General features: G+C 44.2%; 2 protein-coding genes across 3 annotated transcripts in view; one reads left to right on the top strand and one right to left on the bottom strand.

Moving 5' to 3' along the window:
* arhgap23 (Rho GTPase activating protein 23) overlaps positions 1-3993 on the top strand; it is a 72865-nt gene extending 68872 nt beyond the window's left edge. For both annotated transcript variants that reach the window (XM_002940156.5, XM_004918665.4), the window contains exon 24: positions 1-3993. This exon is cut by the window's left edge and continues 1508 nt beyond it. The gene's annotated coding sequence lies outside the window, so the exon portion shown is untranslated.
* A 6853-nt stretch (positions 3994-10846) lies between these two features.
* On the bottom strand, positions 10847-121000 carry srcin1 (SRC kinase signaling inhibitor 1; the record flags this gene model as incomplete). Its single annotated transcript, NM_001128039.1, is given in 21 exon segments — positions 10847-11992; positions 14274-14417; positions 21139-21270; positions 22290-22442; positions 23426-23580; positions 24044-24284; positions 28562-28850; positions 29884-30031; positions 31007-31137; positions 36843-37018; positions 39720-39895; positions 40166-40209; positions 40308-40397; positions 47996-48828; positions 51961-52054; positions 52522-52720; positions 54301-54496; positions 81907-82023; positions 105664-105950; positions 114752-114755; positions 120990-121000. Coding segments are annotated over 19 exon segments (3585 nt in total). The 3' UTR covers positions 10847-11986.
* Positions 121001-144179: the final 23179 nt, after the last annotated feature.

The raw sequence follows: 144179 nt of genomic DNA on the forward strand, positions 1-144179 counted from the left end.
ACCCCGCGGGTAATGATGGGTTTACATTGCCGACCCCTGTGGTCACCTAAGGGTTATCATAATGGGAGCCGAGTATTCCAGGCTGTAATGATAATGCCTCACCCATTCCCTTCCTTCTCACTGGGATAAGGGCTTTAAGGCTCAGTCGGCATTGAGATGTTGCACTGCCAGTAGAGGGGGGGGCTCGAGTGGCCCCTGCGCTGTCAGATGGTGCCGCCGCCATGTTGTTTCATGTTTACAGCAAGAACCCAAAGTATTTGCATCAGACACGAGCTGATATGCTAAACACACAGACATTTCTGCCAACGGCCACTAACCTGCAATTAAGATTAATTAGAAAACTGCTATTTCTGCCCATAATGAGTTTACTAATAATGATGTTTGCCTTTGGCAGCTGGCACCGTAAAGCTGGGTACCCACTGCCAATCGTGCGCCCGGGGGTAGAAGGTTGTATTCACAATGGGCATTTAGGTTCCCAAAGGGTTGTAAAAATAACCAACGTATAAAGGATATTATTAAGTCTTTTCTTCCATAGATACAATTGTTACTGGTGACGAGGGCAGCTGCAACGCCAGTAGCTAAAGGGGCAGATGGTGCCGCCAAAAAGCCTCCCCATATGTGTTTTGGCAGAGGAAGTTATTCCATATATGGGTAAATAAAAACGGTATTAGTAGCAGAAGCCACAGAGACACGGGCTGGAGATCATTTCTCTGTAGTGATTCGCTTACCAAAGGATGGCTGTTACATTGCAGGCAGAATCAGCCTTTGCCAACTGCGCCACCTAATGGTCACATTACAGTACTGCTAGTGAGGGTTAGACTGTGCGTATCCTGAGCGGCTTCACATAGAGACAAAGGGCTTCAGATAGTTAATTGGATCCCTTAGGTCAGCAAGGTCACAGATATATATATGTATATGTGTGTGTATGTATATGTATATATATATATATATATCTTATAGTTCTAGGGATATCAAAGTTATGTGCATTCACTTTTCAATTTCACCCTGTACCAGAATGTGGGCATGATTGGGGCAGACCAATAGCATGTGGCTCAGGGGCAGGTTCTAAATTCTCCCATGTTTTAATAGTAAAATGCTGGTAGGGATGTTTATAGTACTCTTTCTGGCTCTGAATTGATTTAAAGGGCAAGGAAACCCTTTCCCACAACGTTTTACTATGCTATAGAGTCCCCATTCCTATACTTAATTGTTTTTTTCTGGCAGAATATCATTTACTTTCTGCGCGTTACCTTCTGTAAATCCCCCATCACAGTCACAGGCCCCATTTTGCCTTCTTAAACATTGGCAAGATGGCTGCTTCTCTTAAACGGAGAGGGAAAGGCCCCTAATGACCCCCATTCTATTTTCTGCCCCAGCCTCTTTTACATCTGAGTATAACCATCCCCAGTTATTAGGGAGGCACCAAACACATGATCTGGATTTGGCCAAATCCCAGAACTTTCAGTCGCTTCAGCAGAAGACTTGAAAGTCATATGTTTTTGAAATGCTGGACAATTTCTTGATCACGGATGATGAATATAAGGGAAAGGTGCGGCTTACTGAGAGCACAGACTGTTATAAACACTTCCATATTGCTGCCCTGAGCGTGCAGTCTGTATCTGTACTACAGGGGGTGCTGTTTTACTGTGAGTTATGGCTCAGGGAACCAGTAAGTGAAACCGCAGTACCGGGAATCACCATGTGAGGCAGCGCACGTTCCAGGGATTGGCCAGCAAAGAAAAGGCTGCACTCCCCCCTGCATAAAAGCTTTGGCCTCCCCAGAGCCGTTAGATCCAGCAGCCACCATAGATAGAAAGGGTTAAATTGACATGTAAGTGCCATTAATGCAACTTACCTCACTCTGATGGTACCTGGTGGGGGTTCTGTTACTTCCATGGGGCTCTGTCCTACCATTGGTTGTCAGTGGTGAGTTCTCTCCCCCTATTATACAGCACAGGTCAGTGGGTGCAGGGCTGTCTATAAAGGGGGGGGGGGGGGGGTAACTGATGTGGGTATATTACATTAGAGGGGACCAGCTGGTAGGTAGGACATGTGTGGGTCACGTTGCAGAGATAGTGGCAATATCCATGGCTTTGTGTTTACCAACCTTTGGCCTTTCAGTTGCCATTGAAGCACCTCCTGACGGAATTCTCTTTACCCCCAGGGGCAATACATAGGCTGGGCCGTTCCGCTGATACCACTAATGGTCCACACTAAGAGTGGTCCTGCATTGATTTTATGTTCCACAGTTGTTCCCAATTCATATTCTCTTTGAATGGCAAAGTGTTGACTGGTAGGTCATTAAGCCAGAGAAGTCACCTACAGCTTGGGCCTCAGCTTGATGGTGTTCTTCTACATTGGTTCTTTTCCCCCCAGCTGATCCATAGTCGCTTCTTGCCTCATCCCCTAAGTGGCTTCTCCCCCCCCCCCCCCCCCAGCTGATCCCTAGTGGTTTCTCCCCATCACATGATATTAGCATTAAGGTTGGTTTGTATGTGTTCCATGGCCAGGCCTCGTTATTGTTCAGCCACTGTGAATCATGGTCGTTAGGTGCTCACCTCGTTAAGACACGTCCGTATCTAGGTTTGTGGAGTAAATATATGGTAGTGTTTGGATTGTTGTGTAAATGTGTTGAGATGACAATGGAATGGGAAATGAAAGAGGGTCATTGGGAAGGTTCCCCGTGGGTTGGAATTACTTGGTGCCTCCTATGATGCGCCATTTGTTGGGTAGGGGGGAGAGGGCAATAGCTCTGGTCCCCCAGCAGCAAAGGGGCCCCGATGAGGAGAGAAATGACAAACAATACTGAGAAACAGCCGCCCCGGGGCCCCAGCCCTCTCCTCCCTAAGCCCAGCCTTCCTCCTGTGGTGGTTTTTGTATGGAGAAAGGCAAGAGAAAGCAGAGGCAGAAACGTTGCAATGAGGGAGGATCTAGCCAGTGGGACGGTCAGTGGGCGGTGTTTGGGAGAAGGGGGCGGGGCTTGCAATAATGAATAAATTGGCAGTTGGCGCTCCTTCTGGCCAGGGTGGCATTACATTGACTGTTAGTTTAGAACATTCAGTAGGCAAAAATGGTGCTGTAAAGGGTGGGGGGGTATAAAGTGGGCACAGTGACAAACATTCCTTCATGCTACATAGTAGGAGCTCGTGTCCTTATGTACCAGCCATACAAATCTCACAAGAGTTGGCAGCTCAGATTGGCACTTGGGATCATTTCCACACACTCGCCACCCTCTCTGCTCCCCTCGGTGCCAGCTCAGTGTTTGCTTTACCTGCTCAGTACAGGGCAGCCAATCACAGCAGCAGGATGAAGGGGCCAATAACCGACTGTTACCCCCTATTTATGCTCCTGTATAGATCACAGGGTCCCTTGCCCTGATATTGCGCTTCTCACCCTACGCCCATCGTTGCTTCTGGTTTTGCCCCTTTCCCCAATTTGCTTTCCTTTATTTATACTGATGCCCCATTCACTTTTATTGCTGCCCCCCCAGAATCCCCCCCCCCCCCCAGTGGCGCCCCCGGCTCTTCCATGGCAATGTAAATACAGACACGGTGCTGCTAACCAACTGGTTTATAACACATATATGTCTAATGTATCACATACCCGGGGTCGCTCCTGCCCCTGCCGGCGTATTTAACCCTTTCTCTGCACACGGAGCCTACAACTCAATATGGTGCAACATTATTAAGAAGAAAAAAAAAACAAACAGATTTGATTCCAAACCGTTTGTGGCAGCCAAGGGGTTAACGTAAGCTGAACTCTGTACTGAGCGTGTTTTGTACCCAAACTGACGCCATTCCAGACTAGTATTGTGACTAATGTATAATCCAGTTCTGCATATACTGTACAAATATTATTCCTTCTGTTCTGTAAATATGATCTATAAATGTGTAACATAATATAAAAATGTATAAGGATTTTTAAAGTTTGTTCCCCCCCCCTTCGCTCCTCTAAAACATGAAGTTACTGCTGAATAAAGCTTTCTGCATGTCCCCCCCCGGCTCTGATTTCTGCTTCATTCACACACGGAAGGAGGAGAAGGTACTGGAACTGAAGGACCACGACCCAACAAGAAATGCCCCCCCCCCCCCCCCGACTGCCATTGACCTCTTTGGATGACATTATCATTTTATAATACCCAAAAGCCATGGATATCCAGTATATTATACACTTGTGCCGTTAGCTTATCATGTCATCATAATAATATCAATATAATCACTGATGTAACGTGTCACATGACTAGAGGTGTGACCTGTCTGGTTTTGACCCGTGCAGCCGATTGTCAGAAGGGCTGCCTGGGTCAAAACTGCCTGCCTGGTTTTCTTAATTTGTAATTAACTCCTAGATTGATGCCAATTGCAGGGTCTTAGCCCCACCCCAATGATATCACTGTCCCGCCCTGTCACTGTCTCCACCCCCTGGCATCACTGCCCAATCCCTGTCTTGCTTTTGGCAGGGAAAAGGGGCAACCCTACACGTGAATCACTGAAACTTGTGTATTATAGGAAAGAATGTACCTCCCTGAGGATATTAGAAGTCACCTTGGAATTCCATAAACCTGTATAAATGCAATAATTGCCCTTCAGCCTCATGCCTCTATTTGTCTGGCCCTAGAGAGACCTTCACCCTCGCTCTTAATCTGCCCTGCAGCATCTTAGTGACGTCAACTGCTAAAATAAATATACTGTATATAGCTACACAGACGTGCCTGATTGGGGGAAACCATGAGAGTTTGACCCGTAGGAACCATCGCCCCCACCGCCTTAGGTTGGTCTGTACATGGTCGGAGGTGCACAGATTCTCTGTAAAACAAAAGGACTTCAAGTACCAGAATCCATCACTTTACGTTGGACATGGTGAGGGAGGGAATAACGACTGTAAGCCTATGGGGGGAGAAATGGTTCCCATGAGTAAAGGCAGAATATCAGGATTTCTCTCAATTGGGAATTTCTGTGTAAAAATATATATATACATAAAACATATAAACACAAAGTGTTTTTGTACATAAACCCAACTGTTCTTGTCATAAGGGGCGGGGGGGGGGTATGTTTTCCCTTTAAAGGTTCATCTGTGTTTGACGTTCCAGTTCTCTCATTTGAATTGGTCCCCAACATTGAGCACAGGGCAGAATGACCTTTTCTAGGGAACGCTGCTGGTTATAGCAATTCTATATGGGAACAATATCAGGGGTATTAGGGTGAAGACACACAGAGCTACTAGTAGCAGCTACTTTTTCATGGGTACTTAACTCCAGAAAATACCCGGCCATAGACAATACTGAGAATTGAGACATAGAGACAGTTATCAGTAAATGATCAGCATTGTCTGTTTTAGTAGCCACGACAAGTAGCTGCTACTAGTAGCTCTGTGTGTTTTCACCCGTAGGAGTGAGGGGGGATAAGGAGAAAACCTCAATGTACCTGGGGGGCAGCGAGCAGGAAAAATTAGGGGAGAGAAGGGCAGAGAGTGATGTGAAATGGAAAAGAAATTCAGAAAAGCCCGATAAACCACTTGATAAGGAGGGGAAGGTGCAGAACAGTCTGATGGATCCCTAATGGGGGGGGGGAGATGCATAACAGTCTGATGGATCCCTAATGGGGGGGGAGATGCATAACAGTCTGATGGATCCCTAATGGGGGGGGGGGGGGGGGAGATGCATAACAGTCTGATGGATCCCTAATGGGGGGGGGGGGGGGGAGATGCAGAACAGTCTGATGGATCCCTAATGGGGGGGGGGGGGAGATGCAGAACAGTCTGATGGATCCCTAATGGGGGGGGGGGGAGATGCAGAACAGTCTGATGGATCCCTAATGGGGGGGGGGAGATGCATAACAGTCTGATGGATCCCTAATGGGGGGGGGGGGGGAGATGCAGAACAGCCTGATGGATCCCTAATGGGGGGGGGGGGGAGATGCAGAACAGTCTGATGGATCCCTAATGGGGGGGGGGGGGAGATGCAGAACAGTCTGATGGATCCCTAATGGGGGGGGGGAGATGCAGAACAGTCTGATGGATCCCTAATGGGGGGGGGGGGGAGATGCAGAACAGTCTGATGGATCCCTTTTGGGGGGGGGGGAGATGCATATCAGTCTGATGGATCCCTAATGGGGGGGGGGGGGGAGATGCATAACAGTCTGATGGATCCCTAATGGGGGGGGGAGATGCAGAACAGCCTGATGGATCCCTAATGGGGGGGGGTGAGATGCAGAACAGTCTGATGGATCCCTAATGGGGGGGGGGAGATGCAGAACAGTCTGATGGATCCCTAATGGGGGGGGGAGATGCATAACAGTCTGATGGATCCCTAATGGGGGGGGGGGAGATGCAGAACAGCCTGATGGATCCCTAATGGGGGGGGGGAGAGATGCAGAACAGCCTGATGGATCCCTAATGGGGGGGGGGAGATGCAGAACAGCCTGAAGGACCCATTGATAAGGGCAAAAGATGCCCAACAGCCTGATGGATCCCTAATGGGGGGGGGGGGGGGGGATGCAGAACAGCCTAATGGACCCATTGATAAGGGCAAAAGATGCCCAACAGCCTGATGGATCCCTAATGGGGGGGGGGGATGCAGAACAGCCTGATGGACCCATTAGATAAGGGCAAAAGATGCCCAACAGCCTGATGGATCCCTAATGGGGGGGGGGGATGCAGAACAGCCTGATGGACCCATTAGATAAGGGCAAAAGATGCCCAACAGCCTGATGGATCCCTAATGGGGGGGGGGGGATGCAGAACAGCCTGATGGACCCATTAGATAAGGGGGAGAGGTGCAGAGGCTGGTGCATTTGGTAGACAACAGGGTAGATTAAGGCTGATGTAGTTAAAGGGGGTAAATACTTGGTGCTGTTAAGCAGGGGAACAGAGAAGGCAGGGGGCACCATGTTGAGGGGAAGAGGCCACGGTATGAGACAGACATTGGGAATGTATTTTTCAACATAAATAATCAAGTTAATAAAAAAACAAAGGATTTCTTACCCCTCTCTGGCGAGTCAGCTTGTTTGGGTCCCAATCAAAAGTTTCAGTCCTGCCCGAATGGCGACATCCAAGGCTTTAACCAATATCCGTTGCCTCAACTCCCACCGTACATGCACTGTTCCATGATATAGATGTGTGTATGGCCAATTCTGACTCATGAAATAATGTAGCAGGTCAGCCCTTCTCCTGCCATGATGCCATTTCCCACAATCCCTTGCAGGTTAACTGTTGATTTCCGCCACCTTGTTCCAGAGCAGCGGTGCAGCAAACCCACCGGATATTTAGCGTTCCCATAACCAATGTAAGCCCCTCCCCACAAGAAGCCACCACTCACGCTCTGGCAGTTTCCAGAGAGAAAAAAAAAAGCATTTTATTGAAACTGCAGGATATAATAAAAGGACAATGATAAAATAAAAGGGAACTCTATGACATCTCTAAGCTCGGCGCCTTCGGATCACATGGAAAGAGAAACACGTACGTTTTTGTTTGTTTTCACGGAATATTATGGCATCCATATATTTATACACAGAGCTAGAATCTACATGTGGTAGCGTCGAAGGTACAAAATGACTTCATTACCCAAAAACCACTGCGAAGAAGAGCTAGAGAGCCGCTTGGAGAGGCCTTGAACATTTCACAATACTATCCATGCTCAAAGACACACACATTGTTTAAAAAAAACCTCCGTTTTCTAAAGATTATGGGTTTTTTTCCCCCTCGAACGTCAACGTCTTTATTTTCCAATTTTTCATTATTTTTTTTTAACAACATAGAGACAATATTGCTAATTTTGTTCATGCAAAGACCATGTGCCCACATGCGCAGTCATCGCACACACACAACAACATTATCGGGGGGCGGCAGGGGGGGTGGTACAGCCGAATACAGTTTGTTTCCCTTTTCGGTGGAGTCGGTACTGTGATTGGTGGTGTCTGGATCCTTCCTGCTCATTGGTTAAGGTTCCTACTTCCTCAAAAAGTTGGAAGGATAAGAGCAAAGATTCCATTGGAACACAGCCAGCTGGCCAATCAGAATGAAGGGATTTGGTGGACACGTGTATGGAGTAAGCCAGAAGGGTGGCAGTATTAGAAGGAATTGGTTGAGCTTGTCTCTGTGTGTGTGGGGATTGCAGGTATGGGTACATAGATCTAATTGCTCTGTGCATTAGGTTATTGGCCAACATGGGGGTCTCTTCCCACCAATGATAAAAGGGTGAGAATGCTTTATTTATTTCAGGCCTATTGAGATCCGCTGAATACGTGCCAATGTGTTCCTCACTCAACCAATGGGATTTTCAAGCCTACACAATAGATATCTGGCTAATATTGTTCCAGATATTGGAGGAGGGCCAAGTTGGCAGCCTTTCTAAGCCAATGTATGGCCGCCCTTAGCGCCACAATTTTCTAGTTATCAATATACAAGGGATTGGTTATAGCCACAAGCGCAGTTGTGTCTGCACTAATCTCTTTGCACTCAGTTGCATGTAAAATCCAATTTGCTAAAGGAACTTGTGTCCGAAGACACTCTTTGCACTTGGTATTTCCCAGTCCCCCCGCTTCCCAATCATTCAGCAGCATCTATTGACACAAGGAAACCCTGGAGCTACTGCCACCTTTAGACCAGTGTCAATAGATGCCGTGCAACTCCCCCTGGCGCTGGAATTCTGGGAAACAACCTTGCTCTATGGGGAAAAAACATAGGGATTGCACTTTGCTCACTGCACTTGTGGTTGTAAATGACACCCCTATGAGATAATACTGGCCCTACAGTCAGCTGAAAATGAGGTTCATCGGAAAAGTAAAGTCTTGTGAGGTTGCTGTGGGCAGAGCTGACCAGAGAAACATCAGCTGACTCTTCTCTGCTCACTAACTTTATTTTCAGCTGACAGTCGCCAGTTTAAAACTGCTATGGAACCCATACACCTGAAAACATGGCTGGTGATACCCATGGACAACATTCCAATGTGTGCTGAACGTTTATTGTGCTTCTCATTAGCTACAAATATAAAGGTAATTATCATCTATATTGAAGAGGGATTTATCTTTTGCACAGAGGAAATAGAAATTATGTACATTGCACAGTAGCAGTTACCTCTTTGGCTGAGCTCTTAATACTTGGCCTCTCTGAAGGATCATGGACAATGTCTCTCTAGAGCAGGATCCCCTACCTGTGTTACTTAGGAGCCACACTCAGGTGTAAAAAGTGTTGGCAAGCAACACAAGCATTCTTTGGGGGTGCCAAATAAGAGCTGTGATTGGCTATTTGGTATCCCCATGTGACTGCTGGCCTTCAGGAGGCTCTGCTTGGAGTAAAACTGTGTCATTGTCCATTGCATTTGTATTACCTAGAACTAGTCCTAGAAGTACAGAGAACCTTCATGGGGTCCAGGATTGGACAGGGTCCGATGGGACACCTAGCAAAAACATGGTGGGCCCCAACCCTCATGGACTCCTGCTCCCTGGCAGGACTAGCAGACAAAAGTTTTTAGGAGGAGGGGGAAGTAGAAGGTCAGTGGTGCAGTGGGTGGGTGGGCTTTGTTGCTGGTGTGGTGGGTGGGGTTAGTGGTGCATTGGGAGGGTGGGCTTTGTTTCTGGTGTGGTGGGTGGGGTTAGTGGTGCAGTGGGTGGGTGGGCTTTGTTGCTGGTGTGGTGGGTGGGGTTAGTGGTGCATTGGGAGGGTGGGTGGATGAACATTGGGGGTTGAGTTAACAATAGAGGTAGGGGAAGTGGGCATTTAAGGTTGTGGTCTGGTTGTCCCTGGACACCCCGGTCTAACTATGCGTGGGTCCCATCACTAGAAGAAACTGTAGAAGATCTTACTAACATAGAAACTAAAGGCCCCCATACATGGGCCGATTGTAGCTGCCGATATCAGTCCCTAGGACAGATTTGGCAGCTTATCAGCCCGTGTAGGGGCAGAAACGAGGGGCCTGCCCGACCGATATCTGGCCTGAAATTGGTCAGATATCAATCGGCTAGGTTAGATAATTCAGTTGGATTGCCCCATTGCCGCCAATATAATTCGATCGTTTGGTCCCAGGGCCAAACGATCAAATTAGCCTACACGCTCCCCGATATCACCCAACCCGTAGGGTGGGGATACCGGGTGAAGATCCGCAAATCTTAACGTGTATAGGGACCTTAAGAAATGGGTTCAAGGGCATACATATGAAGCTCCTAATGCCTATGCAGCTTTGAAAAGTACATTCAATAGCCCATTGGGTGTCCGTTAGTAGCCGAACGACAGTGAAAATTGTCTGACAATAGTGGGCACCCCTGCTTGCAAGCCATTGCCATACATGCGCGATATGAATTATTTGGTCCCACCCCCGCGGAGGCATTGCCCCAATGCTACTGAATCTCCTTATATTTATATGTTGCTTCATGAAAATGTATAGGGCTCTTTAACTCTCTCTTGTGGGACCTACAGGACTAGATATAGCAATGCACATTGGGGTGGGCAAGGCAAACATATACACGAGCTACTGGCTGCTTGTAGGGTTGCCACTATTGTAAAAAAATCTTTTACTGGGCGGTGGTGTGGGGAACAAAAGGGGCAGGGCAGCAATGTAAAAGGGGTGGGGATATGGGATAAGGGGGCAGGGAAGTGATGTAAAAGGGGTGGGCTATGGCATAAGGGGGCAGGGCAGTGATGTAAAAGGGGTGGGGCTACTCACTGAACTGGATCTGGAGCAACAGAACCACACAAGCTGGGCCGGCCCTACCTATATTCATGCCGCCATATGCAATGTAACCAACATCACAGCCACCACGTACCGACGACTCAAATAAAAAAACAGAAAATTCTCCATTCAAACATTCCCTTTCTCACCAGGCAAGGAAAGAATTCTTTAAGTATATATTATATATATATTTATATTAGGCATTTATTTTATATATATAATATGTATATATCTATTTTCATAAATCAATAGAAAATGTAAGACACTTGACTGAATGTAAAGAGCCTCTTTGCCATTCAGAATAATGACAGTGCGGGTTGTTTTATTTCCTTTATATAAACTCAGCCTCTGCCTGTACAAAAATGGTTCGTTTACAAAAAAAAAAAAAAGGAGTGACTATTGGCGGAAAGTGATCAGAGGACGGACGGAACCAAAGTGATTACGTGTAGTGATATTTTGCTCTGCAGAAGTCTCCCCTGTCCATGGAACATCCACTCCATGACACACAGTTTGCCAGGACACACACACACGCCACGGATATAGTGATACTAGTATCTGTGCTTATATTATACAATATTACAAGGGGGGGGGGTCCCCATTCTCCCTCCTGTACAAACAGGAGTACCTACAAGGAAAAACACCCTGCAAAGCTGTTTGTTTTTTCCCGGCCTCTGTCCCGATTGGTAAAGTGTCCAGAAAACCCAGTGCCATGATGTCCATATCCTGTTCCTGTCGGGGTTGGGCAGAGGGCACCTATTGCTTGACTGGGGTAACAGTGTTGTTAATGTCCGGGACAGATCCTCACGTCACTGGTCTTGGCATTTCTCACTCTAGGAGTGATCATATAATACCATAAGTCTAATAACACAGAAGTCACCTCTTCCTTCCTTCCCCTCGGAGCTTTGTGGGATCTCCCCCAGGCAGCGAGGGAAATTGCACTCAGTCTGTGCTAAGCACTTGTGCTACCACCAAAGACAAATGAACGGGTGGTTGTGTAGTGGAGAAGCTCCATCTACTCTCAGGGAGGGGAGTTTTTTTGCTTATTGCTAACAACGTGACACACAGAGAAGATCATTCTGACACCTCCAGACTTTCACAGGAACCCACAGGACTGAGAATTAAATAGCGGAACTAAAAACAAAGTGACATCAGGTAAAACCATAGCTTGCGGAGATTCCTATTTACACGTGGAACATGGAGGAGCTGCAGGTTGTGGTAACAGTCAGGCCTGGGGAGATATAAGGGCACAGTGGAACAAGTTGGTGGTCCCCTATAAAGTCTTTCTTTCTCCATTCCATGTATCCAGCCCTTTGGTTATCAGATTTTTCACTGCTGATAAATGCAGAAAAAAAAGAGATGAGGTGGGGCCTTGGATCAGAAGTCTCTGGCTGCCTAGGACACATGTCCACAAGGAGTAGGAAGGAGGAGCTGGAGGAGAGTGAGTGTAAAGTGGTTTCTGCTTAGAAGGATATAGAGGAGTTCCTTGTACCAAAGGAGGTCAGTACAGGGATAGAGGTTCGAGAAGGTGCAGTTTTATCGGAACCCTGGTTGGGCTCATTCACACCAGCAGCGTCTTTAGATTGTCTAGCAGCCTGGAAAATAGAGCAAGAGGAAGGTTGAGCATGGAAAGGAAAGAAAGGTGAGACGTCATTCTTCTGTCATCCACAAACAAGGAGATAAATGTGTTGAGTTTGTGGTGGGGAAGGGACAGAGTGAGTGATGGACGAAGAGTGTGATGTTTATAACTAGAAGAAGACAGATGAAGTTGGAGAAAAGAGGAGAACAGAAGCCACGAGATGGATAAATGTGAGGAGGTGCATGTCCAAGGGAGAAGACAAAATTGTTGAGGGGATAAGAAATGACATTTAGAAAACCAGAACTGATGGGCCATATAAAGGGGAATTTGAGCGAGAAATGAACTGAGGGGAGAGACCAGAGATTGGGAGGGACTCAGCACAAAGGGCCCTGGGGGCATTAGTATGGCGGCACTGGCAGCCAAATATAGCAGAGGTTGGGGATAAATGGCAGAAGCAAAGAGACCCCAGAAATGGGAAGAAGAAGCAACTATGTAACATTCTCTTGCCCAGTTGTGCATAATATAATATATGTGACTAGAGGCATCCTCCCAGGGCCACTGGGCCCCATAGCCATGGACTCTAAAGTTATGTTCCAATAAGAGCTTGGCAGTTGCTCAGCATGAAACTAATGATAGGAAACCACAAGCCTTGCTCTGGGGATTAACATATCCATGGCAGTTATCAGTTTAACTCATTATCTGTGCTCAGATGGACTTCCCTGGAACGAGGGAGCTGTGAGCAGATCATTGTGCCCCCAGGTCTTGTTTAATATGAGATAAAGGAACAGTAACACCAACAAATGAAAAAGTGGTTCAAAGTAATTATAATATAATGTACTGTTGCCCTGCACTGGTACAGCTGGGGTGTTTGCTACAGAAACCCTACTATAGTTTATATAAATACCCCGCTGTGTAGCCCCGGGGGCAGCCATTCCTGCACTGGTACAGCTGGGGTGTTTGCTACAGAAACCCTACTATAGTTTATATAAATACCCCGCTGTGTAGCCCCGGGGCAGCCATTCCTGCACTGGTACAGCTGGGGTGTTTGCTACAGAAACCCTACTATAGTTTATATAAATACCCCGCTGTGTAGCCCCGGGGCAGCCATTCATAGCAAACACCCCAGCTGTACCAGTGCAGGAATGGCTGCCCCCGGGGCTACACAGCGGGGTATTTATATAAACTATAGTAGGGTTTCTGTAGCAAACACCCCAGCTGTACCAGTGCAGGAATGGCTGCCCCGGGGCTACACAGCAGGGTATTTATATAAACTATAGTAGGGTTTCTGTAGCAAAGACCCCAGCTGTTCCAGTGCAGGAATGGCTGCCCCATATACTGGCCAACCCATGGTCTTAAGTACCTAAGTGATCTCCTAGTGGACCCCACATTCCTCACCTATGAACAGATATCACTAAGGTGTCTACCTAACAAACATATATACTATTCTTTGTACCAAATATCCTTAACCTATAATTAATATTTGTTAAATGTTGTTTTCTGATCATATGCAGGGTTCCAATTATGACCCAGACAGCAGCGATTGGGAGGTTAAGGTTTTTTCAGCTGCTGAGGGTCTATTCATTTGTGTGGACCTGAAACTAGTACTAGGCACAGTTAAGTATGACCTAAAGGGGCTACAAACACTAAATATGCATGAATCCCCTGAAAAAGTGGTGAATACCCTTTGCAGAGCCGAGGAATGTCTTGGGTCCTTCAAGTAGGAGGTATGTGCCCTGGACATGCCCTGGGCCAGTGTGATGAGAAATACGCAGAGAAGAAGGATGAAACAGTAAGAAGGAAATAGAGAAACAGTAATGACTCCACAAGTTGACAGGGTTAAAATAAAGTCACCACCAGCGATATCCCCCGCACACAATGAAGAAGGGAATATGGCTGGCAGTGACCTGTGCTCTAGGTGGGGACATTGGTGACAATGTTACAGAAACACACAGAGATGAAGCAGCAGAATGACGATAGTGGGAAATGGTCTCGGCTGGTGCTAACCTTGTGCTCACATCTTCTCTAGAGATAAACTACCTGCTGGTGGCCCTGGATCCTCATGTACTCCATCCTCTGCTTGGAGTGCTTGTTACTCTTGTCTCCGCCGCTCTGCTGGGTGCCTTTCAGCCGGGAACCCACCGGGTTTACCATCTTCATGGGAGGGATAGAGACACCTCCACTCTGCAGGGAAGAGATTGCAAGGCAGAAGGTGTGAGATGTACATTCCTGGAGCAACTGATAAAGCAAAACCAACACCATGATCATGTCAGATCGGCCTACGGATACTGAGATCTTGGTACTGTGGTGGTCTTGCTGGGCTAGAAAGTAACATGTATAACATGTTCATCTATGGAGGACAGAGAGTGTCTGACTGGGATGCCAGAACCCACCAGAAAACTTCACACCATAGGCCCACTCTTCACACAATTTTATCTCCTCGCTCAACCCCCCTTAAGGTGGCCATACACAGGCCGATTGTAGCTGCCGATATCGGTCCCTTGGATGATTCTGCAGCTTATTGGCCCGTGTAGGGCAAGGAACGATGGGCCTGCCCGTCCGATATCAGGCCTGAAATTGGCCAGATATCGATCAGGCAGGTTAAAAGATTTAGTCGGATCGGGGACCCCATTGCCGCCAAACGATCGAATTAGCCTACATCGCCCACCTGTAGGTGGGGATATCGGGTGAAGATCCGCTCGCTTGGTGACCACGCCAAGCGAGCGAATCTTCACGTGTTTGGGCACCTTTATTCTCCTAGTCTCTTTCCATTAAAATGGTTAGGATCAGAAGGGCCCACTAAAACCTGAGCCCACCAGGAGTCTTCCTGGTATCTTGGTGGATCTGACCTTCACTGAGGACAAACAAAAACCACTAACCAAGTCAGCCAAACCCCTTATAGAAATCCAACAGTTTCTTGGATATCTTCCTACAACATACACAGTCTTTAGATTTCAATACAAGGCTCCATCATATATAGAGTGGCTTAAACGGATTACTTTTGACTAGTATCACTTAGCCCTCCCAGGTCACACAGCACAGGTCCACTGGGCCACAAGGGAGTAAAAACAGAACAGTAACTGGAAAGGTATAGGAGCTCATATTTAAAGGAAAACTATACCCCATGGGTGAATACTTAACCAACAGATAGTTTATATCATATTAAGTGGCCTATTAAAGAAACTTATCAATCTGGAATATATATCAGTAAATATTGCCCTTTTTCATATTTCCCCTTGAGCTGCCATTTTGTGCTGGGCTGTGTGCTCCCTCAGAGATCAGCTGACAGGAAATAATGCAGCTCTAACTGTAACAGGAAGTAGTGTGGGAGCAAAAGGCAGAACTCTGCCCATTCATTGGCTGACGGGGCCTAACATGTATGTGTGCCTTGGTTTGTTTGTGTCCATGTGAATCCTATGATCCCAGGGGGCGGCCCTTATTACATTAAATGGCAATTTTCTATTTAGGATTACCCAATGGCACATACAGGCATAAGACCTGTTATCCAGAATGCTTGGGACCTGGCAGTGACGTACATATATGTTACTGTTTCCCAGAGAAAATTCAATTTAGGGCCCCAAAATATTGATAATTTGACCGATTCTACCAAGATTTTGAAATTGCTCAGTAATTAGGACTGATCCCTCTACACTCCTGGGCCCCCCTGCGACTGCAGGGTCTGCTTCCTCTGCAGTTACGCCCCTGGGGGTTTTCCGGATAAGGGATCTTTCTGTAATTTGGATCTCCTTGCCTTAAGTCTAAGAACGAGGGTTGGCTCCTCTCCTGGTTAGGAGAAAAATTAGAACCCAAACGTCTTTCCCAACCAGAAGAACATCGGCCTTGTTTCTTTCTCCTGACAACTTCCTCAACAGCGTCCTTGACAATGTCCTCCACTACTTAATGTCCGGAAAGTGACCAGCAGGTGGTGCTGTTGTAACAAAATGCATTCATACTAACATTACTTTTAACCCTTAATATTTTGGAATGAAAAAAGTAAAAAAAAAGTGCTTAGAATAGTCCTCTTATCAATTTTACATCAACTTCTATTAAAGGTTTACTTATCCTTTAATAACTTCCTGCCTTATCGGATTGCGCATGTAAAGAAAGCACAGTGAGTGTCTATAAAAGAAATATCCATGCATGCTAGACCATCTAAGAAAATCAGGCTGAGGGTCACTTAAGGAAAGTGGGCACTGGTGGCGCAGAGTCATATGAGGGCACGGGCGAGTCCCACAGGGGGCACAGGTGAGAGCCCATGGCTAGCAGGCACGCACAGAAACACTTGCAAAGGAAGTTACAGAATAACAGGAAAGAAAGCTTGAAATTCCTGGCGTTCCCAGTCAAGATATTGTGTGGGAGAAGAGGAGTGAGGTCTGGGAGGAAGGACAAGAGAACCAATAAGAAAAGAGAGAGAGAGAGAGAGAGAAGGATCAAAAGATTGAGAGAGGGGAATTGTGGGAGGAAAAGAGAGAGAATGATAGAAATATTCTATTCATAGTGTTCCCTTCAATCACACATCATACTTTTTAAATTGGGATGCACAATGAATCCCTATAGTGATGAGCCAATCTGTGTGTTTTATTTGTATATATTTCAGTTTGTACTTTATCTGTATGCTATGCATTATACTACTATAAATGTGCTACAATGGTTTGGATCAATGTTCCCATCTAGCATGTGAATTATCTATCTATCTATCATCTATCTATCTATCCAGGGTTGGACTGGGGTGTGCGGGGCCCACCGGAGCAGCCACCCCAGGGGCCCCCGACCACTGGCATCCCCCCCTCCAGCGTACATAGCTCATACTTACCTAGGCACAATCAGGGGATGGAGGTCAGCGGGGGGAGAGCTGATGCTTTCTGGCAGGGATCAGGTCTGGGTTGGCAGGACTCACTAGGACCAGGGCCCACTGGGTGTTTTCCCAGTGTCCAGCCCAGCCTGACCTTGTGTATATATATAAATATAGGCATGTTGGCACTGTGCGATTTATTGCCAACAAGAATTCTATCTCAGGACAAAATCCTTGAAAGTGTCAGGTCTGCAGTAACACAAAGTAAGTGGAATCGGTGCCAAGTCCGGGCCATTTCCTACCTTTCATTCTATTGAATTGCAGTGCTAGTCTAGACACATAAATGTTTTTTTATCACGTTGCTGGGAAGTATATATTGTGGCTGTATTTTACACATGTAAGAAGCTCCTATATTATTTTTCACATCGGGCAGATAAGAAAAAGAAGAGAAGGAGGTGGATAGAATACAGAATCAGACCAACAAACACAAGATAGCAGAGCTGTGATATTGTTTATATTTAGAGGTACAGAGTTTTATAAAAAGCAAGATTTCCTATTCAGCCAAGAGAAACATCCTTGGAATAAGGATTTGGTTTGCATCTTGTCTCCTGCTGCCCTCCTTTCATCAGATTGCCTGTTCTAAAAGACTTAAGGTGGCCACACATGGGTAGGTTTCAGCTGCTGATTCGGCCCCTTCAGACCAATGTGGCAGCTAATTTGCCCATGTATGGGCAAATCTTGATCGGACAGGTCTGATTTTCCCGTCGGACAGGGGACCCCATTGGCTCGTTGATGTTGCCCTCTGTCCAACAGCCCATATCCTGATCGTTTAGCCCTAGCCAATTGTACCATGTATGGCCACTTTAACCTCATTATAAAATAGAAGGGGAAAAGGGGGAGGAACCACCTTTTACGTTTACTCAATGACCAATCAAACCCTTAATTTTCTCACAACTTTACAGGAAAACCTGAAGAGGTAAAAAGAGATGAGAGAATAATTTACACCTTGGGGATCTGAGGCTTGGGCAGCAATGGAGGTTTAGTTCTGGTTGGAGAGTTGACTTGGCTTCCATCGTCTGTGTGCTGTAAAGTTTCATCCCCACTTAGCAGGCTTGATTGACCTTGCTCTGTCTCTTTCTGAGGCTCGCAAGACTGATGACACTCAGCAGTGGCATTTTGTGTAATGGCTACAGGTTGTTGAACGCCAATTTCATTTATGGTGAGCTCAAGTTCTCTGATGCTTTCCTCCAGACTGTCCAACCTCTTGTAAGTGCTCCTGCAAATGTCCATGCTTCTCCATTCCACACAACTTGCATCTATCGCCAACCTGTTCTGCTCTTCTGTTGGAATAACATGGGAGCAGCCTGTCCTTTCTGATGCAGAATGTATCATTTTCTGAACATCAATTACTCTCAACTTTGAAGCTGCTCCTGCGTGAAAGTCTTCTAGTAATGCTTTGCTGTGTACCTTTGATCGCTCTACACTATTGTGCTTAGAGTCTTTTCCTTGAAGGTGTCTCGGTCTTGGCACTGGGACAAATGGCTTTGTCATTCTTTGGAGCTCCTGGTTATTTATCTCTAGGAGCTCTTGAAATGATTGCATTGGGGCCGTGCTCTCATCAATTTCATCTTTTGTCAGTTCTGAAGTCACCAGCGCGTGCCGAACCTCTGCGGATCCTTCAGAAAGTTGCCAGCACCTGGTAATATTCCATAATCCTTTGTAAGCATCTTCAAGCACTACTGGTTTTTCAAAGAGTACAAGGACAGGCTTGCCATCTGCCTTGTCATCCAGTTCCTCCGCTAAAATGTTTCCAGTGACTTCCGAAATACGTTTTACACTCATTGCATTCACCTCACCACTTTTATCCAGTTTATCCTTATCTTCAGTGGTTAAAGACACAATGCTGTCCTTTGTTATGATAAAACCAATCATTTCTTCTTGCTCCTCGGTCTTGCTGTTCCTGTCGGACACACCATGACTAATCAGAGACTGGGTTTCTGGTCCTCTGAGATTTAACCCGGAATCAGAGCCAGACATGTGAGTAGCTGGAGATATATTGCTGAAATGAACCCCAGCAGATAAATCCTTGGACCCTGTGTGACTTGGACTCATTTGATTAAGTCCTGTTTCTGCTAATGAGTCACAATGTCCTGTGTTTCCTGTTGTCCACAAATCAGCTTTATTAGAAAGCACAACACTCTCATTTGTAGGCGAAGGTGGGTTGGAACTCCACTCTGTGAGGATGATCTGAGGAAGAGAGAACTTTCGGTGGACTGAAGTAGGGACAGACAATTCCTAGGAAGGCAGAAAGACTAGTTATGAAAATGTAGAGTAAATGTTCCTTATGAGATAAATCTAAGAAAGTGATCCTCAACCAGTGGCTCAGGGACAACATGTTGCTCACCAACCCCTTGGATGTTGCTCCCAGTGGCCCCAAACCAGGTAGTTATTTTTAAATTCCTGAATTGGTGGCAAGTTTTGGTTGTATTAAAACAAGATTTACTACCAAACAAAGCCTCCTGTAAGATGATATTATGCATAGAGGCCCCTAATAGACAATCACAGCCCTTATGTGGCATTCCCGTGATCTTTTACGATGCTTCTGTTGCTCCCCAAGTCTTTTTACTTTGACTGTGGCTCACGAGTAAGAAAGGTTGGCCCCCTGCGTTATATCAGAGCCAACTTCCAACTAGGACTTCCATTTGTGTAACCTACCTGGGGAAGATGAGCCGAGGACCGTCGTGGTGATACTGCAGCTGTGCTCTTTGGTCCTTGATCTATCTGATCGGATTCTGCGGCCTGGCAGGACAGGATTTAACCTCTCACCACTTGATTCCACAACACATACAATTGTTACGAAAAAACATAAAAAAACTTTTTTGGCATATTTTGCCAGTTCCAGTTGAGAAATAAAGACGACAGCAAGGTGGTGAAAGATAGAGACAGAGAAGGCTATTTGTTGCATCTGGAGAGATGAGGAGTTAGGGCTGGAAGTCAGTCTGTTACGTGTTTTCTGGGGCATTTGAGAAAAAGAGGATTTAACGTGAGACAGTTTGGTTCTCGCTAAATTCGAAGAGAGTGAATAATTAGAGACAAACATAAGTCAGATCATCAAAAAGACATGTCCCGAAAATGAAGGAGAGATAGTGAAGAAACCAGAAAGCCCAGGTTCAGAGCAGTGTTATCCTCATGTAGTTATTCAGAATGTAGAAGCTGATGGGGTGTCCAGTTTGGTCCTTGGTGAACCTGCCCTGTATCTGGGGAGCAGGTAAGTACCTTGAATAGCTGTAGAGACCTCTGATCTGAAAAGGACATTGTCTCTGTCTAGCAAGACACGATACCCTATGTTTAAGCTATACTAAGCACAGAAAGCAACTACTCAAAGCCAAGGCAAGATGGAAGCCGGAAAAAATGGCACTAATCCTGTGCTTATGACGCAGAACTGTAGGCTGCCTCTGGCAGAGCCTCCCATTGTACTGCTGGGTTTTAAGAGCCACAGCAGATGATGTTCCATATGTGATCCTAGATTGTTGGCTCTGTGACTGGCCAAATACCAATGTACTACAGTAGTTGAGTATGGGAATGCAGTTTCAATAAGGCAGGCGCTCCTTTTTAATTCTGCACTCTAAAATCTTTTAGAATTACTATATTTGCACAGTATATAGTATCTACATCATACATTTCTAAATGAAGGGATGCATAGTGTTCACAATGTACAGATGTAAGATGATGGCTAGTACAGCCAATGTTCCTTACACGTTAACAGTACTTGCCATTCCCATAGGTGTTTTTTTACAGTATGATGTTAGTTAGTGCCATTGTTAGGTTTAGTTGAGAGTTCAGTTCAGAAGCATGCAGTTAACATGTGACCTTCCCATTAGGTTTGGAGTTGTGCAGCTATGTGAGAAGAGTGGGTGGCACGGCACACACTCCATGCTCTGTGGCATTAGTAGAACTGTCAGAGTCCATCACCAGGAGTTACGTGAAGAAGGAAGGAAGTGACAGGCGTTAGTCAGTTATTTGGGAGATTAGAGAAGGGGGAGTGTGAAGGAGAAAGTGATGAGGAGTGCACAGCAGATCAGGGCAAGAACCGCCCAGAACCCAAGCTGTTACCTGCCATCCTCTGGAAGTTACCGTGGCCCCATTAGACCACAGATGTGCTGGACGTGGCAACACTTGGGATGCCGTAGTGTGGTCACCATGGAACTGGGGGGTAAACGGGGAGCCAGGGCTTCTCTGAAACACCTGAAGAGTCAAAATACAGTAGGATGGGACAAAGGCAACCACAGAGTTTTCAGCCAGCCAGTGGTACCAGCCATCACAGACCTTACAGTGGTAATCACAAACCATCCAAAGGCATCCTGCCCTCTCCCCATATGCACTCATTCCAGTTTAATCCACAACATATTCCAAATATTCCAGCAAGATTAAGATCTCAGGCTCTCAGTTAATAGCTATAGAAGGTTAAAGTTCCTAATGGTGGATAAATAAAAACCCTTTTAAACTATAAACAGTCTTTTTGGATTATAATGGCAGCCAGGATCTGATGTCTGGCGGTCTTACCTTTTCTTTGCCATCTACAAAAACTCCCCTGGCCCCAGGATGATGGAAACTGCAGATAGACATCTCGAGGGCCAAAACATGCAAGTCATTGACTAAATAAGTAGTTCTGGTCCAACAGAAACACCATCTATGGACCAACAGTTACCTCTGGGCTGGGGTGACCTGTCATTGACTTCTTTTAACGAGTTTAATAAAATGAAGTTCTCATAGGAGCAAAGCTTTAATCACAACTTTTATATAAATGAGTGCATTAATAATGAGCTATAATGATGCCAGTGACACTTAAATAACTATATTTCCTAATAATCCCCTCTCTCTAAGGAGAAAACCTGGCCCCTATAGGTGCTGTTTGGAGGCTGTCTATATAGGAACCCTCTACTCGTGCCAGGAACATCTCTGGTGCTAAACAGCCAAAGAAGCAATGGTCTCTACACTCTGGTCTTTATATTGAGGGTAAATCTAAATCAGTTGCCGTAAAAATAATAAAGACTCCTGCAGCAAATCATTCACCAATATCATGGTCACTGGATGATACAAAAACATATAAATACAGGGGCCAATGGAGTATTCTAGGTTTGGCCTCCCTATTACTGAGTTCAGAAGCAACACTGTAGATCTCCTAGTATTCCCAGGCATTTGTTAATTTTCTTACAAACAGGGCAGTGACCTAAATATCTGCAGGGTTCATCAGCAATTTTTACCTCCAGTTCTGCAATGATCCTATCTTCATCATCATCATCCTTGATACCAGAGGCAATGATAGGTGGGGTAGAGGCAGGGCGCACAACTTCCGACACAGTCCGACGCAGCTTCACCTGAGGCTTTTGGGTCTCCATTTCTTCAGACTCTGACTTCTAGGAGAGGGAAAACAACATACAGCAGTCCATCTCCAGAATACAGGAAAGTATCATTCAACCAATTACCTAAAGGGATACTGTCATGATTGTTATGGGGCACTTTTTATTTCTAAATGACACTGTTTACATAGCAAATAATTCCCTCTGCCACTTAAAATTTTATTCTTGAACCAACAAATGTATTTTTAGCTGTAATACTGGTGTGTAGGTGCCATCTGTGTCTGAATCTGAGCTTTCAGAAGGAGCCAGCACTACACATTAGAACTACTTTCAGGTAACCTATTGTTTCTCCTACTCCCACGTAATTGGAGGAGTCTCAAGCCGGACTTGGATTTCTTACTATTGAGTGCTATTCTGATACCTACTGGGAGCTGCTATCTTGCTCCCTTCCCCTTGTTCTGCTGATCGGCTGCTGGGGGTGGGGGGGGGGGGATATCACTCCAACTTGCATCTCAGCAGTAAAGTGTGATTGATGTTTATCAGCAGGGTCAGACTGGGCCGCCGGGACACCGGGAAAAATCCCGGTGGGCCCCGGCCCTAGTGGGCCCCAGCGGCCCAGTCTGACCTTTGCCGGCGCTCCCCGCTACTGACTGTTCCTCCCCGACGCGTTCAATATATACGCGCTCGGGGAGGACGTCAGGCGGGGGCCCTTCGGGGGGGTTAGGGGGGCCCCTGGGGGGGGGTTAGGGGACGCGGCTGGGGCACCTGCAGGGCCCATGAGGCGGGAGCCCCGGTGGGCCCTGCACCCCCCAGTCCGACCCTGTTTATCAGAGCACAGGTCACGTGGCTGTGGCACCCTGGGAAATGAAGAATATGGCTAGCCCCATGTGAAAAAATGGATTTCAATGCAGGATTCTGCTGGAGAAGCTCTAATAACGGATGGGTTTTGAAAAAAACATGTTTTCCCATGACAGTATTGCTTTACTACATATATACAATGAGAAGCAGGCACCCTATTCATACTGCACCTCGTTCCTCACCTTGATAAGTCCAGCCTCCTTTTTGCTGGTGACAATCACTTCTCCTGTTCTAGTGGTGGTGAGTCCATGGGAAGAAGGGAAGCTGCGACGTGGAGGAGGGGGAGGAGGAGACTTTGATGGCTTCTCAGTGCGGTACCTGGGCACTGTCAGCTCGTCTGCAAGTAAAGCAAAACGTGTGACACCCCAGGAGCACAATAACAAGTGATGATGCTAGTCCACATATTATAGAAATGACCCATGATCCTTCATTTAAAATGTTTACAAGCAGCAATGAAAAAGTAGTAGTAGAGCTGGACTTGCCCAGTTATGAATTTATTCTACCTGTGCACAATTAATACCTGTATGACCACCCCTGCTAAACTTCTGCTTGAAAATGATGGCAGCATTGGATTCCTGATATCTCCAGTGGTGGGTCAAATACAAGGGGGGCTCAGGCTTACTGCTATGAACTGCCCTTGGATTGACCGAGAGGAATCAATGCTCTATTGAGAAATCAATGCCCAAAAATAACCTCTGGACACTCTGCTGCTTCTCTTCTTTTAGCAGCCTCCAATGCTGTCCCCATTATACCCTATCCATTTAGTGATCTCGTGCATAACCCACAATCCAACTCCTCACCAGAGCCCCTCCTCCCGTTGGGGTCTATCTTGGTGCTGAGCTTCTGTGCCGGTTGCGGTTTGCTCATTCGGTGTTCTGGGGTGGATGGTGCACTTCCGGCAGTTTTGTGTTTGGCTGCAAAGTCCAGGTCAGGGATAGCTTTCATTAACTCTGCCTGGGTTTCTTCCAGTAGACGATTGATATCCTTGGCACTGTACTGGGTCAGTGCTGCTCGTTTCTCCTCCCAGTCTCGTTCGGCTGCCTGAACCAAAATTGAGAAGCAAATCAGTATAAGGAACTAAAATGTACCATGGCACAAACAATTTAATTCCTCTCAAAGAGGCCAAGTGCTATCCCACACCATAGTTAACATTAAAGGAAAACTATACTCCCAAACAATGCAGGTCTCAATAAATATTTATTGCATAAACAAGCTCATGTAAAACCCTGCTTCATCTCAATAAACCATTTTCATATAAATATACTATTTTAGTAGTATGTGCCATTGGGTAATCCTCAATAAAAAATTGCCAGTTTTAAGAATTAAGGGCCGCCTCCTGGGATCATAGGATTCACAGTGCACACAAACAAGCCAGGGCACACATACATGCTAGGCCCCATCAGCCAATGAATGGACAGGGTTCTGTCTTTTGCCTGTCAGGTGATCTCTGGAGGAGCACACAGACCATCACTAAATGGCGGCTCAGGGGAAAGGATATAAAACGACAATATTTACCGATATATATTCCAGTTTGGCGAGATTCTTTAACAGGTCACTTAATATAAATTATCTGTTGGTTAAGTATTCATTTTGGGGGAATAGTTTTCCTTTAAAGGTCATATAAAGACTGTTCATGATCCACTGCCACTTCTGGTTGACTCCCACTTAAACCACCCACGCACCTTCTTATACATCTCACATTCTGCTTTATGTTGACCTTTTTGTCTCAGCTGGTACCCCTTACTTCCCTTCAACCCTCCTTTCATTCAGAAGGTTGTAATAATCAACTCCAAAGCTTTAGGATGCAGCTTCCACAGTGTCCACTTACCTCTAGGCCAACATGCCTAATAATGCTCAAAACAGCCTTAACCATATTATGGGCCAGCCAAAACAGAACTTCAAGCCAGAATTCCTTATCCAGTTATTGAAATAAAGAGCTCAGTGGAGGCTACAATATTGCTGTGCATGGGCCCAGGCATAACACATTCTTATTTAATCATTACTGGGCATGCTGCCCAGATCTGCCAAGTGGTAAACTGGCGAGGATGTAAATAAGAGCATAGTACAGGCTGGAAATGTTATTTTCTTAAGGCTATCTTAAAGGGGTTGCTCGCCTTCTGTATGGTGTAAAGAGTGGAATTCTGAGACAATTTGAAACTGATCTTCATTTTGTATTTGTTTGTGGTTTTTGAATTATTTAGCTTTTTGTCCAGCAGCTCTCAAGTTTGGAATTTCAACAGCTATCCTGTTTCTAGGGTTTAGTTTACCCTAGCAACGTGGCAGTGGTTTGGATGAGAGACTGGAATATACAGTAAATAGCAGATAAATAGACAATAACATTATAGCTTTACTGCAATTGTTTTTTTGGTTGCTGGGGTCAGTGACCCCCATTTGAAACTAGAAAGAGGCAGAAGAGGAATACATAATCATTAAAAAACTATAATTGGCCATTCTATAACACGTGAAAAGTTCCACATGTAATGGACCTGGTATCCAATGTAATATTACATAGTAGAAGAATGCAGCCGCAGCTACTTTACTGTATTCATTATTTAGCCCATATTGGTGGGCAGTTAAGGTGGCCATACACTGTAAGATAGATTCACTTGGCAAGGTCGCCAAGCGAGCAGATCTTCCTTCAAAATGCCCACCTACGGGTGGGTGATATTAGGCCAATTTGATTGTTTGGCCCTAGGGGCAGGACCGCATCAATGAGCAGATGCGGTTCCAGGTCTGACAGAAGAATCAAACCTACCCGATCGAGATCTGCCCAATTTCAGCAATTTCTACATGGGGAGATAAGCTGCTGAATTGGTCTAAATGACCGATACTGGCTGCTGAAATCGGCCTGTGTATGGCCACCTTTACATATGACCCATATCTAATGAACATATGGTAGCACATGTATGTGTATGTACGCATGTTATTACAGGACAGCCAGCCCCGCACACTATGGGGGTTCTGCAGTAAAAGGCACTAAGTTTGCCCTGGAGCAGTAACCCAAAGAAGCCTATCAGCAGGCAGCAATTACTGGTCACCTGTTTAAAAAGCAAACATCTTACTGGTTGCTACAAGTTACTGCTCATGGGCAAACTTAGTGCCTTTTTGTACATTTGGGTGAATGAGTTTTCAGTACTTTCTCTGGGTCCCACAGCAAAATTGTTTTTTGGGAACACTCAACTTCGGGAATAAGATGTTTTTCTTGCTTTCAGCCAGTGCCCTTACAGGCCCCCACACCTCCTGGCACTGCTTTCTATATAGTTACCCCCTCTGGTGTTATGTGCAGGATTTATTATGAATGCAAACTTTCTGGAGCTGCATTAAATACAAGCAAAGCAGGAACCACATCTCCCTGCTGTTCTCCGGCCCAAGGTAACAGCTTCACAAAGGAGCTCATTATAAGGAGTCAGCCCTGGTAAGGTGATATTGCCAGCACGCCGGCAGGGTCTGTTATACGAATAACCTTGTTTTTGTCATCTGCCTATTAATATGTCCCTAATGGAAAAAGAAATAATCAGGGGAGAAGTATCAGACTGCTAATATGAATGCCCAGAGACAATGGGGCTATGCAGACTGCAGGTAGCCATGCATTTTAATGAGATGGGTCGTTTACCTTCGCTGCTAGGGTTACAGGTCACTGAATCAATGGGCAAGCTAGCAGTCTCGCTAGGAGGTACAGGAGGTAAGGACCACGTGCCATCTGGTTATTCCCATATCCCCAATGCTAATCATTGCTCCTGCAGTATGGCAGTGGCACACCTACATCCCATAATATACTCACTCATACTGCCGACCAGTTCTTCTATGAAACCATGTTGTAGGGGCTGCCCAACGTAAAGTTTTTATATCCAGACGGCACCATTTTTGGATATTTAGGAGGCACCTGTGTGAACATCTGTGTGTCTATGGGAAACTGGGAAACATACCTACCTACATACCTGCAAAGTTAACGCTTTTTATCCAGTGGGTCATCTTAAAATTAACCTTTAGTATATTGCAGACTGTCCTATTCCAAGCAACTTTGCAATTGGTCTTCATTATTTAGTTTTTATAGTTTGCAAGTTATTTGCCTTTTTCTTCTACATCTTTCCAGCTTTCAAATGGGGGTCGCTGACCCCGACAGCCGTTCTGTGAAGTTACCATTGTATTATTATTGTTACTTTTTATTCCTTATCTTTCTATTCAGACCCTCACCTATTCCCATGCCAGTCTCTCATTCAAACCACTGCCTGGTTGCTTAGGTATACAAGGCCCTAGCAACCAGATTATAATGAAATACCAAACTGAAGAGCTGTGGAAGAAATAGCTAAATAGCCCCATGTCTCTTATTACTTGGAACGTGTATGTATTTCATTTTATTTATTATGCATGTATTACATAAATATGCATACCACACTGAAACTGAGATGAGCTGGGATATTTTAGCACATCAAATGCCTGATGACGCTCTCAAGCAGAACTGTAAATAATTACAGACTGATATAAATGTATAATGACATGACACATATCTTGGACTATAATTAAAAGCTACCGGGTACCCAGGGCTCTCAGTGGGTGAGATGCAGTAAAACTGTTCTTTCCATACACATATGGGCTTATTTATCAAGTTTTGAGTTTCTACTTCAAATAAACCCACAATTTAAAAAAAAACAAAAAAAAAAACTTGAAGGTTTGCTCAGTGGCATCAAGCATGCCCGCCCCCCCCCCCACCCGGCGTATCTTTGGAGGGGCCCAATGTGTACCTAACTCTCAAACGCCCCCCCCCATCCTGCGGAGTATCTTTGGAGGGGCCCAGTGTGTACCTAACCCTCAAACGACGCCCCCCCGCATGTGGACGCGTGTCTGCTCGCTGCACATCTATAGCGAGTAGGCACAGTTTTAGTAGCTATAGAGCAGGAATCCCCAACCATTTATACCAGTGAGCCACATTCAAATGGAAAAAGTGTTGGGGAGCAACACAAGCATGAAAAATGTTCCTGGGGTGCCAATAAGAGCTATAATTGGCTACTTAATAGCCCCTATGTTGACTGGCAGCCTACAGAAGGCTCTGTTTGGCATTATACTTGGTTTTTATGGAACCAAAACTTGCCTTCTTACCAGAAATTCAAAAATGAGCACCTGCTTTGGGGACACTGGGAGCAATATCCAATAGGTTGGAGAGCAACGTGTTGCTCACAAGCTACTGGTTGGGGATCACTGCTATAGAGGAAACAGACACACAATCCGGGCCCCCCCCACAACTGCGGGGTCTGCTTCCTCCATAGATAAATGATTAATGAGCCCTATAATTTAACTGCACAGCTTTTTGGGGGCCTTACCTCCACCGACACGGATTTCTCTGCTCCAGCCCTCTTGCTCTGGGTCTCGGGAACAGTCTGGGTCTTCACAGTCACCATCTCCCCCTTGGTGGGGTTTGTGTTATGGCTGCCGCCTTCACTGCGACACACTGACTCCCAGCTTTGGCTCTGAGCTTCATGGAAGTTGGTTGGAGGGCTGGACGGCAGCTCAAACACTGTGCTCTTTGGGAAATTGCTATCGGATGTAATTTGCTTAGAGGACTGATTGTGCAGGTTCTCTGGGGTATTCCAAACCCCTTCGTCTACTTGCCTGGGGAAAAAGGGAGAAGGTCAGTATAGTTACAGGAAAGGATTGCGGGGATAATTATGGCGGTGATGGATGATAAAGTGCAGGAAGGGCGGTGTCATAGAAAATGGAAGGGTTATAGGTAGGATTATGGTGATTGTATGGTAGGGGAGCAAAGAGTGAGGGGCAATGAGCGTGATACAGAGAAATAACAGGATTATAGGTATTTTAGGGAAGGAATAGGAATATAATGCTTGGGAGGAGCAATAAAGAATTCATACAGGGCACAGCTGGGGTTAATAGGCCGCAGAGCCGGGGTTAAGACATGTATGTATAAGAATGATTTCTGGAACAGGCAGGGGTGGCCAGCCTTTATGAATCAAAAAGTAAATGTCCATTTGCCCATAAAGGGAAACAAATAAAAGCATTTTATATATTTTGTTCCTCTACATGAACTTATAGGGATGGTTTACCTTTAAATTAACTTTTAGTATTTTATAGAATGGCCTATTCCTAGCAGCCTTGCAATTGGTTTACATTATTTCTTTTTAATAATTTTTAATCCTTATAATTATCCTTCCTCTTCTGACTTTTAAAATGGGGTCACTGACCCTGGCAGCCAAAACCAATGTCTTTGTGAGGCTACAATTTTATTGTTATTGTTCATTTTATTACATTTCTGTACATTCAGTTTCTGTCCTATTTATATTCGTCTCTTTTTCAAACCACTTAGCTATTTAGCTTTTGTTCAGCAGCTCTCCAAATTTCAGATGCAGCTTTCTGGTTGCTAGGGACTTATCTACCCTAGCAACCAGATAGCTGCATCGGAAATTTGGAGAGCCGCTGAACAAAAAGCTAAATAGCTGAAAAACCAAAAAAATACAAATTGCAGATCAATTGCAAATTGTCTCAGAAAATTAATGTCTACATCAGACTAAAAAATAAATAAATAATGGGAAAATTAAGGTGTGCTGCCCAAAACTGTGGAACTTGCCACAGTACCCAAACCTAGTGCCCATACAGTATGAGAGAGCACCGTGCTGACTGAGAGACCCACTTGCGTATCTGAGCGAGAGTGTCTGTGACGTTCTTGCATCTCTTCAACAGTCCATCGAGACGCTGGGGCTCCTCCTTTAGGAATTTCACAGCTTCCACCTCCACACGCAGAACCACGCGCATTTTGCTCTGCAAGCTTGGGAATTGAGCTACAATGTGAGAGGAGAGACAAGGGATGGTCAGTTTAGTTTTCAGCATGAATATAAAACGTATAATGTGATTAAGTAGGCCTATCTAGCCATGTCCTTGGAAGTGCAGACTGACGATGGTATGTCAGATATTTGTATTCCCACATACAGTATTATCCCATTCCCCAGAATGAATGGGTCCCTTGTGGACACTCTCAATGTATGATTGCCCTTTGCCTACAGCAATGGCAGGCCCTGTCACTTTTACTCCGTTCTGCCTGCCCCAGCATCTTTTCTTTATAAGGACCTTTTAATCACCCAACATGTCAGATCCCCCCATAACCATGATTTCCTGTGAAGACCTACAAATCCAGCAGCATACACTGATGTTTATAAGGGAAAATAGGCAGTGAAACATAGAAATATCCACCTTAAGAAGTTAAACTGTGGCCTATAAGCATCTCCTACCTGGGGTTACAGTAGCCCGGATTGGAAATAGTTGTTAAATTGCACTAGTAACTGTATGTATATTGTTCCTAAAGTTGCTTGCAGAAGGACTATTAAACCATAGGGAACCAGAGGACTGCCAGCTATTCTGGCAATAGGTGCAGGGAGAGTAAGCCTTGGCTCCTAAAGCATAACTGGATGGATATTTAAAATAGGCCCAGCATTTCTAGCACACAAATGCCCAAGCAGGCCCCATATAAAGTGCTGGTCTCTAGCACCTTAAAGCAGTGTCTTGGGCATTTGCCACAATATCCTAGTCCTGTTCTGAACCCTATATTGTTGAAATCTAGTTGGCTCTACCCTTCCCAAGCAGCGGGTAACTACTCTGGGCTGGTTTCCCCTGCAAAAAAAAATCTTCAGAGGGGCCCAGCACAGAGTAGCAAACCAAACCAGCCCCTGGCCCCCTCCATCTGCTCTCCCATCCCTCGGCCTACTTGTGTATAGCTAATAACTCTAATCTTGAGTCTATCTATCAGCATTCCCTCCTACCTTTCAGTTCAGTCAGTGTCTCCCCAAGCTGCCGCAGAACCACAGCTTTCTCTTCCAGCTCCCGCACTGAGATCAGGTGGCGGTTGTGTGTCAGATCCTTCTTTATTTTCTCCACCGACTTCTCCAGGTCACTAAGTCAGGACACAGGACAAAGTGTTAACCCACAGTGTAACATTGTATCTATAACTATTACTTCCCAGCATATTTACTATTCAGAATGGAAGCAGCAGAAACAGAATGTGCTGGCAGGGGCACAAACCCATAATCAAAGTCCCACATTCACAATGGACAAGCTTGACTAGTCTGCATTACCCCTGGACTACCACAAGGTGGCACACAAACATGTTACACACACAGCAGTCAATGTAAATGCTGGAAGAAATTTTACAAAAGAATTTAATCTGCCTTAATAACGTGACATTTAACCAACCAAACAATACATTCTGTAGGAGAGTTTGGGTAATTAGAGGCAGTCTGTCATTCCTCTCATAGATCATAGCTTATAAACACTGATGATTTAGCATCGAGGACAAAGAAAATGGCAAACCTGCTACAAGAGACAACCAACATACAAATATATAGCAAATTGAAGGGCTTGGGTGTCATTTTAGTGGACACAGCACACAAAGCCAATGTGGCTCTTTCCCCTAATCTGTGATAAAGTTAGTAAAACCATAGCCTGCCATACAGGTGCATATAACATGGCTTCCTGCAGCCAGCTCACCATCAGTGACTTATTCACAACAAGGGCAGCTGTGTCTCAGGCTAAATAGCACCCCCACCTGCCAAGAAACCACACAGCATGCCAAGGGACAATGTTACAGCAAATAGAACATTCCATACATTACAAGCTCCTTCATGTTAAAGGAACAGTAATACCAAAAATATGAAAGTGTATAAAAGTAATTACAATATAATGTACTGTTGCCCTGCACTGGTATAAATGTTGTGTTTGCCTCAGAAACACTACTATAGTCTATATAAACAAAGCTGCTGTGTAGCCATGGGGGCAGCCCTTCAAAAGAGAAAAGGCACAGGTTACTTAGCAGATAACAGATAAAACACCACTATATTCTACAGAACTTATCTGTTATCTGCTATGTAACTTGTGCCTTTTCTCCTTTTTTCCAGCTTAAATGGCTGCCCCCGGGGCTACACAGCAGGATATTTATATAAACTATTGAAGGGTTTCTGTAGCAAACACCCCAGCTGTACCAGTGCAGGAATGGCTGCCCCCGGGGCTACACAGCGGGGTATTTATATAAACTATAGTAGGGTTTCTGTAGCAAACACCCCAGCTGTACCAGTGCAGGAATGGCTGCCCCCGGAGCTACACAGCGGGGAATTTATATAAACTATAGTAGGGTTTCTGTAGCAAACACCCCAGCTGTACCAGTGCAGGAATGGCTGCCCCCGGGGCTACACAGCGGGGTATTTATATAAACTATAGTAGGGTTTCTGTAGCAAACACCCCAGCTGTACCAGTGCAGGAATGGCTGCCCCCGTGGCTACACAGCGGGGAATTTATATAAACTATAGTAGGGTTTCTGTAGCAAACACCCCAGCTGTACCAGTGCAGGAATGGCTGCCCCCGGGGCTACCCAGGGGGTATTTATATAAACTATAGTAGGGTTTCTGTAGCAAACACCCCAGCTGTACCAGTGCAGGAATGGCTGCCCCCGGGGCTACAAAGCAGGATATTTATATAAACTATAGTAGGGTTTCTGTAGCAAACACCCCAAGCTGTACCAGTGCAGGAATGGCTGCCCCCGGGGCTACACAGCAGGGCATTTATATAAACTATAGTAGGGTTTCTGTAGCAAACACCCCAGCTGTACCGGTGCAGGAATGGCTGCCCCCGGGGCTACACAGCGGGGTATTTATATAAACTATAGTAGGGTTTCTGTAGCAAACACCCCAGTTGTACCAGTGCAGGAATGGCTGCCCCCCGGGGCTACACATCGGGGTATTTATATAAACTATAGTAGGGTTTCTGTAGCAAACACCCCAGCTGTACCAGTGCAGGAATGGCTGCCCCCGGGGCTACACAGCGGGTATTTATATAAACTATAGTAGGGTTTCTGTAGCAAACACCCCAGCTGTACCAGTGCAGGAATGGCTGCCCCGGGGCTACACAGCGGGGTATTTATATAAACTATAGTAGGGTTTCTGTAGCAAACACCCCAGCTGTACCAGTGCAGGAATGGCTGCCCCGGGGCTACACAGCGGGGTATTTATATAAACTATAGTAGGGTTTCTGTAGCAAACACCCCAGCTGTACCAGTGCAGGAATAGCTGCCCCGGGGCATTTATATAAACTATAGTAGGGTTTCTGTAGCAAACACCCCAGCTGTACCAATGCAGGAATGGCTGCCCCCGGGGCTACACAGCGGGGTATTTATATAAACTATAGTAGGGTTTCTGTAGCAAACACCCCAGCTGTACCAGTGCAGGAATGGCTGCCCCCGGGGCTACACAGCGGGGTATTTATATAAACTATAGTAGGGTTTCTGTAGCAAACACCCCAGCTGTACCAGTGCAGGAATGGCTGCCCCCGGGGCATTTATATAAACTATAGTAGGGTTTCTGTAGCAAACACCCCAGCTGTACCAGTGCAGGAATAGCTGCCCCCGGGGCATTTATATAAACTATAGTAGGGTTTCTGTAGCAAACACCCCAGCTGTACCAGTGCAGGAATGGCTGCCCCCGGGGCTACACAGCGGGGTATTTATATAAACTATAGTAGGGTTTCTGTAGCAAACACCCCAGCTGTACCAGTGCAGGAATGGCTGCCCCCGGAGCTACACAGCGGGGTATTTATATAAACTATAGTAGGGTTTCTGTAGCAAACACCCCAGCTGTACCAGTGCAGGAATGGCTGCCCCCGTGGCTACACAGCGGGGTATTTATATAAACTATAGTAGGGTTTCTGTAGCAAACACCCCAGCTGTACCAGTGCAGGAATGGCTGCCCCCGGGGCTACCCAGGGGGTATTTATATAAACTATAGTAGGGTTTCTGTAGCAAACACCCCAGCTGTACCAGTGCAGGAATGGCTGCCCCCGGGGCTACAAAGCAGGATATTTATATAAACTATAGTAGGGTTTCTGTAGCAAACACCCCAGCTGTACCAGTGCAGGAATGGCTGCCCCGGGGCTACACAGCGGGGTATTTATATAAACTATAGTAGGGTTTCTGTAGCAAACACCCCAGCTGTACCAGTGCAGGAATAGCTGCCCCCGGGGCATTTATATAAACTATAGTAGGGTTTCTGTAGCAAACACCCCAGCTGTACCAATGCAGGAATGGCTGCCCCCGGGGCTACACAGCGGGGTATTTATATAAACTATAGTAGGGTTTCTGTAGCAAACACCCCAGCTGTACCAGTGCAGGAATGGCTGCCCCCGGGGCTACACAGCGGGGTATTTATATAAACTATAGTAGGGTTTCTGTAGCAAACACCCCAGCTGTACCAGTGCAGGAATGGCTGCCCCCGGGGCATTTATATAAACTATAGTAGGGTTTCTGTAGCAAACACCCCAGCTGTACCAGTGCAGGAATAGCTGCCCCCGGGGCATTTATATAAACTATAGTAGGGTTTCTGTAGCAAACACCCCAGCTGTACCAGTGCAGGAATGGCTGCCCCCGGGGCTACACAGCGGGGTATTTATATAAACTATAGTAGGGTTTCTGTAGCAAACACCCCAGCTGTACCAGTGCAGGAATGGCTGCCCCCGGGGCTACACAGCGGGGCATTTATATAAACTATAGTAGGGTTTCTGTAGCAAACACCCCAGCTGTACCAGTGCAGGAATAGCTGCCCCCGGGGCATTTATATAAACTATAGTAGGGTTTCTGTAGCAAACACCCCAGCTGTACCAGTGCAGGAATGGCTGCCCCCGGGGCTACACAGCGGGGTATTTATATAAACTATAGTAGGGTTTCTGTAGCAAACACCCCAGCTGTACCAGTGCAGGAATGGCTGCCCCCGGAGCTACACAGCGGGGTATTTATATAAACTATAGTAGGGTTTCTGTAGCAAACACCCCAGCTGTACCAGTGCAGGAATGGCTGCCCCCGTGGCTACACAGCGGGGTATTTATATAAACTATAGTAGGGTTTCTGTAGCAAACACCCCAGCTGTACCAGTGCAGGAATGGCTGCCCCCGGGGCTACCCAGGGGGTATTTATATAAACTATAGTAGGGTTTCTGTAGCAAACACCCCAGCTGTACCAGTGCAGGAATGGCTGCCCCCGGGGCTACAAAGCAGGATATTTATATAAACTATAGTAGGGTTTCTGTAGCAAACACCCCAAGCTGTACCAGTGCAGGAATGGCTGCCCCCGGGGCTACACAGCAGGGCATTTATATAAACTATAGTAGGGTTTCTGTAGCAAACACCCCAGCTGTACCGGTGCAGGAATGGCTGCCCCCGGGGCTACACAGCGGGGTATTTATATAAACTATAGTAGGGTTTCTGTAGCAAACACCCCAGTTGTACCAGTGCAGGAATGGCTGCCCCCCGGGGCTACACATCGGGGTATTTATATAAACTATAGTAAAGTTTCTGTAGCAAACACCCCAGCTGTACCAGTGCAGGAATGGCTGCCCCCGGGGCTACACAGCGGGGTATTTATATAAACTATAGTAGGGTTTCTGTAGCAAACACCCCAGCTGTACCAGTGCAGGAATGGCTGCCCCCGGGGCTACACAGCGGGGTATTTATATAAACTATAGTAGGGTTTCTGTAGCAAACACCCCAGCTGTACCAGTGCAGGAATGGCTGCCCCCGGGGCTACACAGCGGGTATTTATATAAACTATAGTAGGGTTTCTGTAGCAAACACCCCAGCTGTACCAGTGCAGGAATGGCTGCCCCCGGGGCTACACAGCGGGGTATTTATATAAACTATAGTAGGGTTTCTGTAGCAAACACCCCAGCTGTACCAGTGCAGGAATGGCTGCCCCCGGGGCTACACAGTGGGGTATTTATATAAACTATAGTAGGGTTTCTGTAGCAAACACCCCAGCTGTACCAGTGCAGGAATGGCTGCCCCCGGGGCATTTATATAAACTATAGTAGGGTTTCTGTAGCAAACACCCCAGCTGTACCAGTGCAGGAATGGCTGCCCCCGGGGCTACACAGCGGGGTATTTATATAAACTATAGTAGGGTTTCTGTAGCAAACACCCCAGCTGTACCAGTGCAGGAATGGCTGCCCCGGGGCTACACAGCGGGGTATTTATATAAACTATAGTAGGGTTTCTGTAGCAAACACCCCAGCTGTACCAGTGCAGGAATAGCTGCCCCCGGGGCATTTATATAAACTATAGTAGGGTTTCTGTAGCAAACACCCCAGCTGTACCAATGCAGGAATGGCTGCCCCCGGGGCTACACAGCGGGGTATTTATATAAACTATAGTAGGGTTTCTGTAGCAAACACCCCAGCTGTACCAGTGCAGGAATGGCTGCCCCCGGGGCTACACAGCGGGGTATTTATATAAACTATAGTAGGGTTTCTGTAGCAAACACCCCAGCTGTACCAGTGCAGGAATGGCTGCCCCCGGGGCATTTATATAAACTATAGTAGGGTTTCTGTAGCAAACACCCCAGCTGTACCAGTGCCGGGCAACAGTATGTTATATTTTAATTACTTTGAAACACTTTCATTTTTTTTGGTGTTACTTTTCCTTTAATATACATGACCAAAACCAAAACTACAAATCAAACTGTACCTGAAGAATAATCCCACTGAAGTGAAGTTTAGACTAGTACTATATCACTGAGAGTTCTGGAGACGTGTTTGGTGTCTCCCTGACCCTTTATGTGGTTCTTACTTTAACTGGTGGGTGATAAATTCCTCTTCATTCAGATATTTTAGCCTCTCCTCCTCCACCATTGCACGCTGTCTCTGTAAGGGGTCTTCTTGCTTGCGCATGGTGTCTGTCACTCTCACGCTGATTTCGGTCTCGGTGCGCTTCAGCATGGACCGTACCAGATCCTGGTTCTGGAGCTGGTGAAAGAGGCAGAAAGCAAGGTGCCCTTTAACAACAACCTAGTATAAAACCTGATAATAAAGGTGGCCACACACGTGGTGATTTGCAATCTTTCGTGCGGCCATCGGTGCCGATTCAGCCCTGACGGCAGATTTTGCTCATGTACCTTCTATGGCGCCCGATCAAAATCTTTTAACCTGGGCGATTGGCCTAGTGCGATGGGCGACTTGCCATACACGCACCGAATATCGTACGAAACGAGGTTTCGGACGATATTATCGGTGTGTGTATGGCCAGCTTAAGAGTCAGGGTTGCCATCTTGCTCTACTGTGCCCTCATTGCTCTGTTTTACGTGTTAGCACCCACTTTTTCTTCAACAAATGTTCCTTATGTGGGGCCCTCTGAGCTCTGCTGTTCTTACTTGCCAGGAAGAGCTAAAAACTAGGGAATGCTAGTCTCTTCCCAAAAGCCACATGGGGATGTTTCAGCATTGCTTTATGCATTCATTTAACAGCAGAATAAGAGCACACGTTCACCCTTTCTCAGCATGAGCCCTGATAGACGAGTCATTTAATCTTCCTAATAATCAAAGTCGTTACATTTGCAGCTAAGAGACCAATGCATGCGCGGTGCCCCTGTTCCCCGATTCTGAGTTTAATGACTCTGACATAAGTGTTGCAAGAGCCTGCCAACCGCTTTAATTAAAGGCAAATCAAGTGACTTGACTCCACCTGTTATTGATGCACTGACTATAACCAGCTCCACTCTTACCTGTATGGGACAGGGCTTGGCTTGGTGGGGGCACTGTAACCATTGTTTGTGTTCTCTTCATCTCAGCTTGATTCTGTATATCCCTACAGACCAGTGGGCAAGTCATGGACCTACTGTGCTGTATCTTACCTGTATCCCAACTGGGCATCATGATGGGAAGTCTCTTTGGGAGCAATATAAGCTACATAATATGCATTGCCAATGGGTAGAACAGAATAATAGTTGGGGGAATGTTTTTAAATACAGAGAGGGTGAGTGAATTTTATTATGATGATTTTTTTCAGAACCACTGAACTACTGGAGGGTGGGCAGCGATTGGGTTTGATATAAAGAATGTTTCAAGGCAAAGTTTCTCCTGCTGATTGTGTTTACTTATTTGCTGCCATGTAAATGTTTATTTATAATTAAGTGTACTTTAATAAACTTATTGGCATATTTATTAAATATGGATGAGTCCATGATACATGGAAGTAGGAGGTACTTTATTACATATGGATGACTTTATAACACAAGGGGGTACTTGAGGAGATACTTTATTACATATGGATGACTCCATGTTACATGGAGGTACTTTATACATATGGATGACTCCATGTTACATGGAGGTACTTTATACATATGGATGACTCCATGTTACATGGAGGTACTTTATAAATATGGATGACTCCATGATACATGGAGGTACTTTATACATATGGATGACTCCATGATACATGGAGGTACTTTATACAAATGGATGACTCCATGATACATGGAGGTACTTTATACATATGGATGACTCCATGATACATGGAGGTACTTTATACATATGGATGACTCCATGATACATGGAGGTACTTGAGGAGATACTTTATTACATATGGATGACTCCATGTTACATGGAGGTACTTTATAAATATGGATGACTCCATGATACATGGAGGTACTTTATACATAAGGATGACTCCATGATACATGGAGGTACTTGAGGAGATACTTTATTACATATGGATGATTCCATGTTACATGGAGGTACTTTATAAATATTGATGACTCCATGACACATGGAGGTACTTGAGGAGGTACTTTATACATATGGATGACTCCATGACACATGGAGCTACTTTATACATATGGATGACTCCATGACACATGGAGCTACTTTATACATATGGATGACTCCATGACACATGGAGCTACTTTATACATATGGATGACTCCATGATACATGGAGATACTTTATACATATGGATGACTCCATAATACATGGAGATACTTTATACATATGGATGACTCCATGATACATGGAGGTACTTTATACATATGGATGACTCCATGATACATGGAGGTACTTGAGGAGATACTTTATACATATGGATGACTCCTTGACACATGGAGGTACTTGAGGAGGTACTTTATATATATGGATGACTCCATAATACATGGAGATACTTTATACATATGGATGACTCCATGATACATGGAGGTACTTTATATATATGGATGACTCCATGATACATGGAGGTACTTGAGGAGATACTTTATACCTATTGATGACTCCATGACACATGGAGGTACTTGAGGAGGTACTTTATATATATGGATGACTCCATGATACATTGGGGTACTTGAAGATATACTTTATTACATATAGATGACTCCAGCCATGTTGTATGAATCAGTTCTAATCTGACAGCAATCTCCTTTCAGCAGAACTACTGACTTACAGTAAAGGAGAACTATATAAGTTACAGACCACCAGTTCCTTGCACAGGCACCAACCTACAAAAACCTGGTTGCTGAGAATGGGCCTTCTGCCCTATACCTGCCCTCCTAAGGCAGCAAGTGTGGACAAGTATGGGGAAGCAGGGCTACTCTAGAAAGCCAGAAGGAATCAGTGGAAGAGGAATGGGAATAACTGAACATAAAAGGCATGTAAAATGAGGGTAGGCCAATATGATCAGATACCTGCAGTTTCTTCAGTTGCTGCAGTTGGTTTCTCAGCTCGCTGGCATTGTGCTGCAGATCCTGGAGGTGTAGCTGCATGTGTAGGCGGTTGATGGCCTTGCTCTGGTCGGCTGGGGTTCTGCTGGACCCTGCAGTGGGGGTGGACAAGGGGGTCCCTGCACTTTGATAACCAGCTGCTGTAACAATGAAAAAAGATATTCCATAAAAATAAATCTCTAAGGGACTCATTGTCATTTTACATTATCTGTCCTATGACAGTGGAATCAGAAAGTGTGCCGCATCCTGGTCCCTAGAGGGGTGTGAAAGTCAAACATGCCCTTGGGGAACAGCACTGCAGAGAAAATGAACCTATAAATGGAATCTGGCAGCCCAGTCCCACATCTTTAATGGTTATTGGAAGGAAGCACCAATTTTACGCGGTTTGAGTTACAAGTCTATTAACTCACCTGATATACTTGACGCTCCGCCATTAACTGTTTCAGGCTTCTCACTGGAAAACAGAAACACAGCAATTACATGGAATAAAAATATGCACTCAGCGGAGCAAGGGTAAAAAGTGAGATTTCTCTTATCAGAGGCCTCATGTACCTTGGGTTGTCATCAGATCCCCGCATAAGGGCGCTCTGTACAAGCCCGGTTAGACTGGCAATCTGCTTTTCCATTGCTTCCATTCGTTCCCTAGGAGAAAACATGGAGACGTTAAGCCTAGACACTATTATACAAAGGGCAGGAAAGCAAGACAGGATTAACATGGAAATGGCAAGTCTGTTGGCCCCAGGTTCCTGTGCAATGGGGGACATAGAGCATAATGGCAGAGTATTTAGATGAGAGTCAGATCACTCAAGATATCGACAATGATCAGACCTGTGCACACTCAGGGCCACCATCAGGGGGGCACAGGGGGGCCAGTTGTCCTGGGCCCGGCGAATTTCCACATTAAGAGGGGCCCGGCCGTGCTAAACTTTTCTGGTTAGCTGGGGTCCCCTTTAATCAAATACAGGCCCAGTCCATCTTAACATTGGGCATCTTAAATTTCTTTAGTAGTCAGTGGCTAATCTGACTGGTTGCACCCCATGCGTACACGTGATGTCAGTACACACAGGGCACAATCTTATAAAAGGGCCTGTCTCGTGGAGGAGTCCAAAGTCGCCAAAGCCGCCACCAAAGATGAAGAAAAAGAAGACCGTCTTCGGGGGGGGCACTGTGTATGGGGGAAATTGGGGGCACTCTGTATGGGAGCAATTGGGGGCACTGTCTTCGGGAGGGCAATTGGGGGCACTCTGTATGGGGGCCCTGATACTTTTTATGTCTGTGTGTCCTTGTACTGATGGGAGGGGCCACTGGGGGAGGGGCCCTGAAAATTTTGTTGTGTAATGTGTATAGACCTTCATTTCCACAAATTTGAGGCTGACCATCTTGGCAGGCTCATAGTAAAATAATGGAGAGGTGGCAGCCTAAAAAAGACAGATAAGTTAGAATACATTATAGGATAAGTGCAAATTGGTTGTTGCTAGAAATAAAAGGGCCTTTATAGGGTGGTCTAATTAAATGTAGGTCCCGTAAATGGGGGCGGAACCCCCTAAAAGTCTGAAAGCTTCTGGTATGGGCATGGTCATTAGGTAGATGCATTTAGGATCATAATATAAATGGAGAGCAAAAGGATGAGTTTTGGGAACAAATGGGGTATGGACATTTTCTCAATATGATGCTTGCTTAACTGTCCTGATTACTCCACCTATGATAAGTGTTTGGGTTTAATTGGAACATGGTTTGCTGTCTGGACAACAAGTTAGTAATCTGTTAAATGACTGGGATGTATTTCCTGGTCCAGCAGTAATGTTAGAAAGTCCTCCTGTCCAAATAATGGATTCTTTCTTAATGTTTAGCAACGGGTCATCAGATGGCTTCCAAATGCTTCCAGAAAGCTCCAATTTAGCCTCAAACCGCCATTGTTATAAGAACCAGGGGCTTTGTACTTCCCTGTGGCCCACAGGGGTAGCGTTGGAAGAAATGGCATCTGGCCGGCTTCCGTATTATTCTGTTTATTTGCGTATGTTTTCTGTCAAAATGTCAGCTTTGCTTAAGTGTGATTGAGATCTTCGCCGTCGGTCGCCGCTGCCCTCGCCTTCTTTGGGAGCATATTTTTCCATTCATTTGATTTAATGTGGCACTTGCATTGTATCTAATCTACAGCTGACAAATGGCTTGCACCACCTTTCATTTGCACAATATTTTTTTTACTTATGGGGAGCAGGCAACTTCCATTGCCGTTTGTGTAATAGTTTCCGTCCTGGCACCTAAACATGAACAATTGGCTTTGCCATTTCATTGCCCCAGTTTGTCTTTTTATTTTATAATAAAAACTCATAATTCAACCTTTCATGGGCCGTAATATACTTGGAAGAAAATGGAACTTGTGTACAATGAATGATCTGCACATCTGGTTTCATGCTGGCTTACAGTAAGAATTCTGGCTGTGTATCCATTGAGAAGCTGCAATGGTATATCTCCCAGTCTGCAATGCAATGTGCCATATTAAATTTCAGAATTAGAGAAAAGTAAGGGGTGAGTGGCTGTCTGTTGTTATCCAATCATATTCATTTTAAAGGCCTTTGCCTGATTCCTAAAGGTTGACCAACCATGTTGGTTAAGTCATTGCCTTTTAGCTATGTGAGAATATACAAGGATTTCATAGTAGCAAACACACAAAGCATATGTTAGCCAAATACTGCAATGCTGTTGAATCTATAATTCTCTTTCTTTCCTCTGTATTTTTCTGTGGCAACGCACGAGAACCTTCAGCATCTGCTTCTCCCACAGAGGCACAGATCACATCAATGAAGAATTCTCAGAACAGACCCATTAATCAGGCTAATTAATAAATAATATGTCTATGAATAAGTCATCAGTGAAATACTCCAGTGATATATCCTTAATTAATGGACAGATTTTTTGGCGTGGGACTTGTTGATTTATTAATACCAAACGATGTGTTAATTACCAAACACTCACTTTTTTCCCACTTCATTTTATTTATCCTTTCTTTCCCAGTTTGCCTCTTTCATTCGCTATGATTTATAGTTTGGATCGGAACTTTTATGAAGAGCCACTCATAACATTAAACGTGAGATCCATTTGCACCAATAATATTGCAGCTGTCGGGTCTGTATTGCCCTCGAGGAGGATGCTTCAGCTCCCAGCATTCCCTGAGGTGTGACTATTATAAGCAGTGCAGATGCACAGAACAGAAAGATGGCTGTTCATGGCTTTTTAAGAAAACATGCCTGGTTTGCATTCTAAAAGCTATTAAAGATACAGTCAATACAGGAGTGGAGTGGATCTTAAGTGCCTAACTACACCATACATGCAACTGCAACTAAATCTTCAAAAGGTTCTAACATCTAAAACCCAATACCAGAAACCCCTAAATGATGGCATGGGTAAGCCACCCTAGACTACTAACCCCCCATGTAAATAAAGATGGAGTCATTCTCCCATGAGTAGAAGGGACCTATTCTGTGCAGTGATTCCGTCCTCTGCTGGACAGCCTTTTTCAATGGTCTTATCTGGAGATTGCTCTCCATTTTGGAGCTGTGGGAATAGTTTCAAATAGGGGACACCATTAATTTCTCTTAGCGTGAATGCGCCCTGCCCTAGGCTGTTCCTTCTTCAAGACTGGTAAACAAGAACAATCTACATCAGTGATCCCCAACTAGTGGCCCAGGAGCAACATGTTGCTCTCCACCCACTTTGATGTTGCTACCAGTGGCCTTAAAGTAGGTGCCCATTTTTACATTTATGACTTGGAGGCAAGTTTTGGAAGCACAGAGACACAGTTTTACTCCAAGCGAGTAAAAATCTCACGAGTAAAAAGCTCACGAGTAAAAAGGTTGGGGATCCCTAATCTACATTTTGGGTTTCTGATTCTTCACAAGGCTACTTAAGGTGGCCATACACGTTAAGATCTGCTCGCTTGGCCCACATATGGTTGGGCGTTATCGGGAAAATGTAGGCTAATTCGATCGTTTGGCCCTGGGGCCAAATGATCAATTATATGGGGAAGCATTGGGTGCAGTCCGTTCGGGAACCGCATCAACGAGCCAATGCGGTTCCTGATACTACTAAATGTTTTAACCTGCCCAATCGATATCTGGCCAATTTCAGCCCAGATATCGGTCGGGCATGCCCCTCGTTCCTGCCCCTACATGGGCCGATAAGGTGCCAAATTGGTCTAAGGGACTGATATCGGAAGCTACAACCAGCCTGTGTATGGCCACCTTTAGAGACTGAAGTACCATCCACTAACCGACTGTAAAGGTGACAATAAAACTGGCATCTCATTGCTGGTCTGCTCCACAGATGAACCAAATGGGTCAAGCACCTTCCCCCACTCAACAGACATTTATTTTCTTTTCAATACTAAGATCTGCTTCGCAATGAATGTTACTGATCGATGGAAGGCCACATTTACTTGTATGCATGTGAGCATACAGATAAGAACACTGTTTTATTGTCATGACCAAAAAGAAAAGTTCAGGTGTGGTGTGTTGAAGCATCTCAGGGCAAGTTGAAGGCAACAGAATTAGAGGTGGTAGGCCCCAGACTTACTGCTTTCTCATGGCACCATATTCTCCAAAACCAGCCCTGGATTCTGAAATAGTCTTTCTCATTACATCATGTCTATCTGGATGCCTTTCAGTAACATTTCATGTCTTTCTTTCTGTTTTTTTTCTCTCCCCTACCTCTGGGTCAATATTATCTTCCGTCTTCCAACAACCTTATTCCATTCCCATATAAGTCTAGAGATAGTATTGAAAGTAACAGAGAGCTTAGTGTCTGGCTGTGCCGCTCCCAAACAGGAAGAAACGCAGCTGGGACACCATGGGAATAACCTTATATATAAGGAATAATTTACAAGGGAGGGTTAAAATAAAGTGACAAGGCCACAAAGGTTCCACAATTGCAAATGTTATTTCCAAGATGTTAACCCCATGGTCGTCTTTATAGGGGTCTGTACTGATGATCTGTAAGCTTACTTGTTCTATGGAATAATTATATTGACTTCTAAGGATTATCTAAAAACAATTAACCAGATACGCACTGGGGTAAGAGTATCTATAGTTATGCAATAGAGGAAGGTACTTTTTAAGAGAGAATTTAAGCATCTGATGAAAAGCTTTGAGTCAAACCAAATCCTAGGTTCCATGCATTCCTGTGATTTAATGGATCTTACAGTGCAGGTATAGGACCTGTTATCCAGAATGCTCAGGACCTGGGACTTTCCCAATAAGGGGTCCCTCTGTAATTGAGATCACCATATCTACAGGAGATGACCAAATGATTCAGTTCTGCAAAAGCATTAAGCTTGCTTTAGTTTTTAATCCTCTCCAGCTACATGTCCATTTCAGGAAGATAAGAAAAAATTCACAAGGACAGCATTACAGGGTCTTTTTTTTAGATGCTCCCCTGCCACTTTATCACCAAAAGCTGAAAATTTCCTAGCAGGGCGGCTGTACTTTCTCTGACTCAATAGAATCTAATGGCACCTCTTCAGGTGACGGACCATTGGCTACACGAGCCATTAGCTCAAGTGGCTTACACTTCAAAACATGCAAAGTAAACTACGCACAAATTGCACACTAGTTCAAAAAGCCAAAGTGGCACTCCTTATGCATTTTCCGGACACCATTACCAGAGATAACAAAAAACTCCTATTTCATATCTTAAATGCTACCACCACAATGATAGCAAGACATTGGAACCCAGGAGGACCTTACAATCTAAAAGAAACCTTGCAAGCCCTAGACAACAGAGCCACAATGGAACAAATGGCAGCCAAAAACGCAAACAAAATGGCAAGATATGAACAGATTTGTACCCCCTGGACAACCTTTAGAGAAAAGACTGCTTCCCTCTCTGAGCATCCCATACCAAACAAACCGCAACAGCCACCAACGATGGGAGACGATAATAATGCCCCACCCCGGTGACTCTCATACCCTGTTTCCCCGAAAATAGGACATCCTCCGAAAGTAAGGCACCCCCCCGATTTTTCACCCCCCTCGGAAAATAAGGCACCCCCCAAAAATAAGACACCCACCTATGGTGGGCGATAAATCTCACCCAAACGATGGAATAAATGTGTACTGTATTCTTCTTCATGGAAAAATAAGACATCCCCTGAAAATAAGACCTAGTGCATATTTTGGAGCTTAAAAAATATAAGACAGTGTCTTATTTTCGGGGAAACACGGTATACACTCATATAACGGACTAAGTGAAAAATAAATAACACCTAGCTATATCTTTACCTCCTCAGGAATGTTTTTATCCTTACCTATCTTTTCCCCTTTTCTTTTTTCCCTTTTCTATGATTGAGAATCTATACCTTCTTATATGCCTTCAGCTGCCACTACACTTAAAGGAGACATATTGGATAAATGGGAAAAACCCTCATTTTGTAGGCAGTTATGAATAATATGTGGTGCTGGTTTCACTTTGGGCTAAATATTAATCCTATCTGTAAAAATGGCCCCTTTACTGGGGCTCCTTATAGATCCTCTCACTTCTCTGTCCGAGTTTGAAATGGAGAGTGGGCGTGTCCTAACGGTCCCTGCCAGAAGCACAGTAGGAGTGGGAGAGCCAATCACAGCCCTGCACTCACACAAGCAAAGACAGGCTTCAGTTCCCTATCAGGTCAGCTTAGCTGCTGATTGGTTCCTATCCTACTCATCCAGAGAATTCAGCCAGCAGGAAGTGGAACAGATGGGCGGGACTAGTGGGGTTTTTGTGGAATTTCTCAATAAATCAGCAGGAAACACAACTTTTTAAGCACAATCCTTCTATATCTAGAGGAGTATAATTCTCTGATACATTCTTAATTTTTATAGGATATGTCTCCTTTAAGCCTATAGAACCCTACGATTGCAGAGATAACAATGAAACATTATCACGCAGTGATTGAATATAGGGTATCTACCTTATGTATGGAAAAATGAATATGTAGACAACTGAATGCATTCTATTTTCTGTATGTATGAACATTTCAATAAACAAACAATTGTTAAAAAAAAAAAATTTGCACACTAGTGGACATTAGTGATCTCATGCATACATGCATATAGTATTGTTCTCTTAAGAACATGCATGCAACATTGCGATTGGCCACTAAGATACTATGCTGTGATACTTTCAGCAACATATGACATATAACTGCCTATAAATTTGTTTTAACTGGTGAATATATTCATACAGAATGATGTCTCTATTGGAAATCAGCGATTTCAGCCTTGCGTGCTGCCTCTATAGAGGCAAAGGTTTGTTGGCAGACATTGGTGGGTTACATTTGTCTCCACTGGTATTTTATCGACCAAAATCCTCACTGCTATGTTATACAGGCTGCCCTCCAAAGCAGAAAAAGCAATATTTGTAGATTGTTCATCAATGGTTCATGCTACACCATTATCCATTATCATTCATAACAGTCAACTGCTGTGACTCTATTAAAAGGTAAAGTCCTCTTACCACCCATACTGTTACCATCGTAAACAAAATGCATCATTTAATGAGTAAAGGTAATAATTAAATAAATACATTTCCATTTCCAAAGGGGAACTCCGCCTTCTGAACCAAAATTTGTTGAAGAGCCCCCCACAGCACAGAAACCCGTAATATCCCTATTACTAAAATCTGTTACTTCAAAAAGTAGGAATAAATCCCATTTTTATATGCTGAAATCCAGCTGCAAAACAGCTCTTCTCTTTCTGCATCATTTGTAATCCTGGCAGGGGAGGAGGGACTAAAACACTGATGTTACAAATTGTAACAATTTATCCACAGCTTACAGACAGCATGCAGGAACTACATAACCCACAATGCATTGCACTGGGATGTTCTTTCCTTATTGACATCACGTGTGCAGCAAGGAATTGTGGGATTGGGAGGAGGCAGGCTGAAGGCAGGCTGAGGGACAGGCGACTACTGTTACATTTTACTTGAGTCTCAAAGTAGTCAGCCAGATCAGCAGGGGAACAGGGAACTGTTCCAAACCAGATTATTACATGAAAAATCATGAAAAGGCTGCATATTTTGAACTAATGTATATTGCAAAGTTGTTTTAAATTGTGTTTACTTTTCAAAAAAGCATATGTTGTTTTTGGGTGGAGTTCCCCTTTAACCAAATGAAAAATATAAGGCAATTAGTCAAATAGGAAAACCATTTATAGATATGTTTGCAAGACTAGATTTATGGGTTCCTTGTTCATCCCAGGGCTCACCTTGTTTCTGAATCCTTGGCAGGAACTGGGGAGCCAAACCCAGAAAGAGGCCTTTCACCAGGTCCTGGAAATATTTCATTATTACCGGAGGAAGAGCTGTGGTTTCGTTGCTTACTAACAGGACTGTCCATAAATACTGATGAGGAAGAGTCTTTGCGGAAGTTCTGACGTACAGGAGAAGATCGGCTGGAGGTTCCCGAGTAGGGGCTGTGTGGACCCTGACTCTGTTGGACATCTACCAACCTTCCATCAGTCACCTTTTGGGGGGAAGATGGTGGCATTCTGAAACCCAGTCCAGGAGCATATGTTTCACCATAGATATGAGAGTTAGGTTTGTACATTCCATCTTCTAGGTCTGTTTGAAGAGCAGCAGCTGAGTATGTGCTCAGTGACCGTACTGACCCTCGCTTGTACAGACCTCCGGGGTATGCGAAGGGGTCTCCTAAACCAGCAAGGGACTGGGTAGAAGTAATGCTAAGTCTGCCTTCATGGACCATTCCATAGGGGTCTGCATAAAGCCCCTCATTTTTCACTAGTACCACATTCTTGTTACTAAGATCCTCATCTGGCTTGACGTCCCTCCGTTCTAAAATGGCACTGGGGCTGGGGGAGACCCCTTGAGCAGGGGGCAGACCAGACATTCTCTCTCCATGGTGCACTGGGCTGCCTGCATAAGAGGGGGGTCTTCCGCCACTGTAGGACATACGAGAACGAGCTGGAGAGGAGGACTGGAGTACAGGAGGTGGTGACCCTGAAGTCAAATGGGAAGCCGGCGACATGGTGTTCAAGCGACGTGTTGGAGAGGAATCTCTGGAACTGTACATCATCTCTCTCTGCAATGAGTCATACATGGAATATTAATAAGATTTGTAAGGACAGGCCCTCAAATGCAGTGTATTGGTAATACTAGGATGAAAAATATCATGTGAGAAATATAACAATATACTAAAAAATAAGAAAAGTATAGACATAGAGAGATATGTACAAACGAGACTGCTATGATATCTCTGACAAGACAAACATTCAAGAGAAACAAAACTAAAAAAATTCATGAAATAATATATGAAGCGGCGCCAAAATGGAAGCAAATGTAAGAAGTGGTTTATATTGAACTCATGTGGGGCTTCAAAAGGCGCGATCTTCTCCAGTGACTTTTCAAACCAGCCTAGAACCTTGGATAATCACCAGTATTAGCATGCACTACTACCCTGGCAGTCATCAGCAAGGTACCGTATGGGTCGCCATCACCCAGGGCACTGTGGGCTCTGTTCCACCAACCACACAACTGGCGCTGTGAATTTCCCCGCACAGTGGGGCAAACATTGGGGCAAAATTGGGGCATAGTGAGGCAAACATACAGTTGGTACAGCATAGTACATTCTAGGCAGCTGAGCAAAGTAGAGAAGTACATGTAGAGAAGAACATTTGTATGTTGCCCCATAAATTTACCATGTATGGTATGAGCAGGGTCTGATTTGTATTTCTGGCACCCCTAGGCCAGCCCCTGTCTGCCCGCTCCCCGAACAAAGTGTGTATGCACACAACTATCCCTAACTCCAACTCAGCACTGGGGACTTTGCGCACAGGAGACTAAAGCAACTGTAAAGCCCTGTCCTCATTGTGTGTAAAAATTAGCCAGTAGGTGCAGCTGGGCGGCATGCCATCCATGAAATTGTGCCAACTTTGAGGCTTTCCCACACATCCGGGCCTGAGCACAATGAGACTGGGCAGAGGTGGGGGCACAATCACATTGTTTAGAGGCACCAAGCCTATAGGTGTAATTAGGGTAGGTTAGTTCTACTTTAAGCTGTACCTTAAGTTACCTGTGCCTCCCAGATGTAACTGAGGCAATCCGTGCCGAGCTACAATTTGCGGCAAACACCAATCAAAACTGTTGAAAGTTATGACCTGCAAAGTGAAGCCATGCAGGATAATGTTGATATGGAACTCTCCCTGTAATGTATTACTTGGTCTCTATACGAGCCAAAGGGCTACATGGCCAAGACCTACGGTATGGGGTGGGAATAGGGCAAGACCTATTTACTGTATGCAGTAGACAGCTGGCATTTGGGATGCTGGTATAAACCTTTGAATTACAGGCAATGCATTGACTAACAGGCAATTCTTTTTTTTTATATCTAGTAATGTGTTTCCCTTGACATGCTAACAAGACAAACGCCAGCTGATCAACAAGCATTTTATAATTAGAATTCATTGTACTGATTCAGGCGGGTAGCTCCTGTGTGTTTCCATCAGTGATGAAGCTGAGGAATTCTTGCAAATGGACACACTGCATAATGGGCTTTGGCTGTTAGCGGTGGAAGCGTTAGCCCAGACATGCATCTGTGCCGCTAAGAGAAGCATCATGGACACAACGCAGACGTAAACACACAACACCTTTTCCATGAATTATTGTGTATGTTGTCCCATCAGTTACACACAACTGGCTTTCCTGCACTTCCATTTCATGCAGACATACCCAGCCAGGCCGAGACACTACCTGGCCATTTGGCATGCAAATCATGGCCATCTTTAGTAATTCATCTGTTCTACTTGGTGAATAACTTGCTGGTTTGGCCAGAGGGCAGATCAGAGGGCAGATTGCTGAACTTTTCCACTAGAGGAGTCAGTTACCATGACCCTGGACACACGTGTTAGAGCTCTAAAGGGGCAGAAATGTGTGACCCTCAGAGCTTATTTAAAACGTATTTGTACGTATTTGTACCTAGTGCCAGATTGGAAATATGGTGATAGTGCTGCTCCAGTGGATACAATTCTCGGTTATGGCCTGTACCCACTGGCATAAAGGATGAAGACACACGGAGCTACTAGTAGCAGTTGCTTGTCAGGGCTACTAAAACAGACAACACTGATCATGAACTGATAATTGTCTCTACGTGTGTTTAAGCAGAGGCAACTCTCAGTATTGTCTATGGCAGGGTATTCTTTGGAGTTTAGTAGTCGTGAAAAAGTAACTGCTACTAAGTAGCTTTGTGTGCCTTCACCTTAACATCTGAATGTTCTGTAATTTTGGTAATGGCAAAAGGGGATGCCTATGGCCCCCCGCCCCTTATGAATGTCGAATACATACTGTATTTATAGAGCTCCATTTTGGACTGGAGAGATCTATGGCAATTTAGAAAAGTGCAGGGTATGGTGCAAAGTGCAAAACATGGTAGGATGTGCCTGTTTTTTGCACTTTTGAACCCTCTGCACTTAGTAAATTACTCCTTATATATTGTATCCCAGTGGTCAAAAGCTGCAAGACCAATTTGGATAATGTCTACTTGAATCCTAGATATTTAAGGAAGACTTGAGGTGAGATTTGGGGTGAACCTTTATTTGTTGTCCTAGATAGTTACATAGTTAATATGGGTTAAAAAAGGCAAAAAAAAAAGTAATGGAACTAATGCTGAAAGGCTGAGACAACAAAGTTTTGTAATGTGTCTGTAACCTTGTTATAATCTAAGAGGGATGGGGCCCTTGACCTCAAAGGATGCTTGGATGTAAAAAGTCCAAAACTCACTCTATCTTCTATATTCCCTGCAGTCACTTTGTCCTGATAGCCAGAGCTGCACAGCAATTGCCTCGGCTCACCTCTCACAAACAGACACCAAATGTCTCCATGTAGACAGCACCAGTCTGACCTGTATTCACTTCCCTCTCATATAATGAATTTTCCTTTATTCTACTGTCAGGTCTTCTCATCCTACACAGAGGCATCCTTTATCTCACAAACTCATATCAGAAGCAAAAACATCCTCTCTCCAACACACAGAGACAGCTCCAACCTCACGTGCTCAACTCATACATACACCGAGAGACAAACCGACAGTATGACATAGGAACATGCAGAGACACAGGCTTCTGGGCTGGGAGCAATAGCTGCCACCTACTTCCAGCCCCCAGCCCAGACCCAGCCATAGCCGTTGACAGCAGTCTGACCAGCGGTCTTTTCCGCTTACTCTCACATCTCCGTTGGTAATATGAGGAGCAGGAAACGAGGAATAAAGGGGCTCCTTCCTGTAGATCTTTATAATACTTCTGTCCTGGATGTCTCTGTAAAATTTGAGAAAAATAATAAATCAAAAAACAAATAAGTCGTAGCATCAGATGGAGAAGAACAGACATTCTTGGTCAATTTATGGGTTGTTTTAGATGGTGGCGTTTGTAGAAGCTGAGGTAACTTGAAGTAACTTAAAATTATGAAAACAATTGATTTATTAATTATTCCTATCCAATAGCTGTAAAAGTAGAGTATAGTGTGCTTCACCCATGGGTTCTCTATATAAAAACCTACTTGTTCTGTTGCACACAGTAACATACCTTGCCAAACGAGCAAATCTTTCCCCTGATATGCCCACCTTGGGTGGGCGATATCGTGCTAATGTGATATTAGTCGGGGAGGCCTGTTGAAAGGGCCAAACATACATGGGCATACAGTGTATGGCCACCTTTAGAAGCCAATCAGAAGTGCAAAGTAACTGCGCTGATAACTGTTGTGCAAAGTTTCGTGCAATCCGTACCTGACATCCTCCAGCTCATAAAAGACATTGCGGGACTCGTCCTTAATGAGTATGGCCGTGTTATGGGATTTAAGCATTCCCATGGTGAGCTTCTGCTGGAACATGTGCACAATGAGTGCATGTAGTGTATCCATGCTGGTGATTTCATGGGTGATATGCACACGCCTTGTTTCATCTCCGTATTGTAAGAACAGGACACCTGGGGTGAGACGGAGCCAATGTGAAGGCACTTACAGGCATACCACAAAATAAAGATGCACAAACTACTTTATGGATGTACTAACTGCTTAACCTGGTAGTGCAAGGCAGTAAAAAAGGAGGGATGCACTCCAAAGGCCTACATATGTTTACATTGCCGAGGCACCTTATACACCAGTTTTCCTGAATAGTGGCCCCAACTCCCGTTCTGTTTAATGCTAGTGTGCTCCTGGCATAAAACAAGTGGGCACGTGCAAGAGTTCCAAGTTTGTCTAATATCCTCTACTACAATGTTCTCCAACCTTTTTTACACCATGAACCGGTTTCAAGCAAGACAATGTTTCTGAGGACCAGGGGTGGTGGGTATAATACAGCTCATCATAATACAAAATCAGTGGGAGACCTGAGCTTGTTTCCCTGCAACTAGATGCACCCAGCCCCCGTGCTCTTCTTACTCCCACCTGAGTGGTGACATCCCCTGAGGGTTAGTATGGAGCTTTAGTACTTTGATCCTTTTCTTGATCAGTAGAAAGCCCCCTAGGCTTCCCAAAGTTGTTGTCATGGAGTTGGGATCACAGGTAATTGGGACCAAAGGTGGCCCAGTTCAGCATAGCCCCGGCCCGGTGGTTGGGGACCGCTGCTCTACCACATTCAGGAAACAGGTTTCTAGAAAATGCATGGGGCAAAGAGGACCATTTTTTTGCAATGGTCTTCTCCCATGAATCTCCAGACAGGAAAGGGATATGTGAGAATGATCTACCACAAGGAGACACCATTCATACTCTGATGTTGGAATGTAGATAAAGACGGAGCACTCCAGGACCTCTTTTCAATAAAAAATAATCTTTATTCGCGTGTCCATAAAAACATTCTTGTTGAACTACAACTCTAGCCTCTAGCTTCTGAAGAAGTGGCGAGACGCCATGAAACACGTTAGGCTAGAGTTGTTGTTCAACAAGAATGTTTTTATGGACACGTGAATAAAGATTATTTTTTATTGAAAAGAGGTCCTGGAGTGCTCCGTCTTTATCTACATTCCTTAGCTCTGACTCACGCCTGGACCGGGGGCGTATCCAGACGTGACAGCACGTAACTCTCTGATCGTGGAATTGTTTTGGTGAGTGCTCCCCAGATATTACTAATATTGATACTCTGATGTTGGGCCTTCATGTTTATCATATATCTTTCAAGGTCAGGTACACCCTATATATTTACCAAATGTATGGCAACCATATCTCATGATCAGGGATGTGCAAGATTTTACTGAAATCTTTACTCCCTCTTCATGGCATAAGTTGTATTTCTCTGGTGTTTTTTGGATGGTCCAGCTATGGGAGCCTCAGGAGCTTTGTAGTAAAAATATATAAACAAGTTTAACATACTTATGGCATTAGACTAGCTGATCCCTTATTAACTGATTGCAGGTCATCAAAGTATTGATGACCAAGTCATCAAAATATAGATGACCAGGATCTGACCTAACCATTTAAAATCCCAGAAATAAGCAAACTTCTTAAAGCCTTGATTTGATTTACAGAATACAAACTTGAAAAGAAAGCTGACAGTTCCAGTGAAACAAACCTGGTGAGCGCAGTTTGGTTTGGCTGGTGGAACGGGACAGAGGTAGACTCTGGCGGAATCGGTTCATCCTGTTGAATCCGAGTGGTAGCTCAGCTTCCGACATGGTCTCCAGTGATTCGGCAGAGGCAAAGGATAATTTGGCTGCTTGGTCTGCAAGACCAGGCTGAGAGCTCTGTGAATGTCGCGAGCTTCTTGTCTGCCAACCAAAAAGACACTTGGCATGTTACAAAAACTGTAGTAAGCAGCAAAGGTAAAGATGAATAAACATGGGAATATGCAGGCAGGGCAAACATGTTGAGTCTAAAATAATTAGAAGGCTGTGTTTTAGTAGATGGAACCAATAGGAGGAAATGGCATGACTTGCAATAGACTGAATATGCAGAAATGAAAGAAGCAGTGTTGTGAAACCTTTGGGCTCAGATACTAGCCCAAAGGCAAAAAATGTACAAAAACAAACCAGCATTAGCATGGGAACAGAAGTGTGCGTAGGGGCAACGTGCAAAGGGAGACCTGGGAGTCACTTCCAAAGCAAACTGTAGGGATATGTATTTCCGTGTACCCTGCACATTGTGCAGCAAAGCAGGCGCAACTGTGTGTGCGCAGGCAAGTGCATTTGCCAATAGCATTTTAAGGGACATAATTTCACATTTGTGTTCGTAAATTAGTACTGAAGTCATGTAGAACGCGTTAGGCTTGCACTGAAACTTAGATTTGGTTTGGGATGCAGTCAACTTGCAAAGGGCAATGCCAGAAGAGTAAGATTGATCACATCATTTTCCTCCCAGTTTCATTTAGGACTGTTATATGGTCCATATATCAAACAGGAACAGTTTATACAATCAGTTCAGCATAAATGACACATTTTCTCTCAATTACTCAAGACCACTTTGAGTGTTCTTTCCCCCATAATTCCATCATGCTCCAGTCATTTTATGGGACCTGTCACCACATTCCCCTCCACAGGGTTGAGCCCAGGACACCAGTTTTGCTAGGCAATCTAGATTGGGTGCCAACAGCTTCTTGGTCTATTGCCAAAGCACTCTGCTAGCCTAACACTACCCTACTCACTCCCAATATAATTGGCGGCATACTTGCTGGGAAGCTATTCCAATTTACTCCTTGTGGGGATTCTAGGTGCTCCTGCTCACTGTCCTGATCTTATTTACATTGCTAAGTGTACTATAACAAAACTAAGCCTAGTCTGATTAAGCCTTACTATTCCAACTCACTTGGGTGGTGTCTGTGGTTCTTCTTTAAAGTGGCTTCCTCCATAGATGTTCCATCCATGAGGAACTCTCCTGCCCTGTGTCTCCTTTCATTCCCATCCAAACTCAACCTTCCTAGAACTCTGTATTTCCCCTACTCAATAGCTCCTTCTAGTGTCCAAACACTGTATTACCAACATATATCTAACCTAACTCTGCACTGCCATCCAGTGGCAACATATTGTAATTGCCCCAAAATAAACCCCCATAAAGCCACTTCTACCCAGAGAGGTTGCAATTTTACTGACTACCCACCAGTCTGTATTGCAAATTATGGTTCATCTAAAACTAAAACATAATTCCAGATATTATGGATTTCATTTATGCATTATTGGTGTTGCATTTTTGTTTTATCAAATACACTCCTATCTTCTAATATTTATGTGTGTGTATATACGGTATATATATATGCTGACTTTTCCTTGATCTCTTTTTCCTTTCTGTTTTTTGCTCATCTCAAGAGCCCCAGTGTACATAAAACATTGCAAAGAAATCTCGCAGGTGGTGGAATAAAAATAAAAGGGAAATGTTGATTTCCATAACAGAAATGGCTTTCAAGATGCACACATTGTCATGGATACAGGGAGTCTCTTTCTCCTGTATTGTCAGCGGCTGCATTAAGACTGGCAAAGCCAATTGTTAGCCTTGAGCTTGCGGATAATCCCTAAGAGCCATGTATCCTGCGCAGATCCTTGCAGCTTTGTCCCTGCACATATATAGCTTGTATTACATTTGGGGCAAAAGCTCTCTTTTTTTGCTTAAAAAGCTGCATTGTAAGTCATAAATCGCTTGCTAATCATAATAACACACTAAAGATCTTGTCCTGCACGCAAAATGCATCTGACAGGCTTATTTCTCTCTCCCCCAGATCTACTGCTCCCTGCTTATATAAACCCACAATGTCGCCTTTGATCCCATAGAGTCTATTTTAACATTCAGCATTAATCTTAATAATCTTACCTTTCATCTGTAACACTGCACCCCTAGCTTTTCTGATCTCCATTCCAAATTAGACTCTAATCTCCAAAATCCAACAACACTAATTCCTCTCATTTACAGATACACGGACTTCGCCTCCTCATATTTATTACAATTATCACAAATTTTTTTTTTGCAATTACATATTCTGTTTTTTTACTGTTTGCCCCTGGTTCCTACCATCTACAATATCTCTCCTCCTACTTCACTTGACTGTAGAACTGTATAAATAAAGGATAAATGGTGGGGATTCCCCTCTCTTTTAGGGTCCCTCTGAAGATCTTTTTGCAGGGGGTGGGGGTAGCACTAGGTGTCCTGCTTATGTGACAATTGCCTATAAGGGGCCTGGGCAGCACCAGATCTAAAGGTGCCCATACACGGGCTGATTTCAGCTGCTGATATCGTCCCTTTAGACTGTGTTTGAGCACCACCGATGGGTCTCTCCGAGCGACATCTGGCAGATCTTGATTGGGCAGGTTTGATTTTTCTGTCGGATCGGGGACTGCATCGACTCATTGACGTGGTCCATGAAGGGATGATGCCTATGCCCACTGTTTTAATTTGATTGTTTGGCCCTAGGGCCAAATAAGTGAATTAGCCCAATATCGGCCACCTGTAGGTGAGCATATCGGGAGAAGATCCGCTAGCTTGGCACATAATAATAATAATAAGTAAGAAGAATAATATATTGCTGCTAATATAAGACAAAATGATATTTAAAGTAACTATATAAATCTATCCATGTATTTATCTATATAAATATAATATATGTGTGAGGCTCCTTGTATTTGATTTAATGAAGAAAACCGCAAAACCAGGGGCCTCTATGGGATAGTTTCCACACATTACATAGATGTATTTCATATGGGTAGAAGCCATTCAGCCTGGATGGTTTTGGTTTTGACCTGGTCAGTCTGGTTTTTGGAAAGGCTATTAAAACTGCCTGCAAGTTCTCCAAGATTGGTGCCGTGATTGGCCAATAGTCAATCGCCACATCATAGCCCCACCTCAGTGACAGCACTGCGTTGCCCATGTGACATCACTGCCCGGCCCAGTGACATCACACCCCGACAGGGAAAGGTGGCAACCCCAGTTGGCTCCAGAGCTTGCATATCAATAGGCTTTGAGCCAAATATCAACGTTCATTCCAGAGAGCTGAGGCTAATATCGTGTTAATCCCAGAAAGTGTGGGACCCCTGAGTTGACTTGTAAATCTTTTATCTCATTAAATGGCTGCTCCAGGCAGTGCCGAATAGATTAAAAAGAAAACGAAGCGACCAGGACAGTGACACGCTTGTTGGAAGACGTAATGACACCGTGGCGGGGGTTTAGATGGGCCCCTGACAGTAGCGGGCGACAGCAGCTCTGCCACCCTTGGCACATAACCGATTAGTGCGTCTCTCCAAAGTTCACAGCTCATGTTTATTGCGGGCAATGTGAAGGGCACCGGTCTGACAAGCAGATCTCAGCCTGACAGATGCAGCTATTTGGGCTTGACTGTTTCTGACCCTTCAACCCATTAATCAATTCGGTTTTAATGACTTTATTAAAGGACAGACGAGCGGTTCAGCGGTTTTGGAGTGATGTCACCGCCTGGGCAAACAAATGTAGGCAAGCAGTTTGTATTAACTCCTTTCTAGTGAAACCTACAGTTTTAGTTTAAACATATACCATATATATATAATTTAGAAGTACTAATAGTAAATGCACATTCCTTGGCTGGGGGCTTGGGCTTCAACTCCCCTTCAATGGGAGAAAACGCTGCACAGTGGAATCTTTTATTTATTTGGATTTCTTTGTACTGTTGCCCAGAATTATTAATTAGCTTGTATAAAACACTGAATAGTAAATAGCCAATGTTAGTAGCTCCCCTAGGGACGGAACAAAGTCTGCGCTCCCCTTTTGATTGAATGGTCCTAGCAGCAGAACACTACTATGGCATTCTCTTCCTTCTGGGCTTGGATCCTAATTCAATAATCTACTGAATTATTTCCCTGCATCACTAGAGCCATTTGCAATGTGGAAGGCAGGGTGAAAAGTGAAAAAAAAACAAAAAAACAGGCGCAATCTGCCATTTTGCCTCCCAGGTGTGATAAATTGCTGGGGGTGGGCACTGGTATTTAGATGTAGAGGTATGTGCCTAGCTCCCCTCCACCGGAATACCCTAGGAATGTGTCTCTTCTGCCAACCCCTAGTTCCAGCCGTGGCCCTATCCATCGCCTAACTTGGGTGACATTTAGTCACAGATTGCATTGGGGCCCTGTAATTACAGGCAGTAAGGACAGGGGTTACCTTTTACTCAACCAACACTGTCTTCTGCATCTCATACCAGATACAAGATGCACTGCGCCCCCTAGTGCTCCAGCACTTCCACCCCAGTGTAAATGACCCCTAATAACCCTCGACCAACCAAATGCCTTAAACTGGCCATACACGGTAAGAATTGCTCCTTTGGTAAAGTCGATCTTTCTCCTGATATCAAAGTAACCCCACTGATTGGCCCTTGGGAAAAGGAGCTGTTGGAACGAGGACCGCATCAATAAGCCAATGCCGTCACTGAACCAACAGGAATGTCAAATCTGCCCCACCAACGCCTGCCCAATTTTCAGCCAGATATAGGTTGGGTATGCCCACCAGGGGTACCTATTCACAGGCAGATAAGTTGCTGACTCTTGCTGAATGCAGCTTAAATCTGTCCCTGTATAGCCACCTTTGGCCTAGTGGTACACAGGACTGTTTCTCCAGCTGCATAGAATTGCAGCCAGAGAAAAGCCAATGCACTCCCATCTGCTCCTTCTTATTTGTGGAAGGCACAGCATCACCCTGTGAATGTACACAGAGAGCGGATTTTGGCACCAAAACATGAAGGTACGCACACTGTGCCGAAATTCGCTGTGTGTGGAAGCTCTCAGGCTAACGCTGTGCCAGTGAATGCACTTGTAAGTTGGCTTTTATTTTTGCCTTGTTTTATACGCAGGAGAAGAAACAGCCCTGTGTTCCACTGGCCTTATAATAGTCAATGGCCAGAAGGACCAACAGCAACAGGGGCACTGAAAGTCAGCCCACCAATACAAGGTTAGATTACAGCACTGCAAGTTTACCTAAGGGTCAATGCTGGATGAAAATGGTACTCTCAGGACCCACAGGCATACCTTTAAATTGTCCCCAATGGACTTGTTCCCAATCCCTAGTCATTGGATTATACCATAAGGCAAATGCTGTATTATTAGCTATAATGCTTTAGTTATACAGTATTTATATTTATGTACTGAAGCTGTCATTTCAGCCTTGTACTAAACAATCTCCTATTCACACCTTGGCTCAGCATTTCACACACTACTGACAGAGGATTTGCAAATATTAATTAAGAAGAAGCCTTTCTGTGCTCCCTTAATGCGCTTATGGCACTTTAGCAGCAAGGGGTGATAAAACCTGATTCTAAGTGCAATGGAGTCACACTTCATAGGTCAGGAACTTTAAGCAGCTCGATTCCTTTCTATCGCCCAAATTCCATTGTTCCCAAGCTGTAGTGTCTGCAGGCAGGGAGCAAGTCAATTGTTTCTTATGGGAAATAAACATATTGACCTATAAATACGTAGCATCTAGAACCTCTTAGCACTTTATCATGGAACATTTCTTGTTATTTTTATTACTCACTCTTTAAGTTCTTATCCAAAAAAGAATGAAACAGAATTTACTTTCGGCCCTCGCTCCTGGAACAACTGCGGTTCTTGTGGAAACTGATGCATTTCTTGTAAGATCTTAATTCCCAAATGTTCCTGCCTGAATCTCTGCCTGGAGGTGACTGGACTTTGTAGCCCCACTTTCACTGTATGAGTGGGTTTGCAACATAGCAGCAGCTAGTAACTTTCAGCAGCTGAAGACGGGTCACTCACTACTAAAAACCAATTACATTCAACGTTGACAAGTGCAAAGTTATGCACTTTGGTAGAAATAATATAAATGCAGACTATCTACTCAATGGATCAATGGATGGAAGGATCTGGGGTTGTTTGTAGATAACAAGTTGTCTAATTCCAGGCAGTGTCATTCTGTGGCTACTAAAGCAAATAAAGTGCTGTCTTGTATAAAAAAGGGCATTGACTCAAGGGATGAAAACATCATTTTGCCTCTTTATAGGTCTCTATGGGGGGCAGTTTTGGGCTCCAGTCCTTAAGAAGGATATTAATGAGCTGGAGAGAGTGCAGAGACTGCAACTAAACTGGTAAAGGGGATGGAAGGGTTAAGCTATGAGGTTAGACTGTCAGGGTTGGGGTTGTTTTCTCTGGAAAAGAGGCGCTTGGGAGGGGACATGATTACTCTGTACAAGTACATTAGAGGGGATTATGGGCAGATAGGGGGGTTCTTTTTCCTCATAAAAACCATAACCGCACCAGAGGCCCCCCCCTTTAGATTAGAGGAACGGAGCTTCCATTTGAAGCAGAGTAGGGGGTTCCTCAAGGTGAGGGCAGTGAGGTTGGGGAATGCCCTTCCTAGAGATGGGGTAATGGCAGATTCTGTTAATGCCTATAAGAGGGGCCTGGATGAGTTCTTGAACAAGCAGAATATCCAAGGCTATTGTGATACTAATATCTACAGTTAATATTAGTGGTTGTGTATATAGTTTATGTATGTGAGTGTATGGATTGGTAAGTATAGGTTGTGGGTGCTGGGTTTACTTGGAAGGGTTGAACTTGATGGACTCTCGTCCTTTTTCAACCCTATGTAACTATGTAACATTATTCCTCTGGCTAGCACAGCAGATACTGGAGCTTTCTGTTACCACAACCTGCTTCTACAGGTAGATTTCCACTTCCCATCCCACCACTAATGGGGAAAACATGACATAGGCTGCTTTTATTCTAAAAATAAACAAACAATGGGCTACATCAAGGATGTATAAAACATGAAGGGTCAATAATAAGGAAAAAAATGACTACATTTAAAAGTAATACTTACATTGTTAATTTCAGTTGAAATAAGACAATAGTGCATAAAGTTCAACTGTGAAAACCCTCCTACGCTGCTTCAAGGGAAAAAGCCTAAAGGGGTTTCCTTTGGTTGTCTATCTATTATGTAAAACAAATGCACCTTTTCTACAGAAAAAAACATCCTCACCACTAACATATTTTTTCTTCATGGTTTAACCGCAAGATTCACTGTAAAATTGTCATCAGGTGAAACCTGTTTGTCTGCATCAGAAATGCTAATGCTAACTGCAAAGATACGCTTCTTTAGGGTGAAGACACACAGAGCTACTAGTAGCAGCTACTTGTCGTTGCCACTAAAATAGACAATGCTGATCATTTACTGATAATTGTCCCTGTGTGTGTTTTAGCAGAGGCAATTTTCACTATTGCAAGGTAATTTCTGGAGTTTAGTAGCCTTGAAAAAGTAGCTGCTTCTAGTAGCCCAGTGTGTCTTCACCCTTATAGTAGTAGAGGCAGACATTCAAAGTCCTGTAGGGTTGCAGATCCCATTCTCCATATCAGGTAATAGAATATATTTTGTTCAGGGGGCAAATGATATTCAATTCTCTCTCTAAATACTTCCAAGAAATATTTAGCCTCAAACTCCTAGTCTATCAGTCTAGATACAGGATATCAATTCTCAGCTTTTATGGTAAAGACACATGGAGCTACTAGTAGCAGCTACTTGCCGTGGCTTCTAAAAAAGACAATGCTGATCATTTACTGATAATTAACTCTATGTGTGTTTTAGCAGAAGCAATTCTCAGTATTGTCTATGTCAGGGTATTTTCTGGAGCTTAGTAGCTTTGAAAAAGTAGCTGCTGCTAGTAGCAAAGTGTGTCTTCATCTTTATCCCCAAGTGCAAGACACAACCACACTTCTATATTATCACAGAGCCAACTCCCCTACCCTCTCAGCTCATAGACCAGTCCACTAATTTCTCACCTCTTCAGTCTGAACCAAAAGCTTTGTTTTCCTATTCAAGTTAGCATTTGTTACTTGTTTGCCTAACATAATAGTCTTCAGTTGACCCATTCTGTACCTATAATAAACATCCGCTTTTTGTCCAGCTCATCATCTCCAATCAGCTTGGGCAACTTGCCTTCAACTCCCTAGCCAAGTCTCTGGCTTCCAAGCAAAAAGTGTCAACAGGACCTGATCTGTCACACCGCAGCTAAGGTGCAACCATGTAAGGCCCCACTATAGAGAAAATTCTTTAAAAAAACATAAGAGGCAATCAATGTATCATAATGTAAATGTAACATTTCTATTTCTAAATGTTAATTACTCTACACTGGATGAAGAAAGACAAGGCACGTACCACTGGCTCTTCATCTGATCCAAAGTACTGCGGCAGTCCAGAGGCGGCTACCCAGAAACTAATGACAATATATGGCGAGCCGGGGGCCCTGGTACTAACAGATGCCACTTTCCTTCTTTTTTAAGGACTGGTTGTTTGTGAGCAGCCCCCACACTGGTACAAGCAGATGCTCAGAGCTGGCTGTGCCAAGGAATTGGCAGAGGAACCAAAGAGACAGCTGCAGATGTTTTCTCAGCTTAAACCTCCTCCTCTTTGCACTGCATTCTGTCCCAATTTGTATGATAAAGTCTGGAATTTGTGTCCAAAACCCAAAACACAGAATGTGAAGTGATAGCACCCTTCGCGGGACACCGTCAGCTGTTATCCTGTAATACAACTTCATCTTGGATCTAGTTTTTACAGGTTTTCTTATAAGCAGAAACAATGCCAAACCCTTTAAATTAGCACCTTGTTTTAATTAAACAACTGAATACACTCTGCAATTAGTGGTATAACTTGTGGAATGTAGGGTAATACAGGTAGGGAGATGAATGCAAGATGAAGGACAATATTTGTATGCACCATGTATACCTTCGGGCAAATAGCCAGAGGTGGCATACAGAGGCCAGTGCCAAAGCATACCCGTAACTTGCCCGCCATGTTCTGTAGGGGGCATGGGGAAAATTGCTTGCATAGAAACAAACAATAATGACAGGGATCCTGTTGCACCCTGTAGCTAGTATTCTCCTACCTTACTCATTTAGCACAAAGTTGTGGGGTGAGCCGAACTGTAAGAGGCAGGGGGATACAGTAATCTAACATGGTGGGAGAATGCAGGGCCCTCTCCCAGGGGAGGAGGCTCAAAAAGGCACCATAAACTGAGATAAGGTGAGCAGTACTTGGAAACACTATCCAGTGGGGGCTTTCCAAACCCAAGCTTTTTATTGGTGCTCCTGGGATAGTGCCTGTCTGAAGGGGATATATGGGATGGTATCGAAAGAAAGAAAGCACAGGTATGGGACCAGTTATCCAGAATGCTCTGAAACTTGAAATAAACCCAATAGGATTGTTCTGCTCCCAATAAGGGGTAATTATATCTTAGTTGGGATCAAGTACAGGTACTGTTTTATTATTACAGAGAAAAGGGGATCATTTAACCATTAAATAAACCCAATAGGGCTGTTCTGCCCCCAATAAGGGGTAATTATATCTTAGTTGGGATCAAGTACAGGTACTGTTTTATTATTACAGAGAAAAGGGAATCATTTAACCATTAAATAAACCCAATAGGGCTGTTCTGCCCCCAATAAGGGGTAATTATATCTTAGTTGGGATCAAGTACAGGTACTGTTTTATTATTACAGAGAAAAGGGAATCATGTAACCATTAAATAAACCCAATAGGGCTGTTCTGCCCCCAATAAGGGGTAATTATATCTTAGTTGGGATCAAGTACAGGTACTGTTTTATTATTAGAGAAAAGGGAATCATTTAACCATGAAATAAACCCAATAGGGCTGTTCTGCCCCAATAAGGGGTAATTATATCTTAGTTGGGATCAAGTACAGGTACTGTTTTATTATTAGAGAAAAGGGAATCATTTAACCATGAAATAAACCCAATAGGGCTGTTCTGCCCCAATAAGGGGTAATTATATCTTAGTTGGGATCAAGTACAGGTACTGTTTTATTATTACAGAGAAAAAGGAAACCTTTGTTAAAAATGTGAATTATTTGATTAAAATGGAGTCTATGGGAGATCTTTATGGCCTTTCTGTAATTTGGAACTTTCTGGATAATGGGTTTCCGGATAAGGGGTTCAATACCTGTACTACTAGGGTACAGTTTATTCTACATGCTTTCAAGATGTTCAGCTGAATAGGTTCCCTTACACTGGCTGACTGGCTGAAGGTATATGATTGGCCCATGGGCTGAATGGCTGGAATTGTAAGGTTTGATCAGACATGGCTATAGCCAAATACTAGAGGACTCATCAACAAGGAGCATCAGCAATTTCCATTTTCAGATAGGATATCGACTGAGCTCTGATAGGGCTGCCATTATAGTCATAATACTATTTATCTGATACAGCCCCTCCCGCCCAAAAAAGCAAATATATAGAAAATTCTTTATACTAAATGATCTATGTGCCATCATTTCATAATCCCTGGTAATAAATAATGTCATTAATGTAATGTTCCACAGACACTGAGCAGCTATAAATTAACAGACTCATAATGACCCACATAAGCAGATATAAATGTATGTTACTCCCAATGCTTGCGGAAAGGAAAAAATGCAAATAATAAGCCCTGGCAGGACTGAGTTGGTTTTATTGGCTGCACATACAGTCATGAGGGATACTACTGAAATGTAAAGTTTCTCTGTGTCATGTGTCCCAAATGCGGGAAACAAATGGCTACCTTTATCTATATAAGTAATTGATAAGTAATAAAAGGTAACAATAATAATAATAATTCAATAGTAGCCTCATAGAGCAAAAGGTTTTGGCTGATGGGGTCAGTGACCCCCATTTGAGAGCTGGAAAGAGAAGATGAAGGCAAATAATTCAAAAAATAAATCAATAAAAAACAACTGCAAAGTTGCTAAGTATAGGGTCCTATATCATATACTAAAAGTTGACTTAAAGGGGAACTCCACCCAAACACAACTTAAGCTTTCTAAAAAGTAAACATAATTTCAAGCAACTTGGAATATACATTGATTAAAAAATATGCAGCTTTTTAATGTAATAATATGGTTTGGAGCGGTTCCCTAAGCCCCGCCCCCTGTTCCCCTGCTGATCTGGCTGACTACTTTGTGACTCAAGTAAAATCTAACAGTAGTCGCCTGTCCCTCAGCCTGCCTTCAGCCTGCATCCCCCCAACCCCACAATTCCCTGCTGCACACGTGATGTCAATAAGGAAAGGAACATCCCAGTGCAATGCATTGTGGGTTATGAAGTTCCTGCATGCTGCCTGTCAGCCGCAGGGAAGTTTGTAACATCAGTGTTTTAGTCCCTCCTCCCCTGTCAGGATTTCAAATGATGCAGAAAGAGAAGAACAGTTTTGCAGCTGGATTTCAGCATATAAAAATGGTATTTATTCCTACTGTTTGAAGGAACAGATTACAGGGATAGGGATATTAGGGGTTTCTGTGTTGTGTGGGGCTCTTTAGCAATTTTTGGCTATACTCTGGCTATCCCATTTGCATTAAGGGTCCCACAAATGTTTAGATGCGAGACAATGGCTATCCTGGTGTCCTGCCTAAACGTCCCCCCTGTTTCAGATCTCCTTCCCTGCTCACATTGAACATGTTCCTCTTGCTTCTGTGCTACACGGCCTCCTACCACTTCCAATCTGCAGCAAGTGAGTGCTGAGCCGGCACAAGAATGAGGGGAGCCCTGCGATTTAGCCGAGCGTTGGCCCCAGCAGCGCATACAGGTCACATTCTGATTAAATGAGCCATCAAGCAGTTTTTTATGGCGGTGGCTGGAGGTCACTAGATGCGGAGGGGCCTCTGTGATTATAAGTATTGACTCGGAGCTTCCCCTGCTCTTCTTACTACAGGGGATTGGTTAAGAAAAGGGGAAGAAAAATAAACGGTCTTTGTGCAAATTAAAGAGAAATTACAAGCTCTTGTGAGAACCGAGAGACCCGACACATCCTTCTGGCAACAACATTTCTTTTTATGCTCCAGCCCTAATGGCTTATTACTTCTAGGAAGGATAGATGTCATCTGCAGAGAGCAAAGCACTTAACACCCACACAGCGCCGAGAGAGAGGCTTTTCGCACGCGTCTCCCAGACCATTTCTGCAAATTAACATCTTGCATTATTTTTTATTTTTTTTTCATAACATGCCTATTGATTAAAGTAATGTGTCCTGCTTGCGGGGAGGATGAAGGGTTTAACATAAGCAAATGAAAAGTGCAATATCTTAGACCTTTCTTTGCAGCCATCTGCTTGTTATTGTCGCACCTTGTAGACTCGTTCTGAGAAGGTGCCCCACGGGTGGCAAAGCATCTGTTGCCCTCTGGCATTGTCTCTTAGTGTAGAGCTGTGCAGTCTTAATGGAGATGTTTGCAGCACATATACCCAGTATTGCAATGGCACTTGTACGCTGGAGGGTAGGGCTTGGGAGCAGGCCCGGACTGGCAATCTGTGGGTTTTGGCAAATGGCAGAGGGGCTGCTATAAGATGCCATAGGCAGTCACTATTTATTGGGCTGGTGAGGGGCAATCAATTTGGGCCTCTGTGTACTTAAAGAATTACAGTCACAGGATAACATGTTTTTCTTTTCAAAACCCATCAGTTAATAGAGCTTCTCCAGCAGAATCCTGCATTGTAATCCGTTTTTCAAAAACACCAAACAGATTTTTTATATTTAATTTTGAAATGTCACATGGGGCTAGCCATATTCTTAATTTCCCAGGGTGCCACAGCCATGTGACCGGTGCTCTGATAAACTTCAGTCACACTTTAATGCTGCCAGCGTCGGTCTGGGCTGCCCAGGTACTGGTATAAAAAAAAAAACCAGTGGGCCCCGGCGACACAGATCCGATCCCCCCTAGAGCGCCGGTCTTCCTCCCAAGACATGCTGCAGGTAAGTTTCATCATTTAGGTGTGCTCAGGGGAAGGTCAGCCGATCAGCAGAACTATGGGAAGGGAGCAAGACAGCAGCTCCCAGTAGGTATCAGAATAGCACTCAATAGTAAGAAATCCAAGTCCGGCTTGGGACTCCTCCAGTTACATGGGAGTAGGAGAAACAATAGGTTAGCTGAAAGCAGTTCTAATGTGTAGCGCTGGCTGAAAGCTCAGACTCAGGCACAATGCACTGAGATGGCGCCTACACACCAATATTACAACTACAAATACATCTGTTGGTTTAAGAATAAAATTTTAAATGGTAGAGGGAATTATTTGCTATGTAATCAGTGTAATTTAGGAATAAAAAGTACCCCATAAATATCATGACAGTGTCCCTTTAAAATACCAGGAACTATTCAGAGTCCCAGTCTAGACCTGCTTTGACAGATAACCACAGAATGGATTTTATATCAGTACTATGGCTGTCTCGGCGTGGAGGCTTGCCAACACCTCTATGCGAGAGGCGCTAGACCTCTAAAACCAATTAGGACTCAAATTTCAACCATGATGACCCCTAGCTAAAACTTCCGTGTAGCTCATGTCAAGATACGCGTGATATCATTACCGTATTATAATCTGCCTGCCGCCTTTACCCTAATCATCCGCACATAATTACCTATGCAGGTGGTCACGCTAATGAATTAACAATGTGATGAGAAATCTCTCATTAAAGCGCTGCAGTCACATAGCCTCAGTACTGCATTACTCTAGGCCTGCTCTTTCATTTCTTCCAAATATTCGATGGGCTCAGTACTCCTTGCTACTATATGAATGTGAAAGAAGCTCATGTATTTATAAGAGTTTTGTTCTTTTTGGATAGGCATGGGTATCCTATGTATTTCCCCCAAGTAATAAGCCAAGAACAAACTGGCACAGGCCCATCCCAGTTGCACAGATGAACCTCTAAATTCATCTTAAAGCCTGACAAGTGCGGGAACATGAAGAGCAGAAAAAAGCCAATTGCAATGAAGAGGTAGCCCAACAGAATGGCATGGTATTTGCCACAGATGCCAAGGTCTTAGGTTAGAAGGAAGGTAGAAAATCATGTAAATCAAGTACCCTGCTGTTTTTGAACCTCATCTCGGGTTTGGAACATCAATTTTTTAAACAACTGGAGGGCCCCAGGCTGGACATCATAGTTTGTACTGAATACATACAGTTTGGGACTGGCCCAACAGGATACCAGGAAAACTCCCAGTGGGCCCAGATGTCAGTGGGCCCTCCTGTTCCTCACCATTGGCCTGCTTCATGGTCATTCTCTATTTTTGAATGGGAACAAAGGGGAGAAATAGATGGAAGAATAGATGCTAGCATGTAAATAAAAGAGACTAGGAGAATAAAGAGGTTGGGTGAGGAAAAATAGCTTGGAAAGTGGGTCTAGGGTCTATGGTTTTCTGGTGGGCCCCTGGGGTTGCAGTCCAACACTGAATACACACACACACACACATATATATATTTTTTTTTGTTTTTTTTGTTTAACACAATATTGTTTTTTTCATATGTTTCACAATATATTCCCCTCATTAGGGGAACCCTCTGGTTCTGTTAGCCAACATAATAACAGAGACAGGACGTCCAGTATTTTTGTTTTTGGAAAGGTGGCAGCCCTACCCCAGTCAGACTTGTGTACACACATACCAGTTTAACAGCAGGGCATCCGACTTGCACAACATGTTTTCCTTGATCCACATACTGTGACAGCAATTATACAGCACAGGCACAGCTCCTTGTAGGCCAAAAGTGATGTTCTGTCCAGATGGATTCCCTCAACACTGCCAACCACGAATCAGAACCCAGATAAAAATATGTACAGAGAGTGAATGCAAAATCTGACACTGGCATAGTTGGACTGGGCTGGTGGGATACTGGAAAAAAACATGGTGGGCCCTGCCGACCCAGAATCTGCCCTCCCTCCTCTGATCGTGGCAAAAGTAAGTATAAGGTGCGTGTGGTGGGGGAAGGGGTTGGTGGTGGGTGAGCGGGTGGTTGGCAGGGGCCCCAGAGGGGGTCCATAGGGTAGTAGCCCCACCAGTGGGTCTTGCACACCCCAGTCAGACCCTGGACACTTTTAACTGCTCTCTCTCTCTCTATCTATATCAATGTATATGTTGTGTGTTGGGAATTCAGAATATTCTAAATTTGGCTTATTCCATTATGAATAGAAAATGCCATATTGATCATTATGACTTTACATTTGTCCAAGAGAACAAAAGAAAGTAAAACGCAATGGTTTAGGGTTTTCAAAAGCAGAATTATCTGCAGTGTAGCCAAAGGAGCACCACTTGGCCCTATAAGCTTTTTACTGGTTATATTGGGATGGGCAATGGTGGCAACTCGGGCCTAAAGATATGTTTTGCACAAGGGTACTCCAAGGTCTAGTTCTGAAGCAACAACAGGCGGGGGGGATAGAGTGAACTCAAAATCCGTGATCTGTAATGTAAATTTATCTTGGACCTGGGGATTCCAAGGCCTCCGCCAGCTGCACATTTCATAGCATAGAAGAACTAGTCCTTCAGGGATCTGAATGGGAAATATGATTTTGTTCTTATGAAGCAGAAATCCACAAAGATATCTAAACACTTCCTAATTAGCCCACTACTCTACATTGCAGCAACACCATCAGGACCAACATAACAGAGAGATTAAACATGACCTGGATCTTGACAGAAGCACCGTAAATGGATTAACTGGAAGCCCCAAATAGAAAGATTACATGGAAGGAATTACGCTTCATGTTATTGGCACAGCTTATCCTAAAGAAACTGAGAAATGGGCAGGGAGGCAAATGGGATAAGGCAGTTATCCAGTTATAGCACCTGTGCAGGAGGGGCCACTTTGTGCTGCTCTGGATTGAACCCAGTCCAGTAGGAACACTGGCAGAACACACAGAAAGCTCTCCCTCTGACCTGACTTGGTATGATCCAGCTATAAACCGGCACCACAGAAGTAGCAAACGTTCTATTCCATATGTGAATAATGCAGGAAAATACCAACTCCACCAAAGGGGAGTCATCAATAAAGTGCAGCTAGGACGGTGGTACGCTTACACTCTGTCTTCATTATTAGGGATAATGTACCCCCCCGAGGAGTACTATGATGGCACAGAACGCCATTTACAAAGACGCATCTTTAATACTATTTTAATGTGAGTGTAATGAGTTTTTAACGATGTTTAAAAGCGAGTGGGTTTTATACGAAGAGCGATTTGTTTGTCCTGACCTCTAGATCATCCGTGAAAGTTGTGACACCTATGTTTTCAATGCAATGACATAAAAATCTATTTGTGAGTGTATGGGAGCTTTTGGCGCACGTAGCGCTTCTCTGCCAGCCAGCGTGGGCCAGCCAGCGGAAAAAATGTCCAGTATAACCTCCATGGCTCCTGTTATTGACATGAATAGAAGCTGATTGTGACAGCTGTTTTTCTGGCTTCACTATGCACATTTGACTATCTTCAGGCTGAAAACCACAGTTCCATTCATGCCAATGACAGGAGAGTAATGGGCTTTTCACTGCCGGCAGATAAAAACTACAGGGGCCATTTAGGGCTGAAAGTGCAGTAAGCAAAATGCCGTTTCAATGTTTTTCCTCATATTGAATCTAGTTTATATTTCACTATAATACACAAGAGCCGCATAAAATGATATCCCTATGAATGGTGCTTAGTGATGTCGTTAGTTATAATCACTGCTTAATGATGTAATATGTGATCTACTGAAACTTGTGTATTATTAAAAAATTAGGTCCCCCCCTGTGGATATTAAAAGTTACCTTGGGGTTCCATCACCTGTATAAAAGCTCTTAGAAGGGGTTTATATAACCCTACTCTAAATTTAAGGATATTAGAAGTCACTGAGGGGGTTCTGTGACCATATAAAGGCACAAGGCTGAGTTATACATGAGTATCACTCATGTATTATAAGGGATAATGTACCCCCTACTGTAAATGATAAGGATATTAGAAGTCACTGAGGGGGTTCTGTGACCATATAAAGGCACAAGGCTGAGTTATACATGAGTATCACTCATGTATTATAAGGGATAATGTACCCCCTACTGTAAATGATAAGGATATTAGAAGTCACTGAGGGGTTCTGTGCCCATATAAAGGCACAAGGCTGCAGGCTGAGTTATACAGGGAACTCTGAGTATCACTCATGTATTATAAGGGATAATGTACCCCCTACTGTAAATGATAAGGATACAGGTATAGGACCAGTTATCCAGAATGCTCGGGACCAAGGGTATTCCGGATAAGGGGTCTTTCCGTAATTTGGATCTCCATAGCTTAAGTCTACTAAAAAATCAATAAAACATTAATTAAACCCTATAGGAATATTTTGCATCCAGTAAGGATCAATTATATCTTATTTGGGATCAAATACAAATCACTGTGTTATTTTTACAGAGAAAAAGGGAATCAGTTTAAAAAATCAGAATTATTTGATTAAAATGGAGTCTATGGGAGAAAGGCTCTCCGTAATTCCGAGCTTTCTGGATATCAGGTTTCCGGATAAGGGATCCCATACCTGTATTAGAAGTCACAGTGACCATATAAAAGCACAAGGCTGCATGTAGAATATTTTATACATGCTAAACAAACTCAATAAAACTTCAATTATCTTTATATTTTAAAACAGTCTGCATAATTTTTTTTAAATATGTTTCAAGGAATCATGACAATAGTGACATCACTAAACACCATGTGTAACTGATGACATCAACAAACCCTGTTTATAACTGTATAAAGCTGCTTTTCTATTCTAATTATTCTAAACTTTTCATTGTAAGCCAGATGGAACCTACTGATATGGAAGAGTGTTTGGTGCTTTACAGTCTCCGTCACCATGAGTCTGTATAAAAACTGGATGGAACTGAAGAAGTCCCCAGGCTATAGAAGGCAGAGACGAGCAAAGCCTCCCAGTCATCTCAAACTGTCCTGAAAGAAATTAGTGCTGGTATATTGAACATTATAAGGTTATCACACTGTGCCTGAGTCTCTCTCCGCTGCTTAATCAGCTGTCTGTGTTACTCAGTAAATACCTATCTGTATTCCCACTGAGACCTACATTAGACATAGACTTTCTGGGGGGAGCAGAGTGATGCCTAGAGCCCCCCCGAGCCTCCATCTGAAGTGCCCTCATTTCTCCGCTCCTGACTGAAGAACCTCTTAAAGCTCATCAGTCATCAGCATCACAGTAGCGATGACAGGAAATTAGGGATTTTATTTCAAAGGCTAATTTTTTTTTTTTTGTAAAGAGGTGCAGCAACAATGTTATAGAGCTCCAGTCTGTGAATGCAAAAAGGGTAGGAATTATTTCATTATTTCAGCCCGTGAATTGCCACTAGCTTTCAGGTTTTTATGAATTTAGCCAACTACATTGTGGTGGGCCAATCAGATAAGCGTCGGTGCCACTAATGTCACACCAAGTCCCTAAATTACAAATTACAATGCTTATTACAATTAGCATCTTGACAAAGTTCAGTCCTTATCCTCACCAGGTAAGAAAGCAACTGTGCCAACCTTTAAGTCTGGGTAAAATGGATAGACTGTGCAAAATAAAAAATGTTTTTAATATAGATGGTTAGGCAAAAATGTCATCTATAAAGACTGGAAAGGGCAGATGTCTAACATAATAGCCAGAACACCTTTACAGCTCTCTAACCTCTTAAGCTGGCCATACACGCACTGATAATATCGTACAAAACCTCATTTCGTAGGATATTCGTGCATGTATGGCAAGTCGGCGTGTATCGGTCGCACGAAATATCGAAAACCGCCACGTGTGTGGCCACCTTTAGTTAGTCAGTGACTTTGGGGGGCCACATGGGACATAACTGTTATTTTGTGAGCACGCAGGTCAGATTCAAAAGCTAACTAACTGAACCGTTATGGCCCATATGGACCCCCATCAAGTCACAGATTGGTCACTGACTGCTAACAGCTTAAAGAGCTGAAAGCAGGAAGTTTTGTTCTGGCTATTATGTTAGACTTCTGCCCACAGCTGCCCTTATAGATTACATTTTAGCCTAACTAACTATATTCAAAACATTTTTTATTTTGCACAGTCTACCTATTTTACCCAGTTTAATTTTTGCACTGAACTGTTCTTTTAAATCATGGATCCAAGGCGATGTTGGCAGTTTGGGCCAGCAGCAGCCAGGGTCATACTGGCCTTCCAGAGTACCAGAGGCAGGGCTGGAATTAGGGGTGTCCAGAAGAGCAAGAGGGCGCTATGGCGTGGGGGGACTGAACATGTACCTCTTGCGAGTCATGCATGGGGGGGGTAATGAGATGTGTGGAAGGGTGTGGAGTGGGAGCTTGGCTTGGGCACCCTCAATCATAGGCCCGGCACTGACCAGAGGATTTCACTAAGAGCTAGTGGACCATTTCTCATTTCCACCCTGAGCCTATTTGTTGGACTCTTGGCCTCAGATCTCAGGTTCTCTAGTGTTCCATAGCCACACACGGCCAATTCCAAACTCACATTCTCAGTGACCAATAGCTGGAACCATAGCCTATATATGCCTGACTGAATTCCCCTTACTCAGGATGTAAACCTATAGCTATTATCCCCAGTGCCCATATGGCCATTAGTTATTATCTGCCAGGCTGACCTTTGCTATTACGCACCCGCCCAGAACAGGCACTCGGTTTTATTACTGTAGAAATCACGAAGGAACGAGCCACCTTTGTTCTCTCGGCAAATGTTTGCAAAGGCCTGGGAGATACACTGTGTGCTGTATGCAGTAACCAAGCTACCGGGGCTGTCGAACAGGCAAGAACTCCTCTCTGCCGCCTCGCACTTCCGAAAGCAAACACTCCCTGACCTTTATAGGTGGCTCTTAGTATTTACCGAGTAAAACGCCTTAAGGGCACCACAACTTATTATTAAGCTGATGGAAGCACACATTCTAATGTTCCTTTCTGAATGCAAACAAACTGGCATTGCTAGCTGGCCAGCTTACAGGAATCTATACTGATTAATATAGGTTATTTATTACATCAGCATCGTCACTGTCCTTTATTTATAGAGCGCCGGCAAGTTATTACATGATGCTACAAGGCTAGAAGTCATAGGAAATAAAATATTTCTACAAACTTTTATAGCGGTCAGCAAAATATTCTTCATTTATTAAGGTATGGGGTATATTATGCTATATATTACACAAGAACAAGGGGAATGAGATTCAAAATAGGTCCCGGATTTCATACGCAGAGGCCCGATCAGCGCCCACTGGCCCAATAAACAGCGACTGTGCGTTACATTACTTCCTGCCGCGTGTTATATCACTTCTGTGTCACTTACCCACTGACCCCCCCAACTCCATCATAGGACCTCTCTGGCAGCTGGGGGGGATTTATTATTTAAAAAATCTATTATATAGGCACCTGAAGGCCTGCCTATGATTTAGTGTGCACGCGCACGAAACTCGTCTGGCGTTATGTTTTTAAATGGATAAATAAAGATCAATGTTTTAAGAAGAGTATCCCATTGTTCGGTGTGCTTGGCATTACCTCTTTGGAACCTGAAGGCCACTACCCTAAATCTGCCGCACTAGGCACACTCCCTGGTTGCTAGTTCACACTATTACCCCAGTGCTCAGCAATTAAGCAAGACGGCACCCATCCATGAAATCACTGCAAAGAAGAACAATGCAAGCACACAGGATTGTTTCAAAACCGGGACAAGAGAGAGTGTTATTCTGAGATAATTTGCAATTGGTCTTCATTTTTTATTATTTGCCGTTTTTGAATTATTTAGCTTGTTTCTCAGCAGCTCTCCAGTTTGAATTTCAGCAGCTATTTGGTTGCCAGGGTCTTAATTTAATCTAGCAACCAGACAGCGGTTTGAAACAGAGACAGAAAGATGAACAGAGGAGGTGCTAGTAATAAAAAGTAACAATAACAATAAAACTGCAGCCTCACAGAGCAATAGTTTTTTGGCTGCCGGGGTCAGTGACCCCCATTTGGAAGCTGGAAATAGCCAGAAGAGGACAGCAAATAATTCAAAAACAATAAGAAATAAAAATGAAAACCAAGTGAAAACTTGCTAAGAATAGACCATTCTACAACATACTAAAACTAGCCTGAAGGGGAACCCTTCATACCCTGTACTCCTTACTTACTGTGTGGAAACCAGTTTTTCCAACTCCATTTATCCTGCTGGGCCAGTATTAACAGCATATAGAGCCTTGCACTGACTCCCAACAGTATATAGAGTAATAATATTTTTCTATCATTTTATTTTCCTACATGTGTGCCACCAGTTTCCTCCATGGACATTTATTCATTAGATACCAATATTTGGATACGGCCCCAGTGACTGCTACCACGCTGCAACGCCAGTGATTGACTCCAGCAGACATTCACAGTGCAGTAGAATCCAATCGGTGCAAGGACATGAGGGTAACACTGCTAGCTGCTCCGTGGGGCAGCACAGAATGCCCCCAGACAATACACACACACACAAGGACACACAGAGTGAGGGAAACGCATGCAACACGCAGAGGGCGCAAGTGAGCGATACTGACCTTAAAGCTCCAGTAGTTGGGCTGCTAACAAAATAGCAAAAGAAGAAAAACACCATTAACATTTCTTTAATGACATCAGTTCTAGGTACTCAGGATGGGCCTCCTTTTCACTGGCAACCAGTCACACCAATGAGGCTTACTGCTCATTATTGGTTTTAAATTGTATAAGTAAATCAGATATCCTGAGGGTTTACGTGGCCTTTAATAAATATATATATATTATATACTCTCTCTCTCTCTCTCTTGCAGAGAACATATGCTTTGTAAGTTGTGCTAAATATGCAAGTTTAATGTTTCCTTGATTACAGAGGTGATACTTGGAAGACATGGAAAGCAATTAGACAGCTCACCCATTATATAGAGAATAAAGTACCCCCTATTGGAAAATATACAGAGTACCATGACTTTGGCCTCAAGCTTTGATATAGTCATGGAACTCCTCAGTGACTTTTCATATCCTTATATTTTTCAGTTGGGGGTACTATTCCACACCATTTATAAGGCTGTTATTTACAGGATATTCACAGCTCCTGTGTATTATATGTCAGTCACCGACTGGGGGCCAGATTTGGCCTTTCGATTCTATTGCTCCATTTGCACAAGGGCTCCTCAGCTAACAGACAGAGCGTGGATGTGCTAGATGTTTGCGCTATACTGTCTATTTAAGTGAAAATAAATGCCATACAAAGAGCGCTTATCCACAGGATGCTTTTATTTTCGGAACCCAGCACACCGGAGTCATTCATTATAAAGGGTTATTAGTGGAAGCTTTGAGTCACGGTTTCCCTTTATAGCAGTATATAGTAAGCCCCTTGATAAATGGCAAGTGTTCCATTATTTTTGTGCTAGACCAGTTATATAAATGGATTGCAGGTCGCAGAGAGTCCCACTTCCACGACAGACTATGTGCTTCTTTAAAGGGCCAGTATGTCCTCCAATTTTCCAACCCATTTGTGTTTGGCACATGGGAACACCTATGCTGGAGGACTCTATTCCCTACATGCTGTAAAGTTTGACCAGTTATGTAGACTACATTTACGTAAGTTAATCATGCCTCGGAGGAAGACAGACCACCCCCTTGGAATGCTAGCCCTTATGGCTTCTTGATAGCAGCTAGCAATCTTTAAAAACACAATGGCAAGGAAAATACAATTTTAAAATGACAGTAAAGGTCCCCATACACTATAAGATCCGCTCGCTTGGCGATGTCGCCAAGCGAGCGGATCTTTACCCGATATCCCCACCTACGGGTGGGCGATATCGGGTAGCAAGGGACTTAAAAAAAAAATAATCCGATCGTTTGGATTACATTTGCGGCCATGGGCAGTCGGTTCGGGGACCGCATCAACGAGCCGATGCGGTCCCCGATCTGACTGGATTTTCTAACCTGGCCGATCGATATCTGGCCAATTTCAGGCCAGATATCGGTCGGCCAGGCCGCTCGTTTCTTCCCATACACGGGCCGATTAGCTGCCGAATCGGTCCAAGGGACCGATATCGGCAGCTTCTATCGGCCCGTGTATGGGGGCCTTAAGTTTCCCTTCAGCATGTGTATTTTGTTCACAAGTTTATAATGTGACTTGGGTGAGGTCTTGAGGCAATAAACTCCTATGCTTTCTGTACCCTTTCACTTGATTTTCATTGTAGCCCACAACTACAATGTAACTGCCATTCCCTTTGCCCTATTACTTGCTTATCCCATCACAAAACAGTTTGTGCAATGCAAACTTAGTTCTGATTTACAGAGAGCTGAAACTAACCCCCACATGTAATAAAAGGCAATAAGTTTTCCCGGGACCAGTAACCCATAGCAACCAATAAGAAGTTTGCTTTTAAGCAGGTGACCAGAAAAATTCTACCTGCTGATTGGTTGCTATGGGTTACTGCTCCTGGGCAAGTTACCCAAGGCAAGTTACTTAGTGGGTTATTGCATAACCCACTATGTATCTGTAAACAGGCAATAAATGACGCCCCACACATTCACTGCCTATCTCCCTGCAATAAAGAACTTGAAGGTGTGTTTACTAAGATTGGAGATAAATATATCCGGTGATGTTGCCCATAGCAACAAATATAATCTTTGCTTTTGATCTCTAAAGCTGGCTATACACGTACCAATAAAATTCGTACGATTTTCAGACTGCGTGTGGGCTCAGAATTATTGTCCCAATAATTTTCGTACCGCGCCCATCGGTTGTTTAGTTGATTAGACAGGTTAGAAAATTTTGGTTGGGATTTGCCCATCCCTCTCTTTAGCAGCATATGTGACCTTTATGAGGGTGCTGTTTGTTCCCAAGTGGACATTTCACAGCTTACATTGGGATCCCTTAATCTGTTGTTGAATTACAACTCCCAGATCTCCCTGCCAGCCTGAAAACCATGTGATCCTATTGTCATGCTATAATTTAACCACACTATTCCTGGGGGGGTTGGGGGCAGGGCAGTCACTAATATCTGAATACCCCAAACACAGCCCCGCTTACTGGTTTCTAGGTGTTCAGATAATAAAGCTACTTGGGCCCAGAGCAAATACATGTCCCGGCAGCTATGTATAGGCACATATAAATACCAATGGGGCCACAGGGGGCTAGTATAATAGATTGTTTAATGCATTTTTTACAATATTCACAAAGCCCAGTATTAATTTGAACATGTTTATGTGCTTTCAATGCACCTCTGTGTATGAGTCCTAAGTCGGACTTGCTTTACATTATTAATCATGATCCATGGCAGTCGATTGAACCAGTCTGTTTCAGTGACATCTCTACGTATTCCCACAGCACCAGGCAATCAGGCTTCTTTACTAGCACAGCCCATGAAGAAGTGCGGTTAGTATAATACAAAGCACTTGGGGGGGATTTTCCCAAGGTCACCCCTCAATGTCACTCTTTGCTGGGTTACGTGTGATCTTGTTGCTTCGTTCAGAATCAACCACCTTGGTAAACTGTAATTCTTTCCCTCACCATTACTATAAATTATTAATCTTTTTTTTTGTGCTGCGAGAGGAGCCTTCGGCATGTTAATGAGTATATGATTCATGCAGGCTGAGCCCTGTGTGGTACTGAGACACGGCGGCGGTATGGCAGCACATGGTATTCTGTGTGTAGCTCGGATCCTTAGCGTTACTCACATAAACTGCTCTGTCTTTTATTGCTACGTGTTGCTCTGCGGAACCTGCTGGGCATATTATGGGTAAAGGCATGGTGCTCTGCATTACAGATCTGCACTAATGAGGGACACCTACTGCCTAGGGTCTCACCACTAACACAAACACCTATAAGGGATAAATATCATTATCGGCACGGCCATGCACGCTTTTTTTACACTTCACTTTTATGCAATTATTGAAAAAAATGATCATTTGTGGCTGGGTTATTACGCAAGAATCCTGTATCATTCTATACCCCAACTGCTGCAAAGCCACTACTCCCGGCCATCTCTCTGCTGGAAAGCTAGGCATGCTGGGGGTTGTAGTTTTGTCCTGTGTGGGTTGAAATGAATTCACCACCGTAGAACAAATTAAAATCCTTGTTGGACATCTGATTCCTGATTCTTGACAGCGCTGCCTTGGAAATCCTTGAAATGGATCAGGCCACTTACTCACAGCCCAGGCCTCCTGTTAACTCGACCCTTTTCTTACTATATTGTCTGTCGCTGAATGGGGGTCTGTGCCGATAGTGTGAGGGGAAAGGTATGGGCTGAGATATGACGCTGTTGCTCTAATCCATCCTATTCTCTGCATAGGTTTTATCTATTCCTGCAGCTGGCAGTGCGTCTTTCAGATTTACCTCGTCCTCTTGTCTTGCAGGCTCTTCAGATACAAACACTGCAATTATACTGCTAGTGATTTATTTAACCAATAACCCATATATATATATATATATATATATATATATCCCTTATAGGTGTTTGTGTTAGTGGTGAGACCCTAGGCAGTAGGTGTCCCTCATTAGTGCAGATCTGTAATGGAGAGCACCGTGCCTTTACCCATAATATGACCAGCAGGTTCTGCAGAGCAACATGTAGCAATAAAAGACAGAGCAGTTTATATATATATATATATATATATATATATTATATATATATATATATATATGAAGATACAGATAGACACACACACACACACACACACAGGAATGGCTCTTCGGCTGTACAAACACACACAGCACAGGCTGGGTAAAAGAAAGCATTCACCACTTGCCATGGTTGCCTTATTTATATTCACTACTTAGCCCGCAGCACTTTCATTCCCTTTACGCATTCACTTGGCCACGATAAAGACATCTCCAGGTGCAACGAAATGTTATTATTGTCTCTCCTTCTAGTGGTGCATTTGTTCCCTATTCTCTCTGTTGTAATGGCCTGTCGCTGGAAATGCAATTTGGGGTGGTACAGTGCTTGCAGGGGGGATTCGGCTTGCTTGAAGCATGCCTCCTGTTCTCATCTCCCTGGCACACTGACTAATGTCATCAAGGAATAGTCAAGTTTACACATAACTTGCTTTTCTGATTTTATATTTTATTTTTTTTCACTCTCAGTTGCCATATATACAGGTGCAAATGCCAGAGGGGCTGCTGTAAGATGCCATAGACAGTCACTATTTATTGGGGTGCTGGGGGGCTGTTTGGGCCTCTGTGTACCGGAAATGCCAGGGCCTATTTTAGATCCCAGTCCAGGCCTGACCGTCAGGCACCCCCCAGTTATATGCCTAACAGTGCCACAATGCCAAAGGCCCTATTAGCCATCTGGGACAGCGTGCATGCACAATATAGTAACATTTTTAATATTTACATATATAGATTGTCTATGGCATCTTACAGCAGCCCCTCTGGCATTTGCCAGAATCCACAGATTGCCAGTCCGAGCCTGCCACAAGTACATATATTTTTCCATTAAGAAAACCCACAGACAATATTTTGTGTTTCCCAGTGGCCCCCCAGCTTGCACATCCTAAATGAGATGCGAGCCAGGGACATTGCAGGGGAGGCCCATGGGCTGCCCACCTCCCATCCCTCTTTGAATAGAACTTTGAGCTTTATTTTTGCACACTGGCTCATATTCTGCCTGTTTAAGCATTTACAATGGCGGCTTCATACATAGAATGCATAACATTCCAATAATTGGAATCTAGAGACCAATCTTTTTAATAATATAGATTTACAGAAACCAAATCGGGTTGTGTAAAACAATACTGCCACTACATTCCTAGCCTCAGATTTAATCTGCTTTCTGGTTGCTGGGTTCACTGACCCTAGTAACTAGATAGCATGATAAAGTCAAGGGTGGAAAAAGGTCGATTGGAGGAAGCAGAATAAAAACTGCAACAAAAAGAAAAATAAGTACCATTTGCATGCCTGCAGGGCAGTAACCAATACAGTAAGTAACCCCAGCATTGAAGGGGCTGCAATAAAACAATATTTAGAATGATGCAGTATATCCCTGGGGTGGGGACAAAAATATTGCACTTGGGTCCAAAAAGTCATCAATGTAACTTACCACGTCAGGCCTTAAATAGAATGAACAAACTGGCTACTGATTGTCAAAGAAGACCAAAGTCTATTTAGATGGGTTGAACTTGATGGACTTTGGTCTTTTTTCGACCCAACTACGTAACTATGTAAAAGAGTGGTGGCAGTTGACAATCAATAGCCAGTTTGTTCATTCTATTCCAGGCCAGACCTGGTGAGTCACATTGATGACAGTTTACACTATAAGTCTACCACATTAGTGGTGATGTTTGTGTGTAACAAGACAAAGTATGCAGCTCTAAAGGACAAGAGTGTTAAATGTTTGCTAAATGTAGGCTTGGGAGTGTAGAACCCTGCCCTATACTACCTGACATTCAATGATATGTCTGCCTCTGACCCTCCAACATTTGTACCAGTGTATGCGGGGGTAAAAGAAGGTAAGCTTACCGATGATGGATTATCTAGGCACACAGGCACAGCATTCTCCTGTGTATCCCTATACATCAAGGCATCAGGGTTGCATGAAGTCCCTGCAAGCAGGAGAGGTGAGGCGCCTTGGAGCAACTGGAGAGAAAAGGGAGACAGGGAAAGGATGAAAATAAAGGAATGATAAAGGCTTTATATCAACATACCAATTTTCCATTTGCTTTGCTGCTTTCTGAGGAAGGAAAAGAGCGAGAGAATGCAGAGATTGAATAATGATTAGGTGGAACAGGTCTAATTATCTGAAAGGCCTTTCTGCAGGCACCTTTTAATCAGCATGGCGGATAGCTGTGCTATTGTCAAACACCTCTACAGCTCTGTTGTTTCTTCAGCACCTGCTTTGATTAAATTATGCTCCTTATTCACACTTGCTGCACCTCAAAAATACACATACAGTCCTTATATTACAAGATGGCAGGCAAGGCTTTTCTATCACAAGACTGTAAATTCAGTAGAACAAGGTCTTCAATTAGGACAGTTCCTTAATGAGATATCGTTAACTTGTATACAAGGCTGACATACAATTTGGGGTTCTTTCAATACCACCGCAGGAACCATCTGCAACAATAACACCAGATCTGAAATTGTTCTCTGCAAAGCCACCAACCAGTTTGTATATTGAGACAATTACGAGATTACGGTCTCTTGAGGTCGTTCCTATTACAGCATTAAAATGAATGCGGTTTTGTGTAGCCAAACCCATTAGATATTTAGAAATTAAATTAGAAAATCAAATATTACATTCCCAAGCTGTTACTTTGAATTGTTACATGCAACGTATTTGATTCCCCCCCCCCCCCATTACGTATTCATACAAAGTGTACTGCTGTTACAGAAACCCGGTTATAACCACACTCCTAATCAGGTAAAGAAATGAAACATAAAGAAGACTGCAGTAATTGCCGGCATATTAATTATCTTCAGACTGGTGCTGATGCCAGCAGCATCTTTGCTCAGCTACGTCCCTGCTGGAAGATGAGCTACAATTCCTAGTCTCTTGTGTCCAACCGTCACCTTCGCTTTGTCAAAACCTTGTCTGCCCGCCAACCCTTTCCACCAACCACTGTTGCAAGCTGGCATTCAAGGAACGACAAACATTTGCTAAATCATTCTTGGTGTTGCCGTATTAGGGGGATAGAAACATTTAGAGAAACAGGGGGAAGTGCTGGGGGAAACCAAGGCTACTCTTTCTACCATACAAGGTGACAGTGGTGCATTATACAGTCAACTACACTCTCCGCGTGCAACTCATAAATAATGGTTTGTGTATATACTACCATCGCCAAGCAATGGAGTATAAAATAAAAATTGCTTTTAACATTAAGAGGGTTGGTTGATGGAAACAGCGAGTAAACCCAGAATGATGCACTACAAGATTTATTACTGAGTACAGCAAGTCAACTGTAAAGTGACATATACAGAAGGTTGTCTCTGGAATAAAGGTGGTGGGCACTCAAAGGAGGAGATAAAAGATTATTTAAGAAAGCTTAGCCTCTCTAAAAAGGAATAAACCTCTATATACAGGTATGGGATCTGTTATCCAGAATGCTCAGGACCTGGGGTTTTCCGGTTAATGGGGCTTGGAATAATTTGGATCTCCATACCTTAAAGGAGACATATTGGATAAATGGGGAGCAACGCTAATTTTGTAGGCAATTATGAATAATATCCGGTGCTGGTTTCACTTTGTGCTAAAAATAAATTCTCTCTGTAAAAATGGCCCCTTTATTGGAGCTCCCTATAGATCCTCTCACTTCTCCCTCCAGTGTGAAATGGAGAGTGGGCGTGTCCTAACGGTCCCTGCCAGATACACAGTAGGAGGGGGAGAGCCAATCACAGCCCTGCACTCACACAAGCACAGAGAGGCTTCAGTTCCCTATCAGGTCAGCCTAGCTGCTGATTGGTTCCTATCCTACAGTGCAGGGTATGGAGGGCTGCCGGCTCCCCAGCTCATCCAGAGAATTCAGCCAGCAGGAAGTGGCACAGATGGGCGGGGCTAGTGGGGGTTTTGTGGAATTTCTCAAAAAATCAGTCAGAAACACAACTTTTTAAGCACAATCCTTCTATATCTAGAGGAGTATAATTCCCTGGTACATTCATCATTTTTATAGGATATGTCTCCTTTAAAGCTACCATAAAATCTTTTAAACATGAAATAAACCCAATAGGATTGTTCTGCCCCAATAAGGGGTAATTATATCTTAGTTGGGATCAAGTACAGGTACTGTTTTATTATTACAGAGAAAAGGGAATCATTTAACCATGAAAAAAACCCAATAGGGCTGTTCTGCCCCCAATAAGGGGTAATTATATCTTAGTTGGGATCAAGTACAGGTACTGTTTTATTATTACAGAGAAAAGGGAATCATTTAACCATGAAATAAACCCAATAGGGCTGTTCTGCCCCCAATAAGGGGTAATTATATCTTAGTTGGGATCAAGTACAGGTACTGTTTTATTACTACAGAGAAAAAGCTAAAACATTTTTAAAAATCTGAATTTTTTAATTAAAATGGAGTGTATGGTAGATGGCCTTCCCGTAATTCGGAGTTTTCTGGATAATGGGTTTCCGGATAACCAATCCCATACCTGTATACATATACAGTTATAAGTTCTCAAACAGGAAGCCTTCTACTAGTACCCTGCTCCCTGTAGATGCTTCCCCAACCAAAGCCTTATCTTAGGCTCCCAACTGAGCTTAAAAAAAATCATCAAAAAAATCCTTACTAAAATCACATACACACGGATGTGATCTATGTGACCCTATACTGAACCCACAGCATAGGCTCCACCTCTTCTTTAAAGAGAATGATGTCATACATGAACTGGTGGGAGGAGCTACACTCACAACCTAAGCAATGACGTCATTGTTTTAGGTCTATAGTGAGTGTAAGCAAAGGAAGAAGGAAAACCTGTGTGATGTAATATATGCATTATGCCAGGGATATCTAACTTGCAACCCTCCAGAACTTTAGCTGGCTTGGACTTCCCCAGAGAATTGCAGCCAGGGGGCATGTACCAAGGTGGGCATGGGGGGGGGGGGTTAGTAAAAGGCCTGAGTAGGAGAAGAGAAGAAGGGAGGCAGTTACCTGTCAGCCTGGCAGAAGGCAAGTAAAACGCAATACAAACAAACAGGACTCTGAGGAGGAGATCTCAGGTTGCAGCTCCCCGCAGACAATACTGGCTGGGTTCCCCATTATACCTGCAGGAATGTTCCATTTACACCCCGCAGGAATGTTCCATTTACACCCCGCAGGAATGTTCCATTTACACCCCGCAACCTGAGCGGGGAACAGGGGCAGGAGCCGTGTGAATGGAGTGAGGAAGCGCTGTCACAGGCACCCATGATTTATACTAGTCGCCTAGCCGGCTCCTAATGATAAGGTATATGGGTGCCCTGACACACCCCTCCCCTCCTGCACTTGGTCTTACCTAGTAGCCAGGTATGTGACTGCCTGAGGCGGCGGTGCAGGCTAACGCTACCCGGGCAATAATCCATCAAAGGAGATGTCTCAGCAGGGACTCATTAAGCCGCGCAGGATTCTTGTCGACATGATGAAGCTGAGGGAAGAGAATTGGGATGCCGGGCACCCCTCTGCCAGGGATGGAATATGCTCCCCGCCGGGTCGTGCTTCTGTCGCTCCGGGCACTGTCCGGTCCCACCATTCCGCCTGGAACCAATCCTGACCTTTGCAATGTGAGTTAGCCGCTCTCTCTCTCTCTCTCCTTAAAAGGATGTGGTTGCTGTGGAAACAGGACTCCACCTGTCTCCCTGCACTTTGCGGCGGCGTAGCGCTAGCGGAGACATTCGTCGGGAGCAGTTATACAGAATGGGGATCCGGCCAAGGGGGTGAGGAGTCCCCGCTACACACGTCCACCTCCGAGCGCTGCGCTTGTGACTGAGGGGAGGGAGCAAGCCCAGGAATGCAGATATAGCGGGGTATCCTGCCGCCGTATCCTCCGCCGGTGCACCGTGTGCGGCAATACAGCTCACTCCGCCAAGCGGGGAATAGAGCCCACTCCGCTGAGAGACCATGAATATCCCCCTACCTGTGCGCTACCGATAAGGCCAGGACCCCATAACTGAGGGGGATATGTTATCCCTGCCTGGGCTTTATCTGCCACAGCAGCCTCTCAGTGTCGGTTTAACCCCTTCAGTGCTGCACACTATCATGGAAAGGCAGAAAATAATTTCATTCAGCAATATAGCAGCTAAATGATAACTTGTAAAAGCTTTAGAAATGACTGGTTTTCTAGCTCTCCAGCTGTAAGTGAACTACAGCTCCCAGCATCCCCTCATAGACAACACTGGGAGATACCAAACGTGAGGAGGGAGGGGGGGGGGGGGGGCAGGGATGCATATAGGCACATCCTATAGTAAACCCACACCAGGCCTGAGATTGCTGCTCATGGAGGCTGTGTTTCCAACATTATGGCTAATGACGTCGCCCACCTGCAGCCATATTGGCTATAATAAATTAATAAATAGGGCAAAACTGAAAGGCAATTAGTTGGTAGGAGTCTAAGCCCCAGATAGTAATGGCAGGGGGGGGATGTTCCCCAGCTTGGGAGCAATGGCTCCTTTGGGACAGGAAGGCTGATGCAATGGCACCACTGTGTGGGGAAAGGTGTTTCTTATCCCAATCAAAACAAACCAGGGGAAAAAAAAAATACCCCCGGGGCACAACTGAACTTTCCCTTTGTGCTGTGGGCGTTATTCATGTAGGAACAATGGCAGATACACAAGTTGTGCCGCTGAAGTTGCCATGTGTGTGTAACTACGGCAGCAGCTCCCTCTCATATAAACAAAGGTGCAGATAAATAAGGCCTATGGCACAGGGGGCGGATTCTCTGCCAGCGGTTTTCAGCCGGCATAGGCCTGAACCAGTGCATACTCTGCAGGCCCGGACTGGCAATCTGTGGGTGCTGGCAAATGCCAGAGGGGCTGCTGTAAGGTGCCATAGACAGTCACTATTTATTGGGCTGGGGGGGGGGGGCTGTTTGTGCGTCTGGGTACTGGGAATGCCAGGGGGGCTGTAAGGTGCCACAGACAGTCACTATTTATTGGGCTGGGGGGCTGTTTGTGCCTCTGGGTACTGGGAATGCCAGGGGGGCTGTAAGGTGCCACAGACAGTCACTATTTATTGGGCTGGGGGGCTGTTTGTGCCTCTGGGTACTGGGAATGCCAGGGGGGCTGTAAGGTGCCACAGACAGTCACTATTTATTGGGCTGCTGGGGGGCTGTAAGATTCACTATTTATTGGGCTGGGGGGGCTGTTTGTGCCTCTGGGTACTGGGAATGCCAGGGGGGGCTGTAAGGTGCCACAGACAGCCACTATTTATTGGGCTGGGGGGGCTGTTTGTGCCTCTGGGTACTGGGAATGCCAGGGGGGCTGTAAGGTGCCACAGACAGTCACTATTTATTGGGCTGGGGGGCTGTTTGTGCCTCTGGGTACTGGGAATGCCAGGGGGGCTGTAAGGTGCCACAGACAGTCACTATTTATTGGGCTGGGGGGCTGTTTGTGCCTCTGGGTACTGGGAATGCCAGGGGGGCTGTAAGGTGCCACAGACAGTCACTATTTATTGGGCTGGGGGGGCTGTTTGTGCCTCTGGGTACTGGGAATGCCAGGGGGGCTGTAAGGTGCCATAGGCAGTCACTATTTATTGGGCTGGGGGGGCTGTTTGTGCCTCTGGGTACTGGGAATGCCAGGGGGGCTGTAAGATGCCATAGGCAGTCACTATTTATTGGGCTGGGGGGGGGCTGTTTGTGCCTCTGGGTACTGGGAATGCCAGGGGGGCTGTAAGATGCCATAGGCAGTCACTATTTATTGGGCTGGGGGGGGCTGTTTGTGCCTCTGGGTACTGGGAATGCCAGGGGGCTGTAAGGTGCCATAGGCAGTCACTATTTATTGGGCTGGGGGGCTGTTTGGGCCTCTGGGTACTGGGAATGCCAGGGGGGCTGTAAGGTGCCATAGGCAGTCACTATTTATTGGGCTGGGGGGCTGTTTGGGCCTCCCTGTACTTGGAATCCCAGGGCCTATTTTGAATCACAGTCCGGACCTGATACTTTGGGAAGAAACAGCAGGGCACCAATATTTTAGTTGGTTGCTCTAAAATAAAAATGAAGGCAGCCCCTGTGAAAACATAATATCACGCAGATAATAGTCACTAACTGGGAACAGATATCCCATTTAAAACCACAAATGACAAGATGATTGACTAACCATTGGTTGCAGGAAAGACTGTACACTAACGTTCAGAGATGAATAGTCAGATATGTGGGTAGAAACAAAAGAATTCCTACCCCTATCTGATGATTCAGTACAGGTATGGGACCTTTTATCCAGATTGCTCAGGACGTGTTGTTTTCCAGATAAGGGATCTTTCTGTAATTTGGATCTCTATAACTTATGTCTGCTAAAAATCATTTAAATATTGAATAAACCCAATTGGCTTGTTTTGCCTTCGATAAGGATTAATGATATGTTAGCTGGGATCAAGTACAGGTACTGTTTTATTATTACAGAGAAAAGGGAATCATTTAACCATGAAATAAACCCAATAGGGCTGTTCTGCCCCCAATAAGGGGTAATTATATCTTAGTTGGGATCAAGTACAGGTACTGTTTTATTATTACAGAGAAAAGGGAATCATTTAACCATGAAATAAACCCAATAGGGCTGTTCTGCCCCCAATAAGGGGTAATTATATCTTAGTTGGGATCAAGTACAGGTACTGTTTTATTATTACAGAGAAAAGGGAATCATTTAACCATGAAATAAACCCAATAGGGCTGTTCTGCCCCCAATAAGGGGTAATTATATCTTAGTTGGGATCAAGTACAGGTACTGTTTTATTATTACAGAGAAAAGGGAATCATTTAACCATTAAATAAACCCAATAGGGCTGTTCTGCCCCCAATAAGGGGTAATTATATCTTAGTTGGGATCAAGTACAGGTACTGTTTTATTATTACAGAGAAAAGGGAATCATTTAACCATGAAATAAACCCAATAGGGCTGTTCTGCCCCCAATAAGGGGTAATTATATCTTAGTTGGGATCAAGTACAGGTACTGTTTTATTACAGAGAAAAGGGAATCATTTTTAAAATTAGAATTATTTGCTTATAATGGAGTCTATGGGAGATGACCTTTCCAAAATTCGGAACATTCTGGATAACGGGTTTCCGGATAACATATCCCATACCTGTACTAAATATCAAAATTTTCCAACTGGCTCAGTCAAAGAGACAACCAATATCCAAGGCCTTTGCCGATAATGGCCTCTTTGTCTCCCACCATACACAGGCCCGGATTTGTGGCGAGGCCACCCTTATCAGAGGACATAGTTCATAAAGTCCCAACAAGACCAATGAAGTCCCAGTTGTATGACGGCTCCCAGCATCAGCTCCGTAGTCAATTGAGTACAGGCTTTGCTACGGGTTAGTGGCTTCTACCTATACAATCAGGCTTGTGTAACCCTGGGGTTAGAGCCAATGGGGTACAGAGTTTTTGTGAATCTAGCCCCTCATTGTGCCTTACTATTAGTTGTTTAATATAAATCTGTGAGTTAGGGGTTTTAGAGTTTTGTTGGATGGGGTGTAGGGCGTTATGGCACTGAAGGTGACACTCAGAGAGGATCATTAGCTCAGTATGAAAGGCTTACATGATCCTGTGGTCTCTATCCCTGGGCTTATGGTGGCCACACATATTAAGATGCACTCGTCTGGCCTGGTAGCCAAGTTGCTCCAGGGGCTTAATATACACAGTAGTCCTGAAACTGGGTCACATGGGCAGCCTATTGGACTAGCAATCTGTGGGTTCAGGCAAATGCCAGAGGGGCTGCTGTAAGGTGCCATAGGCAGTCACTATTTATTGGGCTGGGGGGGGGCTGTTTGTGCCTCTGGGTACTGGGAATGCCAGGGGGGCTGTAAGGTGCCACAGACAGTCACTATTTATTGGGCTGCTGGGGGGCTGTTTGTGCCTCTGGGTACTGGGAATGCCAGGGGGGCTGTAAGGTGCCATAGACCCTCACTATTGGGCTGCTGGGGGGCTGTTTGTGCCTCTGGGTACTGGGAATGCCAGGGGGGCTGTAAGATGCCACAGACAGTCACTATTTATTGGGCTGCTGGGGGAGCTGTTCAGGCCACTGTGTGCCAGGGCCTATTTTGACTCCCAGTCTGGACTTGGTGGTCAGCCCTGATATGAGGTTTGAGTGTGCATCGCACCCATGATGGATGATTGGACATTGCAGATTGCTAACCTCTCATCCAATCAGCCGCTCCATTGACATTTCACAGGTTTCTATGCACCTTATCTGAAAGGGAAACGTATAGGTTTCTACGCCGACACATGCGTATTAGGTAAATGCACATTATCAACTCTTTTCCCACTGCGCTGCAATAATCTATAGAAATGAGATGATATTTTACCAAACGACTGCAGGAATATGACCTGTGAGGCATTTCAAATTATCCAGCTGCTCCAGTGCCAGCTTATTAATTCAAACACAAATATGACTTTCCCTTTGTTGTTGCGCCACCTGCTGGATATTGCACGTACTTCTTCCTTTGGGTATAAATACTGTATAATCCCATCATTTCATGCAACTAACAGACATAACCTTCCAAACCTTCTTAAAAATCTCATTTCCCCTTTAGCCTACTGTAATATTAACTGAATGTATTCCGTGCTTCTCGATCAATTAACTCACTTGTGTCCAGGGTCCAGCTTTTCTCTGCACCAGAAATTGACCCAGACCCTGGATGCAAGTGGTTTTTGCACCTCTTAATGTTCTCAGCACTTGCATCCAGGGTCATAGTAAATAACCCCTAATGTATTTTGCATTAACAAATATCCGACAGGCCACAGATGTAATCACAACAATTTAGTTTTTCTTTATAAGGTACCAGATGGCCTTGAAACTCCATGTGAAAGCCATAACCCCCATGTGTATGGACTCAAGGGATTTTTGGATATCAGGTCCTTTACACTGATTCGGCAGCTTTTCCGTCTGTGTAGGGGGCCCCTGACAGGCCTCCCCAATCGATATCTGGCCATAAATTGGCTTGGTGTTGATCCGTCAGCGTTGATTTTCCCGTCAGATCGAGGAACGCATTTTATTTTAAAGAACTGACTGTAACCAGCTAAATGAACAGCATTGCCCACCTACTCCCCCAACCCAAGAAAAACAAGGTGCAACCCTACTTTTAGCCTGGAAGTGTAGGGTCATTGACGATGGTCATAATTCAACCACTGCGCCATGTATTGTCCATGTTGGGTGGAAAGAATTCAATAAAAGGGCTTGGGTCATGATCTGTGAACTGTTCCTGAGAATATGAATCCACTGGATGTTGTGTTATTTCATGCCATAATATTCCCTGTTACTGCAGAAAGAAAACCACATACAGGTATGGGATCCCTTATCCGGAAACCCATTATCCAAGTCCATTATAAGCAAATAATTCTAATTTTTAAAAATGATTCCCTTTTCTCTGTAATAATAAAACAGTACCTGTACTTGATCCCAACTAAGATATAATTACCCCTTATTGGGGGCAGAACAGCCCTATTGGGTTTATTTAATGGTTAAATGATTCCCTTTTCTCTGTAATAATAAAACAGTACCTGTACTTGATCCCAACTAAGATATAATTACCCCTTATTGGGGGCAGAACAGCCCTATTGGGTTTATTCAATATTTAAATGATTTTTATTAGAAATAAGTTATGGAGACCCAAATTACGAAAAGAACTCTTATCCAGAAAACCCCAGGTCCCGAGTATTCTGGATAACAGGTCCCATACCTGTACAAATATCAAAACTATATTTTTAGAAAGGATTTATTATCCTGTGCTATTTATTTACATCCAACCAAGAGACCTTATCCAACCGGGTAGATTAGTGTACAAAGTACAGTGAGACTAAGCCCCTCGCCGGCGGATCTGGGCGCTATTCTGGGTAAGTACAATACAAGCCTGTGACTAGATGCCGCTCCCTAATCTCAGCCCACAGAACATGAAAGCGAGAACTTGGCACAGCACAGCGATTCAGCGAAGGGAACATTTGGCTTGTCCCAGGCAGATCTGCCAAGATGCCAAATTAACTGATAATTATCAACAAAATCTCATTTTAAAGACAGACATGGATGGGACTGCAGATTAGTGAGGTGGAAAAGGGAGTTAGAATTCAACAGGCAGAAGGGACTAGGATGGAAAAATACATTTGCTGTCTCGTCTAATTGCATTTATTTGGGATAAGGAATTCACGGGAAACCAGAGGACGTATATAAATATACAATTTATTGATAAGGGAATACAGGCATGTCTTTTTCTTTTGAAATGGAATTATCTAAAGGAGGAGAAGGAAGGCCTGATCAAAATGCCCCATTTAGACTCATTTTACAGCTGTTCCATGCTGGCTTCCCTGGAATCCCCCAACCATGGCACAACTACACATCCTAAAGGCACAAATGCCACATTTTCAGGGCAACAGTTATTCTGGTACCATCCCATTCTTTCCTAATGGGAAACGACCCCCCCTCCCATTTTGGCATGGAACAAAACAAGGTCAGATCCTGTTGACTGCTGAGTTTTTGCATGAACGTTAGTGAAGTAAGACAAACCCTGGCAGCTTGGAAATGTGTTCTTTATGGAAACTGCATATTAAAGGGCAACAGAATCCTCCTGAATTAGACTTTTAATTAATACCCAGCTGCTGTGCCACTTTCCATGACCGGCAACCCTATGTCACTCAAGACAGCCCTATTGGGTTTATTTCATGGTTAAATGATTCCCTTTTCTCTGTAATAATAAAACAGTACCTGTACTTGATCCCAACTAAGATATAATTACCCCTTATTGGGGGCAGAACAGCCCTATTGGGTTTATTTAATGGTTAAATGATTCCCTTTTCTCTGTAATAATAAAACAGTACCTGTACTTGATGCCAACTAAGATATAATTAATCCTTATTGGGTTTATTTAATGGTTAAATGATTCCCTTTTCTCTGTAATAATAAAACAGTACCTGTACTTGATCCCAACTAAGATATAATTAATCCTTATTGGGTTTATTTAATGGTTAAATGATTCCCTTTTCTCTGTAATAATAAAACAGTACCTGTACTTGATCCCAACTAAGATATAATTACCCCTTATTGGGGGCAGAACAGCCCTATTGGGTTTATTTAATGGTTAAATGATTCCCTTTTCTCTGTAATAATAAAACAGTACCTGTACTTGATCCCAACTAAGATATAATTACCCCTTATTGGGGCAGAACAGCCCTTTTGGGTTTATTTAATGTTTAAATGATTTTTTAGCAGACTTAAGCTAAGGATTAAACCGTACACACGAAGAATGGCAGGCACACAATGAATCCAACGTTGACAGGTTCATATAAAATAATTAATCTTTATTAGGTGTTTACATGTCCATAAAAAAGCCTATCGCATTTCGTGCTGCTAAGCACTTAATGATAGGCTGTACATACAGTACACATGAACTGAATATAACGGAACAACTACCAGCATTAGACTTTTTTATGGACATGTAAACACTTACTAAAGATATATTTATTATTTCATATGAACCTGTCAACGTTGGATTCATTGTATGCCTGCCCTTCTTCGTGTGTATGGTTTAATCCACTCCCTTGGGCTGTAGGTTTGGGGCTTTGGCACCCAAACCCAATGTTTCTAATGGCGAGTCTACTGATCTCTGGGATCAATTTGGTTCTGGGCTTAAGGTAAGGAGATCCAAATTACACAAAGCCCCCTTAGGGTGAAGACACACAGAGCTGCTAGTAGCAGCTACTTTTTCACAGCTATTAAATACCAGAAAATCCCCTGCCATAGACAATACTGAGAATTTCCTCTGCTTAAACACACATAGAGACAATTATCAGTAAATGATCAGCATTGTCTATTTTAGTAGCCACGTCAAGTAGCTGCTACTAGTAGCTCTGTGTGTCTTCACCCTTATGCGAAAAGCCCCAGGTCCCAAGCATTCTGGATAACAGGTCCCATACCTGTATTACTTTGTGTTCATTCTGTCTCTGGCATTTGATACTGCAATAAATGTGCTTTTTCTGTCAGGGTACATACTGGGAAGAAGGTTTGCCAAACCAAATAAACTCGTTTGCGAGCTGTTATTTTCCTTACCAATTACCTTGGCTGAGGCCCATCCCCTGAACCTGCCGAGCGGAGAGAAAGTGAAGGTTTCCCAGCTAAATATCCCAGAACACAGCCTGTGCTGCCTTTTTAGGCTCTAGCTAATATTTATCCATGCATGGGTGCTTGCTGGAATTATCTGGCGCTACATTATCTGTCTGATTAGCAGTGACACACACATAATTAAACAGATAAACTCAGGGAACAGGTAGAAATCCCTCAAGGAGGTGGGAGCAGGCGATGCTAATAGAAAAAGTGAGACTGTGAGCAGAGATACTCTAATCAACAGGGATCATGGCAGCAAAGAAAATGTTTGGAAATACGACAGAATATAACTTTTTGTATCTCCTTTACTGTAATGCAATTGTTGGCCCTAGGGTCAAACAATCACACATCAGTATGATATCACCCATCCAAGGTGGGCATATGGGGGGAAAGATTTGCTTATTTGGTGACCTTGTCAAACTAGGGAATCTTACCTTACCTTCACCCTTAGGGTGAAGACACACAGAGCTACTTAGTAGCAGCTACTTGTCACGGCTACTAAACTCCAGAAAATCCCCTGCCATAGACAATACTGAGAATTGCCTCTGCTAAAACACGTGTAGAGACAATTATCAGTAAATGATCAGCATTGTCTACTTTTGTAGCCGTGAAGTAGCTGCTACTAGTAGCTCCGTGTGTCTTAAGGTGGCCATACAAGTGAAGATCTGCTCGCTTGGCGAGGTCGCCAAGTGAGGGGATCTTCTCCCGATATCCCCCACCTACAGGTGAGAGATATCGGGGGAATATAGGTTAATTTGGTTGTTGGCCCTGGGGCCAAACGATTGAATTAGAATGCCGGAATAGGCACAGTCAGTTCGGGGGCCTGATCCGACTACATTTTTTAACCTGCCCGATTGATAACTGGCCAATTTCAGGCCAGATATCGGTCAGGCAGGCCGGTCCTTTGTACCCCTACATGGGCCAATTAGCTGCCGAATTAGTCTAAGGGACCGATATCGGCCGCTACAATTGGCCCGTGTATGGCCACCTTTAATCAGAGGACTTCCAGTGCTACTCTGGGATTATATTATCTAAAACAGTCCACCCCACGTTTCGCTTAATAGTCAGCCTTATCGGCATCTTGTCTGCATGACAGCCCCGCAACGATTGGTTTTGAACATTCTATGAAAGCAAAGCCCTAATTGGTTGCTATGGTCAACCAACATTTGTAAATAAGCCCTTATATCTATAATATTATGGTGATTTTATAGAGCGTTATGGAGCATTACATCTGGAGAAAACACAACCTATTGATTTGAATCCCAGGGGAGCAGATGTCGAGAGATGTATTCAACCTTTTCTGACGCATTTCTAACACGACTGAGTTAAGTTTTATTCTCCTGACAGACAGCTCAGGTTTAATACAATACTCTCTTTAGCCTCAAATGATGGCTCTGTAGAATGTGTCCTATGGGATATCATTTTTTTCCCCTTTTGCTTTGATATATATCTGTTCTTTATCCCAATACAGCAGCCTAGGGAGCTTAGTGGGGACTCTGTATTTGAAGTGAGGAATCCAGGGCCGAGCACGATCTGTCATGGAGTTTGAAGTGTGTCGGCAGCACTAGGTGCATTTTATTCAGAAGCCTCCTGAAATGGCTGCTCAAATCATTTCGTCTCACAGACAAGCCTGACATGGCAGGGAGAGGAGGTTTGTTGCTATGAATAAAAATGGCCAAGATTGAGCCGTATAATTTCACATACTCTCCTGGATGCTGAAAGGAAATTGTAACTCCTTCCTTCCCTAGGTATTAGCCTTCCCTAGGTGTTAGAATTAAAAACCCAACAGCCAATCACATTTTCACAGCACTAGCTAACAGTACTGCATACATATTTAGTTTCAACCCCTCATCTATAAACCCTATATATAAACCCCATACCTGTATATATATATATATATATATATATATATCCTATATATATATCCTATATATAAAGGCCCTTGGCTCCATTCCCTTTTCTCTGTAATAATAAAACAGTACCTGTACTTGATCCCAACTAAGTGTCACGGTCGGCACCCTAAACCAGAACAAACGCCAAGTTCCTTGGTCTCGGCTCGGCTTCACCAGTAATGTGACCGCCTTTGGCTTCGGGAGGAGCCCTCAGCTACTCAGATGCCACCTGGACTTAACGAGAGGAACAAGGCAGGAGTTCTGGCAAGCAAAGGGGCACGACTGTAGATAAAGTTAGTTAGGCCGAGATCACGGTACAAATAGGGTTTAAACAAGTTCGTCGTCAGGCAGGCTGGGTCGAGGCAGGCGGAAAACAGGGATCGTCAGACAGGCAATGGTCAACCAGATAATCAAGTAGCGGGTTTAGGCAAAATCGGAGTCAAAAGTACAAGCCGGGGTCAGGTTACGGATTTCAGGAAAGTCAAGAGCAGGCCGGGTCAAACAGGAGAAATACTATCAGAAATACAGGAACAAGAATGCACAAGGCTCAGGAAGGCACCAGGAATCGAATCCTATCACGGGCAACAAAATGTAAACAAACGTCCCTTTAAATATCTTTGAAATTCGCGCCATTGCGCGCTGACGTCAGCGCGCATGCGCCTTTAAATGCGGGAGCGCGCGCGCGCGCCCACTATGAGGAAGCCGGCGCATGAGGAGGACGGCGCGGCGGGCGTCCCCGCTGACGGCGGCGCGGCGGGCGTCCCCGCCGTGCCGGTAAGGCATTTTTTGTTACATTACCCCCCTCTCTAGGGGGGGCCACTGGACCCCCAGGTTTCTCAGGAAACCTAGAATGAAATTGCTTCCTGAGGAGATCAGCTTTGATGTCATCAACTGAGACCCAAGAGTTCTCCTCAGGACCAAAGCCTTTCCACCTGGTAAGATATTGTAGTTTACCTCTCACCAGGCGGGAGTCGAGGAACTCCTGGATCTCGTACTCAGGCTGACCTTCAACCAACACCGGGGGAGGAGCAGACAGACACCGAGAATTAGAAGCAGGTTTTAGAAGAGAAACATGAAAAGTATTAGCAATTTTGAAATTAGGAGGTAACTGAAGACGGACAGAAGATGGGTTCACTATAGCACTGATGGGATATGGACCGATGAACCTAGGACCCAGTTTGGGAGAGGGAACCTTCAACCTAATATTCTTGGTTGATAACCACACAAAATCCCCCACCTTGTACTGGGGAGCCTCCCTACGGGCTTTGTCAGCAGCTTTTTTCTGGGCTAGGGAAGCTGCAGACAATGAATCATGAACTGAAGACCAAATTTCCGAAAATTTCAAAACAGAAGAATTGGCAGAGGGTACAGAGGAGTTAGGTTCAGAAAAAGAAAATGCTTTGGGGTGTAAACCATAAACAATAAGAAAGGAGACCTCCCTGAAGAGGAGTGGGTAGCATTATTATATGCGAACTCCGCCCAGGGAAGCAATTCAGACCAAGTGGACTGATTATCGGATACATAGCATCTGAGATACTGTTCAAGGGACTGATAACCCTTTCAGTTTGACCGTTAGTTTGGGGGTGATAGGCAGAGGAAAAGGACAATTCCGTACCAACCAGGGAACAGAAAGCACGCCAAAATCTTGACACAAACTGGACCCCCCTGTCAGAAACAATATTCACAGGAAACCCATGAGACTTAAAAATATGAGTAATGAATAGATCAGCCAAGGTCTTAGCAGAAGGGAGGTGTGGGAGAGGAATGAAATGAGCCATTTTACTGAATCTATCAACCACCACCCAAATCACTGTCTTACCCTGAGAAGGGGGTAACTCCACGATAAAATCCATAGAAATGTGGGACCATGGCTTCATTGGAATAGGTAAGGGATTTAACAGACCCTGGGGCCGCTGATGAGATGACTTAGACCTTTGACAAATTGGACAGGAATTGACAAAAGTTTTAGCATCCTGCTTGAAGGATGGCCACCAAATATGGCGGGACAACAAAGAAATGGTTTTTACAACACCTGGATGACCTGCCATTTTAGAATCATGAACCTCTCTTAATACTTGTTCCCTAAGCTCCTCAGGAACAAACCATTTACCAGATGGAGTTCCAATAGGAGCAGAAGTTTGTAACGGGACAATAAGGAAGAGAGGTCAGACTCCAAGGTTGCAACAATTAACTCCCTGGGAATGATGGGAGTGCACTCACCAGAGTCGGGGAAAACAGAATTGAAACTCCTAGAAAGTGCATCTGCCTTAGTATTCTTTGAACCAGGCCTAAAAGTTAGAGAAAAATTGAACCTTGAAAAAAATAAAGCCCACCTGGCTTGTCTTGGATTCAGGCGCTTAGCAGATTCGATATAAAGTAAATTTTTATGGTCCGTATAGACCGTCACCAGATGCTTAGCACCCTCTAGAAGATGGCGCCATTCCTCAAAAGCTAATTTGACAGCCAACAATTCCCTGTTCCCTATATCGTAATTTACCTCTGCGGGTAAAAACTTTTTAGAAAAAAAAGCACAGGGATGTATTTTGTTGGTTATCGGGTGCCTTTGAGAAAGGATTGCCCCAGCTCCCACCTCAGATGCATCTACCTCTACAATGAAAGGGAGTGCAGAATCGGGGTATTTAAGGATTGGGGCAGAACTGAATTCTTTTTTGAGGGTTTCAAAGGCTTGCTCTGCCTCAGGAGACCACAAGCTGGGATCAGCGCCCTTCTTAGTTAAATCTGTGATGGGGGCTACAATAAGAGAAAAATTCTTAATAAATTGACGATAATAATTGGCAAATCCGAGAAACCTTTGTACAGCACGTAAAGAAAGGGGTTGTGCCCAATCCAGGACAGCTTTCACCTTGCCTGGGTCCATTTCTAGACCCTTACTGGTAATAATAAACCCCAAAAACTGGACAGAAGAGACTTCAAAGGTACATTTCTCTAGTTTTGCATACAGATTATTCTCCCTTAGTCTCTTTAAGACTTCACAAACATGATTACGATGTTCCATTAAATTAGAAGAGAAAATAAGAATATCGTCAAGATAGACCACTACGAATACCCCCAGCAAGTCACGAAAAATGTCATTGACAAATTCTTGAAAAACTGCGGGGGGCGTTACAGAGCCCAAAGGGCATTACCAAATATTCGTAGTGGCCGTCCCTGGTGTTAAAGGCAGTTTTCCATTCATCCCCCTCTCTAATACGGATGAGATTGTAAGCACCCCTAAGATCGAGCTTGGTATAGATTCTGGCGCCTTTAACCTGATCAAATAGCTCGGAAATCAGAGGAAGGGGGTAGCGGTTTTTAATAGTGACCTTGTTTAAACCTCTGTAGTCTATACAAGGACGGAGACCACCATCCTTCTTACCCACAAAGAAAAACCCTGCACCTGCAGGAGAACTAGAGGGCCGGATAAAACCTCTTTCGAGGTTTTCCTGGATATATTCCTTCATAGACTGAGATTCAGGTAGGGAAAGTGGATATGTACGACCACGAGGGGGAGAGGAACCTGGAATCAGATCAATGGGACAGTCATACTGTCTGTGTGGAGGTAAGGTTTCGGCAGCCTTTTTGGAAAAAACGTCAGCATAAGCTGAATAGGCTGCAGGTAAACCCTCAAGTGAAGTGGCTGCTAAAACTGGGGCAATACAGACATTTCTACAACTAGGACCCCACTGAGAAACCTCCCCTGTAACCCAATTAATCTGAGGGTTATGAACCTGGAGCCAGGGTAACCCCAAAATGAGTGGAGAAGAGGCTCCTTCAATAAGGAAAAAGGTTATCTCTTCAACATGAAAATTGTTCACACATAAGGATAAAGAAACAGTTCTCTTATTTACCACCCCTGTCCCTAAGGGTCTTTTATCCACCGTTAATATCCTCATGGGGACACTCAGGGAACCACCGGAATACCATTTTTGGCTGCAAACGTGGCCTCAATAAAATTACCCTCTGCCCCAGAGTCCACGAAAGCGGACAAGTTAATGGAGCCCATAGGCCAGGACAATTTAACTGGTAGCTGAACCTTGGAGGCAAATTGGGGAGAGGAAACGCCTGCACCCAAATGAAGCTCCCCTTCTTCATTTAGGCTGGGGCGTTTCCCGGCCTCTTAGTGCATTGCTTCAGAAAATGACCCTTGTCCCCGCAATATATACATAACCCAAGGGTCCACCTGCGTGTCTTTTCCTCAGGAGAGAGATGGAATAGACCTAGTTGCATAGGTTCCTCCTGAGATGTAGACACAGGGGAAACCAAAGACTTGACATTGGGCACCACGTCAGGTCCCTTATAAGTAACCCCAGAAAAATTAGCATGGCCCCTCTCAGCCCTTCTCTCCCTCTGTCTCCTATCAATCTGGATGACTAGGGACATGAGATCATCTAGACTGGACGACAAGGGGTAATTCACCAAGCTATCTTTAATAGGGTCAGATAGCCCGACACGGAACTGACTGCGCAGGGCTGCATCGTTCCACTCCGTCTCTCCTGCCCACCGGCGGAACTCTGTGCAATATATCTCTACCTCCCGTCTCCCTTGGCGCAGTTTACGAATCGCCGAATCAGCTGATGATGCACGATCTGGGTCATCGTAAAGAACTGCCATAGTATCAAAGAATACATCCAAGGAAAAACGGGCTGGATCAGAGGAAGACAGTCTAAGGGCCCAAACTTGGGGATCCCCTACCAGAAGGGTCATAACAAATTTTACTCTTTCCACACCAGAAGGGAAAGAATGAGGGAAAAAGCTAAGATACAGTTTACATGCCTCTTTGAAGACGAAAAATTTGGACCTGTCCCCAGAGAATTTCTCAGGAAATGCAATTTTGGGCTCCTGGGGCCTGAAAGTGTTACCCCCCAAAACGAACGAACCCACAGGAGGGGAAGAACTAGGAACAGGTTGCTGCTGCGGAGATTGCGTAGTCTCCAGCTGACGGGTTAGATTGTGAAAACCCTGCAGGAGATAATTCTGCTTTTGCTCCTGATCCTCCAAGCGCTGTAGCAGGGCAGTAAGAAGCGCTTCAGTAGTAGCAGACGGAGTGGGAGGAGCAGCAGCGGACTCAGCGTGATCTTGGTCCTCCATGGCCCGTGATAATGTCACGGTCGGCACCCTAAACCAGAACAAACGCCAAGTTCCTTGGTCTCGGCTCGGCTTCACCAGTAATGTGACCGCCTTTGGCTTCGGGAGGAGCCCTCAGCTACTCAGATGCCACCTGGACTTAACGAGAGGAACAAGGCAGGAGTTCTGGCAAGCAAAGGGGCACGACTGTAGATAAAGTTAGTTAGGCCGAGATCACGGTACAAATAGGGTTTAAACAAGTTCGTCGTCAGGCAGGCTGGGTCGAGGCAGGCGGAAAACAGGGATCGTCAGACAGGCAATGGTCAACCAGATAATCAAGTAGCGGGTTTAGGCAAAATCGGAGTCAAAAGTACAAGCCGGGGTCAGGTTACGGATTTCAGGAAAGTCAAGAGCAGGCCGGGTCAAACAGGAGAAATACTATCAGAAATACAGGAACAAGAATGCACAAGGCTCAGGAAGGCACCAGGAATCGAATCCTATCACGGGCAACAAAATGTAAACAAACGTCCCTTTAAATATCTTTGAAATTCGCGCCATTGCGCGCTGACGTGATGACGTCAGCGCGCATGCGCCTTTAAATGCGGGAGCGCGCGCGCGCCCACTATGAGGAAGCCGGCGCATGAGGAGGACGGCGCGGCGGGCGTCCCCGCTGACGGCGGCGCGGCGGGCGTCCCCGCCGTGCCGGTAAGGCATTTTTTGTTACACTAAGATATAATTACCCCTTATTGGGGCAGAACAGCCCTATTGGGTTTATTTAATGGTTATATGATTTCCTTTTCTCTGTAATAATAAAACAGTACCTGTACTTGATCCCAACTAAGATATAATTACCCCTTATTGGGGGCAACACAATCCTAGCAGGTCCAAACTTTTTACCCCACGTTCCAATTTGTAATGTGATGCCCCTACAAAAGCTTTTATTGGGTTTCATCAGTGCAAGAACAAACATACCCCCCAGCCATCCCAACCTAGTGTCTTTTATGACCCATGCCTGTTTATTTCATTTAAGCCTCAAAGCAATATTGAATTTTAGAATGCCTTTATGTAAGATCTACTTACAAGATCTGCAAGCAAAATAAATCCTTACTAAGCTCTACTGGGGGAAGGTGAAACCAGGAAAAAATTATCAAGGCAATCAAATACTCTTCCTGTCATAGTTAACACACCTCCTGGGACCCTACTCTCCTACAAAGCTCCACCCATCTAACCATCCTTCCCCACTTGCTTCCACACATTGTGAGATTGAACTATATGCTTTTACATAAAGGTGGAAATCTAGAATGAAAAAAGCAATGTGTTCTAAGAAGCTTCTCTTGACTAAAGGTGCCCATACACGTTAAGATCCGCTCACTTGGCGAGGTCCCCAAGCGAACGGATCTTCTCCCAATATCCCCACCTATGGGTGGGCAATATTAGGTGAATTCAGGCTAATTCGGTCATTTGGCCCTGGAGTTGGTTCGGGGACCGCATCAACGAGCCGATGCGGTCCCCGATCTGACTGAATTTTTTAACCTGCCCAATTGATATCTGGCCAATTTCACGCAGGCCCGTCATTTGTGTCCCTACACGGGCAGATAAGCTGCCGTACTGGTCTAAGGGACTGATATCGACAGCTAGAATCGGCCCGTGTGTGGCCACCTTAACACTATATTTGGTTTGAATGCATTCTTCTTCTGGCCACCCTTTATTTACTGCTACCAGGCCCCGGTTATAGCTACTTGCATGTCAGTACAATATACAGCATATTGGCACATATAGTGAGAGCTAGTGATACTAACAGAGTGAAATTAAAGAGAAAATGAGGCCCTGCCAATGTAGCGTTTCCAGGATCAGTAACACAGACAGTTCATGCCTGCTAGCCATGTGCTAACAACCTCTATAAAGTCTGTTTATCTGCAACGAAATCCAAGCCTCAATGAAGAGGAGACACAGAATTATCTTTGGGGATTCATTTTGGTATGATATATAATATATATAGAGCTAATGACATTTTAGGACACGTTTTTTAATGAGGTTTATACCCCCAGAATAAATACTTAACTAACAGTTAGTTTATATTTAGTGATGGGCGAAAAAATTGGGCAGGCATGGATTCACGGCAAATTTTTGCGTTTCCATTGGCGGATTGTTTTTCACCCCGGAAAAATTTGCTGCACGTCCAAAAATTGTTGCGTGCGTCAAAAAGAATTGTCTTGCTTTTCAAATGAATTCACCATTTCGCGAATCTTTTGGAAGATTTGTGAATTTTTTGTTAAGTGCCCTATTAAAGAATCTTGCTAAACTGGAATATATATATATATATCAACAGGGTTGGACTGGGGGGTGCAGGACCCACCAGGGCTGCTGACCCCAGCAACTACAAATTTCAATATTTTCAATAGTTAACGTGGCTAGGGCATACTTATCCTTTACGTGCCAGGCTGGGTGCCCTAATCCCTTCCATTCAGGCACAAATATTTCAATACATCCGTCCTGCTCCGAATTTGCTTCAGAAATCGCCATTCTCACACAATGTAAATAACAAATCCCGACGAGGTGATTTTATCGCAGAGGAAATGAAAAAAAATTTCTATTACAGTGTTGTCTTTCTAATGGCTACAGGGGCCACTAATTGTTTCCTTTCAGCTAAAGCTATTATTTTTGATTGCAGGGTTATTTAAATCTCACACTGAATAGATTTACATGGATCATTTTTATTTTTTGCAAAGCAATTAAGTAAGTTAACAAGAGCGAGTATATTTTATGGAAAGACTTTAACCCTTTCACCGAAAGCGGCGGCTGGCGTGGAGCCCGTTTTGTGACCCCGCCCCCCTTTCACTGGTAGCAATTTTCTATTTTGGAGAATGCCATTTGGCCTAAAGGGGTAGTTCACCTGTAGCATGTTACGGAATGGCCAATTCTAAGCAACTTTTCAATTGATTTTTTATCAATCTCCCCCGTGTGCCAGAGCCCTTATAGTTTTTGAATTATTTGCCTTCTTTCAACATGACTTAGGGGGAAGAAACAACAGGGGGCAGTTATGTCAGGGGGAGGGTGTTATTGTTACATAGTTACATAGGGTTGAAAAAAGACCAGAGTCCATCAAGTTCAACCCATCCAAGTAAACCCAGCACACCTAACCCACACCTACCAATCTATACACTCACATACATAAACTATATATACAACCAGTAATACTAACTGTAGATATTAGTATCACAATAGCCTTGGGTACTCTGCTTGTTCAAGAACTCATCATACATAGTTATGACAAGGTGGCTTGTGATTGGTTGAATTGAGCAGCAATGACTGTTCTGACTGGTTCTCAGACTGCTGAAATCCAAACAGGCAGTTCTAGTATCTCCTAGATATACCGGGAAGCCCAGTTTGAAAGTCATTGTGAGATAACAGTTTTCCAGATAACAGATCCCAAACCTATACATATAGACAAAAGGGATCCTGAGAACAAATTTATTATAAATTATTATTATTATTAATTAATTATTATTAATTACAAATTACAAATTTATTATTATTATTAATTATTATTTATTAGTTTATTTTTTATTTTATCCCATTTACATGGGTTTATCCTGTAGGCTAAAGGAGACTTAAGGAATTTGTTCCCAGAATCCGTTTGGTCTATTTGCATGCATATGAGGCAGTCTTCTCAACCCTTTTGACTTGTTCTTGAATCCCCACTCCTGGCTCTACCTAAGCTGATGAGGGAGGTTAGGGGTGCACTGCAGGGGCCCCTGCAGGGGACGTGTAACTTAAGACCCCCATACACGGGCCAATAGTAGCTGCCAATATCGGTCCCTTGGACAGATTCGGCAGATAATCGGCCCATGTATGGGCATTTCCGATGGGCCTGCCCAACCGATATCTGGCCTGAAATCGGCCAGATCTCGATCGGGCAGGTTAGAAAATCTAGTTGGATCGAGACCGCGTCGGCTCGTTGATGCAGTCCCCGGACCGACTTTGCCTATGCCCGTCATTATGATTCGATTTACCCTGGATTCTCCTGATATCGCCCACACGTAGGTGGGGGATATCGGGAGAAGATCCGCTCGCTTGGTGACATCACCAAGCGAGCGGATCTGCCAGTGTATGGGGACCTTTAGTCCGACCCTGCCCAGATCACCTGCTCACTAACCCAATGCCAGCCCCCCCCCCCCCCCCCATGTGTGTACCTTATACTTTGCTGTGATTGGGGAAGGGAGGGCAATGGGGGAACGGCAGCAGCAGAGCGAATCGACAGGTGAGGACCGGGTCTGGGTCAGCGGGGCCCCGACCCACCGGGTTTTTTCCCCCATCCCACTGGCCCTGTCCGACCCTGTAGGTTACTGGATAACCAGCATCATATCAATGACCCCAACGTTCTTTAACATTATAATATAGCAATTTGTCAATGTGTGAGTGCAACAGGCTTCTGTTTTGCAATACGCGTTGCTCCCACCATCTGGGACGAGACACATTTTGACATTTATATTTCAATTAATGTTCCACTACACTCAAATGAAAACCATAGATGAGCCCATGTTCTGACCTGGTCTCGAATCCTCTCCTGCTGACCTCGGATAGCTATAGCATGTTGGGGATATTTATTCTTAAGGTGGTCCATGAAGGCATCCCTCTTTCTCTCCATCTCAGACTTCTGCAGCCCAGTTAGTGTCTCAAGGCTCTGGGCTGCAATCACGGTATGGCGGCGTTCCGAGGTGTGAACCAGGCCCACGTTGGAGAAGCGCCGCGTCCCATTCCCAAGGGTTCGGTATTCCCTAGGGTATTCAGCATCATCTGCAGATATCATGTGGGTCCCAGGCCGGCTGGAATCTGCTATAGAAGAAACAAGGCAGGAAGAGGAGCATTAGATTTCATAATAAAGCCCACTGTCCATATAATGAAGTGGTACAATGGAAATAAGGTGATTTATACGCATGGCTGACATGGGACCCAAATGCAATGATATCAATGGCATGTTTAACTTTCAGGCTATACAAGCAACAAGATGATGTGATGGTAAAAACATGCAGTCACTGGTATCGACATATGAAAATGACACAAATGATATGATTGAGAGCCTAAATGGCACTAAAGCCATTGTATCCATAATAATCAGCCTGGCAAAGGATCACAGTATAGTAATCATATGTTTTCGGCTATTATGAACATCAGTAGCGACTTGATTGGCATCATCTTTAAACACAACGTTAGACAAGTTGCAACGGCTGCTACAGAAACACCAAAATATTCCAATTTTTGGGCAATATTAGATCCAATAATGATATGCAACCAGCTGCTGCTGTCACTCATTACTCTGAAATATCACTATATTGCTAAGTATAATTTGCACTCTGCAACAATTAGACATCAATTATAGGAGAAAAATAGTGCAGTTTTGAACAGAAAGGCCCATTGTGTTACTGTAATGAATGAGGGGTTCATTTTTCATGCTGGCACACTAACACCTACAGACACACTAACCAATTTGTATGTAATAACAGAGGGTTCCAGTAACCGTAACCCAACCGATGTAGGATGTGGTGTTAGCTGGACCCTTACTTAGTGCCAAGTACATGATTTTTTCAAACTATGGTGCCTCCCAGACATGCCCGGACTGGCAATCTGTGGGTTCTGGCAAATGCCAGAGGGGCTGCTGTAAGGTGCCATAGACAGTCACTATTTATTGGGCTGGGGGGGCTGTTTGTGCCTCTGGGTACTGGGAATGCCAGGGGGGCTGTAAGGTGCCATAGGCAGTCACTATTTATTGGGCTGGGGGGGCTGTTTGTGCCTCTGGGTACTGGGAATGCCAGGGGGGCTGTAAGGTGCCACAGACAGTCACTATTTATTGGGCTGGGGGGGCTGTTTGTGCCTCTGGGTACTGGGAATGCCAGGGGGGCTGTAAGGTGCCACAGACAGTCACTATTTATTGGGCTGGGGGGGCTGTTTGTGCCTCTGGGTACTGGGAATGCCAGGGGGGCTGTAAGGTGCCACAGACAGTCACTATGTATTGGGCTGGGGGGGGGCTGTTTGTGCCTCTGGGTACTGGGAATGCCAGGGGGGCTGTAAGGTGCCACAGACAGTCACTATTTATTGGGCTGCTGGGGGGCTGTTTGGGCCTCTGTGTACTTGAAATGCCAGGGTCTATTTTGACTCCCAGTCCAGACCTGCTCCAAGCTCTCTGCTGCCCCCAAGCAAGGGTGTAATTCATGCCTTACCACAGGGTACTTTTTCACATAGCATTATACCAGCTATGTGCTGCCTTTGTTCACAATGCAACTGGGTTTAAATATTATCCCCAGACAATTTGTTAGAACTTGTATAATAAGCAAAAGTAAAACCCAACCCACACCACTACAACCCAACCTGAAGTGGATTGGGGTCAAAGTAGAAACAAAACCTTTGCCCAAGGCCATTCACATTCACACAACATAAATCTCTGTTTCAGTGGTTGTCAAACTTACTCAGTTCAAGACCTACTTGAAGGTCCAGCCTTTGATCAGGGCCGAACCTGAAGAACCAGCCTTTGATCAGGGCCGAACCTGAAGAACCATCCTTTGATCAGGGCCTAACCTGAAGGTCCAGCCTTTGATCAGGGCCTAACCTGAAGGTCCAGCCTTTGGTCAGGGCCTAACCTGAAGGTCCAGCCTTTGATCGAGGCCTAACCTGAAAGTCCAGCCTTTGATCAGGGCCTAACTTGAAGGTCCAGCCTTTGATCAGGGCCTAACCTGAAGAACCAGCCTTTGATCAGGGCCTAACCTGAAGGTCCAGCCTTTGATCAGGGCCTAACCTGAAGGTCCAGCCTTTGGTCAGGGCCTAACCTGAAGGTCCAGCCTTTGATCGAGGCCTAACCTGAAAGTCCAGCCTTTGATCAGGGCCTAACTTGAAGGTCCAGCCTTTGATCAGGGCCTAACCTGAAGAACCAGCCTTTGATCAGGGCCTAACCTGAACAACCAGCCTTTGATCAGGGCCTAACCTGAAGAACCAGCCTTTGATCGAGGCCTAACCTGAAAGTCCAGCCTTTGATCAGGGCCTAACCTGAAGGTCCAGCCTTTGATCGAGGCCTAACCTGAAAGTCCAGCCTTTGATCAGGGCCTAACTTGAAGGTCCAGCCTTTGATCAGGGCCTAACCTGAAGAACCAGCCTTTGATCAGGGCCTAACCTGAAGAACCAGCCTTTGATCAGAGCCTAACCTGAAGAACCAGCCTTTGATCAGGGCCTAACCTGAAGAACCAGCCTTTGATCAGGGCCTAACCTGAAGAACCAGTCTTTGATCAGGGTCTAACCTGAAGGTCTGACCTTTGATCAGGGCCTAACCTGAAGGTCCAGCCTTTGATCAGGGCCTAACCTGAAGGTCCGGCCTTTGATCAGGGCCTAACCTGAAAGTCCGGCCTTTGATCAGGGCCTAACCTGAAGAACCAGTCTTTGATCAGGGCCTAACCTGAAGGTCCACCCTTTGATCAGGGCCTAACCTGAAGGTCCACCCTTTGATCAGGGCCTGAACTGAAGAACCAGCCTTTGCTCATGAAATCAATACAGACATTGAAGAACTTTGGTGTATAAGTCATTCATCCACAATTTCAAAAATATCAAGGACAGCAAATACATATTCAACCCAATTCACACCCTAAATTACCTTCATACTGGGCACTAGTATATATTGGATAGAAAAAGGCCATTTTCCCCAATTCCTGTTTCCTGTCATATGTGAACTATCCCTTTATTATACACTCACTACATATGCAAGGCAATTGTGATCTTAAGATCTATAGTTTAGTATAGGGAGGTGTATATATTGTTTATATATGTGAGTGTTTAGATTGTATTAGTATATATAAATAAATACATACACATATATACCGGGGGTCATTAGGGGGGACTTTTTTCTTTTTTCAAGTAAAACCAATGTTGTGTCTAATTTGACTCTCACAATAAGGCAACTGCAGAATATTCCACCATATTTCCCATTTCTATCTGTTTAACCTTGATCTATTATTCATTTTTGCATTCATGGTCACAAAGGATGAAAAGACTTCTTGATTCTTAATTATTTATTTCCCACTTGTTATTGCCAGTAGGAACCTGTACCATGAATTTTATTTAGGGAAAGGATATGGCTTGTATTTTTGTTGCATTTAAACGAATGGAAGCTGCCATATTGTTTGTCTCAGCTGCGGCATTCTTCATATACATCAATAAAGGAAATTGTCATGTAGACAATTATAAATGGCGCTTGATTTAAATTTGGGTTAAAAAGGATTGTTCTGCCCCCAATAAGGGGTAATTATATCTTAGTTGGGATCAAGTACAGGTACTGTTTTATTATTACAGAGAAAAGGGAATCATTTAACCATTAAATAAACCCAATAGGGCTGTTCTGCCCCAATAAGGGGTAATTATATCTTAGTTGGGATCAAGTACAGGTACTGTTTTATTATTACAGAGAAAAGGGAATCATTTAACCATGAAATAAACCCAATAGGGCTGTTCTGCCCCCAATAAGGGGTAATTATATCTTAGTTGGGATCAAGTACAGGTACTGTTTTATTATTACAGAGAAAAGGGAATCATTTAACCATGAAATAAACCCAATAGGACTGTTCTGCCCCCAATAACGGGTAATTATATCTTAGTTGGGATCAAGTACAGGTACTGTTTTATTATTACAGAGGAAAGGGAATCATTTAACCATTAAATAAACCCAATAGGGCTGTTCTGCCCACAATAAGGGGTAATTATATCTTAGTTGGGATCAAGTACAGGTACTGTTTTATTATTACAGAGAAAAGGGAATCATTTAACCATTAAATAAACCCAATAGGGCTGGTCTGCCCCAATAAGGGGTAATTATATCTTAGTTGGGATCAAGTACAGGTACTGTTTTATTATTACAGAGAAAAGGGAATCATTTAACTATGAAATAAACCCAATAGGGCTGTTCTGCCCCAATAAGGGGTAATTATATCTTAGTTGGGATCACGTACAGGTACTGTTTTATTATTACAGAGAAAAGGGAATCATTTAACCATGAAATAAACCCAATAGGGCTGTTCTGCCCCAATAAGGGGTAATTATATCTTAGTTGGGATCAAGTACAGGTACTGTTTTATTATTACAGAGAAAAGGGAATCATTTAACCATGAAATAAACCCAATAGGGCTGTTCTGCCCCAATAAGGGGTAATTATATCTTAGTTGGGATCAAGTACAGGTACTGTTTTATTATTACAGAGAAAAAGGAAATCATTTTTAAAGATTAGAACTATTTGCTTATTATGGAGTCTATGGGAGATGCCCTTCCCATAATTCTGGGTTTCTGGATAACAGATCCCATACCTCTACATTAATAAAAAGCTGGTAGCTGCCAAGTTCCGACTGGGATCAATCTAACACAACTGACCTTTCATTGTTTGATTTGTAGTGATTTCTGAATAATTTACTATTTGATGAAGCACCATTTGATGCTATCTGGTTGCTAGGGCCCTAATTACCCCAGTAACCAGATAGCCTTAACAGGTGATAAAGAAAGTGCATCTAACAAGCTTTTCTTTGTAATACTGTTTAGACCTTCCCATAATACTTGAGAGCTTTGGACGGATTAGGACCCAGGTAACTCTGTTGTTATGAAGCCAATTAGATGAATAGTTACTTCAGCATTCACTAACACATAAGTACAGGAATACTGGGCTAGAAAAATAATAACGTGGAGCATCTGAAGATCATATATATTTTCTACATCCAATATTTATTAATAAATGCATCTATATTTTATTCCTCCCCTATACTTCTATGCTATTCCCTGAAAAATACATCCCCCCTACTTTCCTTTCCACTCTCCTTGCCTCTGCCGTGTTCCCTTCAGGCTTCATTAACTACTGTGAGTCACTTTCACCCGCAAATGAAAAGCAAATGATAAAAAAATAACAGGCAGGGCCATTACGGATCTCGCTGACAGACTGTTAGGCGCTGTTCTTTGAACTGCCACAGCGAGGGCTGAAACGGCGCTTTGTTGCGTAGCACTAAGGTCACAGTACAACTCTAATGCCTTGGGTGGTGATGAGATATATATATATATATATATGCTGTGGGCACAAACCCTACCCCACCTGTCCAGAGGAAACACTAGCATAGCAAGCCATATATCTGCTTCATTTTGACAGGGAAAGGTGCAGGAAAAAAGGAGAATGTCAACAGATCTGTCAGTATGGCGATGCAGAATAAGCTGGTACATCATCAATAAATCATCACAAATAAATAGACTGTGTCTCTTGTTATATTTCAAAGGAAACTCTCCCATTTTTATATGTAGGGTTTGTCTTACATTAATAGCAGTGCCCTAAAGGGTAAGTGAAAGGCCAATTGACTGCCACTTTAATGTATGTAAGGTCTTCCAAGAGCATGAAGGCACCCAGGGCATGTGAAACCTGCACAAAGCATACTTTGTTATACTAATCCCTGTAGTTCTACTGTGTGAAGTTGCTGTAAGGTATGAAGTGCACACAAGCTCTGTGCAATGGATTATTTGAACTGGGAGTGAGTCAGGGGGCTTACATAGTTACATAGGGTTGAAAAAAGACCAGAGTCCATCAAGTTCAACCCTTCCAAGTAAACCCAGCACCCACAACCTATACTTACCTATCTATATTATCACATCTGTCTGTCTATACTAAGACATTCTGTCTTTTCTTACCCTTAATGTAAAATTTTTAACAGTGGTCATGGAGCCCAATGATCCGAGAGCCAGTGAAAGGAAGAACAGCATGATTAGGCTGGGACAGTGATCCCCAACCGGTGGTTTGTGAGCAACATGTTGCACCCCAAACCCTTGGATGTTGCTCCCAGTGGCCTCAAAGTTGGTGCTCATTTTTGAATTTCTGGTTAGGAGGCAAGTTTTAGTTGCATAAAACTCAATGTAAAGCCAGACAGAGCCTTCTATAGGCTGCCAGTCCACATAGGGGCTACCAAATAGCCAATTAAAGCTCTTATTTGCACCCCCAGGAACTTTTTCCATTCTTGTGTTGCTCCCCAACACCTTTTCAAGGACAGCCCCTTCCCTACTCCATGTCAGCACCAGATTGGATAAAGATGTTCCAGGGTAAGGGATTAGGGTGCGGTCCCTGGAGGTTAGCGTGCTAGAGCTTCCCGGCACACAGGAGGAACTGGAACAGGACACCATCCCTCCCTACTGGGTTTGAGAATTTGGTAGTCACAGTTAGTGAAGGTGGGGTCGATTTTGAGGCCCCAGAGGTAAGTTAAAGGTGTAGTTGGTAAGGTGAGTGAGTAACTGGGTAGATCTGGGGTCTTCGGGGAGATGGATAGTCCTGGAATGGGACTTGGATAGGTGGCGGGACACAGGCTTCAGGCCTGGCCTTAGGGACCGTCCGCTTGGAGGATATTCAGCATTGTTTACTGCTGTTTAATGTTTGTATTACAGGGTAACCCTTTTAAAATAAAAAAATAACAAAAGTGGTATAAAGGCCATACCTTTATTGGCTAACTAAGATAATCATAATCAGCTTGAAAAATGAACTAAAATGTTCTGAAAGCTTGCTATGGTTATCTTAGTTAGCCAATAAAGGTATCGCCTTTATACCAAAGGATTACCCTGTAAACATTTTGACTGGCTAGCACGGTACATCACCTTTTCCTGCATCTACAATGTTTGTATTACAAATGGTTCTGTTACAACATTCCCACATTAAACAGTGGAATGGCCATGGTATAGGCCTACAAGACAAATGGTTGCGGAGAACAGGAGATCCCACTGGCACATTCCAGTTTTCCTGTTATTCTGGTTGGCCGGTCCGACACTGCTACCCACTTAAGGAAAAAAGTGCAATAAGAACCCAATGTATAAATCATACATAAGATTTTCCTTTAAATTGAACACAGACAGGGGGGATATCACATTTATCTGGCGACTATTGAGTTAGAAATCACTTCATCTGTGACACATTTGCTTACAGGCTGCTGGATCCTTTAGTTGATTGTCAAGTATTGTCCTCGAAGCTGCTGCGAGTTCATTGATTACAGAGCATTCTGACCCCAAGTCTCACTAACACATGCCATTCAGTACAATATAACTGCCCTCCCTGATGCGCATTCCCTCACTAACAGTCATTTTCATGATTTCTTGAGAGTCAACAGAGCTGTAAAGGAAAAGCAAGTCATTTCCAGTGCCGCATAGGAAGCCTCACTGGTTGTTGCATGCATTGCACTGTGGTATAGATTATTACAATATATGTGTATTCCTCAGGCGGCAGCAGTGTAAGAAAAATGTATTGTGACATTGAACAAAATGCAAAGTGACAAGTACCAGCAGTCGGCTGAGCTGCACTCCCGGGTCACTACCCTTGCACGGCCGCACAGCGCTGCCAGCAAACACTGCTATTATACAGTATATACAGTACTGTTACTGCCATTCTGCTCTACCTGGGTACTGTTGGTGCCTAGATGTGCCATTGTGCTGTACCTGGGTACTGTTGGTGCCTAGTGTGCCATTGTGCTGTACCTGGGTACTGTTGGTGCCAAGATGTGCCATTGTGCAGTGCCCTTGTACTGTCGGTGCCTAGATGTGCCATTGTGCAGTGCCCTTGTACTGTTGGTGCCTAGTGTGCCATTGTGCTGTACCTGGGTACTGTTGGTGCCTAGTGTGCCATTGTGCTGTTGGTGCCTAGTGTGCCATTGTGCTGTACCTGGGTACTGTTGGTGCCAAGATGTGCCATTGTGCTGTACCTGGGTACTGTCGGTGCCTAGATGTGCCATTGTGCAGTGCCCTTGTACTGTCGGTGCCTAGATGTGCCATTGTGCAGTGCCCTTGTACTGTTGGTGCCTAGTGTGCCATTGTGCTGTACCTGGGTACTGTTGGTGCCTAGTGTGCCCTTGTACTGTTGGTGCCTAGTGTGCCATTGTGCTGTACCTGGGTACTGTTGGTGCCTAGTGTGCCATTGTGCTGTACCTGGGTACTGTTGGTGCCAAGATGTGCCATTGTGCTGTACCTGGGTACTGTCGGTGCCTAGATGTGCCATTGTGCAGTGCCCTTGTACTGTCGGTGCCTAGATGTGCCATTGTGCAGTGCCCTTGTACTGTTGGTGCCTAAGTGTGCCATTGTGCAGTGCCCTTGTACTGTCGGTGCCTAAGTGTGCCATTGTGCAGTGCCCTTGTACTGTCGGTGCCTAAGTGTGCCATTGTGCAGTGCCCTTGTACTGTCGGTGCCTAAGTGTGCCATTGTGCAGTGCCCTTGTACTGTCGGTGCCTAAGTGTGCCATTGTGCAGTGCCCTTGTACTGTCGGTGCCTAAGTGTGCCATTGTGCAGTGCCCTTGTACTGTCGGTGCCTAAGTGTGCCATTGTGCAGTGCCCTTGTACTGTCGGTGCCTAAGTGTGCCATTGTGCAGTGCCCTTGTACTGTCGGTGCCTAAGTGTGCCATTGTGCATTGCCCATGTACTGTTGCTGCCTAGATGTGCCATTGAGCTGTACCTGTTCAGTGTCCATGCCTAGATGTGCCATTGTGCAGTGCCCTTGTACTGTTGGTGCCTAGATGTGCCATTGTGCACTGGCTATGTAGTATGATTGTATATATGTCCATTATGCAGTGACCATGTACTGAGGTTGCCTGTGATGTGCCATTGTGCACTACCTTTCTATTGTGCAATGGCTATGGCTAATGGCTGTTGTGTGGATGAGGCATTATGCAGTGCCATTGTGCGGTGCACTGTTATCAGTTAGATCCAGGTCTGCATTAATAAATGTATTTAGTTTTATTTTTTTTTAGGGGGGGATACTAAATGTATATTTGTTCTTGGTCCACCATTAGGTGAGAATGGACGCCTAGTTATTGGAGGTTTGGACATGCTGTATGATGGCGCCAGGCCCCCCTACACAGTAACAGGTAGATGATTTATAGATAATAGAAAAGCTCTGCTCCGTTGGTACCTCAGTAGCACAGATTCGGGAGCTTTATAGTATTAGTCACGCATGGAAGGTTGAAACGTCTCATCAGTCATATGACACATCCCGCTCCATTTTCTGCTTGAACGCCAGCAAAGCCTGTGAGCTGCACTGAGATGTGACGCTTACTGCTCAGCCCCTATTGGGTGCCTCAAAGCCAAAGAACTCTCAGGGGCTTATATTCTATTTCTCACAGGATTATTATGAGGTGATGTACAGATAATTTCCACCTGTTTGGTTTTTTCTCTCTTCTGTGACATTGTCCCAGGCTGGTATTTTATTGGCCGAGCCGGTACAAATGTAAATTTGTAATCACCTGTTGTTCTGCCCCCACCCCCACCTCCATTCCTGCTCTGCCCCCCCCCCACCCAACTAGCCAAATATTCTATACCATTATTATTATTTACATTTATAAAGCGCCAACATATTCCGCAGCGCTGTACAATAAGTGGGTTACATACATTGGACATACAGAGTAACATATAAAGCAATCAATAACCGATACAAGATGTGAAGAGAGCCCTGCCCAAACGAGCTTACAATCTCCATTGGCCAAATTTGTCCCACACGCTCCATCACGTCATTGCTCCACCCTCTCGCTTACATCATAACCCCGCCCTCTCCCTTATCCCCTGGCCGGTATTATTAGTTAAAAGGGGTTGTTCACCTTTAAGTTTTTAATATGTTATAGAATGGCCGATTCTAAGCAACTTTTCATTTGATTTGTATTACTTATTTTCAATAGTTTTTGAAATATTTCCCTTCTTCTTCTGACTCTTTTACATGGGGGTCACTGACCCCGGCAGCTAAAAAACAATTGCTCCATGAGGCTACATTTTTATTGTTATTATTACTTTTCATTCCTTATCTGTCTAATCAAGCCCTCTCCTATTCATATTCCAGTCTCTCTTTCAAACCATTCCCTGGTTGCTAAGATAAGATTTAGTCCCTAGCAACCAAACAGCTGCTAAAATTCCAATCTGGAAAGCTGCTGAACAAAAAGCGAAATAATTAAAAAACCACAAATAATAAAAGTGAAGACCAATTGCAAATTATTTCAGAATATTACTCTCTACATCTCTACATCTTAAGAAAGGTGGCAAACCTAATTGCTGCCTTCAATGCTGTTATAATATCCTTGCAAATAACCTGCAGGGGGTGCAGCATAGTAAGCTAGGGTTGTCATGTGACATCATCACTGGGGGGTGTGGTCAATTGAAAATGGTTAGAAACTAAGGTCAATTAGTATGTAGAACCTCACTGACTATACAGAGCTGTACCATAAAACTTTAGTTATTCCTGTGTAACATGTACAAATTCACCAGGTACATTTTTAGGGGACTTTGGCCCTAAAAGACATTTTCTGATCCAAGGATTCATTGGGTAAAACAAAAGCCTGTTTTGCCTGAATAGCACCTTTATATAACATAAGGAACCGCCAACATCTCAGATCTGGCAAGCAGGGGGAGGACAGATTGCATTATAAGATGTTTGCTTGGCAAACCTATCTCTTGTCTGGTATTGCACCCGTTACAGAGCTGGATGAGGATCTGCATATGGTCCCGCTAGGAAACGGCAAGTAGAGTGTAAGCTCTTTTGGGCAGGGCTCTCTTCACCTCTTGTATCGGTTACTGATTGCTTTATATGTTACTCTGTATGTCCAATGTGTGTAACCCACTTATTGTACAGCGCTGCGGGATATGTTGGCGCTTTATAAATAAATGTTAATAATAATAATAAAGTAGAGATACACTGCGCCTCCTAGTCCAGTCTGCAGGGCTGTAGCCATTGTACATGCAGCTAATAGACAAGTGACCTTAGTTACGCTCTAATAGAGTCCTTCCCATAGCCTCTCAGCCTCCCTCCTATGCACAATCTGTCACCTGCATGAAATGCACAAGCGAAACCTGAAGAAGGGACTAAATTCACCCAAGAGCAATAATCACACGAGCATTGAGCTCCCGGCTGTTAATTACACGCGCAGGAGGTAGAACACGCCTGGCGGCTCGCTAACAGATTGTTAGGGAGGATAATACCAATGAGATACAATAGAAACATTCTACTCTTGGCCCCGTCCTTCAGATAAAGCAGAGAAAGAGAGGGAACCAACAAGCTGTAAAGAAGCACTCACCCCTGTACGTTCCGGGCCTAGACATCAATGCCATTGTAGCTTGCAAGCCTATGGCAAACACTTAGCAAACCCAGGGCAGAACCGAGTAATGTGATTAGGGATTTTAATTTAAGAAGATGTAATAACTCATTGAGTAAGAGAATGAAAAGAGTGACAATATATTGTTTTGTTGGCATTTATAATATTATTATTATTAACATTTATTTATAAAGCGGCAACATATTCCGCAGCGCTGTACAATAAGTGGGTTACATACATTGGACATACAGAGTAACATATAAAGCAATCAATAACCGATACAAGCCCATACATTGTCTTTCTGATTTGTGAGACACTGGGGGAGGGGTATTAAAGAAATAAGCCAAAAATCAGAAAATATATTAGTCAGAAAATATACTCTAAGGGGTATATTTATCATGCTGTGTAAAAAGTGGAGTGAAACATTACTGGTGATGTTGCCCAGGGCAACCAATCAGCAACTAGATCTTAACAGTAAGAAAACCAAAGCAAAGCATCTGATTGGCTGCTATGAGCAACACAGCATGATAAATATACCCCTAAGTCTCGGGGATGCAATGAGAGGGAAATAAAAGGCAACCAGTAGGGAGAGTGGATGGGATGAAAGACAGACCCACAGAAAGGCTGCAAAGAGAGTGTGAAGAGACCGTGACACAACTGAAGAGGAACCTAATGAGAGATGTGGTGAGAGAAAGTGTCAGACAATGGGAAAATTAAATAAAATTGAGTGGGTTGATGAAAGGGAAATGAGAGGAGGAGAACAAGAGTTGTAGACAGAAGAAGAGATGATATAAAAGAAGGAAAAACACAGGGGTAGAGAAGGCGAGAAGAAGGGAGGCAGTGATGCAATAATGATGAGATGGTGACAAGGAGAGACAGACGGGATGAGAGGTTGGACACTGATGTGTAATAGATAATGACAAGGAGAGAGATGGCAAAAAGACATCACTAGGGGAATATTGGGAGAGGCTGGTAGATAAAAAGATGGCAATAGATGGGAAGAGAACAAGAAGCTAAGAGAAAGCAAATGGCCGGGGGGAGAGATAAAAAGGAGGAAGAAAGGGGTAAATGATATGTTTAGACATGAACATAAAACGCAAGTTAGAGAGGTGCCAGGGAATCTGTGAGAAGGAACTGCTGGAGTATCACCAAGAGGGCCAGCAAGCAAGGCGAGTAGATGAGGCTTAGGGAGAGGGCCAGGAGAAGCGCACAAGAGATATGAGAGGATGATAGGAGCCGTAATTCCAACTGAAGGAGGTCGAGCAGGAGTATCAAACGTGGAATTAACATGCAGGAGCAGACCCCGCTGAGAGCTGGGCACACCATGCACAAAACACATCAAAGGACAAATCTGCTGCCTCAGCTGGGCCAAGAGAGGGATGTTCAGCGGCCATTGATTTCAAGGCAAACGTTTTGCCACTGACATTGATTAGTCCTGACTTCTTTCATGCTGTGTCAACTCAAGCACTTGGTGCCAGCCCTGCACCTCTCCCAGCCTGGCCAGACCCGCGTCCAGCTCTGAGATTGTAGGGCTTCCATTGCCTCCTCTGCTAGCTGAACTGCACCAAAAGGAACCCTTAATAGGCCTAAAAGACACACTCATCAAGAGCTAATTAAATCCATAATATACTGTGCAATTCCCTCTATTCATTTGATTGAAGCATTAGGGTCTTTCTAATTAATTTGTTCTATTTGATACAGATCATTAGATGGAAAAATTCCTGGCTCTTAAAACTGTAACCGGAGTAGGAAAAACAGAGGCAGAGCATATGGGAAGCTCCGTGCTTGTAATCTTTCTAATTTCACCTCGTTATAGAATTAACTATTGATCCATGTAAGGTGTCTGTACAACAAACGCAGGTAATTAATTGTAGGGCTCCACAGAACATCCACTCACCTACTCACCCCTGCTTGTATTCTTCTCCATGTCAGCAGCTTATTTATTACGTGCAAAGCATACCTCAAACAATAGGTATACAGGTATCGGACCCCTTATCCGGAAACCCATTATCCAGAAAGTTCCAAGTTACGGAAAAGCCATCTCCCATAGACTCCATTTTAATCAAATAATTCACATTTTTAAAAAGGATTCCCTTTTTCTCTGTAATAATAAAACAGTACCTGTACTTGATCCCAACTAAGATATAATTACCCCTTATTGGGGCAGAACAGCCCTATTGGGTTTATTTCATGGTTAAATGATTCCCTTTTCTTTGTAATAATAAAACAGTACCTGTACTTGATCCCAACTAAGATATAATTACCCCTTATTGGGGGCAGAACAGCCCTATTGGGTTTATTTAATGGTTAAATGATTCCCTTTTCTCTGTAATAATAAAACAGTACCTGTACTTGATCCCAACTAAGATATAATTACCCCTTATTGGGGCAGAACAGCCCTATTGGGTTTATTTAATGGTTAAATGATTCCCTTTTCTCTGTAATAATAAAACAGTACCTGTACTTGATCCCAACTAAGATATAATTACCCCTTATTGGGGCAGAACAGCCCTATTGGGTTTATTTAATGGTTAAATGATTCCCTTTTCTCTGTAATAATAAAACAGTACCTGTACTTGATCCCAACTAAGATATAATTACCCCTTATTGGGGCAGAACAGTCCTATTGGGTTTATTTAATGGTTAAATTATCCCTTTTCTCTGTAATAATAAAACAGTACCTGTAATTGATCCCAACTAAGATATAATTACCCCTTATTGGGGACAGAACAGCCCTATTGGGTTTATTTCATGGTTAAATGATTCCCTTTTCTCTGTAATAATAAAACAGTACCTGTACTTGATCCCAACTAAGATATAATTACCCCTTATTGGGGGCAGAACAGCCCTATTGGGTTTATTTCATGGTTAAATGATTCCCTTTTCTCTGTAATAATAAAACAGTACCTGTACTTGATCCCAACTAAGATATAATTACCCCTTATTGGAGCCAAAACAATCCTATTGGGTAGGAGATCCAAATTACGGAAAGACCCCTTATCCGGAAAAACCCTAGGTCCCAAGCATTCTGGATAATGGCATCCCTGTATTGCCTCAAGCACACTGCGAGCCGGGGCTGCCGGTGCTAAAAGCCGGGTTGCTGTGGGCACTGCCACAAACACAACTGACAAATGTGTTTCTTCAAGCCCCACTTGTCACCCCTTCTGTCATTCCTTGGGGTCGCTTTTGTCAAAAAGAATTTTTGTGCCCAATTCAGTTTCACTTTTATAAAAGGCCCACAAATGTCCTACATAATGATACATAAATGGCACTGCCAAATAGAACAATCTTGCTATACAGGAATCTTGCTATAGCAGGGGTCCCAAATTTTTTTTTTTATCCCGTGAGTCAAATGTAAAAAGAGTTGGGGAGCAATGCATGAAACATGTACCTGGGGTACAAAATAAGGCCTATGATTGGCTATTTGGTATGCTCTATGTCAGTGATCCCCAACCAGTGGCTCAGGGGCAACATGTTGCTCCCCAACCCCTTGGGTGTTGCTCTCAGTGCCCCCAAACCAGGTAGTTATTTTTGAATTCCTGACTTGGGGGCAAGTTTTGGTTGCATAAAAACAAGATTTCCTACCAAATAAAGCCCCTGTAGGCTGATAGGGTGCATAGAGGCCCCTAATAGCCAATCACAGCCCTTATTTGGCTCCTCCGTGAACTTTTATGGTGCTTGTGTTGCTCTCCATTTGACTTGTTCTTGTTCTTTTTACATTTGACTGTGGCTCACGAGTAAGAAAGGTTGGGGACCTCTGCTCTATGGGGACTGGAACCCTACAGAAAGCTCTACTTGGCAGTACACCTAGTTTTCATGAAACCAAAACTTGCCTACAAGCCAGAAATTAAAAAATAAGCACCTGCTTTGAGACCACTGGGAGCAAATTCAAGGGGTTGGTGAGTAACATGTTGCACCCGAGCCACTTGTAGACTCGCCAAGCGAGTGGATCTTCTCCCGATATCCCCCACCTAAGGGTGGGCGATATCGGGGGAACTTAAGCTAATTCAGTCGTTTGGCCCTGGGGCCAAACAATCGAATTATAATAGCTGTTAAGGGCGCAGTCGGTTCGGGGACCACATCAACGAGCCGATGCGGTCCTCGATCCGACTGAATTTTTTAACCTGCCCGATCGATATCTGGCCGATTTCAGGCCAGATATTGGTCGGGCAGGCCTGTCATTGCTGCCCCTACACGGCTGATAAGCTGCCGATAATCGGGCCGTGTATGGCCACCTTAAGGTAAGCAGCTTATAACACAGTTGTCAGTGATGAGCAAATCTGTCCCGTTTCGCTTCGCCATAAAATTTGCGAAACAGCAAGAAAAGTTTTTGTTGCCCGCATCTATTTTTCTATTTTTTGTCGCCAAACCTCAAAAAGATGACAGGGCTGCACCAGATGAAATAATTTAAAAGCCCCCCCCCCCCCCAGATATAAAATGCTGAGATTTTTTGGACTGATATAAATGATCTTCAAGCTGGGTCCCCTGTGTAATGCTTAATATGGATAGGTCACCAAATAAGCAGATCTTTTCCCCAAATGACCACCCATATGGTGGGCCAAATCAGGCTGCTCTGATTGTTTGGCCCTCAGTCCATGATCATAGTTTGTCCAATGGAGATCAGCCTGGAAATGGCTGCATTATAACGCACCAGGGTGATCCTTGGATTACTTGAATTTCAAACTTGCTCAATAAATATATAGATAATTTATGGCCAGACACTGATCAGGCTGCTGACCACAAGCAGGTAAATAAGTTAAAGACGGTAGCTTTTATTGGCCAATGAGTGGCTGGCTTTAGAAATCCATGGACTTTTGGAACCTATGCCTATTTTACTGTTTGGCTCGCATCACTCCTGGCAAGAACTTATGCAAGAAAGTGAGTCCCGGCTCAGACTGGCAAGCTCAAAAAGGTTCCCAGACATAGTACTACATCTCTGCTGAAGTTTAGTGTTTGTAGTTATGTGTTTATGATTGGCGCACAACATGAAAATGTAATAAAGGCCCATAAGCTATTACAAATTACATATACATATTGCTGTGTGTTGCTCGTTGGGCTGTAGTAGTGTTGCTCACAACCACCCTATCTCAAAAAAGTCCTAGCCCTTGCTGGCTACAATGCAGGCAAACATGTATCATGGGGTGTAACATCACATACATTGATACCTTAAAACAAAAAGTTGATCATGCCAGTACAAAAATAAAGGCGGGTAGGCACGTCTCCAGTACAAGCATGGCTGAACAGATCCAACACATTGTACATAATGGTTTTCCTTGTATAAATCGTTTCTCTCTCTCTACAGACACCCAACACTAGGAGCTAATGATAATTCATTATATCAGCTGTCTAACAAGGTCTATGGGACAATGAATGTTATTTCCATCACCATAGTGATAAAAACTACTATAATCATGGCCACTTCTAGCCTCATATAGAACTTCATGGAACCTTTCCCTGCATCATCCATTATTCCCCTTGTAAAACAGCCGCTTTTATCCTGTGGCTCCATAAAAGTCATCAATAAAACTTCTTCTGCGCTTCATAAAAACATCTCCTTTCAGCCCCTCTTCCTGTTCCAAAAAATGGCCCTTTAAATTCTAAAGATGCCAAAATGACAGCTCAACATCTGTCTTGGTTAGTAAACAGTTTTATCAGTCAACACATTGTCCTAAATACCTCCTAGTATCACATGCACACAAACTGCTTTAAATTGCTACTCATTTTTTTGGAACTACTGGGACGGCCAACGAACTCACTGATCGGCCAGCAAGCTAAACAAGCAGTTTAAAGTGGGCACTGGAGGACTGCTGGCACCCATCATTTTTGGAAAAAGTGGCTGACCTTGCTTACATTGACATCATGCATCATTTTTACTGGCCAGGCTGGTAAAATACCAGCCAGGTGGCAACCATAGCAGGAACCATAACCTGGAAATTCACTGACGGAATTGGCAGTCCCGATTTTTAGTAGAGGGGTGAATATTTTGGTTGAAAACATCCAAATTGCTTGACTTTAACATTCTAAATATGGCAATATTTTGGGAATAAATAGGTGCCAATGCCATACAAAATAAAGTGAATCATTTCTCTGTATATACTCTCTAGTGATGTGTGGGTCGACACACCGGTCGGGCGGATTTGGGTTGAAATTTGGGCGATCATTACAGGTTCAGGTTGCGTCAGACTGGTACACTGTACACCCCCCCTCTGCTCCCGAAGAGTCTTGGAACCAGAGGTACATGTAGAAGTAGCATATGGAGTGGGAAGACACAGGTATGAGTTGGGTGTGGGTCCTACAATGGCAGCATTTTGTGGGTTTGGGTTGGGTGTGGGTTAAGGTTTGGTGGGTTAGTGTCAGGTTCGGTTTGAGATTTTCCTGACCCACACATCACTAATACCCTCCCATCAGCTCCTCTTATCGCTTCATATAATTAATCCTTTTTCTCCATACAGCCCTCGCTTCTAAATTCTGCTGGCTGCTCCATATAACCCATTTCTCCATGCAAAACTCGTGAGCCACAGTCAAATGTAAAAAGACTTGGAGAGCAACACAAGCACCATAAAAGTTCACGGAGGAGCCAAATAAGGGCTGTGATTGGCTATTAGGCAGCCTATGCACCCTATCAGCTTACAGGGGCTTTATTTGGTATGAAATCAAATTTTTTGCTTACTTCTTGGTGCACATTACATGTATGGCTATTCTTTTCAAGAATGATTTTATATAGAAATACAGTTAGTCAAATGTGCCATCGACTTTCCCTGCATGTTTTACTAATATTCCTAATGTGTCTAACCATAGGGCTAATCATATTGCTCCAAATATGGCCTCCTTATTGCACCTACTTTTCATTAGATCTGCCTCTTTTTTGCTCTGGTACCTTGTTGATCCACACAACCTCTCCCTAAAACTCCTGCAACTGCTCCAGATTCCCTTCCCTTGTACTGTGCTCTCTATCCTCCACCTCCATACATCATTCTAATACTATGAATAACACCCCCCTTTATGTTTATGATTGATAACTGTGGTTCATTTCGGTGCAACTGAGTCTGACATTCTCATTATGATGGGAGAGCATAAAGACATTCATCTGACACAATCATAGAGCGATGTCAGTGTTGTTAAGAAGTGACATGACTGAGACTGAATTGGATCCAAGTATTCCGGTGGCTTAATGCATAGCCACTTCTGCATGCAGCAAAAGAATGCTGAATACTTTTCTAATCTCGTCTTGACATTTTGATATATCACTTTCAGTGTCCTTGCTTGGCCTCTTCCATGACAATCCATTATTGACCAAGTAGCTCCCTACTGTAAGTTCTGCTAACAGAACGGAATGGTAAAGAACTATAAACCAAGTCAGATTGCAAACAGTCATCCAAGGTCACTTGGTCTTTAATTTAGAGAACAACTAGCCATAGTTGGAGGGGGCAGCAGCTCTGGGGCCTACCTGGGGTTTAGAAGGTCTTTTGGACAGTGAAATGTTGCTCTGTTTTCTTACACCTTACACAGACAGGTCCAGTTATTTAATTGCATTGGGGATCTCCTAGGACTTGTTTCTCCACTGGCTGTACTTTGGGTAAAGAAATAGTCCTTTTTGGGTAAAGAAGTAGCCCTGTTACCTAATAAGTCTGATAAACAGAGCTTTGAGTCTAGGGCAGTGGTTCTCAACCTTTGGGGGTCGAACCCTTTTACAGGGGTCGCCTAAGACCATCGGAAAACACATATTTCCGATGGTCTTAGGAATAATTTTATGGTTGGGGGTTACCACAACATAAGGATCTGTATTAAAGGGTCGCGGCATTAGGAAGGTTGAGAACCACTGGTCTAGGGGTTTCAGTCTTTTCATGTTCTTGAATAGGGGTCCTCAACATTGGGCCATATTCAAATGTAAAAAAAGTTGGAGAGCAACACAAGAATTAAAAAAAACCTTGGAGTGCCAATTATGGGCTGTGATTGGCTATTCATAACACTCACATATCTCGGGACGGTGCCTCAATTCCTTGGCTGCTCCGAAGCCAGTCCATACACTTCACAAAGGGAAGAAGCACACCAAACCGTCGGCCATGCCTTTCAACGCATTTATTGCAGAAGATAAGTGGCAAAAGCTTTCCGGGGTTACCCCCTTTGCACCTGAAGTAGGGGATAACCCCCGAAAGCTTGTGACACTTATTTTCTGCAATAAATGTGTTGAAAGGCATGGCCAACGGTTTGGTGTGCTTCTTCCCTTTGTGAAGTGTATGGCTATTCATAACCCCTATGTGGACTGTCAGCCTACACAAGGCTCTGTTTGGCCGTACCCAAGCTTTTGATGCCACTAAAGTTTGCCTTCAAGCCAGGAATTAATAAAATAAGCACCTGCTTTGAGGCCACTGGGAGCAGCAGCCAACAGGTTGGTGAGCAACATGCTGCCACCACGAGCCAATGGTTAGGGATCACTGGCCTTGAGTCACGCTTTGTGGCTCTAGTTGGTCATTCTTTTTCAACTTGTAGGAAAGTAACAGATATATAAAGATTGTCTTAACTGCCCCAGGAGTATGTAGGGCATTTAATAAACCTTCTCTTGAAACGTCACTTGCGCCCCCACTACCCCCTGCCATTACACAGTTTGGGACCTTTAGCCAGACTGCTCCATGGGGACGGTGATCAAATACCTATATTATAATAAGCTGTAATAGTTCAAATATCATTTCATCATTTCTAGCTAACAACTGGTGTGTTTCACATTGCACTTTGTTAACATAGGAGTATTTTTTGCTCCTTTCCATTCATTCCATGGCTTTTAATCCTTCTCACGGCATCATTTCAGCTCCACTAGTTCTGTACAAGGGTCACTAGACAAGCAGGCCAAGTATCTGGCCTCTGGAGGCCTCAATAATCTACATAGTCCTGCAACTCCTTTCCTTGTGGCTTTAATGACAAAATGTACAATTATACTCTATACTGAGTCTCCGGCTAGCTGAAATAATAAATATTGATCATTGCTCGGGGCTCTCATTCATTTTCCTGAATAGCTGCACAGGGAAAAATGAAAAAAAAAAATCCTTTGATTGTGGGCAGGGATAGACCAAATCCATAATTTCCAATGCAAATGGCTTGGCTGGGTAGCAAAGTGTATCAGAACCCTGGCAATATTACACCCAACCACCAAAACAGCATTACCTATGAGCAAAAATATGGCTTATCGAGTTATCCGGAGATTTACATTCACATGAAGGCTTTGGATCTGTTTTATCGGAAGAAAAAGTGTTGGGATTTGCCCAAACCTGAACCGAATCCTGGACTGGCAGGTCCTCGCTATCACTTCATGTCTCTTGTCGTTCCCTAACCCTGTTATATGCATAGCTGTAGAACATGTCGGCACTGTATAAATTAAATATAATAACCACACAGATGGAATTCCTTAGTTCCTAGTGCAAAACACACACTGGAGCAGGCACGTAACCAGCACAGAAATAGGTTGCAGTTCATTACACGACTCCCCCCCCCCCAGGGAGATCTTACCTGCACCAAGAGAACAGTATGGCACAGTGGGTCACACAGCGTTTCAGAACATATCATCCTCCTCTTAGTCCAACTGAACCCAGGCTTCTTGTCCACAAACCCATTCCCCACAGCCACACTCAGAACAAAAAACAACTGTCAGTGTTTAACTTGGCTGCAAATGTGGAATCACCTGGCCGATCCAGGAGCTGTAGCGTCAGGGAAGAAGATGTATTCGTGGATAATGACAAAAAAAAAAAGAAAAGGAATATTTCAGGGAGAGGAGCCTCCAGCACAGTTGGCTGCTGCAGTTCCGTAAATCTTTATGAGGCAGCCAGACCCCTGATGGACCATGAGTGAGCCAATGCCAAGCAGAGCGTGAAAAACAGATGAAAGCCGAGGCAGAGGAGGAATAATAGTGTATTTATAATAATACTCTGCGAAAGCAAAGGCAGCAATGAAGGGGAAGCGAGTGCTTTCAGCCGGAGATGTATGGAGCAGTGCAGTGCCGGTGTGCAGAGCCTCAGAGCCAAGTCCAACCCCACACACTCACACTCACACTTACACTCACACTTACACACTCATGCTGTAGGAATGAGTAGGAAGCCCAGAACATGGTGACTTGTTCCTTGCTGCATCCTCTCTGGCACACTTGCACTGCAGTATCTGTTTCCCATGGAACCTACCCAACCCCAGCCAGGCAGGCTGACACAGGGATACAATGAAAAAGGCGTCTCTGTCCCAAAGAGGGAGAGCCGGCTGCATATGCCCCTAGCCCACCTTGCACGCAAGGTAACCCCTTGGCTGCCAGAAAGCAGTGAGGGATGGGTTGAGTAGCATTGGCACAGCGTCTAGCCGCGGTGGGAGCTGAGAGGAAATGTTCATGCCTGCATAGAGCTAGTCTATTAATTATTAAATCCCTTTCCTTTCACAGGCTTCAGGTTGCCAACATCTGAAAATAATTTCCAGGGACATTTTGCTGCGGGGGCCAAGCGTGCCACATGGGACGTGCTACTGGTGGGCGTAGCGCGCCACCAACGTTCCAATGTTTGTTCTGGGATTTAAGGGCACCTTCCTGCGCCTCAAGCAAACAGAGCAGGAACATGGCAATATTTTGGGTCAGTTTTACAAGCCAGGAACATTCAGTGGGGCTGACGTTTACTAACAACAGACAACGTGTTCGTCGGAAAAAAGGGGCACAAACTTGCACGGTGCCACTCTAAAGCTGGCCACACACGTGGCGATTTTCAATCTAAAGTTTGTTCCCACCCTCCACCGACGTTCAGGGTTGAATCATCAGATATGGAGGTAGAAACAATAGGAATTCTACCTCCTTCTGCCAATTCAGCCCTGAACATAGATTTTGTTCAGGCGCCTTCAATGGCGTCGAGTCAACCAATATCAGCAGCCTCCTGCAATATCGGTCGCTTCACCAACTTGCCATACACACACTGAATATCGTACGAAACGAGGTTACTGGCCGTAACGGAATCCTTAAAAAAAGCCGAGATTCGACCGAATCCCGAACTGAATCTGGGATTCATTGCATCCATATTATTAACACAACCATACCCATTATAAAGATATTTAAAAATCCCAGCTGTCAGTCATATATTGGCTGCCTAAGGCATAGAGGTGGGGCAGACAATTACTTTCACTTTCCATTCTGCACTTTCTAGATGTGCCATCCCCACAGTCCCCATCCCTCCTCACCATCTAATTGTGTAGCCAGTCCCCCATTCTGGCACATTCCGGCACGATGCAAAGTTTGTTATAATAGCAGTGTCCACAAAATGGCTGCTGCCTGTTTGCTGTGATTATGTAACACCAAGGCACTTAAATCATTTAGATAGTGTAAGTGAACCCCATACTTAACACTGCTTTTGACCAGAGGGATCATTCTGCATATTTTTACCAGTAAGACAGGGTTTATCATTATAATTCCCGGCATAACTTCGGCCATACGGGGAGTTGGGCCAGAAACATTGAATGTGAGTTGTGCTGGGATTGTGTCTCTTCCGGTTGCACAGCTTATGTGCAATTCCTTTGGTGCAAGTCTGGCACGTCTATTGGCACAACCTGCTGCTGGAACCCTTGGATTACTGCCACGCCCAGGGGGGTGATAACCGTGGGTTTCCCTGGTGTCAGTAGTACTAGAGCGCTGAGGCACAGAGCACTCCCTTAGTGCTTACTAGCAATCCCTGGCATCCCGGGGAATGATGCTCTCTGCTCCAAACAGATGGTTCCTTCCCCTCCAGGTATCGGTCAGGTACCCCGACACTGATATACTTAAACTATATTTCAATTAAATTAATATTTAGTATGTTAAAGAATGGGAAACTCTAAGCAACTTTTCACCAGTCTTCATTTGTAATTTTTTTTATAGGTTTTGAATTATTTCCCTTCTTCTTCTGATTCTTTCCAGCTTTCAAATGGGGGTCACTGACCCCAGCAGCCAAAAACTATTGCTCTGTTACTCATTATTACTTATCTTTCTATTCACACCCTCTCTTGTTCATATTGCTGTCTCTCTTGGAAACCACCCTAGCAACCAGATAGCTGCTTAAAGCCCAAAATGGACAGCTGCTTAGCAAAAAGCTTAACAGTTCAAAGCACAAATAATAATGTATAAAGACCAATTGCCATTTGTCTTAGAATATCACTCCAAACCTCATACTAAAAGTTAATGCAAAGGTAAAAAACCTCTTAAATAAGGGACGGATTTGTCAACATTCAGATTTTTGTGGTTTCTCGAAACCACAACTAGACCCATTTCCACAAACACCACAAATATCTACTTTTAAAGATCCGAAATTAAAAAAGTACGAACGACAAAAGACACAGGGAGAAAAAACAGGAAAACCATGACTTTTTTGTATTGTTGCACAAACATAAGCTTTAAAATAACCCCAAAACCGCTAAAACCACAAAGCAAAGAAAGAGCTTCCAGTTGTAAAACCTGACACTTACCATTGATTTCTACATGATCGCAACAGCTTTTTGTTCTTTCAGTTTTGTTACATAATAAATGGCAAAAAATTGTGCAACATAATTGAATTTTTGTGCAAAAAAATACTAATCATAAAAAAATTGGACCTTAGAAAATGCCCCCCTATGTGTCATTCCACCACAGCACCCTACATCTCCCCACTTATGAGTTTTCATTTACTGATACCCTGCAAAGAGCAAAGAGATAGGAAAATCTGCCATTGCAGGAAAAAAAATAACACAGAATTCCCAAGCTGCTGTAAAAGGCTCCTTAAGGACACGGCGCAGAGCATTTCATTACCTTCTATTTTCCAAGGCCAGATTTGCAGATTAGATCCAATAAGGACGGCATTGATGGAAATGGGCCCTAACTGGAAACACGACTACTCTCTCAAAGGCGACGGGATCTTGTATGACTTCCAAACACTTGGAATTCCGCATGATGTAGGAAGAGGGTTTAGTTCTAGGCTCGCAGGCTGAGATGAGAGGAATGGAGATATAACGGCAGGACATAGAGAGAGAGATGGCTGGCAGGAAAGTGCTTAGATAAGAGAAAGAGTGCTGAGAGACTGCAGAGCAGATAGATGCCCCAGAGGGACAGCCTTAATTAAGCGGCACTGAGTAAGTGGTATCTCTCCGCACATGATGCAATGCTAGAGCCACCGAGACACATCTGTAGGCACCTACGTGAGCCGAGGCACATCAGGGGGAACACTTAGAAATAGATTGTCCGGCCATGGGGGGGGGGGGGGGGGGGTGACAGAATTCAAATAGTAAAGTGTATTTAAAGTTCAATGGCTTTATTTGTTCTGCTTCAGCCACAGTTCTTATCTCTCCTGCTGTTATAGCTAAGGTTGCCACCTGGCCAATGTTTGGCCGGCCTTGCCATTAAATGATGAGCTAGAGTCAGGGCTGGTATTACCAATTTACCAGCAGTGTAGCTGCCAGTGAGTTTGTAATTTGCCATCTTTTGCTCACCTCCTTTGTCACTAAACCCTACCATTTAAAGGGATACTGTCATGATATTTATGGGGTACTTTTTATTTCTAAATGACAGTTTACATAGCAAATAATTCCCTCTGCCATTTAAACTTTTATTCTTGAACCAACAAATGTATTTGTAGCTGTAATATTGGTGTGTAGGCGCCATCTCAGTGCATTGTGCCTGAGTCTGAGCTTTCAGCCAGCGCTACACATTAGAACTGCTTTCAGCTAACCTATTGTTTCTCCTACTCCCATGTAACTGGGGGAGTCCCAAGCCGGACTTGGATTTCTTACTATTGAGTGCTATTCTGATACCTACTGGGAGCTGCTATCTTGCTCCCTTCCCATTGTTCTGCTGATCGGCTGCTGGGGGGAGGGGGGGTATCACTCCAACTTGCAGCGCAGCAGTAAAGTGTGACTGAAGTTTATCAGAGCACAGGTCACATGGCTGTGGCACCCTGGGAAATGAAGAATATGGCTAGCCCCATGTGACATTTCAAAATGAAATATAAAAAGATCTGTTTGCATTTTTGGAAAACAGATTACAATGCAGGATTCTGCTGGAGAAGCTCTATTAACTGATGGTTGTTGAAAAAAACATGTTTTCCCATGACAGTATTCCTTTTAAGCCCTCTCTTTTCCCACTAGCCATTTTCCTCCATCTGACATTATATACCCCGTGCAGTTCCAACACTACTTATAGCCGACATTTGCCCAGGGCCCACCAGGGGCTCATTAGTGCATCTTTCATCTGGAATAACTTGTGGCAGACCCCTCATTTGAATCAAGTTCATTTAATTTCTTTACATTTGTTTCTAGTGGCATAACCCATTTTGTCAATTTTTCTGCCCCCAGGGCTATTGGTCCAGGGTGGCACACCTGGGCATCTGTCTAATTCAGTAAGCGCAGACCATTTCTTCATTGCCTGCCTTACCATATTGAACTTCATGTGCCTGAGGGCTGAGAGAGAAATGCAGAGAAAGAAAACTTACAGGTGAGGAGGTGCAATGTGCAATAAAACAGGCAAAAAGCAGCATGTGTTTTCCCATAGTGCACCTCACTCACACCCAAAGGTGTAAGGAGGCATATAGGTGGCCCTTGGGTGCCCACATGCAAGTTCCATATGAGTGCACAAGGAATGAGTACAGAAGGGCGCTGTGAAAACATGGGAAACATTTTGTACTCATTTGTTGGCACAGTGTTCTCCCATAAATAAATTGCCTTTATGATTTAAATCACCTTAAACAAACCCAATAAAAAATATTGCTGGAGAAGAACCAGGCTAACCAAGGTAACAAGGCAGATGACTTGTTGGCATGAAAACGAGACATGAAAAGGAGATTTCCAACCAGCCAGCCCCCCATAAAGAAAGTAATGGCTACCATATGGAAAGCAAGTTTTATGATTAGTATATAAAGTTACACCATATTGACTAGCGGCTTCTCATTCACCTGAAGTGATGTCCGTAGATTGATCTCAATCCGCCCTTCATTCTATGGGATACCCGGCTACTGGGGCTACTGTGAGCCATAGATAGTGGCTAAAGGTTAAAGGCTCAGAAACGCTGACTGCTGTGGTACCCGAAAAATAAGGGCCCTGTGCTTGTAAGTGGGGTTGCCCCCTGGCCAGTAAATCCTCCCATCTCTCTCCGCTGCCAATAACCCTTTATAATCATGGGCCCCCTCTGCTCCACCTATAACCCCACCCATTTCCTGCCCACGCTTTCCCCTGCCTAGTCCTTATGTCATAGCCTCACCCCCAAAAAGACATAATGGCCCACCCCCAACCAGGAGGCAGGTATTGTTGACAGAAAAAGCTTGTAGCCTTTGCATGGAACTACTAGTCGCTGGGGAGACAAAGCACTAAATAACCCCATGTGCTAGGGTCCTACAACCCAAAGCCTAACTGCATGCACTGAAGGAAGTAGAGAAGACAATAGATACAGGCTCTTTAATGACAATCAGTGGAGCTTTATTGTCATTGGGCAAATTTGTAGTAACCCATAGCAACTAATCAGTGATTGGCTTTTTTTTCAGCCAGTTGCACATAGAACAATGAATGCAACAAATGTGTCCAGTGTTGATAACTACTAGATTGGTTCCTAAACAACCCCTCTTTATTATTCTTACCAAATTGATGCTTTTGTGCAAAAGAAAGATAATGTAGGTGTCAACCCCCCAAGATCGATCTTCTTAAACTAAAGATAGATCCATTACATTGACCCCAAGTGTCACCCCAAGCTGCTTGGTTGAGAAGTCAGACAGGGTCCAGAGAAGGGCAACTAAGCTGGTAAAGGGTATGGAAAGTCTCAGTTATGGGGAAAGACTGGCCAAGTTGGGTCTGTTTACACTGGAGAAGAGGCGCTTAAGAGGTGACATGATAACTATGTATAAATATATAAGGGGAGCATATAATAACCTCTCTAATGTTTTATTTACCAGTAGGTCCTTCCAACGGTCCAGGGACTGGTCCGATTGCCATCTTGGGTCAGGAAGGATGGGGTTTTTCACCTTCCTCTGGATCAACTAGCAGTTAGGCAGGTTATATATAGGCATTATGGTTGAACATGATGGACGTATGTCTTTTTTCAACCTAACTTACTATGTTACTATGTCAGTGAGAACTGAGGAGCTGTCTCAAAGATGGCCGCCACCAACACAACTGCTCATACCTGCATTTCTTGCCACCTCACAGGGCCCCACTAAGCTTTTCTGACTTTAAAACCATTTAGACGAAGAGGCACCGGCTACTGGGGCAAATGTAAAAAATAGCTGAGGAGGCTTTGGTTTTCCTTTAATGTTTATGTTACACAGAGCGATTCGCAGTTGCTATTTGTACCTGCCTGGAATTGGCATCATTAATATCTGTTTATTAAAACTGTCTATAAATTATCACCCTTGAACAGTGCAAATCCCTCACAATTGCCAAAATATAGTAAAGTGCGATGTGTCTAATTTCTCCTTTGCTAGCCGTCTTCCATTAATTTGGCAAGGTGCTATAAATCTTGCGCTACGTAGAACTGCTGCAAAGCATACACACATACTACATACATTTAGATAACTAATACAGGGATGGTTTTCCCTGCGGCTCAATAGCAAATATCCAGGGGCCGCCGGTACATCCACAGCAAAGCTTTGATGGCTGAACATAAATATTTATATAATATCTGCAATTCACTGATCCACAGAAAGCAAAATTAATCTCATTACTTTGCCTGCAGCACAAACTGCACCCAGCAGATCCTCCATAGAACACATAGTAACAAGCGGTATTGTGGGGGGCAGCTGGGAAGGGCAGGTAGGGATTGGGTGGGTTATGGGAGGTCTGTGTCTGTGAGCGCTGCCCCCCTAAAGATTTTTTGCAGGGGGGCCTGGGGAATAGTTGTCACATCACTATCTCTGTCCCTTACAGCATCATGTGACCAGGCTATGACCAGATGTTTTACAAAATTGTGGAAAAATTTTGGAGTAAATGTGAAAAAATGAACAATAATAACCGCCCATTAAGAAAGCTGAACGAAAAAACATTACGCTTCACTACTGGGGTTCCTTGCTCGTGACCCCCTCAATGTGGTCGCCTATGCAAACTGGGGTCTAAACAGGAGTTATTCTGAGCCTCCGTCTAACGTTAGCAATGAGGTCACAGGGTGTATGCAGCGTCGGATTGGGGTGTTGGGGCCCATTGGGGCTGCCACCCCAGGGACCCCCCACTCCAGTCACAAACTCCTCCACTGCTGCCAGCCTCTACCCCCACCCAGCACACAACACATATGCCCAACTTTCACCTTGCGGCCATGATTGAGGGGTAGGGGTGGGCACCTAAACTTCCTGCCAGGGAGTGGGCCTGGTCAGTGGGACTGGGTCAGGCCTGGGAGGACATTTTATTCTGCAGCACTTTCTACCTATGGAAATCTGGGTTTAGATTTGGTCCAGACAGGCCCGGATTTGTGGTGAGGCCAAAATGCCCAGGCCTAGGGCGGCATGCTGCCCAGCCGCACCTCACATAAGGAGCACTGGGGACTGCAGAAAACTTCAGTGCATCCTGCCCCCAGTGCTCCGTATGAGAGCTGCAAGGATGCGCATGTGCGCGCAGCACCGGATTTGTTATCCGAGTGCCCTGAGGCCGCCCCCATTTGTCACCCCCGCCGCAAGCACGCAGAAGTTTAAACTCACGTATGGCGTAGTGGGGAGAGGTCCCCATTGCTCCATATGGGAGCAAAATGTAAACATTTTAGTGCGGGAGGGAGGCATGTCGCCCCCAAATTTGTGCCGCCCTAGGCCCGGGCCTTTGTGGCCTCCCTCTCCACAAATCCGGTTCTGTGTGCGCGAGGGGGTGGAGAAAGGGGGCGGCCTATAGGTACCCGAAAACGAAATCCGGCGCTGGGTTCAGGACTTGCCAATATCCTTTGTGAAAAAAGTGGCTTCGGTGCATCTCTGGAGATGATTTGCAGCCATTCATATGAAGATGGGAGCTTTTAATCATTCCATCATGCATGCCTTGTATTGAATTTGAATGTCTTTAATAGAAAAGATAATTGCTAGTTAAAAATAAGTTCCATTTATCCTGCTTAATTAGACAAAAAAATAATTGCAGCATAACTTGTCAGAAAATTCCTTCTGTGCAAAATAATGGCTGGTAGCTCCGTTCCTTGGCTAAGGCATTGGCTGCCGAACAACCAACACTCGGGGTCATACCCTAAGGGGTCGTGTATAAAAGGCACGGGGAGGCAGATGCATCTACATTCTCATTTTCCTGGTTTTAGGGGTTTTTAAACCATGACTAACGCATTTCCACTAAAACCATGAATGTCTAGTCTTTTATGAAAAGATCCGAACTGAAAAGGCATGAATGAACAAAGACGTGGAAAACCTGCGGCTTCGTATTGTCACAGAAATGCAAACGTTAAACCCCCCCGAAAACCTCGAAAACCATGAAGCAAAGAAAGATCTTCCAGTTGTAAAAATCACACCTGCCAATGACTTCTTCATCTCGACAGCTTTTAGATGGTGTATTTTTGCTTTCAGATTTGCCGCTTAATAAAACATATTTTTTTCCGCAGAAATAACATTACAATTACAATTTGCAGAACAAAATTAACGTTAGTAAAGGCCCCCCTAAGTTTGCCCAGGAGCAGTAACCCATAGCAACACAGGTCATGGGCAAAATGTTTCGCCAGGCATGGATTCGCCCCGCGTTCAAAAATAACCCTGCGACAAAATAATAGCTGCGGGCGACAAAATAATAGCTGCAGGCAACAAAATAATAGCCACAGGCGACAAAAGAATAGCAGCGCGACAAAATAATAGCTGCGGGCAACAAAATAATAGCTGCGGGCAACAAAATAATAGCCACAGGCGACAAAAGAATAGCAGCGCGACAAAATAATAGCTGCGGGCAACAAAATAATAGCTGCGGGCGACAAAATAATAGCTGCGGGCGACAAAAGAATAGCCGTGCGACAAAAGAATAGCCACGGGCGACAAAATAATAGCCGCGCGACAAAATAATAGCCGTGCGACAAAAGAATAGCTGCGGGCGACAAAAGAATAGCCGCACGAAAAAAGAATAGCTGCGGGTGACAATTTTTTTTGACGCGTGACATTTTCGCTGTTTCGCAAGTCTTTTGACAGATTTGTGAATTTTTGGACGAAGCGAAATGGGACAGATTCACTCATCACTACAGGTCACCTGTTTAAAAGCAATCATCTTATTGGTTGCTATGGGTTACTGCTCCTGGGCAAACGTAGTGCCTTTTATTACATATGGGGGATAGACCGTTACATTAATAGCTATGCTATCATTCATAATCAGATTTTTCCAACTAAGCTTCATGGTTAAACCTGACTTTTTATGACTTCCATCTATGGAAAGCTAAAATGTACCTGCAACCCCGTGACTTGCCCTTAACAGGATTATTGCCCCAGAACCTACTTGCGAATTAGCAGGCATTACAAGGTTATTTAGTCGATGAGACCCCGTCACATTGCATTAACATCTGAGTCAAGAGGAGATCAAAAGAGCAAATCATCTTTCCATTTCTATACCCCAGGATGGCACGCCATGTCAGCTGAAGTTTGTGCCAAGGAAAAAGGCTCATGTTGCAGACATGATGTATTTAAACTGGTAGGGGAGGAGGTAACATGGTTTCTGGGGCAGACAATGCAAGATTCCCGCTGATGTTGTGTCTTGTCTCATCAGCTCACCGAGCATAGACAGTAAATGTTCGTGAGGTGCGAGGAGATGAGATTGTGGGAAGCAAGGGCAGAGCAGCCTGAAGGGAAGGGTTGCAAATTACTTCACAACGAGGTGGTAGATTTATGGAATTGCATCCCAGCCGAGTTGGCAAAAGGTTATACACAGTAAGGCGTGTGGCTTAGCGAGACAGGCAGGTAAATACTGAATATAAAAAGGCCTTGAGGTTTAATAAGGTAAATCTTATACTTTACAGCGGGAGGGAAAATGGCATACAGGCTGTTCATATCTGCTGTCAGGTTCCCTGTATTTATTCCATGGTTGAGTTCAATTTGTGCAGGAAAAAAAACAGCATTACACGGTGCCATTAGAGTCTGTCCTCCTGTAATGCACTTAGCAGCAAGGTAGCAACGTTACCGGCTCACTACAGGCGCTCACCATTTATTTGCTCTTATGGGGCCTAGGAAATGGCAGGTACACTAAGGTAATGCCACATGGGGGCTGATTGCCTGAGGAAAAGCGCAGGCTGACAATCAGCCCCAACACTGCCATTAGCAATTTTGAGAAACAGTCGATTTTGTTTTTACTTTCAAAATTTACGTATGGGTTTTTGGCAGTCGATTTGTCAATATGTCAGGGGGTATAGTTTTCCTTTAAAAAAATGGCAGTACTGAGGTGGCGGCTAAATAAGATAATGGCCAACCATGTGTGCCTTTTATAATCAATAGCTGTAGCTTTTGGTATCTATTATCCAGAAAGCTCCAAAGTACAGGAAGGCCATCTCCCATAGAGTTTACTTCACATAAATAATTTCCTTTTTCTCCGTAATAATAAAACAGTGGCCTGTGCTTGAGGGTAACTAAGCTGTATGAACCCATATTGGTGGTAACACAATCCTATGAGGTGTATTTCTTGTATAAATGATTTAAGGTCTGGTGATCCAAATTACGGAATGATCCCTTATCCGGAAAAGCCCAGCTCCCGTATTAGGTTTATACAGCTTCTGCACTGTCCTTACAGTGAGTTAATGAGTTTCTAGGGCCATTTACAGGGCTCACTGTGAGGCATTTAGGGCCTTTGCGGAGCGCATGATATACGGCAGCTGATCAGACAGGGCAGCGGGGCACCTATAAACTATAAGCTGTAAAGTCGCTGCCGCACCGGCTCATGTGGAATCCTGAGTAAATTATTCTCTGATTTATTGCACTCTGTAAAAAGGTGATTACAAGCAAGGGTGTAACGAGCACAGACATCTCTGGAATACTCATCCCCTTACAATGAAAGGCAATGAAATCTCCTCACCTTCAGCTTTGGCTGATACTTATGTTTAGTAAAGAGAGATCACTGGGCATGGATTCGAAATAAAATTCCACAGTTCGCTATTGGCAATTTTTTTGGTGAAACTGCCGCAAAAGTTTGGCGTGACAAAAATTTGCAGAGTGAGAAAAAAGTTCCGGCCCTGTCAAAAAATTTGTGGTCCAAAAAAAGTCACACAGTAAACGCATTTCACAAATATTTTGGCAAAGTGAAATGGAACAGATTCGCTCATCATTACTCATGTTTATTTCTCATTAGCTACTGGTATTAATGGCAAAACTGGAAGATTTCACACACACATATATATATACAACGTATATATAATTCTTTCAGCACCCTGCCCTGAGCCCCTCTCTACTCTTGGGACCCCCAGGTTTATTATTATATTATTATCTTTATTGTTATGCCTCTGTGTGTCAAGTAATGAAATAATTAGATACTTCAAAGAAAACAGTGTGTTAATTGCTCTGTCATTGTAACCAGTAGGGTTGCCACCGTTCTTTTCTTTAACATACCGGCCTTGGGGTTTTAGGGGCAGTGATGTGATGGGGAAATGGGCAGGTTAGGCGAGGGAATGGGTGTATGGGGTGGGGAAATGGGCAGGCTAGGCGAGGGAATGGGTGTATGGGGTGGGGAAATGGGCAGGTTAGGCGAGGGAATGGGTGTATGGGGTGGGGAAATGGGCAGGCTAGGCGAGGGAATGGGTGTATGGGGTGTGGAAATGGGCAGGTTAGGCGAGGGAATGGGTGTATGGGGTGGGGAAATGGGCAGGTTAGGTAAGGGAATGGGTGTATAGGGGGGAATGGGCAGGCTAGGCGAGGGAATGGGTGCATGGGGTGGGGAAATGGGCAGGCTAGGCAAGGTATTGGGTGTATAGGGGGGAATGGGCAGGCTAGGCAAGGGAATGGGTGCATGGGGTGGAGAAATGGGCAGGCTAGGCGAGGGAATGGGTGCATGTGGTGGGGAAATGGGCAGGTTAGGCGAGGGAATGGGTGCATGGGTGGGGAAATGGGCAGGCTAGGCAAGGGAATGGGTGCATGGGGTGGGGAAATGGGCAGGTTAGGTAAGGGAATGGGTGTATAGGGGGGAATGGGCAGGCTAGGCGAGGGAATGGGTGCATGGGGTGGGGAAATGGGCAGGCTAGGCGAGGGAATGGGTGCATGGGGTGGGGAAATGGGCAGGCTAGGCGAGGGAATGGGTGCATGGGGTGGGGAAATGGGCAGGTTATGTAAGGGAATGGGTGTATAGGGGGGAATGGGCAGGCTAGGCGAGGGAATGGGTGCATGGGGTGGGGAAATGGGCAGGCTACGCGAGGGAATGGGTGCATGGGTGGGGAAATGGGCAGGCTAGGCGACGGAATGGGTGTATGGGGTGGGGAAATGGGCAGGCTAGGCGAGGGAATGGGTGCATGGGGTGGGGAAATGGGCAGGCTAGGCGAGGGAATGGGTGCATGGAGTGGGGAAATGGGCAGGCTAGGCGAGGGAATGGGTGTATGGGGTGGGGAAATGGGCAGATAGGGCAGGGAAATTCTCCTTCTACCCTCTTTTTGACTTGAGCTTATTCAGTCGGGTTTTTATAGAAAAGGGGCATAAACAGTTTGAAATTGAAAAATAAATATATATTATTTACACAGACAAACCTGATTCCACAAACTGAAAGGAAACCATCATACTCTGACTAACTATTTCCCCCCTTAGGCTCACAGTGTCAGTCAGCCTCTCCCTTGCCTTGTTCCATTGAGAAGTAACAGATTATGGATTAATGGTTGGTGCTCAGGTTTTCCTTACAAAGCAAAGGGACTTCAATTCCCAGAATCCATCACTTCACAATGGAATAAGGTGAAGGAAGGGTTATGTGCCCCTGGGAAATGGAAATTGATCCCTGTTATTTAATATGAGATCGTACTGACCAATAGCTATCAGTTACATGTTTATTGATATTTCTTCTGATATTCATTACTATTGAGCTGTGTGTATCGATAGGACTAACATGGACTCTATACAACAGCGGCCTGGGAATGACATAGAAATGGGGCGCCTAATTTCAAAATGGTGGGTTGGAGGGGGGGATGGGAAAGTCCTCCAACAGATTACACTGCATTAAATATAAAAAAAACAGCATTTAATTCCAATTTCCCCTTAGCGTGTTTAAGCAAAAGAGGGATTTAATTAAACGAAGATTGCTCAATCACTGAAATGTACTTCCATAATTCAAATACGTTCTTGTCAAAACAGCAAACCTGCTGCGCGCAGTAATAATTCACAGCAACGTTGAACTACAGTCAAGGCTGTATTTACCATATAGGCAAAAAAAATACTCCTAAAACGTTGACGTTGGATACTTTTTGGCCAAATCCGGTGCCAGAGCTGAGGGACCCTGAAGCCTCCCACAATCCTCCATGGCTTCATGTGCAGAAGGACCTGCTTTACTGCTGATAGAGGACTGATACGTAGAACGAATATAACCTAATCTATATCTTCCAGTGTTCCAATGTGCCCAGAATACAGTCCAGGGCCCCAGAGGAGCTTGGGGGAGACAGGTGGAGTGAACAGGGGCCATGACTGGGGGACAAATTAGAGGTTCATGGGGTTCTCCAACCTCCTCTGGGGGAAATCAGGAGGTTGGAGACTAAGTTGGGCTGTACCTACAACTGAACATGTACTAGCACCGCCATTAACATTATATTAATGCCTTTATATATTATTATTATTATATAATACCTTATTATTACCTCTGTGCAGCAGATCAAGCTAAATAGGAAGCAATATTTACTCATGACCAGTAGATGGCGATGTCATATTAAAGCTCTATGTAGAATACTTCATTCAGTGCAATGTGGCCACAATTATGTAGCTAAGTACAAAAGTGACACCCTGTGCTATGTAGTAAAGTCTTTATATTGCTTTATGGTTAATACCATGATAGTATGATAGAACTGGTCACTTATAAGCCTAATAACCATACAACATAGCCTGGGGCAGTAGAAAGGATCCATGCAAACAAGGTGGGAGTACACACTGCATAGTCTGTTAGTGCAAGTAAGACAAGCTTTTTATTGGCATTTGGCTCCTATAAAATAGTGCAGTTTACATCCTAATACAATATTATTGATCCACACGTGCCATATAAGGATGACAATGAATTAACAGACTATCTAGCGGGAGGGCTCCCTAATGACATATTGATGGAAGGGTGAAAGATCAGCAATGACACGGTTACTTTTCATGGGTGCTCATTATGGTGCTGCTGCGTGAAACATGCATATCTTTATTACTAAGCACTGTTTATTGGTTTATGTTTTTGGCCCCTATTAAGATTCTGTCTTGATTTTTATGGTATAATAATTCCCTCTGCCATTTAAACTGTTATTCATGAACCAACAAATGTATTTTAGCTGTAATATTGGTGTGTAGGCGCCATCTCAGTGCATTGTGCCTGAGTCTGAGCTTTCAGCCAGCGCTACACATTAGAACTGCTTTCAGCTAACCTATTGTTTCTCCTACTCCCATGTAACTGGAGGAGTCCAAAGTCGGACTTGGATTTCTTACTATTGAGTGCTATTCTGATACCTACTGGGAGCTGCTATCTTGCTCCATTCCCATTGTTCTGCTGATCGGCTGCTGGGGGTGAGGGGAGGGGGGATATCACTCCAACTTGCAGCGCAGCAGTAAAGTGTGCCTGAGTCTGAGCTTTCAGCCAGCGCTACACATTAGAACTGCTTTCAGCTAACCTATTGTTTCTCCTACTCCCATGTAACTGGAGGAGTCCCAAGCCAGAACTGGATTTCTTACTACTGAACTGCCTTCAGATAAGCTATTGTTTCTCCTGCTCAATATACTTTCAATACAACCCAAGTCATATCATAGCTAAACAGGGTTCCTCCTGCTTGGGTGCTATTCTCATGTCTACCATTAGGGGGAGCAATGCAAATGATTTCTGAAATCATTCTGATTCCTACAATGATGGGATCTTCTTCAGGAACCCTGCTTTTTGGAAGGGTAAGGGGGTCTGTACATGTCAGAAATTATTGTCTTTCATTGTATTTAATGTATTTAGGGCTAAAATTCCTGCTGCCTCTGACTGTGCTTCTGACCGCAGAGGTGTCAGTGGGTGCTATCTTGCTACTTTCCCAGTGTTTTGCTGATCGGCTGCTCTATTAACTGGGAAGAACATTAATTGGCGGTTACTTTCTACATTTAGGGCTATGGCAAATGGACTGTTTGTCCGCCACTGCCATTGAGCAGAATACAAAGTTGGACATCACTCCCGTCTGTCAGTCATTGATCCCGATACTACTGAATAAACTGGACATACACAAATGTATTCATTAACAATGGAGACAAACAACGCTGGGGATGTTGCCCATCACAACCAATCAGATCTTTGCTTTTGTTTTCTAACTTGTAGAAGATCATTCAAATCTAATTGCTGTTGCTATGGGCAACAACACCAGTGATGTTAATCAATACGCCCCAAAGTATTACAAGGTGATCCCCACTGCCATAACACTCAGGTAAGCATGTTGGCACAGAGGTTCACCTGTTAGAGCTCCATGTTCAGCAGAAAGAGCCCCTCCCCGGGCACTTATAACCCCTCAGTGTGGTTTTGAATAACTGCTATTGATATATATATATATTTATATTGCTATTATATATGCTATAGAATTCTCTATAAACATTTCATTTAGTCTCAAATGGATAATGATGTTTTGTTCAAATCCGCCTCTTCACATAAAAGTAATATGGAAGCTCTGACTCACATGTATAAACTGGAACACAGTGCTGCACTCACTTCTGGATATAAACATTAAACCTGGACTGAAACCAACATTTTTCTGTTTATCCTGATTGTGTCCTTATAATTCCTTCAAAGGGATTCTGTCATGATTTGTATGGGGTCTATGAGGGGGTGGGTCTGGGACATAAGGGGTGTGATAATTATGTAAATGGAGTGAGGCCAATCCATCAGCATTGCTATGGGAACCAAATACAAGAGTTGAGAGAGTATAGGGGGAGCTTACATATGGGATTTGGGGCTAGGGTTGCATCTCTCTGGTTTTGATGGAAGGGCCATCATCTGGGTCTAAACCTCCTGCCCAGTTTCCCAAATTAGGAAAACCAGGCAGCAGCGATTGGTCAATTGACAATTGCCGCTTCATAGCCCTGCCAGGTGATGTCACAATCCCGCCTCTTCTCCGCCCTGTGACATCATGCCTCTTCCCCACCCCCGTGACATCACTGCCCGCCCCCTGCCCGGCAAAGAAAGCAGGCAGTGGTGCCAACCCTACTTGGGGCAGAATACTGAGCCCAGCCTTGGCTGGTATTCTTCCAGATAGATCCATGAAGTGCTGGCCAGGTGGCAACCCTACCCCTAGGGTGCAGTTGAGAAGGACGTATTTCAGAGCAAGGTTAGAGACTGGCAGCTAGAGGGAACGACTATGGGGGTATGGGTGGCGGTGAGGTGCTCAAAATTAAACAAACAATTCAACAAAAAGCAAACATATTAGACATACTATACCAAACAATGGATAGGTGCATCCCAGTGCCTCATGGTACCCACACTCCTAACGCGTTTCGCACAATGGGGTGCTTCATCTGAGGAGGTGTGGCATGTTCATGTCATTTCCTTTATATACCGTGCAGGGCTACTATCCAACCCTATAACAAGCTAATATATTAAGAGCTTAAAATATACATATCTAAGGGCTTTTGAACAGCCCTGCACCTAGCATAAATCATATAAAGTCATACAAAAAGTGTGGTTTTTCACTTTTCACATGTTGATTCGGGACCTATCAGTGGGATATAACTTTTAGATTCTCTTTCTAAACCTAATCTATTATTATTAAGCTCTATATAACTGTAACACAGGGTTCGGCTATCTGCATTATACTGTGAGCCAATCAATTTATTCATCAGGTTTCTCTGGGTCACATGAGTCAGCCTTTACCTGATTATTTGGAATATTATGCTCAGACTGGGGAGGGCTTCGCTGGGCACAACACAGT

Source organism: Xenopus tropicalis, chromosome 10, assembly GCF_000004195.4.
Source record: "Xenopus tropicalis strain Nigerian chromosome 10, UCB_Xtro_10.0, whole genome shotgun sequence".
NCBI lineage: Eukaryota > Metazoa > Chordata > Amphibia > Anura > Pipidae > Xenopus > Xenopus tropicalis.